We start from the raw sequence: 144,179 nt of genomic DNA, 5'->3' as shown, positions 1-144,179 counted from the left end.
TGTGGCCGTTGCGATCTGGCAACTCTGTTACCCCGCCATCATCAACAGTCACAGCCAAACTCCTATCGAGAGCAGATGCTTATAGCAGTGGAAGGCACAGGTGCTTGTTTTTTGTGAATAAACAGTGAATAAACTGCAATACCTCGCCACTAGAACACACAGGAATTTACAGTGTTGTGCAGTGTTAAGAAATTAGAATTTAGAGTGCAGAGGATTAACTGTGGACTGCAAACTGGCGGTTCAAACCAGTCCAGGAGCCAGAGACTTGTAACTACCCAGAATGTTTAATATTGTATAAATTCACCTCTAAAACCTCATTTTATGGTTCTTTTGCATTTATTTCAGTCTTTTATGTCCCTTATTGGTGTGATTTTGGTCTTAAATAGGTGCAATGCATGTCCAGAGGGAGTTGTATAGGTGTTTTTCTGAGTTAGGGTCCATAAGTACAAGTCCAGGAGGCTGGGGCCCAGTATCCGGACAGGACCACTATCCGGACATGCCTTTGGCTCTATTATGTCGGATATTGGAGGGATTACTGTATCAGAAAAAGAAATATAGGAGTAGTTAAGTAAATTAGACAAAGGAAAAGCAAATGGTCCTGGTGAAATTTCATGTTGGGTGCTACATGAATGTGCAAAGGAATTAAGTAGATCAATATCTTTAATATTCAAGGAATCCTTTGGTTAAGGTAAACTACCTGATATTTGGAAGAAAGCAAACATTGTTCCCCTATTCAAGAACAGGAATAGACAAAATCCACTCAACTACCGACCAGTATCACTAACCATTGTTGTAAGTAAGATATTAGAAAAGATGATAAGAAAAGTTTGGGTAAACCATCTAGAAGATCACAATATGATAACAGAAAGGAAGTTTGGTTTCAGAAAGGGAAAATTCAGAAAGGGAAAAATCATGTGTCACTAATCTATTAAGTTATTGTGACAGAGTTGCAGAAGTATTACAGAAAAGAGAAGGGTGGGTGGACAATATCTATCTAGATTTCAAGATAGCATTTGACAGAGTACCACACTAAAGACTTTTATGGAAACTATACCATCAAGGAGGAATCCAAGGCAAACTGTACTGCTGGATGCAAGATTTTCTCAAAAAAAGAGAAATGAGAACATTACTAAGGGGAAATTACCCATCATGGAAGGAAGTGACTAGCGGAGTTCCACAGGGCTCAGTGCTGGCACTATTTATGTTTTTAGTGTATATAAATGACATAGATCAGGGGTGGGGAACCTTTCTCCTATTAAGGGCCATTAGGATATTTTTAACATAATTCACAGGCTATACAAAATTATGAACTCAAAATCAACAGTAGCCCAGTACATAATATACATACAGTATATATATATATATATATATATACACTCAATCCGCATAAATCGCGGCAATTTGGGTCTGGACCACTGCCGTGATTTACGAATTCCATGATTTATGAATAATAACTCTTATGTGAAAAATTAATTTGGGTCTGGACTTTGGCCAACCTGCCCCCAGAGCACCCTACCTACACTGATCTAGGCATCATCAAACACAAACATACAAATTTAGGAATATTCAGTGCATGTATTAAATAGAAATAAGCAATGTTAAGGGATCTCACCTTAATCCTATGATGAAATTGCATAAGTGAATGGTGTGGTGTGGTGTTGGGAAAAACTTAGAACCTCTCAGCACTCATTCTTCCCAAACTCTTTCGCCAGCTTTGAAAACTTCTTTCCCCTCTCAACACGACGAATGAGCTCCAAACGTTGACTGTACGACAATGGCAGCAGCTTCTTGATGCCATACTGCTTAGAGCGTTTCATCGGGGGGTCGGGAGGGGCCATGGCAGGTAGGAGGCGGGGGGAAGTTGCACAAAAAAGGCAGTTAGCTCTCATACTCCACGGCGACGGTCTGTAGTGTGCGGACTGACGGGACAAGAACAGCAACAACATGGCAGCATTAGTATGCACACCTGCCACCAGGGACGGTGGTGATTTGTTGTTCGGTCGCGATTTTCAGTTTGAATGCCGCGGTTTACGGTTCTCCTTGGAAAAGGCCCACTTGGGTCCCTAGATCCGCGATTTTCGTGACTTAACAGTGATTTAAGGGTGGCGGCAGTCTGACGGCCACTTAGTCATGATTTACGAATCCGTGATTTATGTACTGTACATGCGATTTACGAGGATTGAGTGTATATATATACAGTATATATATATATATATATATATATATATATATATATATATATATATATATGGAGCCTCTGTGGTACAGTGGAAGAGTGTGCATTTCGCACGCTGGTGAGTGCGGGTTCACCTCCCGCCAGAGTTGTAAAAACTTTGGGAAGCGTTCACCAAGCCACTTGCTACTTTGGCGGACAGAAGGGGTGCTGTGGTTGAACCAGTGTCGCATACTAGTAAGGCAAGCTGATTACACTTTGTTCACAGACTACACACACATCCAAAGCCACTACAACACTACAGTCACACTCACAAGCACTTCTCACCCTACATACAGTCTCTACCAGACAGCCTAAGTCACTAGGTAGAGATACATTGGCTGTATTGTCCCTGCTTCAGTAAGGATAGGCTGGTCCTGCAGTGGACCTCACCGGCTGATGATGATGATGATGATAGATTATATATATATATATGTACTGTATGTATATACATATATATATCACCCTCATAAAGAAACTGCCTAAGTCATTTTTCGGCGATTGCTGGATTTTTGCCTAAATCAATTCTTTATCACATGGCGCACCTATTGGTATAGCTGCCTTTGCCAGGTCTAGGGTGTAAGTGGTCTGAAATGTGCCACAACTTTCTTCCTTAGTCATTGAAACTTATGACTTAGGCAGTTTCTTTATGAGGGTGACAGTTAATCTTTTGCACTCTAAATTCTAATTTCTTAACACTGCACAACACTCTAAATTCTCGTGTGGTCTAGTGGTGAGGTATTGCATTTTATTCACTGTTTATTCACAAAAAATGAGCACGTGTGGCTTCCATTGCGATAAGCATCTACTTGCGATCGAAGATAGGCAGTAACTCTTGGAGTGTTGGTGACAGGGAAACAGAGTTGCCAGATTGCTACAGCCACATTACCAAACTCTTCAGTTTTCATTACCAAATTCGTAAAGCTAGCATATATTCTACACTGATTATATATACAAGTGGAAATACATGTGGTGGCGACCATCATCCACTCACTTGATGTAGTGCTGCCTACTTCTTCCTTAGCCTTTATCATTCTTTTTCTGTGCCTGCCCTCCTCTCTTCCTGTTTCTCTTATCTTTCCTGTCACTTCTTATTCCTTTTCTTTCTGTTACAGGTGGCTTTACATTGAGTGACAAGCCAAATGGTTTCCTGTAAGCCAAGAAACCATTTACAACACTGGGTGGTAACCATATAACCAAACCACACGTGCTTCCTTCGTGTCAAGTGGGTTGGTGGAGGGTTAGTACCCCTCCCTGTAAAACATAACTCAGAGTCAAATGGCCACCCCATAAGGGATTATGGTGTCTGGCAATAGATAGATAGAAAGAAATACATGTAATTACTCTACTTATAATTAACAGCATGTTGATTATTTTCACGCTATGTTGGCTAGCAGATTAATCAGAGAGAGTAAACAATCCACCATCTCCATTCTGTGTATCCTCATACATGTGAAAAATCTGTTTGGTAATGCATTACAGGTAAGTCCTTAATTCACGCAAACTTTTTTCACGCGATTTCGGTTATCCACGAATTTTTCGTACAATAATTAAAACAAAATTATGGTATTCAAATAAATGATTTTAATATACAAGAGAAATAAATAAAATATAAAAATGCCTACCTGCTGTCTGTGTGCATACATATATGTATGTGTGTGTGTGTGTGTGTGTGTGTGTGTGTGTGTGGGAGGTCGGTCCACACAGTCAGTTTGAATCAGTCGGTTGAACCATGCACGACTCGCGAATCGTTATTTATGGCTTATTTTTCTACCTTCCAGTAATTGCTTGCCTTGTCTGCCAACCTGGGGCCTAAGCATAGTGCTAGTGATGCATGTGGTAACATACCAAAATGAACTGTAATGTGATGTTGCTGACAGAGAAAGTTGTGTTGGACAAACTTAAGGGAGGAATGTAGGCGACAATTCCCAGTCAGGACGATTCCCCATCATTTATTTACATACCAGTTTATTTAGCAAGTACAGTACACTAGTTTTTTACTTATATGAGTTATAAAATCTCCCTGAAAATTAGTTATTAAAGTATTAATTAATCAATAATAAGTATAATTATAGAATGACAGGGAATCGTCCATGTTTTGATGGTGAATTGACTTCATGGTGAATTGTCTCTGAACCGTGTGGTTGGGGTGAGTCAACTGTTCTTACAATAAAGAAGACAGAACGTAGCATACGGGAGTCAGTGAGGGCTAGTGCACCAGACTGTGCTAAAGTGTCTCCACCTACGCCTGTGAACTGGCTAGGAACCGTATGTTTGGGGTGAACGAGTCAACTGTTTGGACAATAAAGAAGGCAGAATGTAGCATATGGGAGGCAGTGAGGGTTTGTGCACCTGACTGCTGAAGTGTCTCCACCTACGCTTGTGCTTGTCAGGTTTCAGTGTTAAATTTCTTAAATATTTGTTTTTCATACTTTATGCTAGTTTATAAGGTGTATGTAATGCATAAACAGTATTATTCAGATGTTATATACTTAGTAGACATACGTAATTATGTGCACACAAGGGCAGAATGTATACGCAAATTTACCACATACGCGAAGGGTCTGGGAACGTAACCCTCGCGTGAATTAAGGGCTTACCTGTATATATATATACAGTATGTATATATATAATTTAAAAAAATATCTATCTATCTATCTATCTATCTGTCATCATCATCATCATCATCATCATCAGCCATAACTAGTCCACTGCTGAACAAAGGCCTCCCCCAACCTTTTCCACGAATTCCGTGACTGAGCCAATCTTTGCCACGTTTTCCCTACAAATTTCTCTATCTCATCTCTCCATTTCCTGTCTGGCCTTTTTCTGCCACGCTTACTATCTCTTGGTGTCCAGTCTGTCAGCTTCTTGCTCCATCAGTTATCCCTTATTCTTGCTATATGGCCTGCCCACCTCCATTTCTGTTCGTTTATAACTTCTACAATATCTTTGACTTTAGTCTGCTCTCTCACCCAAGCTGAACTTTTCCTGTCTCTTAAAGATATTCCCAATGTTGACCTTTCCATTGCTGTCTGAGAACAGATTAATTTATTTTCCATTGATTTTTTCAGTTTCCAGGTCTCACATCCATACGTCATAGCAAGAAGTAAACAATTGTTATATACTTTTCTTTTCATACAGACTGGTAAGTTCTCTATCTATCTATCTATTGCCAGACGCCACAGTCCCGCAAGGGGTGGCCATTTGACTTTGAGTTATTTGTTTTACGGGGAGGGGAACTAACCCTCCACCAACCCACTTGTTGACACGTAGGGAGCACGCATGGTTTGGTTATATGGTTACCACCCAGCGTTGTAAATGGTTTCTTGGCTTACAGGAAACCATTTGGCTTGTCACTCAATGTAAAGCCACCTGTAAAGGAAAGAAAAGCAATAAGAAGTGACAGGAATGATGGGAGAAATAGGAAGAGAGGAGGGAAGTTACTTTTCATAATGTCTCTATGCTTACCGAAAGCTTTCCATCCAATTGTAATGCGTCTTTTTATTTCGCTATCATGATGTTTTGTTATTTTAAGTATTTGTCTCAAGCAGTTGTACTCCTCAATTTCTTCAGGAATTTCATCGCTTATTCTGATGACACTCTTTGGTGTTTGTGGATTAAACATTACATCAGTTTTGCTCTGGTTCATCTTCAGTCCTACATTCAGACTTTCTCTGTTCAGGTCATTTAACATTTCTTGCAATGCCTCTGCTGTTTCTGAGATTAGGACAATGTCATCTGCAAATCTTAAATGGTTTAGCTTTTCTCCATCTATGTTCACTCCTTTGTTTTCCCAGTCTAGCTTTCAGAAAATTCTTTCTAGGCATGCTGTAAATAAATTTGGTGAAATTGTATCTCCCTGACGCACGCCCTTCTCAATCTTAATTTTTTCCGAGTCTTTATGTAATTTAACTGTAGCAGTTCCCTCTTTATATATGTTTTCAAGCAGTTTTACAATGTTCTCATTCACTCTTTGTCTCGCAGTGAATTTATAATTGTTATGTGCTCCACTGAATCAAAAGCCTTTTCGTAATCAACAAAACCTAAGCACAGTGGTTTATTATATTCTGCAGTTTTCTCAGTTAGGTGATTCATTGTGTGTAGATGATCGGTGGTTGAATGCCTGCTTCGAAATCCTTCCTGTTCATGAGGTTGGTTCTCCTCCAAAGTTGTTGTTATTCTGTTCATAAGGACTTTAATGAAGAGTTTGTAAATGGCTGATAATAAGCTAATGGGTCGATAGTTACTAAGATCTTTTGAATCACCTTTCTTGTAAAATAACTATTGCATTACACCATGTTTTGGAAATTTTCTTCTGTTTTATACAGTGGGTAAATAAGTGAGCAAGCCTATTTTGTACTTCTACGCCTGCATCCAACAGTAAATCTGTTACTATTCCATCCTTTCCCGGAGCCTTCCCTCGTTTCATATTTTTAAGAGAAATATTTACTTCTTCTGGTGTTACCTCAGGCATTTCACTTGTGTCAACTGAAAAGTTAGCTATTGGTACAACTGTCTTTGGTGCATACAGTTCTTTGTAAAATTCTTCAACTCTCTTTACCATCTTATTTCGGCATTTAATGATTTCACCGCTTTTTTCTTTCAGTGATGTCATTTGTTGCTTTCCTAGTGCCATTTTACTTCGGACCTGTTTCAGACTTTTCCCGGAGCCTTCCCTCTTTTCATATTATTAAGAGAAATATTTACTTCTTCTGGTGTTACCTCAGGTATTTCTCTTGTGTCAACTGAAAAGTTAGCTATAGGTACAACTGTCTTTGATGCATACAGTTCTTTGTAAAATTCTTCAACACTCTTCTCCATCTTATTCCATCTTATTTCGGCATTTAATTATTTCACCTTTTTTTCTTTCAGTGATGTCATTTGTTGCTTTCCTAGTGCCATTTTACTTTGGACCTGTTTCAGACTTTTCCATTTTTGATGGTTTCTTTGATCTGATCCATGTTTCTCTTTCTTTTTTCTTCTCTTTGTTTTTTGTTGATAAGCTTATTTAATTCCGCTCGTTCTATTTCGTCTTTTTTTTTTGTTTTTACTTTCATTTCCTAGTGTTTTTTCATAAGCTCGAGTGTCTTTTCTGAATATTTCTTGGCTTTGGTTGTATTAGGTTTTCCTACTACCTCTGCTGATTCTCTTAGCACTTTTGTTAGTTTGTCATTCAGCTCATCAGTGTCACATTCAGCATTACTTAGAGCCTGAAATCTATTCTTTATTTCTAACTGAAAGGCTACTTTGTTTTCATTGACTTTTATTGGGCATATCTTTTTATCTTTAATCATCTTCTTTCTTTCACTTTTGAAATTGAATCTGGCTGTGCAACCCACCATTCTGTGATCACTATCTATACTGTATATACTTTGCTGATAGCTGTGACATTTGTGATCATGTTATTCTTATCAGCTATAATGAAGTCGATTTCATTCTTTGTTTCTCCATTTGGGCTTCTCCAGGTCCACTTTCTCCCTGTTCTTTTGTGAAAGAATGTGTTCATTATTCTCATGTTAAACATTTCAGCAAAATTTACCAGCATTTCTCCTCTTTCATTCCTTTCTCCCACTCATTTTCCCATACATGCTTCTCCATTTTTCGACTTCCCAACTTTTGCATTGAAGTCTCCCATAAGTATAGTATATGTTGTCTTTTCTTCTTCCATAATCTGGGAGATATATTTACAAAGACAGTAATCCCTCATTTATCTGGACATAATAGAGCCAAAGGCATGTCTGGGTAGTGGCAACATCCGGATAATGAACACTATTCCCATACCACACCCAGACCGACGTATACCCACCTCCAACCTATACCTAACTTATTTTTACAGTACCTGTGCTTAATTTGGCAGTGTTTTCCGGTCATTCAGGCGTATTGAGACATCAAAACACACACAGGAATATCCAAAGTAATGCTAAACACCAAGAAAACCATCCAGAAATACCACTGAAACCTCCAATACACCCTACATAAACACTGCTGTATGTACAGTACCCCTCCTCATTTTGGCATTGTTTTCGGTCATTCTGCCATATTTTGACATCCAAACCTACATAGAGGTATCCAAAATAATTTTCAACAAGAAAACCATGGAAAAAAAAAAGAAAAAGAAAACTAAAAAACACCCTACCTCAACACCACTGTATGTACAGTACCCCTCCTAATTTTGGCACTGTTTTCAGATCAGTCTGCCACATTTAGACATGAAAACATGCATAGGAATATCCAGAGTAATTCTAAGCACCGAGAAAACCATTAAAAAAAAAAAAAATGAAAAACCTGAAAACCAAAAAACACCTTACCTATACATAATTGTATGTACAGCACCCCTCCTAATTTTGGCACTGTTTTCAGGTCAATCTGCCATATTTAAACATCAAAACACACATAGGAATATCCAAAGTATTGCAGAACACCAAGAAAACATAAAAAAAAAAGCACACACACACCCGACCCCTACAACACTGTATGTTCAGGACCCCTTTTAATTTTGGCACTGTTTTCAGGTCAGTATGCCATATTTAGACATCAAAACAGACACAGGAATATCCAAAGCAATGCTAAACACCAAGAAAACTGTGAAAAAACAACCATTAAAAACCAAAACAACACCCGACCTGTACACGACTGTATGTAGAGTACTTCTAATTATGGCACTTTTTTCAGGTCAATCTACCATATTAAGAGATCAAAACACAGATAGGAATATCCAAAGTAATGTGAAACACCAAGAAAACCATGAAAAAAAAATAGTTGAAAACCAAAAAACACCCGACCTATACACAACTGTATATAAAGTACCCCTTCTAATTTTGGCACAATTTTTAGGTCAGTCTGCCATTTTTTAGACATCAAAACACACACAGGATTTTCCATATTAATGCTAAACATAATGGAAGCAATGCATAATCAACAAAAATCCACAAAAAACTGACAACAGTATGAAAATCTGTTGTCTGTGACAAGTGATTGCTCCCGGGGCTTTAAAAAAAAAAAAAAAAAAAAAAAAAAAAAAAAGTATATGCCACCGTAAATTGGTTATATTGATATATATTGTACACCATCATCTTTTGCTGGTAAAACACATAAAACTGATCAGTAAAATTACAGAAATTCAGTAATAATAAAGTGTTCAGGGGTAAAACTTACCTTTATATAACTCCCCACCATCTTAGTTCAAAATTTTGCCAACACCATCCAAAAGTTAAGTATATGTATAGATGCAGAATTTGATGAGCTTTCTCATGGACTTTGTGGAATTTTGATATGACCAATAGTAGTCAAATGAATCACAAAAAATCTTAAAACTCATGACTCAGTGTTATCACCACAGAGGAGGATGGGGACTGAGGGGGTGAGGGGGGAGCCAGGAGGGTATGGAGGAGGGACGGGAGGGCGGGAGGAGCGAGGCTGTGGGCAGGATTCTCCCCCTTTTGTCAACAGGCAGACTTACACTTTTGCCATACATTTACTTATGGCTTGTGGTCTGTTAGACGCTGAGTGGCCATGTGGGAACACAGTTCACCATGACTGGGGGACTCTCGATAAAGAGGTGGACGGACACAGTCGCTGAACATGTACTCGTGGCCTGTACACACTCCTCCGCATCCTGCAGAACACCACATCAATCTCTGGGGGACCAGCATCACAAATGGAGCATAAATAGACCATTTATTGAGAAAAAATGAGACATTTAAACCTAGCTGTAAGTTCTTGCCTGTTAGAAACCCTATAGAAAGAGAGACTTGACATCCAGCATGTTGGTACAGTGAATGGATGTTTGCTGGGCATATCTCAAGTACATATAAAGATCAGTGATCACTGCTAGATAACACCAGGCCACGTAGCTGCATTTCATATTTTATGGCATGTTTTTGAACATCTGTTGTGCAGTGTTTGCACAAGTGGTGTTTTCTTAACCCCATCACTGCAGCTAAGATGGCAGAAATGAGGCCCCTGTTGTGGCAATCCACCCATAAGTTTCCCATTTTCTGTTCAATAATTTTCATATTAATACACAAGATAAAAAAAAAAAAAATACATGCAAAAGAAAGCTAAACCTTTCTATTTACCTGTGAGCACTTAAATGAATGACTTGATTCTTCTACGTTGTCGTAGATATAAGCGGAAGAAACGTCATTTTTGGTGTTTTTGTGCATCGCTGTAGCTGTCTGTCATCCTCAGTGAACCCCACCGTTGGCCATCACCCTTCACTTCACCACCACGCACCACTATACACGTCACTTAGGTTTTCACTGTGATGTATGTGTCACTTAGCACTTCAGTATCATTAATTTACGGACATCATAAAATGAAATAGTATTATATTGAACAGTGAAAAAACTATACTCAGTTTTTTTTTATAGAGGCAAAGATGCACTTAATAGGTTGGTGATAATTGGCTGGATACAACATTACTACATAAAATCTTTACTCATTAGCATTATTAATTGACAACATATATATCTCATGGGGAAATTTGAGTTAAAAATGTTATTTGCACATGTTACATTCAGCCAGTCATCACCATCCTGTCAAGTGCATCTTCGCCTAAAAAAAAAGTGAGTACTGTATAGTCAGTAATAGTAATTACTGTAACGCTAAACTCAACGAAATATAACTATATAGCTTACACCAGACGCTTTCATTTTCCAAATATTTTACTCACCTACACGTACAGTTAGTTTCTTTCACTTATTTACATTTTATGAGTCACTTTTTGAGAAGTTGACGGGTATGTGAGAGTCACGGTAGCAGTTTCCCAGACAAGCAACCTGACACTCTGGGCATTATGTTGTCACTTTCCTTCGTACTTTTTCACGCCTGCTGGTGTTCATGCAGACCTAGCAGGGAGCTAATATGATGAACTAGCAACCCCAAGTGTGATTGGATTGATACACAAAGTTCTCGGGGTGGAATACAGGGTGCAACCTTTGAAATAGAATTGTGGATTTTAAAAGGAATGCTGCAATCTGTCGATAGGTGCATTCAGAAGGAACGTAGCAAGTAAGGGGTTAATAAGTAAAGGTGTATAAAAATGACATTTTCCTCTGTGTATCAGCTGGGTCAATTATGAAGCACATAAAAATCTGTTATGAGTTGCCAGACAACACTAGAGTGATTAATGTCAGCAGAGTTTACTTATATTACCTGCAGTTTTTAACTTTGATGGAGGTTTCGTTGAATTTAAAGATTATTGTTCTTGATATCCATAATTGTGGGAGTGGTTTCTTTCGGGATATTATCTAGGTTTTCCTCCCTATGTGGATGTGGGCCAAACACATGTAAAATACATAAAACTTGCCTAGCAAAGCCAATGACACCACTTGCAGACCAGCATGCTCTCTTCACTTTAATATCTCATACTTTCCATCTTGGTGGATCACAAGGAAGTTGGAAAAGTTACATAAAGGTCCATGAGCGTTACTGCATCCAAATACACCACAATCAAACCATTAATAAAGGAAAAAAAAGCACCACCTGTTTTGTGGCTACCAGCAGTTTGGTTTGTCAGCATTATAATTTGGCAGTTTATCTGTGTTTACATGTACTTTGAAGTAAAATCCTCATGTAGAGATGATGATTAAAATGGAAATCTTGAGTAGCTCAAATTGACAAAATATACTACAATTATAGCAACATTTTATTCATTGTACAACAGTTTATAGTGACATTTTATTCATCAGCCAATCATGTATCACAGCAGGTGATGAGACTTATTTGAATCTGCAGCCAGCAACCGGGCTGTGAGGCGTTTGCACCAAAATTCCACCATGTTGGCTGACCAGTCAGCAAGCAGCTAAAAATATTGGCTGTCCAGTCTATAGGGTCTCTGTTGTGTACTGGTGTGCGGCCAAACAACGCTCTATATTAGACAATCTTTGTTAGGTGAAAGCCACAATGCAAGGGAAATTACCGAACAGCCTGGTGTTCAACATTAAGAAACTATCAGCTTTAACATTAAGAGTCTGATACCAATTAGTTTGTTATATCAAGGGTGTACTGTACACATATTGTTGTAAAAGAACGAACATGCAGAGTGCATGTAGCTGGTACCTGCACAACTATTCACTCAATGTCCTTATTACACTCATTTTCAATGTTATATTGCCTTAAATAATGCAGTGTGTGTTATATGACACTGGTGTTCACATGTTTTTGGTGGGAGCTAGATTGGGACTGAGAAATAATTTCTAACAGACATGATACACAAAGTACACACAGCTGGTATGTGCTGAGTCACTCATTCAGTGTCTTTTATTCTACTCATTTTGATGTTATCTTGTCCATAAAAAATATGCAGTATGTGAGTGCAGGGTTTTTTGGAGTGCACTGATCACAGACTTCTTGTTACTACTCTGAGACAAAAATCCTTATTGGGACAAATTGATGGTATGGATAAAATACAAATGAAAGTCTTGATAGAGTTGATACTGTATTTCTTGAGCCTTCACCCCTGCCCTTCTCCTCAGTCTCTGTATGTGATGGGTGAAGTACATAAGCCTGACTTTTGCAAGACTTTGTTAGTTCAGTGTATACCATACCTTTCTTATTTTTTTATTTCTAGATCCGTGGCAGTTTTTAGTTGAGGACCACCATGCAGAGGAGGAATTTGGGTTTAATCTGGAGCAGTCACTACAGTCAGCTGCAAAATTTCCACTGTTTGAAGGTCTTGCCATCCATGCTACCTCCTCAGTCAAACCTCCTCCCAGCCAAATGAAAGGTAAGATTATTGGCTACAGTAGCATGACTTCAATTCTGCTCTCCATTTATCCACTCATTACTCCAGCTTTGGTCTCCAAGTATTCCACTGTTGCTCTAATTATACTTCCGACCATTTGTTGTGAGAGTTGAGTTTACAATAATAATGCTGATGTTATCAGTTTCCTGTTATTTCAGTGTTCCTTTATTCCTAGTTAAACATTTTTGTAGGTTTTCATATACTATTTTGTAGCATTCAGTTTCATGCTAAATAATTCAGTATTTCAGGTTCTGGCTTCTCAGTACAGTCATCCCCATTTTTTAGGGGTGTTAGTGAGCAGAAGTGCCCATGAACAGTAAAAAGTCATTGAATAATGAAGTCCAATTGTCCTGCTCAAAAACATCGACTGGCATTGGAATCCATTCAGTATACTGTATTACCACTACGCCGGGAACTGAACCTGGGACTGTTGTCTAAGAGTCCCAGGTTCGATTCCTTGCATAGTGGTAATATATTGAATGATTTTTTTTGTGTAAAGTACACGTTTCTCTCTTGACATTAGAATGTACGTGTTAAAGTATATTTTCTGGTGATTTAACTTTTTTTTTTTTTTTTTCGTGATCATTATTATCTCAAAATACAGGCAAACTCTAGTTTAAAGATGCAATTGGTTAAGTAAAAATCCATCACAAGGCACGTATTGTAAATCAGGGCCAATTTAACATGTAAAGTATAGGGATGCTTTTTTGAGCCTTGGGTTTCTTCCCCCAACCAAGCCCTAAACTCACCCAAATGAGTCAAAAAAAAAAGTTTAAAGCCAATCTAAATGGCCTAACAGCCGTAAAAGAAGCTAACCTAAGCCTAAAATTGGTGTCTGTCTTGCTTGGACCCAGTCAAGGTCACTGGAGAATTTGATTTCTGACTCATATTCAAACTCGGTAGAGAAGAAGCAGCAGCATTGTTTACAATCCCACCATCAGATGGTCTTGGGACAATTAAATAAACATCTGTTATGCATAATAATAATTTGTGAATACAGAGAATCGTCCAAGGTGTGAATTGTTGTGATGAAGAATTGTTGATGTTTTGATGGGGAATGCGATCGATGATGCAATCGGGATAGCCTCTTCAGCAGCCCCTCATTATGTCGTTTTTGTTACTTTTCTGGTGCTGAGCTCCTTTATATCTCTCTCTCTCTCTCTCTCTTTCTCATATTCCAGCATTTATTTAGAAATTCCTTTGTATTTTCAAAGTGGTTTTCCTTGAACAGCCTGAATGTAAACACATGATTTATTGATGTCACAGTTTTCATCAGTGCGGGGGGGACACAATCTGGCCGCACTGTGGGGTGGTACTACTACTTTGCGGCCAGGTTGTGTTAGGAAGAATACTACCACCGTATTCCCTGCTGTCGTAAAAGGCGACTAAAAGGGGCGGGGTGAGGGGACTAGGGACCCCCTCCTCTGTTTTTTAGTTCCTAAAAAGAGACAGGCCAGAGAAAGGGATGGGGGATGGAGTTATCCCCGTACCCTGAAGATTGGGTCTATGAATGTGCGTGGATGTAGTACGATTGAGGCTAAAAGGGAGGAGATTGGGAGAATGTTTGTGAGAAGAAAGATGGATGTGTTAGCTTTGAGTGAAACGAAGATGAAAGGGAAGGGTGAGTCTGTGTTTGGAAGTGTGAATGGAAGATTGTCAGGTGTTGATAGAGGAAGGGCAAGAGAAGGTGTGGCCTTGTTAATGAGTCTGGAAGTACAACAGTGTGTGATTGAATGGAAGGAGGTGTCATCGAGACTGATGTGGGTGAAAGCGAAGTTTGAACGTGAGTTGTGGGTGTTTGTGAGTGCATATGGGCCTGGTAGTGAAAGGGATGAAGAAGAGAGGGAGTCTTTCTGGAATGATGTTGATGAGTGTCTGCAGAGTTTTGGAGCGAATGTGAATGTGGTAATGATGGGAGATCTGAATGCTAGAGTGGGAAATTTAGTAGTTGAAGGTGTAGTTGGTATGCATGGTGTGCCTGGAAGAAATGAAAATGGGGAACGAATGATAGCGATGTGTGTTGAGCGAGAGATGGTGATTGGAAATACGCTGTTTGAGAAGAAAAATATTTATAAGTATACATGGGTGAGACAGGAGGGTGGAAGAGTTGTTGATAGAGCTTTGATGGACTATGTGGTTGTGTCTAGGAATGTAATAGGAAGATTGTTGGATGTGAGAGTTCTGAGAGGGGAGGATAGAGGTATGTTTGACCACTACCTGGTGGAGGGAAAGTTAAGAGTAGGTAAGAGATGGGTGAGAGCTAGGAGGGTTAGGTGTGGCAGGGAGGTTTTGAAAGTGAGTGAGTTGGATAAAAGAGAGAAAAAGGTAGAGTATCAGGAGAAATTGAAAGATGAGTGGAACGCAGTGAAAGATCAGGAAAATGGCAGTGTGGAGGAGGAATGGCAGTTGTTTAAGAGTGCTGTGGTGGGGCATGCAGAAGAGGTGTGTGGTGTGAGACTTGTGGGTGGTGGTGTAAGAAAAGGAAGTGAATGGTGGTGCGAGGAAGTAAGTATGGCTGTGGCTGAGAAGAGACGTGCATATGAAGTGTGGCTGCAGAGGAAGGATGAGATGTCATATGAAAGGTATAAGGAAAAGAGGAATAGGGCGAGAAGGGCTGTGCGTGATGCTAAAGTGGCAGCAGATGAGAGGGGGGGTAGGCGGCTGACAGAGAATTTTCAACAGAATAAGAAAATGTTTTGGAAGGAGGTGAAAAGGGTGCGAAAGGGAGAGTCTGGGAAGGAAGAACAAGTAAAAGCGGAGGATGGAAGGATGTTAATTGAGATGGATGCAGTAAGGAAGAGATGGGCAGAGTATTTTGAAAGATTGTTAAATGTAGAGGAGGAAAGGGTGGCTGAGATTGTGGCAGATGGAAGGGTGCAAGGAATAAATGTGTTGGGAGAGTTGAATGATTCTTTGATCACGAAGGAGGAAGTGGAGAAGGCAGTAAAGGAGATGAAAACAGGGAAAGCTGCAGGTATGGATGGGTATGCTGTAGAATGCCTGAAGGGTGGTGGAGTGACTATTGTTGACTGGTTAATAAGATTGTTGAATGTGTGCTTTGTGAAAGGTATGGTGCCAGTTGACTGGGCAAGTGCTTGTGTGGTCCCATTGTATAAAGGCAAGGGTGATAAGTATGAATGTACTAGCTTTAGGGGTATAAGTCTGTTGAGTGTTGTAGGTAAGGTTTATGGTAGAGTGTTAATTATGAGAGTTAGAGAGGGTACAGAGGGAGTGATTGGTGATGAGCAGTGTGGCTTTAGGAGAGGGAGGAGATGCGTGGATCAGGTGTTTGCTGTGAGACAAGTGTGTGAAAAGTATTTAGCGAAAGGCAAGGATTTGTTTTGGGCATTCATGGATTTAGAGAAAGCGTATGATAGAATTAATAGGGAGGCTTTGTGGACTCATATAAGATTGTATGGACTTGATGGTAGGTTACTAAAAGGGGTGAAAAGTTTTTATGTAAATAGTAGAGCATGTATAAGAGTGGGAAATGCTGTGAGTGACTGGTTTCCTGTGAGAGTGGGGCTGCGACAGGGATATGTGATGTCACCTTGGTTGTTTAATATTTACATGGATGGTGTTGTAAGGGAGGTGAATGCAAGAGTTTTAGGTGGAGGTCTGAGTCTGGTGAATGTTGATGGTGGAGAGTGGAATCTGAAGCAGCTGCTGTTTGCAGATGATACTGCACTGGTGGCCGATTCAGAGGAGAGATTGAGACGGTTGGTATATGAGTTTGGAAGGGTGTGTGAAAGGAGGAAATTGAAAGTAAATGAGAATAAGAGTAAAGTGATGAAGTGTACGAGGTTGGTAGATGGTAGGGGGATGAACATAGGTTTGAATGGCTAGTTGCTTGAGGAGGTAGAGTGTTTTAAATATCTAGGGTCACATGATGTTACTGTGGATGGAAGAATAGATGCAGAAGTGAAGTTTAGAGTAAATGAAGTAGGAAAGGTGCTGGGAGGAATGAAAAAAGTGTTTAGATGTCGTTCGCTTAGAATGGATGTAAAGAGAAGGCTGTATGAGGGTGTTGTGGCACCGACTGCATTATATGGGGCTGAAACATGGAATATGTGTGTAGCAGAGAGGAAAAGTTTGAATATAATGGAGATGAGGTGTCTGAGGAGTATGTGTGGAGTGACGCGTATGGATCGAGTGCAAAATGATGAAGTGTGAAGGAGAACTGGAGTTGTTCGGGAGATGGCTGGTAGAGTTGAGCAGAGGGTGTTGCGATGGTTTGGGCATATGGAGAGAATGGATAATGAGCGATTGGTGAAAAAGATGACTAGATCTGATGTGAGAGGTGTAAGGCTGAGAGGAAGACCACAAATAGGATGGATGGACAGTGTGAAGAGAGCGCTGGATGTGAGAGGGATGTCGGTTGAGCAAGGATGGCTGTGCGTGACAGAAATAAATGGAGAGAAATTGTGAATGAATAAGTGATGATGCAGCCCTGAGGGGATATTCTCCCACTTTTGGTCTGATCAGCTAGTCAGGTCAGGTGCAGGTAAGGGGATGGGTCTGTTATGATGCAGCAGGGGTAAACCAGCTCTGCTGTCGGGCCCTGCTGCAGATGTCACTGATTGTATTGCGCAGTTGACCCTTGTGCGGTGTGGTGCGGTGAGGATCTGTCCGTTCTCCCCTTTGGGGCTAAGATGTGAATGAATGTGTTTGAATGGATGAGTAAATGGGAAGTGTGTCGTCCTGTCTCGGCTACCTCCCTTTCCTTGGGGGAAGCAGCCTAGGTATATAAATAGATAGAAGGCTTTCATAATTGTTAATATTTATTTAGAGTTATTATTATGTATTCCATGCTAGGTTAGATGTTCAGTGGTCAAACGCTAAATATTCTTTGTTGACTCCCTTAGTTGTCCACACTGTTTTGTACGTCGTCTGATGAGTGAGAATCCGTACCCCAGATAACACTGTTCACTCTACCTGTGACTAAAACACATTAATCTAAGTCTAAAAACAGTTTATGAATCAACCTAAACACAAAATTTAAGACTAAAATATCATCAAACTCAGTCTAAAAAAAATAAAACCCATCGCAAAACCGGGGTTAGGCCTATGATAGGTGGGGTAGGGTGGTATTTCTATCCCCATCACTATTCAGGGGTATCGCATCTAGGGGTATCGTCAATCGAGGTTTGCTTGTACACCTTAAACTACAGTAATCACTCTAATATCCGGACACCCAATATCCGAACATCCCCACTATCCGAACATAAGAATGTTTCATACTGTACTTTTTTCCATGCTATACTTACCTCATTTGACTCTTTAATGTCCTTTATTGGTGTGAATAGGGTGTTAGGAGCTATGCATGTGCAGTAGGAAGGTGTTTTTCTGAGTTAGGCTAGGTTAGGGTCCATAAGTACCAGTCCAGGAGCCAGTCACCAGAATGTTTATTATTGTATGAACCTACTTCTAAATCCTCATTTTATGTTTCTTTTGCATTTATTTCAGTCATTTATGTGCCTTATTGGTGTGATTTGGGTCTTAAATAGGTGCTATGCATGTCCAGAGGGAGTTGTGTAGGTGTTTCTCTAAGTTAGGGTCCATAAGTACAAGTCCATAAGCTGGGGCCCAATATCCGGACAGAACCAATATCCGGACCTACCTATGGCTCTATTACGTCGGATATTGGAGTGATTACTGTATTGTGATTTATGATGGTGTACTTATCTGCAAATAACTGAAACTGACAATGTTGATACCCTGGATCATGAGAGATGATTGTATTTCAGCATTGTATTGTTCAAGCTTTCCATTATTTCAGCCTCCTGAAAGGTGCTGGAGAGGGATACCTTCATGTGGTGACACCAATGTACAGTATTTTGGAGCTTATAAAACACTACAAAGATGCACCCTAATTCTGGGAGGGCAGTTCTCAGAAAAAAAGTTGTCTCCACCAACTTTGCAGAAAGCATTGATTGAGTCGTTTTCAGTCAAATACACTTCACCTTTCAGTTTCCAATAATAAGAAGAAGAAAAAAGAAATATATTTTTTATTTTCAAATTAGACATGCAGTATTATGCACTGAATCAGTTCATAATACAGTATTTTATTTACAACCATTTTAGCAGCGTTTAAGGCATTTAAAGTACCAAAAATAATGATATACCATTGTTTGTAATTTTATCCCCATTTTGTTTAGATTTCACCAGCGAGAAACAGTTACTGTATTTAATGAATTTTTTGACGAATTACAATGAGCCATAGGATGGGTTTAGGAGGCTAATGAACCATAGGATGGGTTTAGGAGGTTAAAAACCCCATTGGCAGGTGTGCCAGATACAAATCTTCAAGAAGAAAAAAACATTTGATTTTCAAAGTTTGAAAAAATGGCCTTGGGGCCTGCCTTGGGGGGGGGGGGGACTAATATATTATCTCTTGGCATTCTTAATGTCGGGACCAACTGCCTAGCCCCGGGCTCCTACGCTCCTCATGGGGCAATGTAGGATTGGATGATGGATGGATGGCATTTAAAGGGTTAAAACTCTCAGTTGGTTTGATATGTTGTTTTAGTGATTTAAATTAATTATTAATGATGGGAGAAGGAACCCAGGCAAGTATTTCATAAAACATGGGTGGGAGTAGGGGGAAGGGGGAGTTGGAATCATCTTCCTGTATTTTGTATTGGTATTTGGTAATCCTACAGACCACCACCTGTGGTGCAGGCAGTATATGCACTTTCACCAAAAAATATCCAAAAGCTATCAGCACCATGCTTTTGAAATCTATATCATCATCATCTGGACCTCCTTTCCCACCAAAGGGCAGGGTGAGGAGAGCAATATCCAGACAGCCCAAATTTGCCCAGTCCAATGGGCCACACTTCCATTCACTCATCATTCAAGCCCCCGGAATCCTGGCTCTATTGGATATGACAAAAACATTCACTGCGTTCTGTAGCTTCACATAAACGTATCCGATTGAGTCAGTGCGGACGCTGCCACGTTAAAAGGGGTGCCAAAATCCCTTATCATGAACTTCACCTCACAACATTCATCCAGCCAGCTCTGATCTCATGTCAGTTCTCTAGCCTCACCGATTTCCAAACCTCTCTTCCTCACACACTTATCCACCATATCTCTCCACCTTCTCCTTGGCCTACCTCGCTTTCTCCCTCCTTCAAATTTGCTCAGATATACCTTTTTCATCCCTTCTCTCCACATGACCATACCATCTCAGTACACTCTCTTCGATTGTGGTGTCCACCGAGTTCCTCACTCCACGCCTTTCACGAATCATATTATTTCGTATGCAATCCACCCTCTGTACTCCACATACGTTCCTTAGCAGTCCCATCTCCACTGCTCTTACCCTTGACTTTTCATTTTCATGCCACACCATAGTCTCACATCGATATGTTAAAGTTGGCACTAACACCTCCTTATGTAAGCCCGTGCAGCTGCAGCACTCAAGCCTCTGTTTCTTATCAAGGCCTTCATTGCACCAACTACTCTTCTTCCTTGTGTCACTCTACTTTCAGCTTCTTTTGCACATTTTCCTCTCTTTTCTATCACTGTACCCAGGTATTTGAACTCACCAATTCCAATCTCTCTCCATTCACTGTAACATCACACTGGGAGTCACCTTCTCTCTCAGTAACCATCACTTTACTCTTTTCTACATATACTGTCAAGGCACGACGCTCACAGACATCAGCAAAACATTGCACTAGCCTACCGAGTTCTTGTCCGGTACTTGCAAGCAGTACTGAAGAATTTGAAAACCATCCTCCTCTTGTGTATCTCTGCTGCACCATACACCAGTGTTGTGGCATCAGAATGCAGCACTCCACAGTTGAGCAAATCAACCATTCTAGGACGACAAGCAATATTGTGCTCATTTTCACATCTGTTGTGTCCAGGTGTCTGGGTGGTTTTTGGTGAGGATGTACTGTCTACAGCACAGTAAGGGCTTTCTTTTCTTGTTCCCATAAAAGTAGACAAGCCTTGCTTTGAATCTCATCACCCATGTCGGTGCAGGAAATTGGGTTAGAATGTTTTGTTAAACACTTATTCTTGCTTTGTTTTCAGAAATAATTGAGTGCAGTGGTGGTCAGTATATGGACAACCCTCCAAAGAAATATGGTCCACAGATCATGATAGTGTCATGCCCTGAAGACAAAGCACTGTGGTCATCCTTCAAGAGCCTTGGCATCCCAGTCCTTGGGACAGAGTTTATCCTCACTGGACTTCTGCGGCATGAGTTACTTCTTGATGAGTTTATACTTTAGTAGTCCAATCAACACCTTCACAAGAACAGTTTCTTCATTTGGTTTGTGTGTGAGGTGGGGTTGAGAGTTCTGAAGGTTTGAATGATAATTGAATGGATGTGTGGCCCATTTCACTGAGTACATTGGTCACAGTGTATGGTTTAGGTTTTTCCATTCCTTTTTTTTGGATTCCACCTAACTCATATGTTAGTAGGAATTTGAGATGTGATGGTAAATTACTTTAACCAACAGTTGTTGGAAGAGTGACTAAATCTGGTGATGTATGTTGTCTTGGATGGTTATACTTGTGGGATGGAGCAGAGAATTTTGAAGACGAAGGATGAATGAATGGATATGTCGTCCATTTTACTAGGTACTCTCCAGATAATTTTTGATTTATGTTTTCCTGGTCCTGTTTTTGAATCCTACGCTATTTGTATTGGTGGGAACAGGGTTTAATGATGATGGTAATGATGATGATGATGATAAAATAATTTTTAATACCACTGGAGGGTACATTAAATTCAAGAGGGACAATTTGTGGTAACTGATTCTTAAAGCATTGTTGTTTGTATCGAGGTAATTTTACAACTTTCGTGCTACTGCTGTCTACTTTAATTCAGCTTTGGGAAACTTCTGTTAATGAAAAGATAGACAGAACTTCTGGTAGTGAGAAGATATGAAAATCTCCATTAATCCATCCCTTCATTTTTATGGTGTCATGTATATTTTATTCTTGCTGCTGCCAGGTGATTACTTTCAGCTTCGAAAATATATGTGGTAGTGAAAGAAGATATTTCCTGTATATCATGGTGAATAAGACAAATCCTTCAGAAATTTCCTGTATATTATGTTGAATAAGACAAATCCAGGTATGAAAAGGCTAAGTTGCTAGTGTGGAAGCACCCCGGCCTCTCACATGAAGGGCCTGAATTCTGTAACTGCAGGTATAAGCAGGCTTGTTATTCGCATATATCATTGTGTTTATCTGAGCTTATTTAATATAGATATCCTGTAGTTTAACTTATGGTGGTATAGTGGTCTGAAGTCCCTGTGCTGGGTGCATCATTTTAAATCCATAAAAAATGGGAAATGAGTGTAGGCCAAAAATCATTTTAATGCTTACAATAGTTTAACCTCAGGCCCTTGCTCCTCACGTGGGGTATTATTATTATTTATCTACTCACTCAATGTAGTGCTGCTCTCGGGTGTCTGCCCAGTCATCTCCTCCATCCTTCTTTCCTTCCATCTTCTTCAATCTTTTTTTCCTTCATTCTTTTCTTGTCCTTCTGCCTACGGGTGACTTTACACTCCCTCTTTTGTCTTTCATTCCTTCATTCTTTCCTCTTTCTTCTGCCAGTGGGTGACTCTACACTGAGTGACAAGCCAAATGGTTTCCTGTACACCAGGAAACTATTTACTACACTGGGTGGTAACCATATAACCAAATTTTGGCGCCTGGTGGTGTAGTGGGTAATTATTGTGCTCCAATCAGATTGAGCCAGTGAAGGTTTATATCCAAGGGGTGGTTGGGGTTTATTGCTCACGTAATGCCACTCAGGGATGAGTGAGGTTGGTCTCTCTCATCTTGAATATCAGGACCAACTGCCTAGCCCTGGGCTCCTATGCTCCTCATGGGGCAACGTAGGATTGGATGATGGATGGATGGATTTATTATTATTATATTTATTTTTTTACCACAGGAAAAAAAAAAATTGGCTTAATATTTCCAGTTATTTTAAAGGGGTGGATATGATTCAGAAGTAACATTAGGAGGACACCAGTGTACCCAGTGAAATGATTCACCAGTACACATTTGTTCACTTTATCATTCTAGCCATAAAAATTCATGCCTTTATCCCACATGTTCCAGTCACAAATAACTTCATCTTGTCACATTTTTCTGTAGATAACCTCAAGTAGAGTTAAGTGGGATTCACATAAAACATCTACATTCATTAATTGAGTTGCAAGTGTCTGGATTGGAGGGACAGTGTATATTTCATTAAACCTGCCTGTTTTGTATAGCCTCTGGTTAGATGTCTAGGGCTACCAGTGGGCCAGTGCACAGAATGGTCCTGCCATCTGGTGGGAGTCTGTGAACTTCTCCCAGATGCACGTTTTGTGGGTGTGAGGGTTACAGCTACCAGTATTTGATGTTATTCTACCCAAAACCAGCTAAAACTGAGTGTTGTTATGTTGAACATCAGGTTTACACCAACAAAGCTAAGGGTTCTACAATATTCATGGCCTTATAAAGAAGATGGGTTGGGAAAAAAATAGTATTCAAACATATGTTGTACTCCTTTCCATCAGGTGATTTCAAGGGATGTGTTAAAGAGGGTTTATGTGGAAATATTCCCTTCATGCATGTATAAAGATGGTAAATAATTAGGATAAGGATAATAGGCCTTCTATCTATTGCCAGATGCCACAGTCCCGCAAGGGGTGACCATTTGACTTTGAGTTATTTGCTTTACGGGGAGGGGCACTAACCCTCCACCAACCCACTTGTCGACACGTAGGGAGCACGCATGGTTTGGTTATATGGTTACCACCTAGCATTGTAAATGGTTTCTTGGCTTACAGGAAACCATTTGGCTTGTCACTCAATGTAAAGCCACCTGTAAAGGAAAGAAAAGCAATAAGAAGTGACAGGAGAGATGGGAGAAATAGGAAGAGAGGAGGGCAGGCACAGAAAAAGAATGATAAAGGCTAAGGAAGAAGTAGGCAGCACTACATCAATTGAGTGGATGATGGTCGCCACCACCTACCATAATAGATTACCATTTCTCAAAAATGATGAAAGATACGGAAAAATTCGCCATGCGACATTTCCACTCAGTACTCGGCTCTGCCACACGCATGATTGTAAACAAACACGAGACTGGTAAGGTGTGTTGGTGATGGGATGACTTGGTTGCGTGACATTAACAATAAGAACAGTTAGCAAAATGACAAACTTTGTTTGTGCTGTGGCTGACTGCAAATGAAACTCAACTTTCAACGCAGACCAGCACCCATTCATGATATAAGTGAAAGGATGAGCCAGGTTTTCATCAAAGAAGGACGCCAAATGTTGTAGGCTGTGGGAGACGTGATGTAGACGGGGTGTTGAGTGGAGATCAACCAGGAAAACATGTCATACATTGCTTCGGCAGCGAATTTTACAATATGACAAAATTTTTGCATGAAAGCATTTCTCCATATATTACCATGTTATAGTCTTACACCAGTTATATGGGATGTTTATTGAATAGTAAATTGTATGTAGAAGTTAATTCCATGGAGATGATGATTCCTGTTTTACATTTTTTTTTTTTTTCCTCTAATGCCACTTACACATTAATAGCATGATTGTCAAAGGCATGTGAAAAAATTTTGTGATTTGAGGAAACAACATGAAAGCGTATAGAAAAATTTATCTTTGAAACCCACAAAACATGTTTCTGGGAGAAGTTCACAGACTCCCACCAGATGGCAGGACCATTCTGTGCACTGGCCCATTGTATAGCATATGTATCCTAACAAAGATCTCCAGTCCCTTTCAGCACATTGATGACTCACTGTAGTCAGATGGAGGGTTGATATGACTGTGCCTTATACCAATTAATCCGGCCAGGCATGTATGGCAACACTGTTCTTGCCGAGATTCTGATTGGCTGGAGGTGTTTGTTCGATTTCATTGTTGCTTAAACCTATACTCTCTTTAATATCAGATGTGATACTGAGTTTGTTGATAATACAATAGTGAAAAGCAATAAGAAATGCGTTATATTCTTAACAACAATGAAATTTTCGTAGGAAGATAGAGATATGAGTCAACATAGTATTATAATAGGCAAAGTCAAGGTCAGCATTCGAACAATTCCTTTAAATCTCTGACACTCCGTAATTTAACAGAAAATTAAGGAAACCTGCATAACATAAGTGTTGGTATAACACATTTAATATTAAGATCAGTCCTTACTGTGATAATAGAGGAGATATCATGAAATAGTTTTCCTTTAGCCTACTTTGATTTTCGCAAATTTGTCAAACTCCCTCCCCGCAGAACTCATTTTTTCATTAGAATTTTTAATTACTCGAAGTTGTGGCTCGATTTAAGGGTGCGGACTGATCTTAAAATTTAAATGTGTGTTATACCAATGTATAGATTAAGCAGGTTTCCTTAATTTTCTGTTATATTACGGAGTGTCGGAGATTTAAAGGAATTGCTCGAATGCTGACCTTGACTTGGACTATGATAATACTTTGTTGACTCATATCTCTGTCTTCCTACGAAAATTTCATTGTTGTTAAGTATATAAAGGATTTCTTATTGTTTTTCACGATTGTATTGTCGACAAACAGTATCACATCTGATATTAACCCCTCCGTGGCCGCTGGCATTGAGTGACGTTTAGCTGATCAGTGGCAGCCGGCGTCATTTGAGCACGGCCTATAAAAAACTGCAAAAATTTTTGGGAAGTGAACGAATGTTCTGAACGTCTTCACACTGACCTACACTACACTCCCATACACCTCATCAAGCAGTTCAAAGCCTGCTGCTGTGATAATGGATTTTCAATTTTTTCGCTCCCAGCCATGCCTAAACAAACACAACTACACCCATTATCTCGACCCAAGCAGAATATATCATCTTTGTCCTCTCTTGCAAAACACACACAACCACCTGTTTATGATTATGAAGTAATACAGGCATATACAAAAAAGACATGATAATAAGTGAAAAATACATTTTTGTCTTGGTATCTTTACCTATTTGCTCAGGTTTGCTGTAATGGTTTGGATCATTTGATGCAGTGCAACTTGTAGAAAACTGTGAAAACCTTCGGGAAGTGAACGAAAATCTGGGACATGAGACTAGCCTTGACTTCACTCTCTCACACATCAGCTGTCAGTTCACCACTTACTGTCATGACAAGTGGATGTACGATTTTTTCGCTCGTGGCCTTGCCTAAAAACACACAGTTACACCTATTATCTCGACCCAGACAGAAGATACAATCTTTTTCCTCCCTTGCAAAACGCACACAACCACCCTGTTTATGAGACAGCAATATATATTGCGAAAATAACAAGGTAAGATGATAAAGATGAACGTAAAATGATTATGAAAGATGAACATGTTATTACGGAAAAAATACGTTTTCCCCTGTCTGTAAACTTATTTATTTCGTCTTTGTATCTGTATTCGTAATAATTAGACTCCTCACACTGCATTACGATTCTATTTTTAGCCATACTCGTGGTGTGGGAGCTCGAAGTTGCGACTCAACTTCCGCATTGTTAATCGGATCTGACCCTCCACTTTATTCTCCTGTGGCAGAGTCTAACCATGGAGAACGTGCAGGTTTCTCATTTAGGACCGAAAATTCAACTTTTTCGCTCCCTTTTCCAAGCATGGGCACAACGATAACATAAAAAATAACTCAAAACTACCATAAACATTTTATATAAAAAAGATGAAAAAGTATTCATAAAAATTTTTTTTCCAGCCATTCCTAACAGATTATGTACTGAAATCATTCGATATCATCATATCTCATATATGCCCAACATTTCAGCACCATTCATTTTGTTTTGGGAGGTAAAAAAAAAAAAAAATAACAACACCTGCCCAGTCTCGTTACAGCAGTGCCCCTGGGCGGCGATATCAGTTGCCGATATTTCTGCAACTTCCACGCTTCATTGCAAGCCATAAAATGCATCTAGGAAGCTGGGATTTGCACTGTTAGGTGCATCTGAACTTTCTCTTCAATATGGCAAGAAAAAAAAAAAAATTTTCAAAACTTCAAAAAATTGCCCCGGCGTCGGCCGGCATGCACGGAAATTTCCGGGCCTTCGGCCATGGAGGGGTTAAAGAGAGTATTGGTTTAAGCAACAACGAAATCGAACAAACACCTCCAGCCAATCAGAATCTCGGCAGGTACAGTGTTGCCATACATGCCTGGCCAGATTAATTGGTACGAGGTATGGCACAACAACCAAGGTGACTTGTTCCTTCCTCATATTTAAGGTTGATGTTATCTCCCAACTATTTTATTACTGTATTCAGCTTGTGAGAGTGACCGATTTCCATCATGAAGACAAAGTCAGGTTCAAAACATTTATGGAAGGAGACCAGCATATACATGACTGAAGCACCTCTAGCTGGAAATTCTTACTAATGAACACAGTATGGTACTTAAGTTTCCCCAAAGATATCAGCACTATTTTATTTTTATCTGGTTATTTACACTTACAGTGTTGCATGGAGCTCAGCAAATTGAAGCCAGAAAGGAGGGGTATACAGTACCAATATCTTCCACACTATTTATAGTTCACTGTCAGTCAGAGATGCTTGCAACCAGTATGAAAGGTTTCCTGTTAGCAAAATAAACATGATCTGGCTGTAGCAAGAATAAAATGACAAAACTGAAGAGGTTAGTGGAGAGTTTCTATCTCTTTTACACTGATAGGTCTCTCCTAACATTGAATGGCACATTTTATATTTTGTTCTTGGTATCTCCAGAGTATTTATTACATTAAGAAAGTCTTTTGTGGTAGGTGGGGGTGCTCACCATCCACTTACTCGCTGTAGTGCTGCTGTCGGGTGTCTGCCCTTTCCTTTCCTCCATCCTTTCTTCCTTCCATCCTCTTCTGTCTTCCTTTCCTTCATTCTTTTCTTGTCCTTCTGCTTACGGGTAACTTTACACTCCCTCTTCTGTCTTTCTTTCTTTCATTCATTCCTCTTCCTTCTGCCTGTGGGTGACTCTACACTGAGTGACAGGCCAAATGGTTTCCTGTACACCAGGAAACATTTACTATGCTGGGTGGTAACCATATAACCAAATTTTGGCACCTGGTGGTTTAGTGGGTAAATATCGCTCCAATCGGATTGAACCGGTAAAGGTTTATATCCAAGGGATGGTTGGGGTTGATTGCTCATGTAATGCCACTCGGATGAGTGAGGCTTGTCACTCTCATCTTAAATGTCAGGACCAACTGCCTAGCCCCGGGCTTCTACGCTCCTCATGGGGCAATGTAGGATTGGATGATGGATGGATGGATGAAGAAAGTCTTTTCAAACTTGAAGGGTTAGTTATAGCCTTCAGTAACCCCTTGAGTGCAGGATATTTCCCATAATGAGCGAAATCATTTAGTGGTGATAAGAATAATAGGGGAAAAAAAGAAATCCTGAGTGTAGAGTTTTAACCTGCTTGAATTATGGCAACAAGATTAAGTCATCATGAATCAGTCTTACTCAGTTTATTAGTTTAGCAGCAGGAGGTAGTTTTGAGGAGTTGTGAGAAAAAGGCTTTAGGCAATTTTTATGAGTGGTCACAGAGAGGCTTGACACAAGTTGGCCATAGATGGGTAAGGTAGGTAGATAGGTGAATGCCATTTGAATCAATTCCCAGTGTGAAACCATTAAAAATATCGTAAAATCTATCTATCTACTTATTGCCAGATGCCATAATCCCATAAGGGGTGGCCACATACAAATCGCCTCCATGTAACCCTGCCCCCGCCATTTCGCTGCCCTACTCCCAGCTCACACCCCCCTCTCTCATATACCTCTCTTCTCCATCCCTCTATCTGATCCTTGGCCTCCCCCTCCCTCTCCCCCCCTCCACCTCATTCACATACACTCTCCTTGTCAGTTTCTCTCTCTCCATCCTCTGCACATGGCCAAACCACCTCATTGTATTACTCCTAATGCTTCCTATCACATCCACACCACAACACTGCTTCACTTTATTTGTCACTCCGTCTCTCCATGTGACTTCTCATACTGCTCTTAACCCCTAAAGTACGCAATTTGCTCAGCGGGTCTGTCCCTCCAGCCGCAAAACAGGGTCGATTTTTCGAGTTTCACCAAGGTAAAAATTTTTCTTCCACATTTCAAGAGACTGAATTTATACTCCTGAAAATGTATGTTTCAGCCAGCTTGACCAAATAGTTATTGCACAATCACCCGTCAAAGATGCAAAAAAGTTACCAATTCCCCATGGGTGAAAATAGAAAATGTACAGATAATGCATTATTTACGGTAAATAACTATATGTACATAACTAATATCAATGTGAAGTGTTCCCTAGGCATGAAATGTCAGTGTGGTATACACACATAGCAACAAAACAAGCCAGGTGAAAAGTGGAGGTGGAGTGTGTGTGGCTGGAGGGGGGAGGAGGATGGAGGGAGAGGGGAGAAGGGTTGCCATGCACACACCACTGCAGGGGATATGTTGGGGTATGGTTGGGTGGGAGGGGACAATGTGGAGATGATGCAATGGGGCTGAGGGAGGTAAAGTGACGGTGGTGGTGGGGGGGGTTCTTTCTCCCCCACCTTAGGGGGCCAATCATGCCATACGACTCCAGACACTAGCTTTCATTGGTCTGATCCCATATATGTCACCATAGGGGCGGCGTTACCCTCCCCCAGTTTTTTGTGTGTCTTTATCGATCATGTGGGATAGGCTGGCATGTCAAATTACACAAAAGCACGATCATTGACATAGGTCTTTAGGGGTTAACCCCCGGGCGCCGGTCCATGTCATATGACGCGTTGGTAGAGGTCTACAGTCCACGTCATATGATGTTTTAATTTTTCGCAGGCATGTTTGAACTTAGTTTCGCGCCATGTGGACTCAGAGTATTGTCCTGGCATGGCTGGTGCGCGAGGTAATGCTTGCTGGCCGGGGGAGGGAGTGGGAGTGTGGGTGGGGGGTGGGAGGGCAGCCCAGCAGTGAGGAGGGCTGTGGTGGAGGGTGGTGGACGGTGATGGGAGGCCGGCGTAAGGAGAGTGTGGCCTTGGAACCAGCTAATACTGGTTCAGGGTTAGGGTAGGGGTCGGGAGGGGTGGGGTGGGGTGAGGGGGAGGCCTACTAGGGGGCCCTGAGGGGTTTGGGGGAGAGTGTATGGAGAGTATCATACTGTCAAGAGTTACTAAAAACAGTGAAATAATGTGTAAATAGCATGTAAATAATAGTGAACAAATAATTAGACATAAATATGTTAGAAAATAAGTATCATGGAAAACATAAAATAAGCCAATCTTTCTTAGTTACTTTCTTGTGTTTTTTTTTGCTATTTTAGTTATAATATTGTGCTCATATGGCACTGTGAATTAGTGAGAGAAACAAATACACACTCAACACTAATTTTGGCATGAGGTAATCCATCCCTCTTCCCTCCACTAATACCACCAACACACCACTGCAACCTTGAACATGCCCAGCCCAGCTGCCACACACCGGCCCCCTCACGCCACACCACCACCTCCAAATCGCCAACAGAGAATAAGTACGCACTTTTTATATGTTATTTGTAATTTGTGATTGATTTGTAATGAAAAATAATATACATATATATTGGGGAAAATCAATTATCCTGAAAAACCCGGTTCTGGGACATGGATAGGTAAACCCATGCCCGTCGCCTAGGGGTTAAATAATTCCTTTCCACTTCTCGCACTCTTGACTTGTGTCCCTCCAACAAGGTCCAAGCTTCACTTCCATACGTTAAGAGTTGGTACCACAATACTGTCATGCAGTAACTTTTTCACTTTCATGCTCACTTCCCTGTTTCTTATCACTGCTTTCAAGGAACTAGCAGCCTTTCTATCCCCCCCCCACTTTTTTTTTAAATGTCCGACTCTGGGCATAGGTTTCGCAGCCTACTCCAAAGGCCCAGTAGTCCACCTACATAGCATACACCTCTATATGTCACCACTTCAATGCTAACACCCACCGTCCATATTAAATACATGCTAGGGCTGTCTCATACAAGACTGGTGTATTAGTATTAACGGGGGAATTTTTACATGTCGGCAGGTCTTCTGGTAGATCGGTAAAGTCAGCGTTTATGAAATTCAGATCATTAACCTGTTCCCTGCCCCAGTGGGGATTTGAACCTGGGGCCAGTAGGACTGCAGGCCACCTCCCTACCGATTGAGCCACCGCCTCCCTCTTTGTACCCTTTCAAGCACTTCTTCCTTTAAACTTCCATCTTTACTCATCACACCACCCAAGTACTTAAACGCACTCACATTTTTCCATTTCCTCATCCAGCCTCACTGTACATTCAGTGACTTCATTTTTCTCGAAGACCATGACTTTATTCTTCCCTACATTCACCTTTCGATTCCGTTTCTTACACACTCTCCTAGACTCATCCACGAAGCCTTGCAGCTCCCCTTCATCTTCACTTAACAACACAGTATCATCTGCAAACAACAGTACAGGGAGTTTTCAGACACTGCCCTCTCTCATTATGGTCGCTCTAACATCCACTGCCCTACCTTGTACCTGTTTTACAACCCCATCCATATACTGTACAGACTGAACAACCATGGAGACATGACACATCCCTGTTTCGGTCCAATCTTCAAATAGGAAAATTCACGTAGTTCATCCACACGCACTGCAGCTTTAGCACCCTCATACATACTCTTCACGGCATTCAACAACTTCACATCTACTCCATATATTCTTAATACTTTCCACAATCCTTGTCTATCCACCCTGTCATCTGCTTTCTCCAAATCGATGAAGGCCACATACAACTTCTTTCCCTTTTGTAGAAACTTTTCCACTGAAGACCTAAGAATGAATATCTGATCTGCACAACCTCTTCCCTTCCTAAAACCTCCCTGTTTTTCTCAAACTAATTCCTCTGTTATTTCACTAACTGTGTCAATAAGTATTGTACCATAAACTTTTCCTATTACATTAAGAAGACAAATGCCCCAGTGATTACCACACACTTCTTTTTCCCCTTTTCCTTTGTACAGGGGAATAATTATACTGGACGTCTAATCCTCCAGGACTGTGCCTTCCTCCCAGGCCAACCTGCACATCTTCCACATCCATTCTACTACTATCTTTCCTCCATGCTTTAGCATTTCACTACCACACTCCATCAATTCCTGGGACTTTCCCCATTTCGACTTTCTTCATTGCTTCCACAACTTCTATCCTACTGATTTCTTCCTCTCTTCTCACATCCCTCTGTCTCTCAGCCATTCCCCAGTCACTTATAATCACATTACTTTCATTTTCTATGTTCAACAATTCCATAAAGTGTTCTCTCCATCTGCTCACTTTTTCTCCCTTCTCCACTAGTAATCTACCATTTCCATCTATCATTCTTTGACACCCTGTCTAATACATTACCTCTTTCCAGAACATTTTCTTACATTCCCTCCACCTTACACTCAAATTCCTTCCAAATTCTCATTGACTTTCTTCTTTCTCTTACTAATCTTTTCACCTCTCTCTCTTCCTCTCTAGATATAACTCTCTACTCCATCTCTCAGCTTCTTCTACATCCCTATTTCTCATCCACTCACTATATGCTTTCTTCTTTTGTGCCACAGCCTATTTCACCTCTTCATTCCACCATATTGTTCCTTGCACCCCTTTTTGTCTTCTCTTCACCCCACACACCACCTCACATGCTGCACAGATTTCTTCCCTGAATATCTTGCACACACCTTCCACGTCCACCATCTGCTCCAATCCATGTCTACCCAGTTGCTCCTCCACTTCTCTCTTATATTCTGCCATGTTTCCATCCTCTTGTAACCTTTCCACCTTCCTTGTATGAACTACTTCCTCCAGTCCTTTTCTTTTATTCCTCCATTTCATTTGAACCTTGATTCTCACCAGCACCAAGTGGTGGTCAGAAAGTCCACTCCTCCAACCTCTATATGCTCTTGTATCCATTACACACCTAATCCTATCATCCACACACAACACACACATAATCAATCATTGCCTTCCGTTCATTCATTTCACCTCCCACTCTTCTCATCACTCGCCATGTATACTGTGGATCATTTTGTGTCTGAAGAGGGTACTGGCTATCATCAACCCCGTCCTGGCGCAAATGCCCACTAGAGCACTGCGATTCTTTATCCACATGCACATAATCAGTCATTGCCTTCTGTTCATTCAGTTCACCACCCACCCTTCTCATCACTTGCCATGTATACCTATGGATCATTTTGTGTGTGAAGAGGATATTGGCTATCATCAACCCCCTCCTGGTGCAAATGTCCACTAGAGCACTGCCTCTGCAGGTACACTACACTCACCAACTAATGCATCCACCATCACATTCCCTACTTTTCCATTCATGTCTCCAATCAAAAACACTCTCTCATTCCATTCAAACTTTTCCATGCATGCATCCAGATTTGTCTAGAACTCTTATTTCACTTTGCCTGCATGATCTTGTGTTGGCACATGCACACCCACAAACTCCCACATTCGTAGTCCAACTTTCAATCTTATTCATGCAATCCTTGAGCCAACTGATCCATACTTGCTTATATTCTCCTTCCATCTCTTGCATACAACAATACACACTCCTTCTTTTGCCTTCTCATTCTCACCTACTCTCGTGCGTATATTCCATCCATACTTGCATACTGTCACTTTCTCACCTCTCCATTTAGATTTAGTTAATCCACATATATCCACTTTTGCACCCTTAAGCACCTGGACAGTCTCTCTCTCTTTCACCTCATCATTTGTACCCCTTACATTCCGTGTTGCTATCCGTACCATTTCCTTTGTTCAGGCCTTAGTTGTCACCTGTTGGTCAGTCCTAGTCCGAGGCTTCTTTTTTGTTTTTATAGTTAGTTGTTAAATACACAACCATAAAATAATAACTGTCACCCATATGCCGATAAAAAATGTGAGGCACATCCTTTCACTCATCATACAAGCTTTCTGATTTATGACCCAAATAGGAGTATCTTTGCTTGGTTTTGTACTGATATTTTACCTAAATACATAAAGAAATTATAGAAAAGTTAGGAGACGGTATATGTCAGGGGCTGGAAAAAGGTATGGTGATATCTGCCATGTAATTGTTAATAGTGACCCCTATTTTTTAGTGCTTTTAAAATGTTGGCTGCCATTTTCATTCATTCATTCATTCATTCATCATCCAATCCTATGTTGCCCCATGAGGAGTGCAGGAGCCCTGGGCTAGACAAGTTGGTCCTGACATTTAAGATGAGAGTGACCACTCTCACTCATGCCTAGTGGCATTACATGAGCAATAAATCCCAACCATCCCTTGGATATAAACCTTCACCGGCTCAATCCGATTGGAGCGCTGTAATTACCCACTAAAAATATTAATACCTTTAGTGGTCTGAGACATCAGCTCAGTGCCATGCACAGTGGATCAGATCCTCAAAAGGAGCCAGAAATATTATGATCATGTAATTCCACCATGAGCATAGGTCAGTCACCTGTCCTGAAATTTTCAGGACTACGGTACAGTGGGAACTACACCTCAGTGGGACAGGTTTGACAAGCTTTCATTTAATGATGTAGGGTGTCTTCATCCTAGTTAGATCAGTCAGTCCTGAAAACTAAACATAATCCCATTGCTAAGAGTTCTTGGAAACAAGAACATGGTAAGAACAATGTTTATAAGTGATTGCCATCCCTGATCTACTCATATCTTCTCATGTTACAGATAAAGATAAAAAAAAAAATGAAAGTGAAGGACTAGGTTATTCATATTGGTATCAGTCCCTGCTTATGTTGTAATCAGTCATTACAGCTTACAGTGCAGGAGGATATAAGATGGAAGCTAAGACTTTTTTCTTCTTGATGTCTTAAGAGAGGCCAAGGAACTGTGCTTCAGATCTTTTCACATTAAATCTTAATGTACATGGGAAAGCCCAGGAGGATAATGAAACACTGATAATTTGCCATAGCTTTACATTCCATGCTAATGGTTTTATCAGTATACAGACAGTACCGTATGATAACACTTCTTTCTTGGAAGTGCAAATAACAGATCATTAGTCAGTAATCTGTGTTTTTAGTAATTTCTTCAAGATATTTTCAACAATTCAGCAAGAGGTACATGTAGTATACTGTACTTTGTCTTCTTTCTCTAGTTCTAGTCTGGAAAGTAAGTATTTACATTATATATATATATATATATATATATATATATATATATATATATATATATATACTGTATATATCATCATCATCATCAGCCATTTGAGTATCCACTGCAGGACCGGCCTATCCCGACCGAAGTCGGGACAATACAGCCAATGTATCTCTGCCAAGTGGCTAGGCTGTCTAGTAGAGATCGTATGTACGGTGAGAAATGTTTGTTAGTGTAATTGTTGTGTTGGAGTGGCCTTGGATGCGTGTGTAGTCTGTGAACCAAGTGTAATTGGCCCGCACAAACCAACTGAGTGCAAGCATACTTTATAGTAAGCGACACTGGTTCAACCACAGCACCCCTGGTGTCCGCCAATGTAGTATGTGGCCGGGTGAACACTACCAAAGTTTATTACCCTGGCGGGGCGCGAATCCTGGCTCACCCGTGTACGAAATGCACACTCTACCACTGTACCACAGAGGCTCCACATATATATATATATATATATCCATCATCCAATCTTACGTTGCCCCATGCGGAGTTAGGAGCCCGGGGCCAGGCAGTTGGTCCTGACATTTAAGATGAGTGACCAACCTCACTCATCCCTGTGTGGCATTACGTGAGCAATAAACCCCAACCACCCCTTGGATATAAACGTTCACCGGCTCAATCCCATTGGAGCACAATAATTACCCACTAAACCACCAGGCGCCAAAATTTGGCTATATGGTTACCACTCAATGTAGTAAATGGTTTCCTGATGTACAGGAAACATATATATATATATATATAATATATATATATATATATTTATACATATAATTACAGTAATCCTTTTAAAAAATAACTTGTAAGATCTGTGTTATGTTGCTGATATTAGCAATAATAATTGCTATCAGCAACTAGTAATTCTCCATACAGTTTCATTGACAGTAGTTTGTTTTTTATTAACCCCTAAACTGTAAGTCAAGCAAGAGGATCACAGGTTTTTCTGAACTGGCTGTACAGTACTAGAGTTTTGCCTACTGGTACATGCTTCATAAATTTCAGTAAGAAGTGTCTGTATTTAGCAGCAATGTGATTAAAGATCCATGAAGTCAGATGGAGAAATCATCCAAACAACCAGCCTTAAGTTGCATGTTGCAATAAATGATACACAGCATACATTTGTTGACTAAATATTAATAATGAGATCAAAGACATGAAATGTGGCCATGATTACTTAGTGAGATTCATAAAATATACAGCACAAACTTTATTAAGTTTTGGTTGCTTCATTCTTCTGATTTCAAGGGCCTTCATTCCCTTCCAAGAGTGCTTGTGTGGTGACATGTAAATCATGTGAGGTATCTAAAATTTATGCAGACCCAGATGCCCTCAGTATATTGTTACATTACTGTTGTCTTGTCAGGCTATATTTGGTTTTCACTGGCTCAGGAATGTCCTTACCACCTCCTCTATACCAGTTTTAAAACAATCTTTTCCTCTATGTTATGTTTAGGGGCAGGGGAGGAAAGTTGCACGTTTACTGAGAGCAGTGGTAAAGAATAGGGAGGTGAGCTTGGAAGTAAAATAGACACTGCATGACAGCATTGTAATCCCAGCTCTGATGTATGGAAGTGAAGCTTGGGCTCTGTTGCCAGGACGCAAGTCAAGAGTAAGATGAGAGGAAAATGAGTTCAGAATGCATGTGGATTTATATGGAAAGACAGATAAATGGGGAAGTGAAGAATTGAGGTGTTGATATTGATATGCTCAAAAGTATGGGGAGAAGTACCTTGAGAGATTGACTATATATATATATATATATATATATATATATACCTTGAGAGATTGACTATATATATATATATATATATATATACACACACACACACACACACACACACACACACACACACACACACACACACACACACACACACACACAAGGAAAGTGTGGTCATGTTCAGTTTGCCAAAAGGGTGTGGAAAGCAAGTCCATCTTGTGCAGTGTTTGTGATAAGTGAGTACATAAGAGATGTTGTGGCATGAGAGGTAGACTGCAAAATAATGCTGATTTTGTGTGTATTGTGTATTGGAGAGAGCATGTAGAGATTGTCAGGCATAGACTGACCTTGCTGGAGTCATGTGAATGTGTGGAGGAGTTTTGTTATATGTGTTATGTGCATGAGGTGAGGATGGAGCTAGTTCTGTGGCTAGGGTAAGGAGTGGTTGGAGGAAGTTCAGGGAGTGGCTCTCCTGTGCTATGGGATTTTTGTGCGCAGCATGTGTGAGGAGTGTAACGTTGTATGGTAGTGAGATGGGCAGTAAAGGTCAAGGATATTCGTAAACCTACACTTGCAGAAATGACAGTGATTAGATTGATGTGCAGTGCATCCTTAAATGTGAGGCCTGGGGGTGGGGGGGAGGCTAGGATTACGACTGAAGAGTTGAGAGGAAGGATGGAACTGGAATGTATTGGTTCTGTGATGAGAAGGAATAAAGTGAGATGGTGTGGGCATGATGAGAGGATGGAAGATGGCAATTGGGTGCAGAAGGTGAGAAGTGTAAATGTAAGGGGGTAGGGTTGTGAGAAGTAGACCAAAAAAAGACCTGTGATGAGGTCATAAGAGTGTGACCACAGGAATAAGGGGCTGAACAGAGAGGCTGCCAGAGATCAAGCAATGTAGAAAGGCACCATTAGGTGACGAAGACTGATGCGTGCAAGCACGTTGGCACATTTATAAACAATACCAACAGCACCAAAGTGGAGGGGGGAGAGGAAGGGGAAGACCAGGGCTGATATGGAGGAATAGGGTGGAGGTACACGAGTGCGGGGATGAGAGCTGAAGAAAGTGCAGCTTGATGACAGAGGATGTAGACCACCCCTTTTAGGATTATGGGATCTGGGTGTATATAGACATGTTTTGTATGTAAACAACATACAGCACATGATAATATTAAAGTGTATTATGCATTATAATAGCTAGAGAAGAGGTGCAAACAGTATCAGTATTCAAAAGGTGAAGGTAAATAATGTACAATAAGTATTAACACCTTCACTGTGACGATGTTACAGTATTTGTATTTTATTCTTGCTGTTACCAGACAATACTTTTTAAAATTAGGAGAGTTCCATAAGAGTGAAGGGGTTAACAGGCTGTATCAAACCCCTTCAGTCTGGAAATTCTCTCCAAAGTTGAAAAGTCTTTCTAGAGATAGAAAAAAAAAAAATCCTCTTGAGGTGGGTTACAGTGTAATATGTAAAACAATAGCTATGGAGGAGGTAAAATGCCTCCCAAGGCAGGAGAATGACCTTTAAGTTTATACAACCTTTAGTCTTGAATATTTGTCTAAATAAGAAGTAGAAATAAGTATTCACTCACTATGCATTCAGCACTCATAGAGTATGTTGGTATCTCATTCAGTTCTTCAGTTGGAGCTGTTTAAAATGAATATGCTACCATAAGATTTTATTTTCCTAATAAATGTATTCATAATAAACATGCAGTGTTGATATCTCCTTGTTTCTTATTTGTAGCACTTCTAACAATGACCTTATTAATAGACATGTTAGCAAGTGAAAAAAATATAAACTAGAAAGCACTCAGAGTGCGCATACCTCCACCAGTGCCATTAAAAAGGATCCGGATCCAGATCCAAGGAGATACTGTGTGGAATACATAGGATCCAGATTCGCCCCCAAATTTAACCAATTGTTCCTTGACCCATGTCCCACTCTTCCACAAAATTTTATTGAAATTCTTTGAGAGCTTTTGGAGATACAGTAGGCTCGCACAGTGTGCGTCATCACAGTGCGCGATTCGCATTGTGCGCGAGTGACCAAAAATCATAACCAAAAACCTCGAATGCGCGAGTTTATCTCACAGAACGCGAGGTAGAGGCAAGAAATGGCTCAAAAATGCCATTTTCTATTAGTACTCGACCACCCCTCACACAACGCATCACGTGTTGTCATGTTGATGCGCAGAAATTCCCAGGCATTCTACTGTGCAGCTTGGGGTACAAGGCAGCAGGCGTGCCATAACAGTTCTGGCTTGTGCACAGTGCGGATCTGCTCTCTACAGCTAACCTGTCGTTTACAACATGTGGTGTTTTTTTTGCTGCTCCATCCTGGCCTGTACTTCGCTGCACCATGGCTCCAACCCCAAGAGTTAAGAAACTTCTGACACACACCACCAAGTTACAGATCATCAAGATGAAGGAGGAGGGTCAAGGAAACACCACCATCAGGAAAGCCCTGGGACTGGCTGAATCAACAATGAGAACAGTGTGGAAGAACCGTGATGCCATAAGAGCCCTAGTGAAGACATATGGTGCCTCTGACCTAGATGGCCGTTCGCGGGTGGGAAATCGTGCGATGATACTAATGGAGCGGTATCTTGCCACCTTCATAATGAGGAAGGAGAATGAAGGTGTTCCACTGAATGGAAGATTTATTCGGAACCATGCCCAGCTCTTTTACAAGGCAGCATCTCGCAAGTTAAATGTGGACAAACCTTTCAAGGCATCGGTTGGATGGCTGGACCGTTTTCTCAAGCGCAAGGAACTCCGTCATGTCAAAGTGTCTGGTGAACGTGCCTCTGCCGACGAGCTTGCCACGAGGGACTATCCTGCGATATTTAGAGCGCTTCTTGAAGAGGGACAGTACACCAAGGACCGAATCTGCAACGTGGATGAAATGTCATTATACTACAAGCCCATGCCCAAATCAACTTACATCGCTAAAAGACAGAAACAAGCCCCTGGTCGCAAGCTCCAGAAGTGTAAGATGACGGTAATGTTCGCTGTAAACCTGTCTGGAAGCCACAAGATGAGGCCAGTTGTTGTACACACAGCTTCACACCCAAGGTGCTACAAAAACCTCACGAATATGGACGCAAGTGGTGTGTACTGGTAACAAGTCTGCAAATGGTTGGATGACTGGGAACATTTTGGCAAACTGGTTAACGAGGCGCTGCATCCCCGATGCCAGGGCCAAGTGTCGGGAACTGGGCATTCCATTTAAGATGTTCCTTGTCCTTGACAGTGCACCAAGTCACCCTCCATACCTAGAAGATCTGCACAAGGATTGTCGTGTTGTGTTTCTGCCACCCCGCATGATGTCACTAGTGCACCCACTGGATCAAGAACTGGTCGCCACTGTGAAGCACTTCTACCATAAGCAAGTGTACGACTACCTATGCAGGAAGACCGACACACTAGGGGAGCTTCATGCCCTACAAGAAGATCACAATGAAAACCTCGATGAGGCACCTGCTCCTGTTCCATCTTCGCCACCAGCTGTATCCTGACCCACCACAGGTGCCATGACTGTTGAGGCATTTTGGCGTCATTTTACAGTGAAGGACACAGTTGAATTTCTCCTACAAGCCTGGCACCACACTACACCTGCAACGGTGAACCATGCGTGGTGAATGCTCGTGCCTCACTTATGCACGACCCAGGAGACAGCCAATCAACCACTGGCCGAGGCTGAGGCAGCAACACTGACAGCAGCACAAGCTGTGCCAAGTTTCGAGGACGTTACATTGGCGGACATACGAGAAGTGCACGCTACTAATGAGGAACAGCCTCCCGAGGAAGTGTTGCAACAGACAGACGTGGCTGACGCAGAGCCTGACGCCAGGCAGAGTCAAGTTGAGCAGCCTAGTGTGATGGAGGGCAGGACTGAGCTGTGTACAAGAATAAGCAAGATCCTTGCTGCCGTGGATAAGCTCAAGGAAGAGGTGAAGGAACAGGAAATGAGCAGCCTAAGAACGAAGGAAGTTCTGGTTGGTATTGACAAACTCTTCCGTTTCTACACAAACAGGCATAGGCAAGGAATAAACAGAAGAAGACAGACGCTCATAGCAAGTTACACACGGCAGGCTCAAGTTAGTGAAATTGAGAAACCAGCTACATCGTCTGCTCCTGTTCCTGTTGAGGATGAAGAGGGTGCAATGTCAGAAGTGTCAGCGTTGGACTTCAAAGGGTTTATGGCCTAAGTGAGTGACTTTGAGGCTCCTGGGGAAGGTGCTCAAGAGGAGTCTGTGGAGGGAAGTGTTGGTGCAGTGGGAGGTGCGGCGCTGTAAGTGTTGCTGCGCTTCGGAACCCCTGTTATTTAAGTCCATCAGGCCTGTTGTCTACTGTTGTTAAGGTGACTACCCATATTTTTGTTATTGTAGCTATATCTGTAGTACAATGTCTGAAAAATATGACCTTTATTATGTCTCTAAGGGCCAAAAAATGTCCAAGTATGAGGGGGTTCCGCCCATATGGAATTTTTCCCGTAAGATTATGTAATCAGTGCGTGAATTCACAGTGCGCGAGGTCGTGGACCGCCCAATCTCTCGCACACTGTGCGAGCCTGCTGTACTGTATTGTGTGGGATACACAGGATCCAGATCCAAATGTGCCCCCAAATTTAATCAATTCTTTCTTGGCCTATGGCCCACCCTTCCACTGATATCACTGAAATTCACTGAGAACTTTTGGAGATGTTATGCAGAATACTCTGGATGCAGGTCTACCCCAAAATTGTCAATTCTTTCTTGGCCCATGGCCCACCCTTCCACAAAAATTAATTGAAATTCATCAAGAGCTTTTGGAGATATCACGTGGACAAACAGACAGACAAATATAGGTGAATACATAACCTCCTCCAACTTCACTGGCAGAGGTAAGAAATAAATGTTGTGATGAACATTCTGGAGCAGGAAAAATGATTTTGGTAAATGTACTGCATGTTCAGTAACTATACAGCAACACCACATTTTATCAGACTTCTATTTTTAACAAACACCTTGGTCCACTGCAACTAAAGAAAGAGAGAGAGAAAAAAAAAGTATCCAGTGTTTAATGGCAGCTACTTTTCCTTCTTTTATCAAAATTATTCTTATTCTTATTATTATTACAAGCATTGTGTGCTTCACTATATTGGAATGCTTGCTTTTTATCTTGCTCGAACTTGCACCAGACTGTTCCTACATTATGGGTTCCACAGAAACCCCAGTGTTGTGAGGTCTCATCATTACATATCACTTTATACTAACGGTATTATTTTTTCCAATACAGTAAATCCTTATTTTTCATGCCGTGGATGTCAGAGCATTTCAGTGGGACATGTACCTACCCTATCATAAAGTACTATAACACCAAACAGGCCCTACCCAAAATTTAATGAAGAGTGTTTATTAGTGTTAAAACAGCAGAACACAATAAACATGTACCTGAAAAGACATTAAAGCTGTTATAAAGAGCTGCAACACCAAAAATCCTTACCAGAAATAAAGTGAAGACTGGCTTGAGTGGCAGGTGAAGGTGTGTTGAGGGTAGATGGGCTAGTTACTAGTGACAAGGGCCTCTCTGGGGAAGCCCCATCACCTATATCGAAGCCCTCGAAGTTGAACTCAGGCTCCAGCACCTCCACTTCCTCTCTGTCCACTTCTCCTCCTTCATCCACCCCTGCTGGCACATCCAAGCCTTGCAGAATAGCGGGCACATTCTGTCTCATGAAAATGTCGTGTGATCCGGGCTTGTCTCTGCTCCTTTATGTTTCTGTTGTAGACGGCCATCAGTTGTGACTTCAGATCACTCGAGGTTGATAGGATGTTGGTAGCCTCAGGCATAGTCCTGGTGTATGCACTGAAGGTGGTTGCCCTGTCAGTTATGGTGGACAGGGTGGTCGCAAGATGGCCACCAACAAATGAGCATCGGTATGCGTCATCGGCTGCCGGCTGGGAGCATCGAAATGTAGGGAAATTAGCGAATTGAGACAACTCGGAAACTTTATTTCTTGCACGAAAAACGAGGCATCAAAGTAAAATGCATCCAATTACGAGAACTTACTGTATATCAGTCAATAAAAATGATTATGACCAGCCTCAATATGAACTTACACTGAACTGACATAAAACATATTATGTGAAGTAACACCACTCTTGTTTTTCATGAATACTGTACTATGGGTAATGATACTTTCCTTGTTACCTGTAATTTAAGCTCACTTGGTTTGTCTCACAATATTCCATCCATGTCTCTCATTTACCATTTAACAGGTGATTCAGTTTTGATTTTGCATATTAACAACATGCAATTTTATATATATATATATATATATATATATATATACACACACACACACACACACACACTCACTGTTCACATAATGTGCGAATATTGTTCCTGGTAGGTCCCGCTTTATGAGAATTCCACATTATACTGCCACACATTTACATGTTAAAATGTTTTATGGTACCCAAGCCAGCCCCAACTTCACCTTTTGGGGCAATTTTCTGGGATTTTTCCCAGAACATTTACCTACCTAAATGACTTCAGTACATACAAACACCAGAGGATTCCTTACCTTGAACTGAAGAGTTTGTGGGCTTCCAGGGGGGAGGGGGAGTGGAGTTCTAAGCAGGGCAAGACTCCTACTGGTCCCCAGCACGGTCCGCTGGTCGTGCCGGCTCCACAGAGTCCTTCGTACATTTATAGAGGAACTCCTTCCCTCTCCTGTTGGTTGCAGTACATGACTATACTCCTTTTGCAGCAAGAAGTCCATTCAGGGTGTGGCAGAAGTTGGAATTTCCCTGAGTGCAACGTTGCCAATTTGACCACCAATTATCGGATTATCACTCTGTCTCCCTACCTACCCCCATTTCACCTGTTTCTCTCTCCCTCTCTCTCTCTCTCTCTCTCTCTCTATATATATATATATATATATATATATATATATATATATATATATTTATATATACATACATGTATAGATTTATTATTTTTCAACTTTTTTTCCACACCACCTATGAGGTAAAAGTCTAGGTGCATTTTATTTTTAAGAGGTTTCCCTTGTAGGCCTAATCCTCTCTCTGATCTTTAATCATAATCTTCTTTGTCATCAGAACTTTCTGTTATATTGACGACGAATGACTCTACGAAATGTTCAGCTGCTATGTCTTGTTGTGCATCTTCATCTTGTACTTGTTCGGCATGTCGCACTACTTCCATCCAACTTTGTGGTGTGATAAGACTCAGAGCCTCTTTGAGAAGAACTTTAAGGTTAGCCATTTTAAAGGTGTTCTTCTTGCCTATATGAGTCTTCACCTGAGCCCAAATGAGCTCAATCAGGTTATATTGACAATGGTATGGTGGTAATCTCAAAACCCGATGCCCTGCTTCTTCCGCAATCTTGTCGATTACGTAGGTTGTGGTGATATCTAACTTCTTGGCAAGCTCATGCAGCTCTGCTTTAGATAAGTTATCTTGGGGCTGCACTCCCTTCTTTATCAGCCAGTCCCGCAAGTCTGATTTTCTCCATGATGAAGTAGGAATTTTTTCAAGCTTGACAGAATGATAGGAAGCATTATCCATCACGATTACCGAGTTTGGTAAAATGTTTGGAAGCAACTGATTCCTGAACCATTCCTCAAAAAGTGTTGAGTTCATCTGGTTGTGATAATCCCCGTCGTTTTTGGCTAGGAACACTAACTCGGCGTTGTCTACAAAGCCATTTTTCGTTCCAGCATGAAGAATGATCAGACGACTTCCATTTCCTGTTGGTTGTCGTACTCCAGTGGCTTGTGGTGATGTGGTGTCTGTCCAACATTTTCCAACCGTGTAATTTTGGTTCACCCAAGTCTCGTCCTGATACACGATATTATGGGAGGACCGTCTTGCTTTATTTCTCACAAAAACTTTGTGCGAGCAGCCACAACATCATTCCTCTTCATAAGGAATTTGCGGCCATTAACCTTGGCATATTTGAAGCCAATCTCCTCCAGAATCTTGTGAAGGGAGGTTATGCCACCACTGAAGGATATTTTTGCCTTAAGGTCTTCTTAAATTTTTTGCAGAGTTGGGATTTCATGCCTTTCATAAAATCCCAAGACTATTCTTCTTATTGCACATTTATCAAAATCGTCAAGGCTCGTAACAGGTGCAGCACATTTCCTCTTCCGTGGTGATAAAAACGTAGGCCGTTCCGGTGACGTCAGTGTTCGTTTCGAGCAAATTCGTTGAACTGTTTTCTCAGAAACGTTGGTGGCTTTCGCAGTGCGAGCAGATGCTTTTGAAGGCAGGATTATAAATCCATTACAAGCCTTTCTTCTGAGAAATACTTGTTAATGTTGTATATCAACTCCTTTTCCCTGCTATGCAGCACTCTCGAGCGGGAGCGGGTGGGAGTTGTGGGACCTTCCATCCTGGGTGGTGGCTAGACAGGGAGTGACCCTGGGTCCCTCGCCGACCTCGGCGTGGCAACATGGGAAAAAAGCGCTGCCACATGTCATAGAATTCATTCAAATCGTTGTTATGATTCTAAAAAGTGATACTCAATGTACTATATAGCTTCCTTTACTATATACAGAATATAAAAACAATTTCAAATAGCACATAGATGGGAAATAAGAGAGAGAGAGGCATGTACTACGGTTGATTTGGCAGCTAGAGGTGATTCACCAGGTGGGCCCCACCCTGAACGGACTTCTTGCGGTGAAAGGACTTGGTACCTTTTAATCATGACAAGCTCTGGGTCTGATGAGTAGTTGACTCACTGACTTGGCACTTTTTGGCAATGACACAAATATGTTCTCTTTCCTTCCACTTAATCACGTCAAACATCCGCTTGTGGGTCAAACTCTTCCATTGTCTTGCTTAGTCACGACATGGTGGCATGGTTAGGCTGGGTCAGGTGGCCAAAAAAAAAAAGAGCAAAGTTAACACACAGCACGTGTGGAGGCATATAGCGGACAGAGGGTTGAATGGAGTGGCCCAGGAATGCTCAGTAGACCGTGATGACACCCTGCGCAGACACGTGACGTGCATACGTCAAGGGCAGATGCAACGTGCGCTATGACTAAATCTGCCCATGTTTTCTCTGGTTTTTACCGTCTTTTGACCAGTTTTCTCACATAATGACTAAATATTCCATACTTTTTGGTCTCGGGCCATGTTTTCACTAATGTAGCAGCATAGTATATTCTTTTAAGAAATGGGCAATTTCTCCACTCGCCTAATATTTGTCAAAACTGCGTTTTGACCATTTTTTAGACTAAAGAAAAAGGGCTGTGTTACAACTAGTTTCGTGCTTTATGATCGCGCGTTATGCGAGCAGTGACTGTAAATATATATATACATATATAGGAGCCTCTGTGGTGGTAGAGTGTGTGTCTCGCACACTGGTGGACGCGTGTTCGCCTCCTGCAAGAGTTGTAAAAACTTTGGGAAGCGTTCACTGAGCCACTTACTGCTTTGGCAGACATAAGGGGTGCTGTGGTTGAACTAGTGTTGCATACTAATATGGTTGCACCCAGTCGGCTTAAGGTGGGCCGATTACACTTAGTTCACAGACTACACACACATCCAAACCCACTACAACATTACAATCACACAAGCACTTCTCATCCTACATACAATCTCTACCAGACAGCCTAAGCCACTGGGTACAGATACATTGGCTGTATCGTACCTGCTTTGGCAGGGATAGGCCGGTCCTGCAGTGGACACTCAATGGCTGATGATGATATATATATATATATATATATATATATATATATATATATATATATATATATATGAGAAACTTACAATAAGTACACAACATTAGCAGTGTGTGGTCAGCAACATACTGGTAAGGACTAGAAATCTGAAAGTGACCACCAGTATTTCATCACTACAAATGTCTAGCTGCTAAATGATATACAGTACTAAAATAATTACCAAAGATCCTAAGTATCACACGACTCCTGAGCCTGGAGATGCTAACGCAAAATGACTGGACAACTTCTATCATTGTAGAGCTTGTGTTACCTGTTGAGACACTAAACAAATGCTAGTGCTATTAAGTCATCTATACAGATCATATGAGTTAAGGATAATATTAAAATTCACAGGGTGACATAAAATGACAGAAGCTGTCCTATCTCTGTTTACTATAGTTTCTTACAGTATTTAAACCAAGACAATAAACTGCAGTGATTGTATAACTTTGCACTGCACTATTACTTAATTTACAAGATGGCAGATGTTGGTGGCTATCATCCACACACTCAGTGTAGTGCTACCTACTTCTTCCTTCACCTCTGTCATTCTGTTTTTGTGTCTGCCTTCCTCTCTTCCTATTTCTCCCTTTTCATTGTTACATTTTATTACTTTTCTTTCCACTTTGGGTGGCTCTACACTGAGTGACAAGCCTATTGTTTTTCTACAAACCATGAAACCAGTTACAATGATGGGTGGTAATGACATAACCAGATAACAGGTTGATGTGGAGCCTGCTATGATGCCCTTGCTAACTGGGTGGAGAGACACAAATGCAGCATCCAGGAACCAATCCTCCACACTTTTCCATGTGCCTTGCTGTTGTTGGGTGCTTATCACCACAAAGGAACATAACTGACTGCACTGGATGACCTTGCAGGGGTGGTTGCTTACTTGGGGTTGATGGGTCTGATTGGCCAGACAGGCAAGGGCTGATAAAACAACATAAACTACTGTCTCCTATGGACCTGGAGCGGTGGCGTCTTCATCGTGGGTCTACCCCCAGAGGCTGTCGAAGAGAAGAGGAGGACAGCATGGGGGCCAAACCACCGCAAACCACCCCGGCCCCTCACGGGGGTCGAGTACCTGGGAGTGGCTTCGATTGCCCGGGCAAGTACCACATCTCCTCACACAACAACACCGTTTTTTCTACACCGAGAAATGACTCCCCGGCTGTCATTTCTCAACGACTTCTTCTAGCCGGGGACATTGAGAGCAATCCAGGACCCACCAACAAATACATATGTCCAACATGATCAAAACCTATCACGTCGAGGCGACAGACAAAGGGTTCAGTTCAGTGCAATTCCTGCAAGAACTGGACCCATTACACCTGCACAACACTTGCATCCAGAAAACATTACACAAACACCTGGACCTGCTCCTTCTCCCTACCCATCAACCCCCCTTCCAATCCTACTCCTACTTCCTTCACACCTCCACAGCCAAACCCACCGACCCTTCCCACACCATCCAGTCCCCCAACTCCTCCCATTCCAACCCATCCTAATCCACCTCAACCCTTACCTCCATCACAACCTCCTCCTACCTCTTCCCCTCCACCCACACCATCCCCCCGTGCTGCAGCAAACACACATCGCACACACAACATAAACATCCTTCAGTTAAACATAGATGGCATAAACACCAAAAAACATGAACTCACACAATTCATCAAACAACAGAACATACACATTGCCATCTTACAAGAAACAAAACTACACAGAGCACAGAAAACACCGACATTTCATAACTTCACCACCATTCGAAAAGACCGGGCCGACGGCGGTGGCGGTGGACTCATCACCCTGGTACACAAATCCATCAACTTTGCAGATACCAGTGCACACACACAGTCACTTCTCCCCCACGTGACACCACAACAGAAATACAATCAATTAAAATACGCACTGGCAACAAGTCACACATAACAATCGCAAACACATACATTCCCCCCCAATCGTCCCCCACAGTATCACACATTAATTTTACTCTCCACAAACACACCACATCACTAACATACCCAACATCAGCCTGGGTGGTGATTTCAATGCCAAGTCGTCGGCCTGGCATGTCAAGAACCCTGACACAGACAGAGGGCTGGTACTACAATCCCAGACATATCACCTTTTCATACTAAACAGTCTAGACCAACATACCCATATCCCACACCAAGCCCTCTTCCTCTCATCATCTCCAGACATCACCTTCTGCTCCCCAAACCTCGCCCCCATTACATCATGGAGAGTGGTCAAAACCCTAGGTTCTGATCACCTCCCAATCATCATCACTACCAAAACCAGAATCACCCCAGCTGGTCACAAACACACACACACACACTAATTATAAGAGAGTCAACTGGGAGGCCTTTGTAACTGAAACAGAACAACATCTCGAAACACTAAACAGTACACCCATCACAAACATCAACACCGCTGTGGACACTTTCAATACAATTATACAAAACGCAGACAAAAGACACATCCCTAGAGGCAACATAAAGAGACACAACCCCAGCTTCACACCAGAAATTCAAGGCCTCATCAGACAACGAGACACACTGCGACACTCCCCAACACCCCATACACAAGACACCGTACAACAAATACAAGAACTCAACACTCAAATAAACAATAAAATATCAGAACAGCAAACACTAAACTGGAAAAATTACCTCCAAACACTTAACCACAAAACAAACATCAGCAAACTCTACAAAACACTAAACAGCATCACACTTTCCAACAGCAACACCACACAATCACATGTTGCCATCACAACAACAGACACCATACCCTCAAACAAACAACAAGCAAACACTCTCATCAATCACTTTTCACAAGTCAGCCATCTAAACCCCCATCCCGAAGACCGACGTATAATCCGACGTAAGAGGGAGTACCCAACAGACCCAGACTACGCATTTTCACGTACAACCAGACGAAGCACATCATTAACAACTTCAAGCACTCATCTGCCTGTGGACCAGACAACATAAGCAACATTCACCTTAAACACCTAGGACCACAAGGCATACAAGCACTCACCAACATATCAAACTACAGCTACTCACACAACATAATACCCAACATCTGGAAGCAAGGCAATATCATCACTAACCCTAAACCCAAAAAAAGACCCCACGTTACCCTCCTCACATCGCCCCATCACACTCCTCTGCACCCCCTCTAAAGTCACTGAATGACTGATACTACGACTAGTCACACCTCACATTCCCCTAGCCCAGTCACAACATGGCTTTAGGCCACTACACTCCACAAACACCCTTCTTACAGACCTTATACAGAGAGTTTTCGATGGCATGAATTCAGCTAGGCCACCACACAGAACAATCCTAATTACACTAGACATTAGCAAAGCTTTTGATGCCATCCCCCGCCACAACCTCACAAACAAAATACTTAACACAAACATGCACAATAACACAAAAAGATGGCTGGCAAACTACTTAGCAGGCAGATGTGCACATGTAACATTTGCCTGTCAGTCTTCTAACATCAGAAACTTCACAAACGGCGTCCCCCAAGGATCTGTTTTGTCCCCTACACTCTTTAACCTATACATGCATGACGTACCCACACCCCACACACCACAGATACACATAGCTTCCTATGCAAATGATATAACACTTACATGTAAGCACCAAAACGCAAACACAGCTGCACACATCATTCAACCTTACCTCAACACACTACACGAATGGTTCACCACAAACAGGCTCAAAATAGCCCCAGTCAAATCTAGTGACTCTTCTCACAAACTGGACACCAGAACACAGTCACATCCCACACCTTACCATAAACAACACTCCCCTACCACACACACACACACACACACACACACACACACACACACACACACACACAAAATCCTTGGTGTAACATACATCAATGTCGTTTAAACAACACATCACAAACATTAAAAATAAAATAACACCAAGACTCAATGCCTTGAGGTCACTTACCCATACAACATTCGGACACAACAAAGAAACCACCACCACAGTATACAAACAATACATACGTTCAGTGATGAACTATGCAAGCCCTGCTTGGGCGTCTAACCTCACCAAAACATACTACAACACTCTACAGACCATACAGAACCAGGCCCTAAAAATAATCACAGGCTGCACAACTACCACACCCACAGACCACCTACATCAAGAAACCAAAGTCCTCAAAGTCAAGGATCACCTAGACATGAAAGGCACCCAGTGTCTTGCTGCAACCTCCACAAACCCACAACATCCACTACAGTACATGGCAGATTGGCAGCACATCCACCCACACCAAGGAACATCAAAACAACACCCAACACACGATACCATACTACCAGATATACAAATAGCAGAAAAAGTAATACAGGAGGAGTTAAGTAGATTAGACAGAGGAAAAGCAAGTGGTCCTGATGAAATTTCATGTTGGGTATTACGAGAATGTGCAAAGGAGTTATGTAAACCATTATTTTTAATTTTCAAGAAATCCTTGAGTCAAGGTAAACTACCAGATATTTGGAAAAAAGCAAATATTGTCCCCCTATTCAAGAAAGGAAATAGACAAAATCCACTCAACTACCGACCAGTATCACTGACCAGTGTTGTAAGCAAGGTATTAGAAAAACTTATAAGAAAAGCTTGGGTAAATCATCTAGAAGAACACAGTATGATAACAGAAAGACAGTTTGGTTTCAGAAAAGAAAAATCATGTGTTACTAATCTGTTGAGCTACTATGACAGAGTAACAAACACAATACAGGAAAGGGAAGGATGGGTGGACAGTATCTATTTAGATTTCAAGAAAGCTTTTGACACAGTACCACACCAAAGACTTTTATGGAAACTGTACCATCAAGGAGGAATTCGAGGCAAACTGTTTCATTGGATGCAAGACTTTCTCATAAAAAGAGAAATGAGGACAGTACTAAGAGGAAACTACTCATCATGGAAAGAAGTGACTAGTGGAGTACCACAGGGTTCAGTGCTGGCACCAATCATGTTTTTAGTGTATATAAATGATATAAACAGTAACACTGGAAATGAGAGCTATCTGAATATGTTTGCAGATGATGCAAAAATACAAAGGAGAATTACTAACACAGACTCTTGTAAAGAGCTACAAGAAGAATTAAATAAACTTCATGAATGGAGTAGTACATGGCAAATGGAATTCAATGTGGACAAGTGTCATGTAATCAAGTTTGGTAAAAGTGGAAAAAGACCTGATTGGGATTATAAGTTAGGAAATAAAACCCTATATACATCAGAAAGAGAGAAAGACCTAGGTGTGATTATCAATAACAGACTATCTCCGGCTGACCACATCAGCGAGAAGGTACGGAACATGTATACACTGCTTGCAAATATGAGAATAGCATTCACATACATAAATGAAGACATGCTAAGAAGGATAATAACATCATTCATTAGACCAACCCTGGAATATGCATCAGTAGTCTGGAGTCCTCATCTCAAAAAACACATAGACAAGATTGAAAAAGTTCAAAGGGCCGCTACAAGATGGATACCAAGCTTAAGGGACCTAAGCTACGAAGAAAGACTAAATAAACTGAATCTACCAACACTACAGGAGAGAAGGAAAAGAGGTGACATGATAATGCTATATAAATGCATATCAGGAAAGGAGAAAATAGACATAAATGATTACTTAACATATGGAGAAGCATCAGCAAGAGGACACTGCAAAAAACTGCATAAGAAGAGAGGTGATAAAGACGTAAGGAAATTCAGTTTCCCAAACAGAGCAATTGATCAATGGAATGCACTACCGAATGAAATAGTATGTGCCAAAACAATTCACAAATTTAAGGATTTGTACGATAAATATGGTTTAAGACACGGGACAGTACGAGCTTGACTCATTCCTGTAAAGATACAATTAGGTAAGAACAAACACTGTCATCTCTACCCCCTCGCCCACCTCAGACCAGCTTCCAGAAGCATATCCACACTCAGATCACTCGCCGCTCCATTCAGTCACTTAACACACAGCTGCATGCACGGCCTCCTGACATCCACCCTTCTGAATCCTATCTTCCTTGTGAGGACAGAGTCCACCTGGCCAGGCCGAGATGTGGGCACCATCCAGCCCCCTTAAGCTACCAGAAGAGGCTGGATGACTCCGTCGCTGATGCCTGCCCAGGATGCAACACAGCACCCCAGACTATTAAGCACATTATGGAAGACTGCATTGCACAGAATCACCTACGCCAACAACACAACATACATTCTTTGAGAGCTCTGTGGGAAAGCCCAGTCTCGGCCATGGCCTTCCTAAGGGACTCGGGGCTGTTTGGCCAGACTGCCTAGGGAACAACTACTACTACTACTACTGTCTCCTATAGGACACTAAACCATGGACATCAATACTTCTTCCCACAGTTAATGCTGAAACATTTCACATGCAATTAACTCATCCCCATAATAAAGTGTGATAATTGTTTTAAATTGACACACCCATATGGAGCAAATGGAGAAATGGACAAGGTGTATGAAGAGAGGTTGGAAGGAGAGGTAGATCGTTCTTAAGGAGGCAGAATGTAGGTAGTGAATACACTAACACTGACTAAAAGAGAAACTATGAGAAAACTGACAATAGCAAAGTTCATGAGAGTGGAGTGGTGTAAAGGAGAAGATATGGATTAAGAAAAATGGAACTGAATGATGTAAGAAATTAACTCCTCAATGGCCGTGTGTTCAGAAATTTGTAGGTTCCCCTGGCCGGCCCCAGAGCCATTTTTTCAAAGTTCAAAAACTGAGATCTTTCACTGATGTGAAGAGAGTGGTCTGGCACACCTGGCAATGTGTTTTTTCCTGTGATTCGCTATGACTCGTGGAAGATATAATAAATTTCACTACACATGTGCCACTACTGTGTAAACATATGGGCATAAACATCCGACAAAAAGTGGCCACCACAGTGCTTGGGATGGTAGAGTAGGGTCAGATAAACATATCAGTGACCTTAATTCTATCTATCTATCTATCTATTGCCAGACGCCATAATCCCGTAAGGGGTGGCCACTTGACTTTGAGTTATTTGTTTTACGGGGAGAGGCACTAACCCTCCATCAACCCACTTGTTGACACGTAGGGAGCACGTATGGTTAATTCCCCTCCCATAATTGTTCACAGTTTTCTATAGCACATGCTAATTTGACATCACCGGCACGTTTACAGTAAAGTGTCACTCAACGCCAGTGAACACTGAGAGGTTAACTAAGCCAATATGTAAGTTGGGTGGCTGGAAGGAAAACAAGAGGTAGACCAAGAACAACTCTGGGGTATATGTAGCAAATGTGAGTGAGAGACTCAGTAGAATAGATAAGACAGCAGAGTCGAAGGAAGGTGGAATGTTGAATGAAGAACAAAGTGGAAGAAGGGATTACAAATTGCAGATTTTTTAACCCCTTAACCGCGGGGATGTCGGAAGAGCGCCGTGCCCGTCCTGCAGGGATAATCGCGCTCCAACTGACCTTTTAAAAATATTTACCAAAAATCAGTTATTAGTCCTAGAATATTATAATTACGTATGCATATGGCACATACCTTCAGCTTTCTCCTGGGATGTTTGTTGAGCCTTCGTCGACTACTATAGGACTTGTGGAGACTTCTGAAGTTGGGTAACGAAGTCTCCACTTTACACCTCCCAACATCCCGTAATATGATTACCACTGCCTGATATTAACACAACAAACACTATTCTATGAATTTCAAGTAGTTTGGAATCCATATTCCCCCTAAAAAAACACTGTGAAAGCAATGTAAATTACAAGCGCGTACGAGCTTTCCACCCGCGCTCGTTCCCCCCTGGTATTCTGTCATACTCGTACATTATTCATAAACACGCTCACACTTTATATTCCTAGCTCATTTGTTCTTCCTTCCTCCGTTCTGTTATTTATAAAAAAAAAATATATATATATATACAATATTTATCCATAAGTTTCCTTCAGTACTAGTAGTTTATTTTCACTCCAGGCATTCACTTTCTCGTTCAGTAAACTAGCGTAGAGAGCGAAGCTTTCACTTTCACTGTCAGTACTCCAAGTATTATACTCATATTCCTTAGGTGGTGGCGACCATCATCCACTCACTTGATGTAGTGCTGCCTACTTCTTCCTCAGCCTTTATCATTCTTTTTCTGTGCCTGGCCTCCTCTCTTCCTATTTCTCCCATCTTTCCTGTCACTTCTTATTGCTTTTCTTTCCTTTACAGGTGGCTTTACATTGAGTGACAAGCCTAATGGTTTCCTGTAAGCCAAGAAACCATTTACAACGCTGGGTGGTAACCATATAACCAAACAATTACGTGCTCCCTACGTGTCATCAAGTGGGTTGGTGGAGGGTTAGTGCCCCTTCCTGTAAAACAAATAACTCAGAGTCAAATGGCCACCCCTAACGGGATTATGGCATCAGGCAATAGATAGATAGACTAATTATTTACAGTTCTATTTACATTTCTATTTTATTTACACTGTGTTATGCACTGTCACTTGCAGTAACTTATAAAACTATTTTCCACTGTTCAATTATATATACATCCATTGCTTTCACTTGCTTTTTACACTAAAATGCCCGCCGTGCCCGCCGCAGGACCTCCCACCTCACCACACCCCCACCACCACCCCAGGAGGACACACTGGTGAGGTTAGTGATCCCGGGCAAGAGGGTCATCAGGGCATCACGGCCCTGAGCCCCTATTCCCCGCAAGTGCCCCAACCCCAGGTGTTCAGAGGAACCTAACTACTGTGCGGGCGGGGTAGTGATCGTCAGAACAGGGGTGGGACTGAAGCCAAATCAGTCCCAGGTAACACCGTATTGACGGTCTTGTTACACCCTCTAGGGCAGGAGGCCCAAGGCTACGGCCTAAATAAAAGTAAAGAGAGATTGACAGACCTAGGCTACGGCCTAACAGAATGTGCAAAGGGGAAGGAGACCCCAGGCTCCGGCCTTAACACACTAGGGAGAGAGTTGCCCTCGTGCATCCCTCTCCAGCTGCTCTTCGGCCACGGCCAGAATACGGTCCAGGTTAAAGAGCCCCTGCTACCGTACGTGTAGCACTACCCTATTACGGAAGCGGCGTCCCGGGGTCGGTACCCTGCCGCAACGGACGGGCGAACCAGTTCGCCCGTTAGTCATCTTCCGTACGGGCAGACACTCGGCTCCGGCCGGGGCACGTACCAGGGTAGAGAATTCCCTGCAGGTAGGATCAGCCCGTATTGGAGAGAGTGTGGCCTCTGTGCCCCTCACTCCGGCTTGTCTCCTACTATGGGAGGAACACCACGCCGGCGGTACCTTGCCACGGCGAAAGGGCGATATCGATCACCCTATAGGTGTACCCCGTACGCCGGGCAAGTTCACGGCCACAGCCAAGGTGCGCAATAGGGGAAGGAGATCCCCGGCTCAGGCCTCCAGACACACTCGAGAGACCACGGGTAGCGTGAGTCCTCCTCTAGCCTCTTTCCCTTCGGGGAGCCCTTCGTCGCCATCCGGGAATATAGTCCCGGATGAGACACTAGAGTGGTGGCAAGGCCCGATATTGGACCTACCGCCCACACCCGGGAGTTCCTTGTCCCTGCCGGAGCCCTGCAGGAGACGCTGCCGCAGTCCAGTCCTGACGGCGCCTCTCCTCCTTGGCACCCGCAGTCCCAGGACGCCCAGGCCCGACTCCGCAGTCCACGACGAAGTCAATCCAGGCTCCCTCACTCCCCGGAGTCGGAGGAAACAGGCCCGACTGCTCCGGTTGTTCGGCCCCAGTCCTGAGGTTCCACCGATCAGGTCGAGGCCCCCAGACCACAGGGCCTCCCTGCACCCCACCGGCGCAGCCCTAGTACGAGGGCCGCCTCTCAGGTCGAGGCCCCAGACAGGTGAGCCTCCCTGATCCTAAGTGCAACAGTGAACTACTAAACCCAGGAAACAAGGGGAAAAACAGTGACAGTGACAGTGACCAAGAGAACAGTGACAGTGCTTACACAGAAAATATATTAAACAGTGGCCCACTAGAAACTAGTGCTATCGGGGCAGGAAGTGTATTTTGTCAATTGATTTAGTCCCTCCCCACATCGAGGAACCAGGGAGTTTTCTGTGAGTCCAGAGGTAGGTACGCAGGCGAGTTGAAAGATAAGTGTACGTGTCTCCGTGACCAGGTGACAGTGTTGAGTGTCGCTATCCGCACCGTACCTCTATTATAGTAATATCCTCGAAACAGACTCTCAATCTCGGTATTCTTAAAGTGAACAACCCCATTTTTATATTACCCTTCAGTGACATAAGAATCCCATTCAAGAACATAAAGTGAACAACCCCATTTGCATATTACCTTCCAAGTGACTTGAGAACCCTATTAAAGAATACCCGCAATCTCCCTGTGTAATAGTGATAATATATATGATCATTCTGTGAAGCCAAGTGTTAATTCTGTATCTCTGTTTCTCTGTATACTAAATATCATTGTATGTACACTGTTATGAGTAGGACCTAGGTAATAGATGTGATACGGTATACTGTCTGGTTTTTATGTCCTGTTCCTTTGTTAGTGCTTTACATCCGGTCTAGAAAGAGGACCCCGCTACAGTAGCTAGTGTTTTGACGACGAGAAGTCGCCTTAAAAACACAGCATTACGCTGGTGGCAAGCGGTGGTTCTGGATCCGAGTAAAGCACGGAGGAACGAAGAAAGGAAACTTACACAATGGCAGCCAAACCACACATCCAATTGCCGAGGTTCAACCTGGACCAGTGCGACATAGATGTATATTTAGACATGGTCAAACCCCTCCTAGACATAGGGTTCGACTCAGACAGAGAAAAGATCGCAGTCACACTACCTAATCTGGGTAAAATAATCAATAGTGTCGCACCAAAAATCGTCCCAGAACTGTCATGGGACCAATTCTCACAAATAGTGAGACAGACTTTTACGCCATCAATAGGCCAAGTTGTCACTCTCTCTCAACTCGACGCCCTTACCTACGACGGAAACCTGGATGATACATTCACCCAGGCTCGGCGCCTCGTCAGCGCTGCCTATCCCGAGGCACCTCCAAATGCCCGGGATATACATACATTCAATGCTCTATTGAGGATCCTCCCCAGCATAGTCAGGGAGCATTTCTCAATCTACGACCCCTCAGGGGACATGGAAAATGACCTGCAACTCGTCCGACGTCTGCTCGCCGCCCACCCCACACCACAGCCACTCCACACGGTGACACGTTTTTCAACAAAGCAACACCCCCCATCCAAACTGAAGCTGCCGCCTCACCAGCCAACTACTGAGCCGTCTCCCACAGTCCCTAGAGCCTACCCGCAGAAGAAACGCCCAAACCCCAGGGAGCAAGGAAACCTCATCACAATTAATCCCTGGGAATTCACGGCTTGCAGTCGTACCTGCCCTTTGCACAACATTAGGGAACAGCTTAAAGCTAGCAGGCGCAGAACCTTTCACCAAGGGCGCAAGAAAGTCTCCTCCTTAGACGACGAAGCCCCGGAAGACGACGCACCGCCACAACACTACTCGGGAACGGACGACGACGACCAAGATGACACCACTCCACAACAGATGGATTTTTAGGCCCGCCCCCGCACCTTCCCACGGTGGCGGAGGCCACCTCACAGAACTACAGACCCCCAGTTTACGACAAGATTTGGCTAAACGGGGTCAAGGCACCTCTACTAGTGGATATGGGAGCAGCCAGATCGTGCCTCTACTCCCACTTCTATTCCCGCCACATTGGTGCATTCGGCCCTCTTTTCCCCACCTCAGCCAACCTCGTCGACGCAGGGGACGGCCCCCTGCCTATCCGTGGGGAAACTCGGGCCCTTCAAACCCACACCCACCAACAAATATCCCCTAGCCACCCATTCATCATATTCGACTCGACATGCAATCAGTATGATGGATATTTAGGGCTGGACCTCCTCCAGAAACTACACGCCACCATTGACTGCCATCAACGCCGCCTCCACTTCAGTCCAGCCCATCCCAACCAACCAGCAGTCAACAAGAAAGAAGAAAAAAAAAAAACATCGAAGAAAAAACAGGAACACCTCCCCTCACACACTACCATCAAACACTCACCTGTCCCAAATCACACACACACCTAACCTCAACCCAACCCCTCACACTACTCTACCCCCGTCACCACCACCCACCACACATCATCTGCATCCCTCCCCATCTTTTCCTGCCACTGTCGCCTCCTCAATCACTATTCCACCCCACCATGAAGCTTGGGTAAAACTAAACAAACCTTCTCATACCTCCGTCCTCTTCTCACCATCCATCCCCACCGGACCACTCTCTTCCTGTTTAGTAAGCCCCACCTTCCTCCCCCCACATGCCCATGAAATCCGTATCGCCAACCTCGCTACTACACCACTAACCCTGCCAAGAGGACTCATCATCGGCGACACAGAAGAAGCCGAACCATGCCAAGCACCACCCCCAGACCATCCCACTCTCCCCGACCTACCATCACACCTATCCCCTGCCCAAACCAACAGCCTACGACAACTCCTCCTGGATTTTCAAGACCTATTCTCCTCTGGCCCAACCGACCTTGGCCATACCACCTATCTCAGCCATGAGATACACACGACCGGACCTCCAATTCGCCAACCATCACGACGAAAGAATCCAAAGCAACGGGCAGAAGAAGACCGGCAGGTCCAGGACATGCTAGATACCGGCGTAATCTCCAACTCTACTAGCCCATGGTCCTCTCCGGTGGTACTCGTAAGAAAAAAAGATGGGACAATGCATTTTTGTGTTGACTACCGCCGAGTCAACGACGTCACAATCAAAGATGCAACTCCCCTACCCCACATCGACGACTCACTAGACTCATTACATGGCTCGACATGGTTCTCCACCCTAGACCTGCAGTCAGGCTATTGGCAAGTCCCTGTACACCCCGACGACAAACACAAAACCGCCTTCTCCACATCGAATGGCAAACACTATGAATTCAACGTCCTCCCTTTCGGACTCTGCAACGCCCCTGCCACATTCTCCCGTTTGATGGAGTCTGTCCTTAGTGGACTAACCTGGGAGACTTGCTTGGCGTATCTCGACGATGTCATCGTTTTTAGTCGTACCTGGACCGACCACCTTCATCGCCTCAAGCAAGTCTTTCACCGCATACGCCAAGCAGGGCTAAAACTGAAACCAACAAAATGCGTCTTGGCAGAGAGATCAGTGTCTTTCCTGGGACATCTAATTAACGCCGAAGGCATCTCACCAGACCCAGATAAACTTCGAGCCATCGCAGACATCCCCCTGCCCTGCGACGTACATGAGACCAGAGCCTTCCTGGGGTTAACATCATACTATAGGCGGTTCGTCAAAGGATTCGCTGACATCGCAAAACCCCTTCACGATCTAACAAAAAAGGGTGAGCCTTTCGTGTGGACCGAAACAAGGAAAACAGCATTTACCACCCTCAAATCAAAGTTACCCACCGCCCCAGTAGTCGCGTTCCAAGACTACAACCTCCCATTCAGCCTGTATACTGACGTGTCCCTCATCGCCATAGGGGCTGTCCTTGCACAAGTACAAAATGGGAGAGAACACATCATCGCCTGTGCCAGTCGCACCCTGAATGTGGCAGAACAAAACCACGCGCCCACCAAACATGAGTGCCTAGGGATCATCTGGTCCCTAGAATATTTTAAGTCCTACATCTCAGGCACCCATGTAATAGTCATTACAGATCACCAATCCCTACAATGGCTACGGCAATCAAACACCAGCAATGCCCAACTGATAAGCTGGCGAGAGACCCTCGAAGAGTATGACTTCAAAATCGCATACCGACCAGGCAAACTCCACACCAACGCCGATGCCCTATCCCGTCTCCCAATCAACGCCATCAAGACAGAACCAGACCCGGTCCAAATGTGGAACAATAAACAACGCCCCACCTGGATTCCCCAGACCACGTTCACTAAACTCCATCCACACGGCGAACATCTCTTCGAGCCTAACGGACACATTGTCCTTAGCCCAGCCACTGCCCACGACACCATGCTCCACCTCCGTGCCCACAACGGCATCCACCTGGGAACGAAGAAGCTGCTACAAGTCTTTAACGATATGTACTGGACCCCAAACCCATCCACCATCGCAAAGAAGATCATACAATCATGCCGAGCGTGCGCCCTTGGAAAGGACATCACCCGAACACCAGGCCCTACAGGAAAGTTAACAGCACAAAAACCGTGGCAACTACTCTCCTTAGACGTCGTCGGCCCTCTCACACCAAAAGCAGGCTACAAGTACATAATTACCTTCGTGGATGTATATTCTAAGTTTAACATCGCCTGCCCCGCCAAGGATCACAACGCACTATCAGTCGCCGATGCCCTCACCCAACATGTATTCCCTTATTTTGGGATCCCACAGGCCCTTCATTCGGATAATGCTCCAGAATTCACGGGAAAAATCTGGGAAGAACTAGCTAGCATATTCGGATACAACATCTCTCACTCATCCCCCTACTGGCCCCAGGGCAACAGCATCTGCGAGAGAAGCCATCGCTCCCTTATGAATCATGTCCGCACACGCATTATGCAAACGGGAAACGAAGACTGGCCTGCACACATCAAGATCATACAATGGGGTTTAAATACGTGCCCAAGAGAAGATGGAATAACTCCGCACGAAAGAGTCTTCGGAGAATCGCCCCTACTCCTACCACTCCGCCACCACCTACAACCGCCCACTCCACCCTCCACCACCGACCCTCTCCACCACCTCAAACGCCGCCTCCACCATCTGCATTCAAAACAAGACTTAGCACCTGATGCAACCCACTCCAACCCATACACACCTGGCCAGTCTGTTGTTGTAGCAAACCTGCCTACCCCACCCAAGACCTCCCCCCGATTCAACGGACCTTACAAAATTGTGCGAGTACCCAGCCCATACCAAGTCACTGTGGATCAACAAGGACAACACCGCACATACAGAAATCGCCACGTGCGCCCCTTCCACCCACCCGACACCGCCCACCCCCGCACTAAGCCTACCTGCACCCCGGCCCGCACACCTGGCCACCCCGACCTTTCTCAGAATCACCCCCCAGACTCCTACCCCTACTCCTTCTCACCCCCCTCCTCAAACTCTCCAGCAACCAGCCCACCCCCCGACACACCACCACCACAGCCTGAAGCCACCACTACCTCACAACCTGAAATTCACCCACCAAACACCCATCCACCCACCACCTCCCAACCCACTTCACCCATGCCGCCCACATTACCACAACTGCCCACCCCCCCTGAAAACCACACCACTCGCCATCCCACCACCCCCACACCCACCACCGCCCTTCCTCATGACCACTCCCATTATACGTGCCACACCGCACCCGCAACCATCCCCCCCCCTCACCACCGCACACCCTCACCACCACCACGCACACAACCAGCCTCACCACCCACACCCACCATAACCACTACCACCACCAGATCAGGACGACTCTCACGCCCACCCGCAAGATACACACCGACACCTCCACCCATCGCACACCCACCCCAAAACCCACCCTCCTCACATACCCCCCCAAACACCTCCCCCATAACCCTACCCCTCCACCAAGCACATTGGAACTTTCCCAATTCCCAATTCCCCAAAGGACGACGCTCCTCCCACCAAATTAGCTCCAATAAAACCACCAACCTCCCATCACTCTCCAGCATTCAAATTTCATCTCCCCACCAGGCACCATTCCCCGAGATGAAGGTGACGAAAGTCCGCTGGCAACCATACAACCACCCACCAACCAGAGTCAAGGGCACCGACCACCTGCTACGCCTCCTACGCCTGACCAACCATCCGTCCTCCCTCCACTTCACGCTCAACCCCCATCAGGAGCCCAACCAGTTCACCACTTACTGGGTCAGTCTCACCCAACACCTTACCCCGGCCTACCAGACAGCCACCTCTACCACCTACCACCTCCAGTCACGGGGCCGTGACTTCAATGACGCGGAGGGTGGTAAAATGCCCGCCGTGCCCGCTGCAGGACCTCCCACCTCACCACCCCCACACCACCACCGAGCCGCCACCCCACCACCACCCCAGGAGGACACACTGGTGAGGTTAGTGATCCCGGGCAAGAGGGTCATCAGGGCATCACGGCCCTGAGCCCCTATTCCCTGCAAGTGCCCCAACCCCAGGTGATCAGGGGAACCGAACTACTGTGCGGGCGGGGTAGTGATCGTCAGAACAGGGGTGGGACTGAAGCCAAATCAGTCCCAGGTAACACCGTATTGACAGTCTTGTTACACCCTCTAGGGCAGGAGGCCCAAGGGCAGGAGGCCCAAGGCTACGGCCTAAATAAAAGTAAGGAGAGATTGACAGACCTAGGCTACGGCCTAACAGAGTGTGCAAAGGGGAAGGAGACCCCAGGCTCCGGCCTTAACACACTAGGGAGAGAGAGTTGCCCTCGTGCATCCCTCTCCAGCTGCTCTTCGGCTACGGCCAGAATACGGTCCAGGGTAAAGAGCCCCTGCTACCGTACGTGTAGCACTACCCTATTACGGAAGCGGCGTCCCGGGGTCGGTACCCTGCCGCAACGGACGGGTGAAAGTACGGGCAGACACTCGGCTCCGGCCGGGGCACGTACCAGGGTAGAGAATTCCCTGCAGGTAGGATCAGCCCGTATTGGAGAGAGTGTGGCCTCTGTGTCCCTCACTCCGGCTTGTCTCCTACTATGGGAGGAACACCACGCCGGCGGTACCTTGCCACGGCGAAAGGGCAACATCGATCACCCTATAGGTGTACCCCGTACGCCGGGCAAGTTCACGGCCACAGCCAAGGTGCGCAATAGGGGAAGGAGATCCCCGGCTCAGGCCTCCAGACACACTCGAGAGACCACGGGTAGCGTGAGTCCTCCTCTAGCCTCTTTCCCTTCGGGGAGCCCTTCGTCGCCATCCGGGAATATAGTCCCGGATGAGACACTAGAGTGGTGGCAAGGCCCGATATCGGACCTACCGCCCACACCCGGGAGTTCCTTGTCCCTGCCGGAGCCCTGCAGGAGACGCTGCCGCAGTCCAGTCCTGACGGCGCCTCTCCCCCTTGGCACCCGCAGTCCCAGGACGCCCAGGCCCGACTCCGCAGTCCACAACGAAGGCGATCCAGGCTCCCTCACTCCCCGGAGTCGGAGGAAACAGGCCCGACTGCTCCGGTTGTTCGGCCCCAGTCCTGAGGTTCCACCGATCAGGTCGAGGCCCCCAGACCACAGGGCCTCCCTGCACCCCACCGGCGCGGCCCTAGTACGAGGGCCGCCTCTCAGGTCGAGGCCCCAGACAGGTGAGCCTCCCTGATCCTAAGTGCAACAGTGAACTACTAAACCCAGGAAACAAGGGGAAAAACAGTGACAGTGACAGTGACCAAGAGAACAGTGACACTGCTTACACAGAAAATATATTAAACAGTGGCCCACTAGAAACTAGTGCTATCGGGGCAGGAAGTGTATTTTGTCAATTGATTTAGTCCCTCCCCACATTGAGGAACCAGGGAGTTTTCTGTGAGTCCAGAGGTAGGTGCGCGGGCGAGTTGAAAGATAAGTGTACGTGTCTCCGTGACCAGGTGACAGTGTTGAGTGTCGCTATCCGCACCCTACCTCTATTATAGTAATATCCTCGAAACAGACTCTCAATCTCGGTATTCTTAAAGTGAACAACCCCATTTTTATATTATCCTTCTGTGACATAAGAATCCCATTCAAGAACATAAAGTGAACAACCCCATTTGCATATTACCTTCCAAGTGACTTGAGAACCCTATTAAAGAATACCCGCAATCTCCCTGTGTAATAGTGATAATATATATGATCATTCTGTGAAGCCAAGTGTTAATTCTGTATCTCTGTTTCTCTGTATACTAAATATCATTGTATGTACACTGTTATGAGTAGGACCTAGGTAATAGATGTGATACGGTATACTGTCTGGTTTTTATGTCCTGTTCCTTTGTTAGTGCTTTACATCCGGTCTAGAAAGAGGACCCCGCTACAGTAGCTAGTGTTTTTACAACGAGAAGTCGCCTTAAAAACACAGCATTACATACACATTATTTACATATCCACTTGCAGGAGTAGGTGAGAATGAGAGGGCAAAAGAAGGAGTGAGTATAGTTGTGAATAAAAGATGGAAGAAGAACATAAGAGAGTATGGTTCAGTTGGGTCAAGGATTGTATGGGTAAGATTGAAAGTTGGAATACAAATGTGGGCGATTGTGTGTGTGTATGTGCCAACGCAAGATCATGCAAGCAGGGTGAGAGAAGAGTTCTGGACAAATGTGGAAGTGGGCATGGAAAAGTTTGGAAGGAATGAGAGAGTGTTTTTGATTGGTGATATGAATGGGAAAGTAGGGAATGTGAAGGTGGATGGAATAATTGGTGAGTGGGGTGTGCCTGATGAGATAGATGTGAATGGCAGTGCATTAGTGGACATTTGTGCTGGGAGGGGGTTGGTGATAGCCAATACCCTCTTCAGGCACAAAATGATACAAAATGATACATGTCGAGTGATGAGAAAGGTGGGTGGTGAATGAAAGGAAGGCAATGATTGATTATGTGTGTGCGGATGAAAGGATGCGAAGATGTGTAATGGATGCAAGAGCTTATAGAGGCTGGGAGAATGGACTTTCTGACCACTACTTGGTGGTGGCCTGGATCAAGATCCAAATAAGATGAAGAAATAGACGAAGGGAAGGATGGGAAGAAGGAGTATTTGCAAGGAGAGTGGAAAGGTTACTAGAGGAAGAGAAAAAGGCAGAATATAAGAGAGAAGTGGAGGAACGATTGGGCAAATATGAATTGGAGCAGATGGGGGACGTGGAAGGTGTGTGCAGGATATTCACAGAAGAAGTATGTGCAGCATGTGATGTGGTGTGTGGGATGAAGAGAAGACGAAGCGAAGGGGGGTGCAAGGAACAGCGTGGTGGAATGAAAAGGTGAGACAGGATGAGGCACAAAAGAAGAAAACATACAATGAATGGATGAGAAATAGGGACGTGGAAGAAGTTGAGAGGCGGAAGAGAGAGTTATATGTAGAAAGGAAGAGAGAGGTGAAAAGAGTAGTAAGAGAGCATAAGAAGAGAGTGGATAAGGAATTTGGAAGGAATCTGAGTGTAAAGTGGAGGGACAGTAAGAAAATGTTCTGGAAAGAGGTGGAGAGAATAAGACTTGGTGGAAGTGAAGTTAGCAAGAGAGTGAAAGATAAAAATGGTAGATTACTAGTGGAGAAAGGAGAAAAAGTGAGCAGATGGAGAGAACACTTTAAGGAATTGTTGAACATACAGGATGGAAGTAATGCGAGTATAAGTGGCTGGGGAATGGCTGGGAGAAGGAGGGAGGTGAGAAGACAGGAAGAAATCAGTAGGATAGAAGTTGTGGAAGCAATGAAGACAGTTAATTGGGGAAAGCCTCAGGAATTGATGGAGTGTGTGGTGAAATGCTGAAGCATGGGGGAGAGATAATAGTAGAATGGATGTGGAAGATGTGCAGCTTGGCCTGGGAGGAAGGAAGAGTCCCGGAGGATTGGAAGTCAGGTAAAATTATTCCCTTGTACAAAGGAAAAGGGGAAAAAGAAGTGTGTGGTAAAAATAGGGACATTTGTCTTCTTAGTATAATAGGAAAAGTGTATGGTAGGATACTTATTGACAGAATTGGAGAAAGAACAGAGGAATTAGTTGGTGAAGAACAGGGAGGCTTTAGGATGAGAAGAGGTTGTGTAGATCAGATATTCATTCTTAGATCTTAAGTGGAAAAGTTTCTAGAGACGGGAAAGAAGTTGTATGCGGTATTCATGGATTTGGAGAAAGCACATGATAGGGTCGATAGACAAGGATTGTGGAAAGTATTAAGAATATATGGAGTAGATGGGAAGTTGTTGAATGCTGTGAAGAGTATGTATGATGGTGCTAAGGCTGCAGTGTGTGTGGATGGTGAACTGAGTTAATTTTTCTCTTTGAAGGTTGGGTTGAAACAGGAATGTGTCATGTCTCCATGGTTGTTCAATCTGTGCATGGATGGGGTAATAAAAGAGGTACAAGGTAGGGTAGTGGATGTTGGAGTGGCCCTGGTGAGAGAGGGTAGTGTTTGGAAACTCCCTGTACTGTTGTTTGCAGATGATACTGTGTTGTTGAGTGAAGATGAAAGGAAGCTGCAAGGCTTGGTGGATGAGTATGGGAAAGAGTGTAAGAAACAGAATCTAAAGGTGAACGTTGGGAAGAGTAAAGTGATGGTCTTTGAGAGAGGTGAAGTCAGTGAATGTACGGCGAGGTTGGATGGTGAGGAATTGGAAAATGTAAGTACGTTTAGTACTTGGGTAGTGTGATCAGTAAGGAAGGAGGTTTGGAGGGTGAAGTGCTTGAAAGAGTACAGCAGGGAAGAAAGGTTGCTGGTTCCTTGAAAGCAGCGATAAGAAACAGGGAAGAGAGCATGGAAGTGAAAAAGTTACTACATGACAGTATTGTGATACCAACTCTAACGTATGGAAGTGAAGCTTGGACATTGTTGGAAGGACACAAGTCAAGAGTGAGAGCAGTGGAAATGAGTTATTTAAGAGGAGCCTGTGGAGTCACAGGGAGAGATAGGGTGACAAATGAGGATATAAAGGAGCGTTATGGTGTGGATGTGGATGTGATAGGAAGCGTTAGGAGGAATACACTGTGGTGGTTTGGCCATGTGGAGAGGATGGAGAGTGAAAGACTGACGAAGAGAGTGTATGTGAGTGAGGTGGAGGGGGGGAGAGGGAGGGGGAGGCCAAGGATGAGATGGAGGGATAGGGTGGAGAGGTATATGAGAGAGGGGGGTGTGAGTTGGGAGCAGGGCAGTGAAATGGCGGCGGACAGGGCGACATGGAGGCGATTTGTTTGTGGCCACCCCGAATGGGATTGAGGCATCTGGCAATAGATAGATAGATAGACTTGCACTGTTTCAGAAATGCTTCAGGCTGTGGTAATCAAAGAAGCAGGGTACACAGAGGGGAACCTGACACTCAGCACACCGCCAAGAGGTGTGTTTGTGCTCAGGTGTGTGTCTGGTGGTATGTGCACACACCTGGCACCCGCGGATCGCAGCCTTCCTCTTCGTAGTGGCAGGCATTTGCACCAGTCTGTGCTGATCCATGTACGCCCTCTGCTCAAGTCTGTCGGGAAGTCTTACAGCATGGCGCCTTGGTGCTGCTGCTGTCACCCTACCATATCTCTCAAGTAGCTGCCGAACACAGGTCCTGGCGAATAACCTCAGGGAGAATGACTTGGGTGGCTTTACCTTCATCTTATACAGGATGAAGGCGTTTAGCATCGTCATGTCAATGAGATGCAGAAACACTTTCCTGTACCACCTAGTATTCTTTCTGAGGCAGTCAATCTCTCCAGTCATCATGTCGGACTTGTCCAACAGCTGCATGTTGATATTATAGTCGATGACAGCATCAGGTTTCATCACTGGTTCGCCTGTCCTACGGTCGACCTTCCCACTGTCTTTCAGTTCCCCCTTGTGTACGGTGGTAAGCATGTGCACGACCCTCTTGTCATGCCACCGTATTGCCAGCATCTTCTCAGACTTGTGTAGGTGCACGTCTCCCCGTTGCGAACTTCCTGCTTCGGGGAATTTGGGGAAGTGGGCATGATTGCCCTTGACAGTGGCACAGGAGCCAATGCCATGCTCTGAAAGGTATTTAGCAAGTTTTGGTGCTGTATAATAGATGTCAGTATACAGCACATGATTCCCACCAAAATACCTTTCAAGCAGCACTTTCACTACACAGCCTGAGAAGTCAAGGGGGGGTGTTTTGTCCAGACTGACAATGCTGGCTGAACAGACGACGAAGTCGAGGATGTACCCCATCTTACAGTCGTACAGTACAAAGAACTTTAATCCAAACCGATGACGTTTGCATGGAATGTACTGTACGAACTTCAGACGTCCTCTGAACAGAACCAAGGATTCATCTACAACAACCTTCTGAAATGGGTGGAAGGACATAAATTTATCCTTCATTCTGTTCAGAATCTCCCAGATCTTCCAGAGTGGGTCAGTCTGGGAAGGTACATCGTTGTTGGTGAAGTGCAGGTTTCCCATGATGTTACGGAACCGATCTCTGGCCATGTACTTATTGAAGGTGGGTGAGGGTAGTAAAAGGTCCATAAACCAGTAATCTTCCAACTCACGCTTCCGTGAATGAGGAATCAGAAGCATGGGGGCGAAGAACACATACAGTTCCTGCACTCCAAGCACAGTCCACTGTTGCATTTTTGCTATACCTGCATCACTTGCAGCACATTGTGACCCATACCTGTTGGTCTCATGACATACAGTACGTGCTGCATGACTTCATCATCATGGAAGACCAAAAGGTAGTCCACACACTCAGCATCCTCGTCAAGAGTGAAGGCAGGCTGTATCCCTGAGGAACTCTCGTTAAAGTGGAGTTGTTCCGGGACGAAATTGGAACCTTCCGTCCAAACGAGGACGTCCAGGATTCCCTCTCGTGGCGGTGTAGGCTGGGTGAGGGTGGATGAGGGTGGCTGTGAGGCAGATTGGGCCGTCTCAAGGTCACTCCGACTGACCCTAGGTTGCCGTGTACCACTAGCAGCCCTTACTCTAGATACAAGTCTACTTTTACAATGAGTAAGGGATTTATCTCGTCCCCAGTGGCCTGCCTTCACTGTAGGTGCTGATGGAGACTCCAACAACAAAGACTCAGGAGAAATTTTGGCTGAAGAGGTGGAAGATATTAGTGAAGTGGGGCTGGGAGACCGGGGAGGTGATTCACCTCGGGACTCATGGCAGGCTGGGTCACACAGGGCCATTGTTCCGGGGCTAATCCACCTCCTCTTCACTCCCTTCCCGAACTCCTTCCCTTGCTGCACTAAAGGCTCCTTTCCCTTGGAACCAGGACAAACTTGGGACTCTGAAGCTCTCATACTAAGAGTTTCTGTCACCATTTCCTCCACAGGCTCATCACACGATTCACCAGGAAGATCGAAGTCACTATCCATCATTATCATTGATAAATCAGCCAGTTCACGTTCAACTGCAGAGTCGCTTAGTCCTTTACTGCTTCCCACATGAGGTTTAGTAGGGGTAGAGGTCACAGGGCCCTTTGCAGTGGGCTAAGAAGCGGCAGAAATGGAGGGGCACGAATCCAACATGGTTTCACCTCGAAAGACGACAGTAAACTGAATGACGTGGCGTATATGGGTATGCAAGGGCTGACAATGTCAGTGTGGTGACAGCTGCTAATTTATATGCAATGAAATGATTGGCACGAAATATGGACAATACTATAAATTAGGTAGTTCCAGGTGAATGAAATATCACTTAGGCTTCTCCCTTCCTTTCTTATATATATTTTTATTACGAGAATAGGTCATACGGCATATTTCAAGGGGAAATAAGCAGGGAAAATTAGCGAACGAGTGCACGTGGGGTGTTGCCAGGTGATAATTAGCCAATTCCAGGTGTATGGCACCATCAATTACCTTTTTTCTTTTTTATATTAATTTGTATAAGAATAGGGCACAGGGCACATTTCAATGGATGAAAAAAGTGGAAAAATCCGGGCAGGATTTGCGTAGCGCGGAGAAGCTGGGCAGGCAGGAGGAGAGGGTAATGGAGGTGAGGTAAGGAGGGGAGTCAAGGACAGGGAAAAATGGCTAAATTGTCAACAATGGATGGGAGTACAGATAACATTAGCAGCGCTAACTATAGCTGGACACTGGCAGTACTGACAGATGATAGAAGCCACCACTTGAAAGCCCGGCCGAATTCAAAATAACACAGAATCACAAAAGTGACGCCCCGCGGTATGATCCATGGCGCCCGAGCGTCACTAAAGTGACGCCCCGCGGTTAAAGGGTTAAACTGCTCTATTCTTCATTACAAAGTGACAGAAATAGCTTTAATTTCTTTTAATTTCTGATGACATGGTTGCAGCGAACTCCACTATTCCTGAAAAGTATTCAGCACCTTCAACAGGACAGCTGTTTTAATTCTTGCTCACCTCCCAATGGTCTAATAAGCTTGAGGAAGACCTCTCATTGAACGAATTAGAAATGGTTTCTGGCATGGAGGTAGGAAAGAGGTAGAGTCGACATGGCTCGCTAATCCCGGGTAGTGAGGTGAAGCCGCTGATCTGTCATCCCGATGCCTTCAATATGGCTGATATGCAGGTGACATACCCATATGTACAGGATTGCCACGAACTGATTGCCGTAAAAAACAAAGGAAATTCATCTTTTCCATCAAAAGATGCATTTACCATATGCATTTTGTGTGAAAGGATATTCAGAGAAACAGTTTTGGAAAGTGCTGTCAAACCAATACTCAAAACTGTCTAACTATGCATGTCATGCTATTGTTATCCGTGTCTTATCTGGGTTGCAGAACAAAACTATATTTTCAGATTTAGAAAGTCACATGTCTGCATGTGACCCTCTTCATAACCACATAGTATTCCTAATCAGAGCAGTTGCTGAGACCTATTTAAAGGTGAGTATTCCTATGCAGGAAAACAGTTTACAGCAGGAAACACTGCTCCAAAACCTGTTAAAAGTAGAATTACTACTAATAAGGTAATGCTGTTTAGTGGCATATAAATATGTAAGTAAAGAAACATCAGCGAATTAGTGGTAGCCTATATAAAGCTTGTAATGTCTCTGTATTGGTTTCTGTATCCTTTTAGTATGCAGAAAAACATAATACAATTAAAATATTAGTTATTTACGAAATAAATATAATGCATCAGTAAGTGTAATCAATAAACAATACCATCACTACGGGCAAGGAGTGTCCTGGAGGTAGTAACAAAGGTGGCAGGCATGGGCTGTCACCTGGGTATCCGCCATATTGAAAGCGTCTGGATGACAGATCAGCGGCTTCATAGTCAGGTACTGAGGCCGTCTCCACCTCTTTCCTACCTCCATGGTTTCTGGTATCCTTTAGGTAAATGGATGCGCTCATATTTTTTCTTGATACTGACTGATGGTTGCATTCAGCTCAAAGTAGCCATGCAGGTTTGTGAAAAATCATACACTTCGTGATGGAAGCATCAAATCTGGTATGTATACTCCTCTGATCCTACTTTAATGAGAAAACCCATTAGCCAAGCAAAATTTAAGGATGATGGCCACTTTTTCAAGATGGTCACCACTTCTGGTTCTAAAATATAATTTCCTTACTGAAACCTGACATAGATGACCAACCTTAACAATTTTCATTTCAAATTATATGTTTTGAAGCATAAGGAATTTTATGAACAGCTGACAGACTGAAAGCTTCTTTAATGTCATCACGATCCATTACAGACAAAAATGCGTAGCTTATGTCCAGTTTACATCTACATTTCATAATGTTTTTTGGAAAAAAAACAAAAAAAACATGTGGTGTGTTACTGCTATCATTGCATCGAATTGTTGGTATCTGTTGATGCTAATCTTCACATATGCAACTGCATAAATCTGTACATGGAAGATCAAAATGATAACATTTGCACCTGCCACTGCATTCAGTCTTACATCCACATTATGTCAGCTCTTTACAGCTACCTGCAATCAGTGGAAGTGTTGTCCAAACAATGTGCAACAAGTTATCTAGCTTCCTCCAACCTCGCACAGCAGAGCTGTAAACTTTCATTTAGCACGATGTTGCTTGGCCCCAGATGCAACCTGCTTGGTATGCAGCATGCTTAGGATGTTTGACCAGAGCTGCTCGAGTTGGAGGAATAGCATCGTATGACCTCTGCTTTTGGGCAAAAATTTCCAATTTGACACCATCAATGTCTATGGCAGAAATTGACCTGTCATACATTGTGACAACAAACTTTTCAAAAATTTTCTGGTCTTCATTTCCAATTACTGGTGAATATATACTCACCTTGTAATGACATCAGACACCTCAGGATATACAATCCACGTTTGCCATGCAGTCTTTTTCCCTTTTCCACGAAAAGCTGACACAACATCACAGCCAGCAAAAGTGTGGAAGAAAAGAATATCTTTGGACTTCTCTGGGCCAAATGAATGACTGACATCATGTATGGCAGTGGTTTCCAACCTGTGGGGCATGTCCCCCTAAGGGGGCATGAAGGACTGCCTGGGGGGGGGCACGAAGGCTTAATAAGGTAATTATATTTGAAAGCTATGAATTATGATGGAATTCAGTAATTTCTAAATATGGAGAAAATATTTCAGATATGAATAAGAAATCTGGTGATCTGAATATATAAACAATTTCAAAGATTAAGAATCTATGATATTTATTGACATGCGCCAACTATGCCAGTAAAATACAATATTTGAGGAAGGGGGGCGCAGGGTACGTTTCATTCCGTGAGAAGGGGTGAGAATTAGAAAAAGTTGGAAACCACTGATGTATGGGAATCCACCTCAGGTTTGGTCCTTGACCAAATGCAATCCATAACTTTTCCAAACCAAAATGACTGGAAATACATTGACAGCAATGACAAGAACATCTGTGTCACTAGCATTTAGCATGAGAACTGTGTGGCCCTCTGCTACAGCATGTCTTGCATGTATGAACGTCCTTGTATTTGCTTCTTCATGATTACAAGGTGTCAGTCCTTCAAGATTAATTTTGTGGCTGTACACAGCCCGTTCTTCCCTGGTGACAATAACAACATTTTGTGTACACATCTCAACAATTTGATTAGGCAAAAAGTTGAAGAGATCAGTCTTGTTGTCACTGACCTTCAAAAAACTCCATCAGTTTGGGGGGATTTTTCTGAAGTTGGTGACCCTGAGTTTTGCTCCTTGGCCTCACTTTGTTCTAGTTTCAGACTTCAGAACAGATGGCAAGTAGACATCAAATACAATGTCAGTACTCCTGTACACAGAACTGAAACTCTGTATCTTGTGGACCACATCTAGGGCTGCATACTCTTCAAATGTCCTGGAGGTTCATGGTGGCAGTGAGTTTACCGAAGCTGAACCATCAGTTATAATGATAGAGGCCTCTGGCTATGTATCTGGACATGTAACACTGGCCTCAAGAATTATGCAAGTTGAGACTTTTGGCAGCTATGAAGTTTTCTGCTGTCACTTGGAGCAGCTGGGAAAGACTGATTTTCATTCTGAAAGATTTCAAGTAGATCACACGCTCTTGACTAGCGGGATATAAAGAACCTGGAGAAGAGACGACACTTGTCCTTTCAAATCTTCTGCTTTAAATCACCAGGACTTGGCTCCGGTTTCTGTTTAAAGAAGTCCACCTTGTTCTTCTTGACTGTTTCAAAAAATGTACACCCTTCTTCTCTTTCCAATGCTTTCATAAATTCCTTGAAGCTACTCCTGCCATTTTGATAGTGAGTGGCGACCATTTCAGATGCTTTTGCAATGGCAATTATCCTTGTGTCCAAAGCAAGTAGCTCTGCTGTTTCTTCCTGGAAAGGATTGCCCATTTCCTTGATGACAGTGTACAACTTCTTTACATTATCAAAGAATGTTCTCTTGTGCTGTTTGTTTATGGTGCCTGACAATTTCATCTGCATCCTTAGTCTCAGATACTGCTTCATATTCTGCAGTCAGACAACTAACTTTGGACCCAGCTACCATCCAACTTCTTTAGTGCTGACGGACCTTCTGTTACACCGATGGCCCCTCCTTCACCTTCCATAATGGCATTGGCCTGTTCATGCACTTGGTCAATGGCCATATCAGAGAATGGTCACCTTGATCTGAAGACAAATTCCCCAGTGTGGAATTCCTGAGACACATTATGATGCCAAAGCTCTAAGGACAGCATGTCTCTAAGATGAACAGGAAGCCACTATAAATAGTTTATGTTGTTGTTGGCAAAGAAGAAAGTTTTCAGTGCAGACAGGCTTGACGATGAAAAGTAAAATTGGCCTCTCTGAATGATTAGACCAAACATAAAATTGTCAGTTCCGCTGATGACATTAGATGCCAGTAATTATTAAACTGAGGACTCTCCCCTATGCACTTCTCACACCATTCCTCAAAACTTAGGGCAGCTTGTGTTTGTTCATTAGCTTTTGCAAAGATTATAGGCTTCTTAAAGGAGTTTATAGAGACTGCTTGCTGTGATCTGGCGCATTAGTCATAAGGCAGAGAGAAATGACTCTGCAGTTCCTGAGGAAGATATTTCTGCCTCTATGAAGACTCCTGTCCAATCACTTGATTACAGAGATTTCCAATAGACTTCAATGCAGCCATTTCAATGCCAGACATCCAAACACGATGATAAATTGTCTTCACCATATTGCTGAGGCCAGCGCCATTGTATCTGCTTTGCCACTGTGAAGATTGCTGATCAGCAGTGATTACGGGAATCTGTTCAAGGTTAAGGTATGCAACTGTGTCCTTGACCTTAACATCTATCTATCTATCTATTGCCAGACGCCTCAATCCTGTTTGGGGTGGCCACAAACAAATCGCCTCCAAGTCGCCCTGTCCCCCGCCATTTCACTGCCCTGCTCCCAACTCACACCCCCCTCTCTCATATACCTCTCCACCCCATCCCTCCATCTCATCCTCGGCCTCCCCCTCCCTCTTTCCCCCTCCACCTCACTCACATACACTCTCTTCGTCAGTCTTTCACCCTCCATCCTCTCCACATGGCCAAACCACCTCAGTGTGCTCCTCATAACGCTTCCTATCACATCCACATCCACACCACAACGCTCCTTTATATCCTCATTCGTCAGCCTGTCTCTCCATATTATGGCTGGTGAGTGGGCTGATTCATGATGAGGTAAATGTGAAGCAATGCTTACTTCAAATGCTAGACCTCTCTTCTTCTTGGACGTGTGGTATAAGGAATGCGGAAGGGGAAAGGATACTCGAGTTTGGGGAGGCAACGGACATGATTGTGTGCAACACATATTTTAGGAAAAGAAAGAGTAGGTTAATTACGTATGAGTCTGGGGGAAATAGCAGTCAGATAGATTATTTTCTGGTTAGGAGGGCAGATAGGAGGTTAGTGAGGGATGTTAAAGTTATAGGAGGTGAGGAGTGTGTGCAGCAGCACAAACTATTGATTTGCGATATGGTGCTTAAAGAGCGAGTTGATGAAAAAGAGGACTTATGTACCTAGGAGGAAAGTATGGAAGCTGAAAAACCAAGTAATAAGGGATGCCTTCTATAGCGAGATGAGGAGAGTGGTGGCTGAACAGGGAGCCATAGACAGAGGCGTTAATGAACAGTACAGAGCTGTCAAGAACAATCTCTGGAGAGTTACTGATGTAACATGCGGTTGGACAAGAGGACCACCAAGACATAAAGTAACTTGGTGGTGGGATGAGGGTGTAGAAGCTGCAGTTAGGGAGAAAAGAAGGCTTTTCCAGGAATGGAAGAAGGGTGGTAGCAAGAAGGAATACTTGGCTGCTAAACATAGGGCTAGAAGAGAGGTATACAGGGCGAAGTCTGAGTCACAAAGACTTTTACTTGATAACCTGAATCATGGGGAAAGGAAAAATATATTTAGGGTGGCAAATCAGATGAAGAGGGATAATCGGGATATTATAGGTGAGCAGTGTGTGAAGAATGATGAAGGAAGGGTAGTAGTGGTGAACAGTGAGGATATTAAAGATGCATGGAGAGACTATTATAGCCAGTTGTTGAATGAGGAGTTTGACTGGGACAGGGAAGGTTTAGAGCTAGCAGATCCAGTGTTTGGCCCTTGGCCTTTGATTGATCCTGCTACTGTGAGTGAGGCAATAGGCAGGATGAAGGTGGGGAAGGTAGCAGGTGTGTCTGGGTTGACTGCCGAAATGTTGAAGGCCTCAGGAGATACAGGGGTGAGGTTAGTCACTGACCTGATAAATATGATTATTTATGAGTGTGTTGTCGCAGATGATTGGCTGAAGAGTGTAATTGTAAATGTGTATAAAGTAAAGGGTGATGCCCTGGAAAGAGGAAATTATAGAGGTATAAAGCTTTTAGATCAGATAATGAAAGTAATGGAGAGAGTTTTAGAAGGTATGATTCAAGAATGAGTGAATATTGATGAGATGCAGTTTGGGTTTATGCCAGGCAGGGGGACCACTGATGCCATATTCATTGTTTGACAGCTTCAGGAAAAACATATTGGTAGGAGAAGGGATCTGTATTTTGTTTTTGTTGATATGGAAAAGGCCTTTGATGGAGTCCCTAGAGAGGTGGTGAAGTGGGCAATGAGAAAGCTTGGCTTGGAGGAGTGGCTGGTTAGGGTGGTTATGGCTATGTATGTGGGTGCTCACACCCAGGTAAGAGTGAATGGAGATTTGAGTGATGAGTGTTCCGTGAACGTTGGTGTGTATCAGGGGTCAGTTTTGAGTCCCATGTTGTTTATCATGATACCTGAAGCCCTCTCACGTGACTTTAGAAACGGACTCCCATGGGAGATGTTGTATGCTGATGATTTGGTGTTGATTGCAGAGAACGAAAGAGAGGCGGAGGAAAGGTTTAGGAAGTGGAGAGATGGTATGGGGCACAAGGGCTTAAGGGTAAATGCAGATAAAACAAAAGTGATGATATCTAGGGTTGGTGGCGGTACTGTCAAAGACGAGAGAGAGTGGCCATGTGCAGTTTGCCACAAGGGCGTGGGAAGTAATTCTATCTTGTGCGGTGTTTGTGATAAATGGGTGCACAAGAGATGTAGTGGTATCAGAGGTAGACTTCGAGATAATGCTGATTTTATGTGTACGGTGTGTCGGGGAGAGCAGGTGGAGATTGTCAGGCATGAAAGGATTGAACTTGCTGGTGAATCTCTTGAGTGTGTGGAAGAGTTTTGTTATTTGGGAGACATGTTGTGTGCTGGAGGTGGGGCAGGAGCTAGCTCTGTGGCTAGGGTAAGAAGTGGTTGGAAGAAGTTCAGTGAGTTCTTGCCTCTTCTGACATTGAGAGGGCTCTCCCTACGTGCTAAGGGGTCTTTGTATGTGGCATATGTTAGGAGTGTAATGCTGTATGGTAGTGAGACCTGGGCAGTAAAGGAGGAGGATATTCGCTGGCTCAGATGTACAGAAATGAAAATGATTAGGTGGATGTGTAGTGCGTCCCTGTGTGCAAGGTCCGGGGGGGGCTGGGTTTACGATGGAAGAGTTGAGAGGTAGGATGGGACTGGAGTGTATTGGTGTTGTGATGAGGAGAGGTAGATTGAGATGGTTTGGACATGTGGAGAGGATGAGGCATGATAATTGGGTGAGGAAGGTGAGAAATGTTAATATTGGGGGTGGGGTTATGAGGGGTAGACCGAGAAAGACATGGGACGAGGTCATTAAGTGTGACCTCAGGGTTAAGGGACTGAACAGGGAGGGTGCAATGGATCGTGCAGCGTGGAAAGCCGCCATTAGATGACTAAGGCCAATGCATACAAGCATGTTGGAGCCCTTAAAAATGAAATGAAAAATGAAATGTGGTGTGCAGACCAAGTTATGTTGACATTTGCTTCAAGGGTTTGTGTAAGACTAACATTCTCCAGTCACTCAAACTCATTTGCAAGTTGAAGGCTTGCAAACTCAATTACAGGGTTTGTGGAGCAGTCCACATTTGGAGGAGAAGGTTTCTTGCTTGTAAAGACAGCAGGATGGATGTTTGCAAATTATTCAGGAAGTTCTGGAACTCTTCACACTGCTGTCTCTGATTAGACATGGCTCATGCTTTTTACCTTCACTGTCTGATATTGGGTACTAGAACAGGGATATGTTCATTCCATGGAAAGAAGTGGTGGCTGTGGCTGCTGTTGGATTGTGGTCGATGTCATCCATAGCTGCTGAGATGAAGAGCCCCTTTCCGTGAACACAGGGACACACCACTCTTTCTTCCATGTAACTTCCAACGGCTTTGAGCTCAGGATTATCTGCCAACAGCTTCTCTATTAGTTGAGTGAACATCCGATTCAGATATGCGTATCTCGAATTGTTCAAGCTGTCACTTGTACAGTATTACAAGATCTGCAAGCTGGAATATTACAGGACCATCAGTGCTTGTTTTTGTCTCAACTATATAGGCAAAAAGCTCTGAAAATATGAGTGAATATGTTTGCTTTTCTCATTAATCACCTTTCTCCTATTTTTCAGTTGAAAGAAAGGCTCTTTCCCTGTTATAGAAAGCCATCAAACTAGATCTATGATACTTCAGCTCTTGTGCCACAACATCTCCATCACTCAGTCTGGCATGAAGCTTTCTGACATTTAGATTTCAGGCACATTCATTCAGCCTTTTGTCAACCTCCATTGTCATAACTTGTCTTAATTCAAATTTGGGGGCTTCTTCATCACATAAGAAACACTTCTGGGCTTCTATGCTGACTCGTCTTATCTTGGAGTGAATTTCATCTGGAGCACCGTGAGTGCTAGGTGCCTGCTGAAGTTTGGTGTTATTAAACATGAGGAGACAGCTCTAATGGTATTCTGCATTTTTCTGTCTCAGCATTGCTTTAATACCACTACCTACATCTAATCTAATTGGATTCAAAATCAGAGGAAGCTGGTTGATGGTCTGAAAGATAGGAGTGTTTGTCGCAATCACTGAATAGCCATCTTGCTCACTGCTACGTGGCGGTGGGGAATTTAGATCTCCTTTCTTCTGAGTCAGACAAAGACAACATTTGTCCCAGTCAGTTTGAGGGCAGGCCATTATTGGATTCAAGCAATACATTTTATATTATGAGTAAATTTAAGGCCGAGGGATTATCCTTTGACCATACAGTACTAAATACGCACATTCAAGTACAGGATACAACTTGGTTCAGGTATAACGATTCCCACGTCTAGCCTGATCATTCATCCAGTATTATTTAAGTCCCATGCGATTTGTACCCCATCAGGATAACTGAAGCCCCGTTACCCTTGGCTCAGCTCTCCCATGCTGGCACATCCTGTCAATTCAGGTGCAGCTCTCTAACTAATACATCACAACAAGTTATGTGCGTGGGGCTCATTAGATAGCACGTGGGACACTAAACAAATCCTCTGCTGTAATCTGGAGATATTTAGCCGATACTGGAACCCATGCTGAGTTTCGCAGCAGAGATGTTACCAGTGTGCCCTGGCTGTGCCATGACCATCACTCTTTTCTTAGTTAAAATGATGGAAGAACATTCTAGAAAACTGTTACTTAAACAAATTTGCCTTTTCTATGACAGTTAAACTGTAGTTTCAACTCAAATTCTTCCAAATTGTCATAGTCAACCTGAGGACAGAAAATTGAAAAAATGGAATGAAAATGGTGGCCATCTTGAAATATGAAGTGGCTAAAGTGGTTTTTCAAAACAGTAACCCTACATGAGTGTCACTGCCAAGTTTGATGCTTGCATCACTAAGTGCATGATTATCCTAAAATACAATTTAATCTGCGAAGCTAAAGAGACTCTTTACACTGAAGGGGTTGACAGAAAGATGGAGACCATGAATCAGTATGTGATACTGTTGTTAATAATTTAGAGAAGAGCAGCAAGAACAATCATCTTTCTGTCTGAATCAATTTGAGATGTTTCACAAAACTTCAAGGCACACAAAGACTAAATCATGCAAATTGTGTAGTCAATCAAAAAAGTATCGTGTGCAAATGGTCTGACAACATAAAAAATGATCAATATAGCTTGTGAAGTCTCAAGATGATTAATCTGGTATCACTTGAAAATGTACATACTGTGTATAGTAACAATACCGACAAGAAAGTTTCACAAGCAAGCAACGTATAGCATCTGGTAAAAGCAGTCGCTATCATCTGTGTTATCTGGTTTGTGTTAAATGGGTTCCAGTACTTTACTGATAAACTGTACAACACATCATGATGGAACAGCAAAGAATGAACTGCATAGTGATCTTTAAAAAAAAAAAGGACAGTTTCCATCAGTGTGGTGGGCATCACCATAGATGCCGCAAACACTTCACTTGTCATATATAACCTGGTATACAGCACATGGATATCCAGTAAATGCCTCAGATCTGTATGGCTGATATAAGCACATGAATTTTCTAGCAATGCCGAGAACAACCAACTAAAAATATAATAAAATTATGACCATGAAGAATGGCCCATTGGATGATGTACATGTCCAGTCTCTCTCTACTAATGGGTTTCTTTTCATAACCTCCATAACACAGTTCCTCAATTTATCCTTTTCTTCGTAGTGGTACTGCTGCTGTATTATAGTCTCCAGTAGTTGCTTAAGTACAAAGAATATGAAAACAGAAAGATGAAGACACAGTTTTTAAAGCATTATGAAGTGATTCTTTCTCCATACTGGAGTAAGAGATATGTCATTTTTCCATAACCAGGAGCTGAAATCCAGACTTCATCCATCCCATACTTTATGTCAAATGCTGACATGCTACAGAAACTTGCTCAGCATTAAGTACAGTACAAGATGGCATTACTAGCTCTGACACCCATATCTTAAAATTGGTCAGGTCAGTGTTGTCTTTTTTTATATTTTATTCTTTCCATGGCCAAATACTTTTATAAACTCAGAAAGATGACTGCATAGCAAAAGGAATACACACTATCTTCCAAATCCCTAAATACCTGAGGTCTCTTCTAAACTGAAAGAAGCTATGTGACAATAGAAATATTAAAAAGTAACTGACATCATGGCAATGAAGGAGTTAACTGCCTTTTTTACCTCATGCAAGGAGTGCAGTATATGGGTTTGCTTAGTGTTAGAAGATACAAGAAAGTACAGTACAGTATTAAACTTACCAATCCCTCCACTACAGAAGGTTTGCACAGCAGGACATCAATTTAACATGAGATATGATCCATGAAAGTTTGCTTTAAACTGATTGAGCACAAAATCAGAATGTTGCTTATGCTAAATTACTTGTACAGTACTGTAATGTATTTTTGGACTTCAAACTGAGTCATACTCTCTCTGCTCCAATGTAATATATTCACTCACCCAGTCTTGACTAATAATAAAGGAGACAGAATTTAAAAAAAAAATGAAGAAGATGAAGGAAGCAAATCTTGTTTTCTGCTTAGCTGACTGATGCATGCTTTTATATGTTACCAAACTTCATCCCTATTACTCATTATCACTTCCTCTAACCTCTAAATACCTTCAAGTAAATATGTTAAATATAACCCATATACAGTAATCCCTTAATTCATGGGAACTTTTTTCACGCAATTTCGGTTATCCACGAATTTTTCATACAATAATTAAAACATAAAATTATAGCATTCAAATAAACAATTTTAATACATGAGAGATATAAATAAAACATAAAAATGCCTACCTGCTGCCCATGTATATATGTGTGTGTGTGTGTGTGTGTGTGTATTTACCTATTTGTAGTATACAGGAATTGAGCAATGCTCGTGTTGTCCTGTCTCCATATCCACATTTATCAAGTCTACCTTTACACACATGAATGTTTTTCTCACGCACCACCTCTTTGTCTAAGTCGTTCCAAATATTTAAGTATATACCTAATTGTGATATACACGGAATGTACTATGCTCGTGGGTTTCCGTCGCTGTTTCTCAGTAAGTCGAATTTAACTTTAAACTCGTTTAACTTTTTAGACTGGACGATCTCTTTGTCCAGGCTATTCCATATGTCTATACTTCTGTAAGGAAAGCTATATTTCTTGATATCCTTCAAGCAGCTTGACTTTTTCAATTTCATTCCATGTCCTCTTGTTGCTCTCTTATCCCATACAAACAGATCTTCTTTGTCAATTTTATCTACTCCCACCATGGTCCTGAACACCGTAATCATGTCTCCCCTCTTTCTCCTTTCCTCTAACGAAGGCAAATCCAGTTTTTCCAGCCTCTCTCTGAATGACAGGTCTGTCAGACTGGGGACCATCTTGGTTGCTGTTCTTTGTATTCTCTCAATCTTGTTTATATCTTTCTTTTTGTGTGGGGACCACACTACCGCTGCATATTCTAACCTGGGGCGGATCATGGCCACTATCAATTTTTTCATCATTTCCTCATCCATATAATGAAATGCTACTCTTATGTTAGTCAAGAGCTTATAGGTCTCTCCAACTATCTTGTGTGTGTGTGTGTGTGTGTGTGTGTGTGTGTGTGTGTGTGTGTGTGTGTGTGTGTGTGTGTGTGTGTTCTTACCTTACCTAATTGTTCTTACCTAATTGTATCTTTACAGGAATGAGTCAAGCTCATACTGTCCCGTATCTTAAACCATATTTATCGTACATATCCTTAAATTGTGAATTGTTTTGGCATACACTATTTCATTCGGTAGTGCATTCCACTGATCAATTGCTCTGTTTGGGAAACTTAATTTCCTTACATCTTTATCACCTCTCTTCTTATGCAGTTTTTTGCAGTGTCCTCTTGCTGATGCTTCTCCATATGTTAAGTAATCATTTATGTCTATTTTCTCCTTCCCTGATATGCACTTATATAGCATTATCATGTCACCTCTTTTCCTTCTCTCCTGTAGTGTTGGTAGATTCAGTTTATTTAGTCTTTCTTCGTAGCTTAGGTCCCTTAAGCTTGGTATCCATCTTGTAGTGGCCCTTTGAACTTTTTCAATCTTGTCTATGTGCTTTTTGAGATGAGGACTCCAGACTGCTGATGCATATTCCAGGGTTGGTCTAATGAATGATGTTATTATCCTTCTTAGCATGTCTTCATTTATGTATGTGAATGCTATTCTCATATTTGCAAGCAGTGTATACATGTTCCGTACCTTCTCGCTGATGTGGTCAGCCGGAGATAGTCTGTTATTGATAATCACACCTAGGTCTTTCTCTCTTTCTGATGTGTATAGGGTTTTATTTCCTAACTTATAATCCCAATCAGGTCTTTTTCCACTTTTACTAAACTTGATTACATGACACTTGTCCACATTGAATTCCATTTGCCATGTACTATTCCATTCATGAAGTTTATTTAATTCTTCTTGTAGCTCTTTACAAGAGTCTGTGTTAGCAATTCTCCTTTGTATTTTTGCATCATCTGCAAACATATTCAGATAGCTCTCATTTCCAGTGTTACTGTTTATATCATTTATATACACTAAAAACATGATTGGTGCCAGCACTGAACCCTGTGGTACTCCACTAGTCACTTCTTTCCATGATGAGTAGTTTCCTCTTAGTACTGTTCTCACTTCTCTTTTTATGAGAAAGTCTTGCATCCAACAAAACAGTTTGCCTCGAATTCCTCCTTGATTGTACAGTTTCCATAAAAGTCTTTGGTGTGGTACTGTGTCAAAAGCTTTCTTGAAATCTAAATAGATACTGTCCTCCCATCCTTCCCTTTCCTGTATTGTGTTTGTTACTCTGTCATAGTAGCTCAACAGATTAGTAACACACGATTTTCCTTTTCTGAAACCAAACTGTCTTTCTGTTATCATACTGTGTTCTTCTAGATGATTTACCCAAGCTTTTCTTATAAGCTTTTCTAATACCTTGCTTACAACACTGTGTGTGTGTGTGTGTGTGTGTGTGTGTGTGTGTGTGAAGGAGGTCTACCACGCACCACACAGTCAGTTTGAATCTGACGGTTGAACAGTGCATGACTCACGAATTGTTATTTGTGCCTTATTTTTCTGCCTTCCAGTGACTGCTTGCCTTGTTTGGCAACATGGGGCCTAAGCATAGTGCTAGTGATGCATGTGGTAACATACCAAAACGGACTCGTAAAGTGATGTCGCTGACAGAGCAAGTTAAAGTGTTGGACAAACTTTGGGAAGGAATGTCGGCGACAATTTGCCATCAGGACGATTCCCCGTCATTTATTTACATACCAGTTTATTTTGCAAGTACAGTACACTAGTTTTTTACTTATATGAGTTATAAAATCCCCCTGAAAATTAGTTATTAAAGTATTAATTAATCAATAATAAGTATATTTATAGAATGACAGGGAATCGTCCAGGGTGCGAATTGTCCTGACGAGGAATCGTCCATGTTTTGACGATGAATTGACTTGACAGAGAATTGTCTCGGAATCGTATGTTTGGGGTGAATGAGTCAACTGTTCATACAATAATGAAGGCAGAATGTTGCATATGGGAGGCAGTGAGGACTAGTGCACCAGACTGTGCTAAAGTGTCTCCACCTACGCCTGTGAATTGTCTCGGAACCGTATGTTTGGGGTGAATGAGTCAACTGTTCGTACAATAAAGAATTCAGAATGTAGCATACGGGAGGCAGTGAGGGCTAGTGCACCAGACTGCTAAAGTGTCTCCACCTACGCCTGTGCTTGTCAGCTCTCGGTGTTAAATTTCTTACATTTTTGTTGTTTTTCATACTTTATGCTAGTTTATAAGGTGTATGTAGTGAATAAACAGTTATATTCAGATGTAATACACTTCATACACATGCGTAATTACGTGCACGCATGGGCAGAACGTGCACACAAATATACCATATACGTGAAGGGTCTGGGAATGTAACCCTCGGACGAATTAAGGGATTACAGTAGTACACCAACTTTCGCTACAGCAGGATTCGCGGAATCCACTTTCGTGGAATGCACCAAATATTCCCTAACTTCCATTTTCGCTTGAAAAAAATCGATTTTCGCGCACAAATTTTGGGTTTGGGACAATATTTTGAACTTTGAATTTCCTGCACTGCCCGCCCGCAACCCACCGCCATCTTGAATGACGTCATGTCAACACTCTGTCCACCCATACCCGCCATTGTGTACGAGCGTGCTAGCTCCATTGTGTTGGATTCTCACGGTTCAATGGCCTCTACTATACCTGGTAGTGTGGGGAAAGGGCCTGGTGGTGTGGGGGGAGAGCCTGGTGGTGTGGGGGGAGGGCCGGGAGGCAGTGGTGGTGATAAAAAGTGGATACTTACCCCCAACATCCATTAAACACCTCAACCTGGTCTCTGTGGTATGTTTCTCCTCATATAATGTGTACTGTACAGTTTTTATTGTTTGTATCTCACAATGCAATGTACAATAGTGATTTGATGTACTGTATTGCAAGTGAAAATGAAAATCTGATGTTACTTTAGGATAACCGGGAACCAATTAGCCCTTTTGCCATAAAGACAATGCCCCAACTTTCGCTAATTCCACTTTCGCGCATTATTTTTGGACCCAATTAGGCGCGAAAATTGGTGCCCCACTGTACTGTAAATACACACTGAACATAAGCAAAATTACAGTAATTAGTCTACAACTAAAGTTCATTATAATGAGGCTGTGCTGGAATCGGGTAGATGGCTATCCCTTCTCTCTTCTCTCTAACACTACTTCACTGCCAGCTGTATGCTTGCCTCTGAACATCAAGAATTACACAAGTGTAGGAATTAATCAGAATTTATTAAAAACACACTCACTCACCTAACAAAACAAAAGGCAAAGTGAAAACATACACTGTTATGCCATGGTAACACTACCCCCCACCCCTCATGTACGTTTCCCCCTCAGTGTATTAGTTTTGGGGTAACCCTACTCTTTGCCAAAGATACATATTTATCCTCGGAAGGCATTAAACCCAACTGTGCATCCTCTCTCTCTCTCTCTCTCTCTCTCTCTCTCTCTCTCACTGAGCTTGATAGTGTCTTTGTGGCACTTGATTTACTAGCTGCCCTCTTTAGACATTTTGGTGGTGATGGTTGACACACATGGTGACAGTAAGCAGAGAGAAATCATGTTTTCAAAAATGTTATTCATGGATGGGGTGGGGAAACATGGGAAACTGTGTGCCCTAATACTGTATTTGGTGCTAACCATTAGCACAAAAACATAAAATCACTGTTGTGCCTCTAACATGCATTCATTGTGACTTGCTGAAAACATGGAAGATATGTTTTAAAACAATAATTAGTCACAAAATGTGGTGATGCTTTATGTAATTTAGAACTGATTTGTTTTAAACTGAGATTCTACTGTACCTGAACAGAATCTACAAAACTTCATACTGAAAGGGAATGAGGGTCTCCCCTGGAATTGAATGAAAATCATATTACTAAACTCAACATAAATAAGAAAAGATGAGGTGAGAGAGAGATTGTCCAGGTGCTTGAGGGTGCGAAAGTTGATGTATGCAGAATAACTGAAACTAAATGGAGAGGTGAGAGTGTGAGAGAGTAGGAGTATGGATGGGGTATATGTGCAGGAGTAGGTGAGAATGAGAGAGCAAAAGAAGGAGTATGTATGGTTGTGAGTAGAAGATGGAAGAATAGCATAAGAGAGTATGGATCAGTTGGGTCAAGGATTGTGTGGGTAAGATTGAAAGTTGGAATACAAATGTGGGCGATTGTGTGTGTGTATGTGCCAACGCAAGATCGTGCAAGCAGAGTGAGAGAAGAGTTCTGGACAAATGTGGAAGTGCACATGGAAAAGTTTGGAAGGAATGAGAGAGTGTTTTTGATCGGTGATATGAATGGTAAAGTAGGGAATGTGAAGGTGGATGGAATAGTTGGTGAGTGGGGTGTGCCTGCTGAGACAGATGAGAATGGCAGTGCATTAGTGAACATTTGTGCTGGGAGGGGGTTGGTGATACCCAATACCCTCTTCAGGCACAAAATGATCCACAGGTATACATGGCGAGTAATGAGAAGGTTGGGTGGTGAACTGAATGAAAGGAAGGCAATGATTGATTATGTGTGTGTGGATGAAAGGATGAGAAAATGTGTAATGGATGCAAGAGCTTATAGAGGTTGGGAGAGTGGACTTTCTGACCACTACTTGGTAGTGGCCAGAATCAAGATCCAATTAAGATGGAGAAATAGAAGAAGGGAAGGATGGGAAGGAGTATTTGTAAGGAGAGTGGAAAGGTTACAAGAGGGTGAGAAAATGGCAAAGTATAAGAGAGAAGTGGAGGAACGATTGGGCAAATATGAATTGGAGCAGATGGGGGACGTGGAAGGTCTGTGCAGGATATTCACAGAAGAAATATGTGCAGAATGTGATGTGGTGTGTGGGATGAAGAGAAGACAGAGGGGGGGGTGCAAGGAACAGCGTTGTGGAATGAAGAGGTGACAGGCTGTGGCACAAAACAAGAAAGCATACAATGAATGGATGAGAAATAGGGGCGTGGAAGAAGTTGAGAGTTATATGTAGAAAGAAAGAAAGAGGTGAAAAGATTAGTAAGAGAGGGTAAGATGAGAGTGGATGAGGAATTTGGAAGGAACTTGAGTGTAAAGTGGAGGGACTGTAAGAAAATGTTCTGGAAAGAGGTGAAAAGAGTAAGACAAGGTGGAAGTGATGTTAGCAGGGGAGTGAAAGATAAAAATGGTAGAGTACTAGTGGAGAAGGGAGAAAAAGTGAGCAGATGGAGAGAACACTATAAGGAATTGTTGAACATACAGGATGGAAGTAATGCGGGTATAAGTGGGTGGGGAATGGCTGGGAGAAGGAGGGAGGTGAGAAGACAGGAAGAAATCAGTAGGATAGTTGTGGAAGCAATGAAGAAAGTTAAACTGGGGAAAGCCCCAGGAATTGATGGAGTGTGTGGTGAAATGCTGAAGCATGGGGGAGAGATAGTAGTAGAATGGATGTGGAAAATGTGCAGATTGGCCTGGGAGGAAGGTAGAGTCCCAGATGATTGGAAGTCAGGTATAATTATTCCCTTGTACAAAGGAAAAGGGGAAAAAGAAGTGTGTGGTAATCATAGGGGCATTTGTCTCCTTAGTATAATAGGAAAAGTGTATGGTAGGATACTTATTGACAGAGTTCGAGAAAGAACAGAGGAATTAGTTTGAGAAGAACAGGGAGGCTTTAGGAAGGGAAGAGGTTGTGTAAATCAGATATTCATTCTTAGATCTTTAGTGGAAAAGTTTCTAGAGAAGGGAAAGAAGTTGTATTCGGCTTTCATGGATTTGGAGAAAGCATATGACAGGGTGGATAGACGAGGATTGTGGAAAGTATTAAGAATATATGGAGTAGATGGGAAGTTGTTGAATGCTGTGAAGAGTATGAATGATGGTGCTAAGGCTGCAGTGCATGTGGATGGTGAACTGAGTGAATTTTTCTCTTTGAAGGTTGGGTTGAAACAGGGATGTGTCATGTCTCCATGGTTGTTCAATCTGTACATGGATGGGGTAATAAAAGAGGTACCAGGTAAGGTAGTGGATGTTGGCGTGGCCCTGGTGAGAGAGGGTAGTGTTTGGAAACTCCCTGTACTGTTGTTTGCAGATGATACTGTGTTGTTGAGTGAAGACGAAGGAGAGCTGCAAGGCTTGGTGGATGAGTTTGAGAGAGTGTGTAAGAAACAGAATCTAAAGGTGAATGTAGGGAAGAGTAAAGTGATGGTCTTTGAGAGAGGTGAAGTCAGTGAATGTACAGTGAGGTTGGATGGTGAGGAATTGGAAAATGTGAGTATGTTTAAGTACAGTAGGATCTCACCAATAAAGATTTCGACAATAATGTTTTCGGCAATAACGGTAAGGTACAACAGATACCCAATTTCTATAATAACGTTTGGATTCACTTGAATAACAGTTATTTCGTGAATGCCAAGTTGATAATCTGCAAATATGTCCATAAAAAGATGAGGAATGAAACGGACAAACAAGAAAAGATGAAGGAAATCGCCGAAAATTTGAGCAGTAGTCAGGAGGAGATGGAGGATCCTCCCCTCACCACGTCCCCTGACTCGCCCACCACCGTCCCCTCCACCTCCTCTGCCCTATCTGACTCACAATCTGCCTCCCCCTCCACCTCCACAGCCCCACGTGACTCACCTGCTCCACCTGGTATACCTGCAACCCAAAACATAATTACTGTTGCTGCATCCTGGAAGAAATATAACATTCGACAGGCCGTAAATTTCTTCATCAATGCTTGGAATAATACAACATTGGCAACCATTAAACATGCCTGGTCGGCACTCCACCCACAACTCAAGTCTGCTGAGACAGAGAGAGTGGCCATCAGAATTAATGACTAATGATTGGATTGTAAATCAGATTTCAGGAAAATACCAGAAACAGTATCACAATCAAGTGAATGCCCACCATCAGTCACTCATCACTCAGTTTCTTTCACAAAGCTAGCCAGCCAAGAAAGAACAACAGAGCAGGGTTCAGTAGATGATGACACTGGGGACTTCTTAAAGATTTTGACTTTATGGGGTTTATACCACGTTGAGTACACTGCTTCCCGTCCGATCAGCGAAGTTAAGCAACATTGGGTCTGGTTAGTACTTGGATGGGTGACTGCCTGGGAACACCAGATGCTGTTGGCATAACGTTCTCCCTACGTGTCAAGTGGGGTTGGTGGAGGATTAGTGCCCCTCCCTGTAAAACAATTAACTCTAAGCCCTTGGCCACCCCGTTTGGGATACATGGCGTCTGGCAATGAATGAATGATGAATGAAGTGTTGATGGAAGTGGGTGACCCTGGAGTGAGGCAGGAGTAGGGACGAGGCCAGTGAGGGGTCGGGGGTATGCTGCAGTTGCGTCCCTGTGCAAGCCTCGAAACAATCATCATACCAAACACCTCATAACTTCTTCAAGGTGAGTTTTATATTACTCATGATGATTTAATAACTAATCTTATTTTTTCAGCTAAAAAAAAAGTAGTGATAGGAGGGCTCCAGGTGGGAAAAGTGGATAAAAGTCCTGGAGTGGCAGCACCAATAAACCCTTTATACACGTATTTTAATGTCAGGCAAATAACGTTTTCACTAATAACGGCGTTTTTCTGGCACCAATTAGACGTTATTGGTGAGATCCTACTGTACTTGGGTAGTGTGATGAGTAAGGATGGAGGTTTGGAGGGCGAATTGCTTGAAAGGGTACAACAGGGAAGAAAGGTTGCTCATTCCTTGAAAGCAGTGATAAGAAGCAGGGAAGTGAGCATGGAAGTGAAAAGGTTACTACGTGACAGTATTGTGATACGAACTCTAACATAGGGAAGTGAAGCTTGGACGTTGTTGGAAGGACACAATTCAAGAGTGAGAGCAGTGGAAATGAGTTATTTAAGAGGAGCCTGTGGAGTCACATGGAGAGACAGGCTGACAAATGAGGATATAAAGGAGCGTTATGGTGTGGATGTGGATGTGATAGGAAGCGTTAGGAGGAATACACTGAGGTGGTTTGGCCATGTGGAGAGGATGGAGGGTGAAAGACTGACGAAGAGAGTGAATGTGAGTGGGGTGGAGAGGGGAAGAGGGAGGGGGAGACCGAGGATGAGATGGAGGGATGGGGTGGAGAGGTATATGAGAGAGGGGGGTGTGAGTTGGGAGCGGGGCAGTGAAATGGCAGAGGACAGGGCGACGTGGAGGTGATTTGTTTGTGGCCACCCCGAACGGGACTGAGGCGTCTGGCAATAGATAGATAGAGAGACTTAAAAGTTTGACTCTTAATTACAATGATGCCTTTTAACAGTATTGTTATAATGTTTCTGGCATATCAGACAAAGCCAGGATTCCAGAGGCTTGAATGGTGAGTGAATGGAAGCGTGGCCCGTTGGACTGGGCAAATTTTGGCTGTCTGGACATTGCTGCTCCTCACCCTGCCCTAGGGTGGGAAGGAGGTCTGGATGATGATGATGATGTTATCACCAGGTGATTTATATGCAAGAATTATCAAGGCATATAAGTTTACTGACTGTGGTAGGGAAGGTATATGGAAGAATTATTATAGAGAAAGTAAGAGAGATATCAGAAGTCTTAGTGAGTGATGAACAGGGTGGCTTTAGGAGTGGAAGGATGTGTGGATCAAGTATTTGCAGTGAGACAGGTAGCAGAGAAGGCTTGTGAGAAGGACCATAAGGTGTATATGGTATTCAAGGATCTGGAAAAAGCATACGACAAAGTAGACAGAGAGGGATTGTGGAAAGTTTTGCCCATGTATGGTGTAGATGGTAAGCTGTTAGGTGCTGTCAAGAGTTTTTATGATGGCAACGAAGCATGTGTAAGGGTTAATGGGCATCTAAGTGAGTGGTTCATGATTGGTGTGGGCATGTGACAAGGTTGTGTGATGTACCCTTGGTTGTTCAATATATATATGGATGGGGTGATGTGAGAATTAAAAACACGAGTAATGGAGAGAGGGATGGCTATGGTAATGAATGGTGATGGATGGAATATTTCAAATTTGTTGTATGCTAATGATGCAGTACTGCTTGCAAGTATCAGACAAGAACTTGGTAGGCTAGTGCAGAGTTTTGCTGATGTCTGTGAGCGTCGTGCCTTGAGAGTAAAAGTAGAGAAGAGTAAAGTGATGGTTATTGAGAGAGAAGGTGACTCCCAATGTGGTGTCACAGTGAATGGAGAGAGACTGGAATTGGTGAGAGAGTTCAAATACTTGGGAACAGTGATAGAAAAGAGAGGAAAATGTGCAAAAGAAGTTGAAAGTTGAGTGACACAAGGAAGAAAAGTGGCTGATGCAATGAAGGCTTTGATAAGAAACAGAGGCTTGAGTGTTGCAGCTGCATGAGGCTTACATGAGGAAGTGTTAGTGCCAACTCTAACAGATGGGTGTGAGACTATGGTGTAGCATGAAAATGAAAAGTCAAGAGTAAGAGCAGTGGAGATGGGACTGTTGAGGAACGTATGTGGTGTACAGAGGGTAGATAGGATATGAAATAATGTGATTCGTGAAAGGTGTGGAGTGAGGAAGTCAGTGGACACTAGAATCGAAGAGAGTGTCCTGAGATGGTACGGTCATGTGGAAAGAATGGATAATGATAGAGTAGTAAAAAAGGTATACCTAAGCAAATTTGAAGGAGGGAGGAGGTGAGGTATGCCAAGGAGAAGGTGGAGAGAGATGGTGGATGAGTGTGTGAGGAAGAGAGGTTTGAAAGTCGGTGAGAAGTGAATGATCAGGGATTTTGGCACCCCTTGTGAGCATGGTGGCGTCCAGATTGACTCAATCGGATACGCTGTGTGAAGCTGCAGAATGTGGTGAATGTTTTTGGCGTATCCGGTACAGCCAGGATTCCGGAGGCTTGAATGATAAGTGAATGAGGTGTGGCCTATTTTGGATTAGGCAAGTTTGTGCTGTCTGGACATTGCTACTCCTCACCCTGCCCTTGGGTGGGAAAGGAGGTCTGGATGATGATGATGATGATGATTTATATAATACTATTCTGCATTGGAGGGATGTTTCATAATGCTGGGGATAGAGGAGTTTCATTAATTTATTCACTACAATGATATTTAATTTTTGCTGCCCTCCAATGATTTTCATGCAGTACAAATTGGGTTGTCTCTGTTCTGTAACTGGGTGAAATAGTTTAATTAATTCCTTCAGTAAGATGACATCTTTTTTACATTTTCTTGCTATCAGATGATCATAATGCAGTTTAAGGAGAGATGTCTTAAAACACAGGGTTAAAATGAACTTTGGGTAAGGTGACCAGAGTCCCGCTTTTAGGCAGGACAGTCCCGCTTTTTGGACGTCTGTCCCGCTTTTTTAATTGTGACTAGAATGTCCCGCTTTTTGAGCAAATTATCTTAATTGTCCCGCCTTTAGAAACTTACTCTTGCATTAGATATAACATGACCTTCTTTTATGAAATTAGGATGAAGTAGAAAAATTATGCATAATTCTAATCAAATGAGATACCAAATTATTAATATAATATCTGTAATGCTCACTAGCTGGTGACTTTGGTTGACCCAGTCACTGTACCGTGTGGTATGTTCAGAGTTTGTAGGAGACGTTAGTGTTTCATTAGCAGCCTCAGTTAGAGCTGTAGTGCAGCAGCGGTTGCTGTCACATTAGTCAATATCTATCTTTCTATCTATCTATCTATATCTATCTGTCTATCTATCTACACACACACATGCACGCACGCACGCGCGTGCGTCCCGCTTTTAGCTCCAATAAATCTGGTCACCTTAACTTTGGGTCTATTCAATACCAGGTGAAATGACACATTATCTGAAGGCCAGTGAACTCTCACTGACTGAGCAGTTGTTGCTGTGATGCTAAATAGTTGCCTGATGCTACATACAGTAAAAGTCCAATTCTTCGGCATCCAATTCCCCGGCAAATCTGACATTTCGGCAGTTTTGAGAAATAGTCCCATTTACAAAAATCTCTGATCATTCGGCAGATTTTCCGATTTTTTTCGACAGTCTTGAAATTCTCCATGAGGACCCTCTACTGCTGGGGACTTCTTCCAGCAGTAGCAGAGTCCAATCAACCCCTTCTATTGTACATATGTAATTAAGGAACCTACTATAAGTTTAGGAAAGTGCATGTGAACTTGTAGGCCTACTGTACCATTACATTTAAATACAGTATGTTCACTAATTTCTTTATATTTCATATTCATGTATAGTACTGTATTCATTACAGTATTGTACAATATCAAACAGTATACAGTACTCTCTCCAAGCATATTTGTAATGATATGAGTGGTGATGATAGTGTTCACCGAAACATATAAGGTATTGAGTGGGTAGGGTTTTTGATAATTCGGCAATTTTGATTTTTCGGCACTAGCCTGGTCCCATAGATGCCGAAAAATAGGACTTCTACTGTACTATGTAGCATCAGGCAACAGAACAGATGAAAATACTGTGTTCAAAGATCTGGTTACAATATACAGTCACTAATACAAAAATTGATAAGTGAGTGAACAGCAAAACTTCATTACTTCTCTTAGTGTGAAAAGGTGACAATACAAGACTCTCAAACATCATTAATATTTTGAATGAACAGAGAACATGTAGAATGTCTTATACAGATGATAAAATTGTACTCATAAAACACTTGGATTAATTGCTTTAGTTTCAACGATCTTCAGTCTTTATCCCCTGTACAATCAAATAATTATGTCCGCTCACAACACGCAAAAGTCTGACACCACAGACAATGACTATTGCAGTGTGATGACATCTTTTTCAGTTTAAGCACCCCACCATCATGCAATTATTGTATATTCAACTTAACCCTCGATAGATAATGTGGGGTCTGACGGACCCCAGAGGCTTTCTTTTGCATGTGGTGTTTATTTTTTTTAATCCAAAAAACTTGTCCTTCCCAGTACCCTCCAGACTCTTGATGACCTTCATGGGAACAGTAGGGTCATTTCTGTATCTGGCTCTAATTTGGCCTTATAGGGCCATTGGGGTTTCTCAGACCCCAGATCACCTAACACGTAACTTGTTCGGGTCTGAGAGACCCCAGATTACCATTCATGTAACATTGTTACCACTTCCTCATATGGATATTTTTTACATCTAGGGCTCCATTTTTAGTCTGCATATGCTGCAAACATCTGTTAACATGACAATCCATGAAAAAAACTTTTACTTGCACAAGTATCTAACTGCAGTCACTGCAGATGGGAAAGGAGTGTTCCTGCTGCCTCCACTGTCAGTGCCCGGTGTGTGCAATTTGATACTAGTGCAGGTAAAAGATTTTTTTTTTTCATGGATTGTCATGTTAACAGATGTTTGCAGTATATACAGACTAAAAATGGAGCCCTGGATGTATGAAAAATATGCATATGAGGAAGTGGTAACTGAAGGTAGCCAAAAATACGTAGAAATTTGTATGTGATTTTGTACTTCCTCTATTTCCAGTGAAATATTCATTTGCTTTGTTTCTCCATTTCTCAAAAGGAGTTCCCACCTTTGGTGATGTGTGAACCACCCACCTCTGGAAGAAGAAACCTTGCAGCTTTCATAGAGCAATTAAAAAAAAAAAAAAAAAAAGTGTAAAAAGAAATGGAAGTTTTTATTTTTTAAAAAAAGCATAGTGAAAAATGGACTTTTTTTTTTTAAATTAAAATAAAGAAATATGATCTAGTTTTACGCAGAAATAGGGATTTCCAAATACTGTAAATGCAGTGTATCTTTATTTTTTGTTATTTTTTAATGTTGGGGTCTGTCAGACACCACATTACCTAAATATGTTAAGTCAGAAACATTACCTATCTAGGGTTAAGTACCACCAGTGATGAAAGAGTTAATATTTCCGGTTCAAAATACAGCAAGAGGTGAGTAAAACTGTCTGGTCACAGCACAATTAAAATGAAAACCAATGTCATTGTTGCTGAAGGGTCAATTGTCTTGGGAACATCACGAGCTAGTGTTCACTAAGATATCACCGGATCCTTCCAGCAAGATACCTTTTTGTCAACTGTACATATTATAGTGACAATATTCAAGGTGTTATAATTACTGCCACAGCAGGTGGGACAGTGTGAAGTGTGGATGTACGAAAGACTGGCTATGTCAGGTGTAGCGGTGTGGCATGTGGGTAAAGTGTTTGTGAAATGGTAGTGTCTTCTATTACACTGACTTTTCTAATAAGCTGTATTATAAATTATACTGACTTTTCTAATAAGCTGTATTATAAATTATACTGACTTTTCTAATAAGCTGTATTATAAATTATACTGACTTTTCTAATAAGCTGTATTATAATTTATATGACCAAACTGCACCTTTAGCAACTGCCAATTTACAGTTTGGTAACTTTGGGAAACACTGCTTTAGAAGAAATGAAAATCTAGAACAGCAGATTAATAAAAAATAAATAAATAAATAAATAAATAAATTAACAGGGAAAAACTAGGGAATAGGCTTTCAACTGCTGTAGAACACTGTGCACTTGTACTGGGCAGTATACTCCTGTACTGGACAGTATACTGCTGTCACTATGTAGAATCCATGGATATTATTATAAAAGAACACTGATTACCAACAACACATGGATTTCTGCAGGCTACTGCACTTGTTACAGAACAGCAACTCTGTACTGTACATGAGCAATACAGATGACATGAAGTGGAAATAGTGCTAAATCTGTGACTGAAGCCCTGGAAGGGTGGTTTTGATGTATATCACTCTGCTATAATGGGAGATTCACCTATACTGTACTTTAAAAGCAACAAAATCAATGTGCAACATCAAACAGGAGTGAGAGTACTCATCTCTTACAAGAACAAGCTGATCAAGTAGAATTCCTTTCGTAAACCTCAAAAGACGCTTGTTATGATATAACACTTAATTAATGTTATGATCCTTCCTCACAAGCCTTTACCATATCCAAGAGCTTCCCTTCTTCGTGCAGCTGTCGTGTTTCTGTTCCTCCACCAATACACTTGCCACCTACGAAGACTCGAGGTACCTGGTAATTTCAAAAATTATGTATCACTTATCTACAGTCTGTGTTATTTCCAAGGTAATAAAGCAGAGAAAATCCTATTCATGAATTCCCTGTAGGCTATCAAAGCTACTAAAACATCTTTGTAGTGGTACAGAGTTGTGACAATCCCACTGCCAGCACTTATACTTTAAGATGCTTTATGGCTCCTACACAACATGTAAGTGCTGAGGATTATAGCTGGCGATGAAGTGCTTGGAACGGCACAGCACGATAGAAAAATGAGCATGGAAGTAAATAAAAATAAAGGGCGATGCATGAGAGTAAAGTCGGTTCTCGTTATACAATGGGGTTGCATCATGTGGCTACCCACTGCACAGTGATTTATCATATGGCAAGGCAGTTATAACATGGGTTCAGTGAGACGAGGTTTTTGGTCAACGGCCACCCACACAAAAAAGTACAGGGTACATGTAGGAAAACAACCAGAAGAGCCAAGTTCAGCCAATAACGAACTTGGAGAGATGCTGTGTTCTTGTATGTTCATTAGTCATCCTGGGAATCTGCACAGAAGTGCAGTATTTCAGTGTACTACAGCTGTGCAGAGACCATCCTGCATTCCTTAAGGTATGCTGGCCACCATTTATTGTAGGTATTAGACTTACTGTATTCTACATAAGAACTATTATACAGTAAAAGTTCTCTTATTCAGCATCTTTGGGACCAAGCAGGTGTAGAAAGAGCAGAAACTGTTGGATAACCTGGAAAACCTGCCAAAAAGTTTCTAGCAATCATGGTCAGTCACCCCAATGCAATCACAGTGACTAGCAAGTATTATTGGTAAACTCTAAACACAAAATATTTAAATAAGCAACTTATATTTAATGTATTTAATGATACAATACAGGATGGAAGTAAGAGTATAAGTGGCTGGGGAATGGCTGGGAGAAGGAGGGAGGTGAGAAGACAGGAAGAAATTAGAAGGATAGAAGTTGTGGAAGCAATGAAGAAAGTGAAATTGGGGAAAGCCCCAGGAACTGATGGAGTGTGTGGTGAAATGCTGAAGCATGGGGGAGAGATAGTAGTAGAATGGATGTGGATGATGTGCAGATTGGCCTGGAAGGAAGGTAGAGTCCTGGATGATTGGAAGTCAGGTATAATTATTCCCTTGTACAAAGGAAATGGGGAAAAAGAAGTGTGTGGTACTCAAAGGGGCATTTGTCTTCTTAGAATAACAGGAAAAGTGTATGGTAGGATACTTATTGACAGAGTTAGAGAAAGAACAGAGGAATTAGTTGGAGAAGAACAGGGAGGATTTAGGAAGGGAAGAGGTTGTGTAGATCAGATATTCATTCTTAGATCTTTAGTGGAAAAGTTTCTAGAGACGGGAAAGAAGTTGTATGCGGCATTCATGGATTTGGAGAAAGCACATGATAGGGTCGATAGACAAGGATTGTGGAAAGTATTAAGAATATATGGAGTGGATGGGAAGTTGTTGAATGCTGTGAAGAGTATGTATGATGGTGCTAAGGCTGCAATGCATGTGATAGTGAACTAAGTGAATTTTTCTCTTTGGAGGTTGGGTTGAAACAGGGATGTGTCATGTCTCCATGGTTGTTCAATCTGTTCATGGATGGGGTAATAAAAGAAGTGCAAGGTAGAGTAGTGAATGTTGGAGTGGCCCTGGTGAGAGAGGGTAGTGTTTGGAAACTCCCTGTACTGTTGTTTGCTGATGATACTGTGTTGTTGAGTGAAGACGAAGGGGAGCTGCAAGGCTTGGTGGATGAGTTTGGGAGAGTGTGTAAGAAACGGAATCTAAAGGTGAATGTAGGGAAGAGTAAAGTGATGGTCTTTGAGAGAGGTGAAGTCAGTGAATGTACAGCGAGGTTGGATGGTGAGGAATTGGAAAATGTGAGTACGTTTAAGTACTTGGGTAGTGTGATGAGTCAGGATGGAGGTTTGGAGGGTGAAGTGCTTGAAAGGGTACAGCAGGGAAGAAAGGTTGCTGGTTCTTTGAAAGCAGTGATAAGAAACAGGGAAATGAGCATGGATGTGAAAAAGTTACTGCATGACAGTAATCCCTCTAATATCCGAACGCCCAATATATGAACATCCCCACTAACCGGACATAATCCTCCTGGGATCCAATATTCCCAAAATGGGCCAAAAACCGCAAAAAATTCGAAAAAAATCTGACTTTTTTCCCTCCCATAATTTGAAATTCCCGCCTGGCGCCAAACAGCTGTTACACCATGGTCCCTTCACCCCTTCCTTCCTCCCCCTCCCCCCTCCCCTGTCAGGTTGCCATTTGGTATTTTTCATTACCAATTGTGGGCCAATTTGGTAATGAAAAATTCGTTTGGTAATGAAATAGAATAATGCATTACCAAATGGATTTTTCACATGTATGAGGATACACAGGATGGAGATGGTGGATTGTTTGCTCTCTCTGATTAATCTGCTACCCTACATAGTGTGAAAATAATCAACATGGTGTTAGTTATAAGGAGAGTGATTACATGTATTTCCACTTGTATATATAATTAGTGAAGAATATATGCTAGCTTTACGAATTTGGTAATGAAAAGTTATATTTGACAATGAAAGTTGAGGAGACTGGTAATGTGGCTGTTGCGATCTGGCAACTCTGTTACCCCACCAACATCAACAGTCACAGCTTAACTCCGATGGAGAGCAGACACTCATAACAGTGCAAGCCACAGGTGCTTGTTTTTTTTAAATAAACAGTGAATAAACTGCAATACCTTGCCACTAGAACACACGGGAATTTACAGTGTTGTGCAGTGTTAAGAAATTAGAATTTAGAGTGCAGAGGATTAACTGTGGACTGCAAACTGGTGGTTCAAACCAGTCCAAGAGCAAGGGATTTGTAAGTACCCAGAATGTTTAATATTGTATAAACTCACCTCTAAAACCTCATTTTATGGTTCTTTTGCATTTATTTCAGTCTTTTATGTCCCTTATTGGTGTGATTTGGGTCTTAAATAGGTGCAATGCATGTCCAGAGGGAGTTGTATAGGTGTTTTTCAGAGTTAGGGTCCATAAGTACAAGTCCATAAGCTGGGGCCCAATATCCGGACAGGACCACTATCCGGACCTGCCTATGGCTCTATTGATCCGGATATTGGAGGGGTTACTGTATTGTGATACCAACTCTAACGTATGGAAGTGAAGCTTGGACGTTGTTGGAAGGACATAAGTCAAGAGTGAGAGCAGTGAAAATGAGTTATTTGAGAGGAGCCTGTGGAATCACATGGAGAGACAGGCTGACAAATGAGGATATAAAGGAGCGTTGTGGTGTGGATGTGGATGTGATAGGAAGTGTTATGAGGAACACACTGAGGTGGTTTGGCCAAGTGGAGAGGATGGAGGGTGAAAGACTGACGAAGAGAGTGTATGTGAGTGAGGTGGAGGGGGGAAGAGGGAAGGGGAACCGAGGATGAGATGGAGGGCTGGGTTGGAGAGGTATATGAGAGAGGGGGGTGTGAGTTGGGAGCAGGGCAGTGAAATGGCGGGGAACAGGAGGACGTGGAGGCGATTTGTTTGTGGCCACCCCAAACGGGATTGAGGCGTCTGGCAATAGATAGATAGAGATGATACAATTCATATGAACTTACCCTAACCCAGGTGTATTTACATATGAACACCATAAAATAGCAAGACAAAGTTTCCAAACTTTCAAAAGGTCCCGCTCACAAAGCTAGACACTCACGAGCCATGATGGTCGACAGCGCATGCAGTGTTGGCAAGCAGAAATCTTCAAAAATGCTAAGCTCAACTCTCAAACGCACTAAACTGTTCAAATTTTTGAGCTAAATTGGACTTCAAAATGCACCAGATATAAAAGAAATCTAATATGTACTGGTCCTAAATTATTAAGAAATGCTACATTATTACAAAAAGTGCTAGATCTAGCGCCAATTGCACCAAACTGACAACTCTGGGCACACAGGTACCAGCAGCAACGGCAACCTCATCGCAGGTGTTGATTGGCCCAGTATATGTGCCAAAAAAAGCAGAGAGCTTTCATAATGGGACTATTTATTAAACCACCGAAAGACCGGAAATACCATAAGACTAGATGCCAAATGACAGGACTTTTACTGTAGTATAAGTAAACTAAAAAGCGAATGAAAGAAGTATAAACGAAGAACAGGATTTCACAGGGAAATAAAATGAATATAATAAATACAGTACATGCAAGTCACAGAAAGTAAAAACTTTGAGGAAGACTGAATGAGTGGAATATGTCATTGTGGTGGATAGCATGTGATGTCACTGTGATGACTGGACTTATTTTGGTTGGCTGGCTGACCTGGTGTGAGCAGATCTTGGCACCAGCCATCACTAAAGTGATTCTTGCGATCACTTAGTGAGGCTGGGTAAAACTTATACATCATTCTAGTGATTCATCACACAGCAAGGCCCGACTGTACTGTGATCCTCACTCTAATATATAAAAGTAATGCTTGGATCCTCTTGGAAGGACACTAGTCAAGAGTGGGAGCAGTGGAAATGAGTATTTTGAGAGGAGCATCTGGAATTACAAGGAGAGACAGACAGGCAAATGAGTAAGTAAAAGTAAAGGTGCATGATAGTATTGATGTGGATGTGACTGAAAGTACAGTAATACCCCGATCTATGATACCCCTAGATGCGATACCCCGGCTTAACAATGGAGGTAGAAATACCACCATACCACACCTAATGATGGCCAAACCCCAGTTTAACGATGGGTTTTGATTTTTTTTTTTTTACTGATTCTGATTATATTTTGGACTAAAATTGTGTGTTTAGATTGATTTATAAACAGTTTTTAGACTTAGATTAATGTGCTTTAGCCATAGGTGGGGTGAACACTGTCATTTTGGGGTACAGTTTACTAAGTTTAATTTTTTCCAGACACATTTGATGATTTTCAGATTTTGTTTGTCGGTTTTAAAGTTATTTACAGACTTAGGCTAGCTTCTTTTACAGATGTTAGGCCATTTAAATTGGCTTTAAACTTGTTTTGGGGCTCATGTGGATGGGCTTTTGACTTGGCTGGGGGGGAACCCAAGGCTGAAAAACGCATCCCATTACTTTACATGTTAAAACTAACCCAATATACAATACTGTAGTGGTGAGATTTTGGTCACCAGTTTAATGATCAGAATTTTGTAAAGATTATAGGAAATGGGGGTAGCATGATCTTCTTTAAGGCTTCAGCCACCAGTGTAATGACCTTCAAATACCCTTTTTAAATTACCAACGTGGCTGCCGCTAGGATACTGAGCTTAAAGTTGAGTGTGAAATCCAAGACTAACTCGAGTGATTTAATTCCCTATTCTTTGACAGGTCCAAACTAGTTAGTCGAAATGTGACCAACAAGTTAGGCTCGAATTCCACTTAAAGAGAGTAGCGTGAGTTTAGGTTGGATCGGATTTACGAGTCCATTTACTCCCTAGTACACTTTGTGGGCTGCCCACTTCATGCTAATTAGAGAAGGTAGTTGGAAAACCCAAGATAAGATGTTGCATTTCTTTTCATTATACCTCTAATGTTATCAAATTCAATTTCTCAATTCTCTGATTACTAATTCCTCTCACAATGATTTACTTTGGATGATCTGTTTAACTATATCAGGTGCCGTCCTCCTTGGTCACTGGTGGACTCGGGGAGGATCGATACTTAGCACTATGAAACTCCACTATCTTACTAAAAATGAGACATGTCTATAATCATCCAGTCCAGATGACAAGAAGATTTGAAAGTTACAACAGGGTTAGTGCTTACAAATTCCCAAACCTAAGGAGTAAGATTATAACATATAAATTGCTCTGATTACATTATCCCATCCTTGAATAATAATAATAATAAAGAAACTTATCAGCCCTATATTAATAAACAGCCACAGTCTGATACCTCAATGAAATAAGGAACAAAAATCAATAATTTGTCCAATTACATCCCAAACTAAATCTAGACTTGGCCTAAACAAAGAACAGGGGGGAGGGGGGGGGAGTGTAAGTTATGTAAGTGTGATGACGTGGGTGGCAGACTATGATTTGGTTGGTGCTGTGGCCTGTGAAGGAGACGTGAGATGGTCGCCAAATCACAAATCAAGAATTATGCTAATGAGTACAACTGTTATTCATTCTATTCTCCACAACTCACAACTTGAAGGGAATGATCAACATAAGTAACAAACTTAATGTGGAAGTAAATGGGGGGGCGGGGAAATATAAGGATTTTAACACTGACCTGTGAACGAGACATGGGATGGTCGCGGAATCACTCGCACAATGCGTGTTCTGGTTTTTATAGGCTAGGGGGAGTAGTTCGATTACATCTGAGGGTGTCAACTCCCTGATTACTGTTATTCCTTAGAAACTACGTTATGAGTCGTTTACTCTGTAATTGACCTTTCTAGAGTTCATAGTATTTCACAAAGATTGTATGACAATGGTTAAAATTTGAGCACTAATGATAATGATCTCATCATTTAATACTAAGTTTTCATTATGGGGTTTGGACGTTACTTTGTTGGTTAAACTCAGCTTGGGTATGTACACAACGATCGGAAATTCAAGGTAAGCATTTCACAGGATATTGTGGACTGCTTCTCCCTTTCTGATAGGCTACCCGTCAATTAATGTTCTATTATCGAAATAGATTAGGACTGAAGGATATCTTTGAATTTACTCAATCGGAAAACTATGAAGTCTTGGCTAATTTAAATGCTCGTCAAATCCTTGCTACCAGCGTGTCTCATGGTGAAGGGGAAGGGGAAGGGGGTGTAATTGGCTGATGCAATACGGAACGTGATTTACATAATACATAGATGTTTACCTCCTACTTTAACCCTACAATACAAAAAATCACTCTTATACTATACCTGTACTTATATTACACTTATACTAAATTACAATTACTGTATTTACACTTATACTAAATTGTTCTTAACTACGAAATTACACTCATAATATATTTATATTTCACTTATACTATATCTTAACCTAACCTGCTGGCACTAAAATACCCCACCTAATGATGGGTTTTTATCCTTTTTTTTTTTTTTTTTTTTTTTTTTTTTTTTTTTAATGTGACCGACTCTGGGCATAGGCTTCACAACCTGCTTTCAAGGCCCAGTAGTCCTCCTATGTACTACACACCTCTGCATGTCACCACTTCAGCACTAACACCCACTGTCCATACTGAATACATGCAAGGGCTGTCTCATACAGGACTGGTGTATTGGTATCTAACCAAAAACATCGTTAAACTGGAGTATACCTGTATTGATAGAAATACCATTAGATGGTTTGCCTGTCTGGAGAGGATGGAGTACAAGAGACTGATTTGGAGAGTGTATGTACATGAGGTGGAAGGGAAGAAGGGGAAGGGGAGACCACGGATGAGATTGAGGGATGGAGTGTACAAAAGATGTGTTGGAAGGTGAAAAGCCAAATGGTAGAGGACAGGGCAATATAGAGACAGTTTCTCTATGACCACCCCTTATAAAATCAAGGTACTAGGCAACTGATAAACAGATGGATAGAGTCCTTTCTCCTCTAACTGGTGCCCTCAACGAAATATGATGGTCTAGAACCACATTTTCCACAATCCATCTGAGGCAACATAGCTCCACAGGTTTCATCTTTTTCCACTGGTTTATCTCGTCATGCAGAAAATAATTCGGCCCCACTTCCTTCAGTAGAAGCTTAGGAAATCAGTCTTATGTACATTTGTTTGATTTTTAGCATTGATCACAGAGGCAAGAGCCAGTTGGTAAAATAATTGTGCATTAAATTACTTTCATGCATAGTAAGAGATATATAAACTGAAAATATATGCTAACACAGAACACATTGTACTTTTGACACAAGTAGGTATTGTAGTGATTTTTATTACGCTCCTGTGGTAGGTGGGGGCACTCGCCATCCACTCACCTGATGTAGTGCTGCTCACGGGTGTCTGCACTTTCCTCTCCTCCATCCTTCTTTCCTTCCATCCTCTTCTGTCTTTCTTTCCTTCATTCTTTCCTCGTCCTTCTGCCTACGGGTGACTTTACACTCCCTCTTCTTTCTTTCCTTCATGCTTTCCTCTTACACTCTGCCTGTGGGTGACTCTACACTAAGTGACAAGCCAAATGGTTTCCTGTACACCAGGAAACCATTTACTATGCTGGGTGGTAACCATATAACCAAATTTTGGCGTCTGGTGGTTAAGTGGGTAATTACGGCACTCCAGTCAGATTGAGCCAGTGAAGGTTTACATCCAAGAGATGGTTGGGGTTTATTGCAAATGTAATGCCACTCAGGGATGAGTGAGGCTGGTCTCTCTCATCTTAAATGTCAGGAACAACTTGCCTAGCCCCGTGCTCCTACGCTCCTCATGGAGCAACGTAGGATTGGATGATGGATGGATGGATGGATGGGTGGATGATTTTATTTTCTTTGTGAATAATGGTTGGAAGGTAGTATTACTTTTCAAACAAAGTTGACTGTAAGTTTCAAGGCAGGGCAAGGCAACGAGTGTGTCTGAGTTAATGCTAAAATGCTGAAGGCCTCAGGAGATAAAGGAATGGTTTTAGTTACTGATTTGATAAACTTGATTACAGTAGTGGGGCTGGTCACTCTCATCTTATATGTCAGGACCAACCTGCCTAGCCCCGGGCTCCTATGCTCCTCATGGGGCAACACAGGATAAGATGATGATTGAATGAATGAATGAATGAATATATGAGTGTACGAGAGTATTGTCCCAGCTGAGTGGCTGAAGATGTGATTGTAAACGTGTATAAGGAGAAGGATGATGCCCTGGAAAGAAGAAATTATTGAGGCATAAAACATACACTAAGGTGGTTTGGGCAACGTGGAGAGGATGGAGAGCGAGAGACTAACAAGGAGAGTGTACGAGGGTGAGATGGAGGGGGAGGCCAAGGATGAGATGGAGGGATGGAGTGGAGAGGTATATGAGAAGGGGGTGTGAGAAGGGCAGGGCAGCGAAATGGCAGGGGACAGGGCAACATGGAGGAGATTTGTTTGTGGCCACCCCTTATGGGATTAAGTGTTTGGTGAGAGATGGACAGATAGAGATAAGCTTTCTGACCACATAAGGAAGGTAATGGATAGCCTTAGGTATAACAGGGGAAAGAGTGAATACTGTTGACATACAGTTTAGTTTATGACATGCAAAGAGGGACCACTGATGCCATTATTCATTGTTGCACAGCTTCAGGAAAAATATATACATAAGCCCTCACTATATTGAACTGATTGGGAGGATGCCTAGTTTGATAAACTCAAAAGTTCAATAAAATCCAAGTCATCCCCCTAGATGGGAATTCAAACACATGATGGAAAATAAGTGACTAAAGTAACTTGTTCTAGTACTGTAAATGAAAACTATATACTGTACATTTTACACTAACTTGGCTCAGAATTTCAGAATTTTGAAGCTTTCGCCTCTACTCAAATCCATCTATTCATCTCGCTCTCACTTTTACTATCCAGTAATAAAATATTCTTCGTGTCTGTAGCTCATTCTGTTGAAAATAATAAAACGTTTCCGTAAACATTCAAGCAGACAGCACCCTGATGCCACCAGAATGCCTCCCATTACGTAACTTACATAGGTACAGTAGACCCTCGTTTTAATAGACCCCAACAGAGCAGATATTAGATTTAAGGGGCACTACAGTCACCTAACTTCTGTCGCCGATAACAAACAATATCCATTAAATGGGGTGTAATGGGTCACATTTGTTTCCTACCCTTTTTGCTCCAACCTGGCCTGAAATTGCCCTCTCCCATCATGACTGCAGACTTGTAATAACACTATACAGCAGTAACAATGTACAGTACAGTACTAATCATGAAGAAATGCTGTGACAAGGATAAGATATAAGCTGCAACGGGGCAAAATTATGGGCCAAGGTAGTGTAAAACAGGTATAATTTTCATTTTCAGTATTAGAATATGCTATTGTACTCATTTATTTTCAAACATGTGCTTGAAATCTCATCTCAGGGGGGAAATCTCAGCTCTGGTTTCCCCCCACTTAGTCCTGTATAGCAGGGGTCTACTGTAGTTGCCTGCTTTCATTTCTACTCACATCCCTCTATGCATATCACTCTCACTTTTAATAAACAATGCATCTCACTCTCATTTTTAATAAACAGAGTTAGAGTGGGTGCACGCACCCAGGTGACAGTAAATGGAGATTTGAATGATGAGTTTCCCATGAATGCTGGCATGCATCAGAGGTTAGTCTTGAGTCCCTTATTTTTTGTCATGGTGCTTGGGTCAGTCTTGAGTCCCATATTTTTTGTCATGGAGGTAGGTTCAGTACTGTGTCCCTCCTTGTTTGCCATGGCACTTGAAGCTCTCTCACATAGCATCAGAAATGGATTCTCATGGGCGATATTGTGTGCTGATGACTTGTAGTTGACTGCAGAGAAAGGAGGTGAAGGAAAGACTTACAAAGAGGAGAGACAGAATGGGACACAAAGGCTTGGGAGTAAATGTGAATAAACAAAAGTGATGATATCTGCGGCTGGTGGTGGTACTGTCAAAGCAGAGGGAGTGTGGCCATGTGCAGTTTGCCACTACAGTGTGGGAAGTAACTCCATCTTGTGCAGTGTTTGTGATAAGTTGGTGCAAAAGAGATGTAGTGGTGCTGAAAGTAACCTGGAAAATAATGCTGATTTCATCTGTGTGGTGGGTCGGGGAATGCATGCAAGACTGGAGGCATGAAAGGATTGCTCTTACTAGAGGGTCTCTTGAGTGTGTGGACTTTTGTCATTTGGGAGACATTATATGTGCTGGAGGTAAGGCTGGTGCTAGGTCTGTGGCTAGGACAAGGGAGCAGTGGAGGAAGTTCACGGAACTGTTGCCTCTCCTAACAATGAGAGGACTCTCCTTCCGTGTTAGGTGTGTAACATTGTATAGCCATAAGAAAAACTATCGTTACCCTTCAGAGCTATGCACTACGACACAACAATGAAGTGTTGTGAAATGACGGGACAGGAAAATTTGTACCGCAAACCCATCAATGTCGGTTATGTGAGACACAGATATTAGAATTTGTGCTAGGGGTAATAAAAGCTAATTAGATCGTTTGGCCTCTGTGCATAGACAATACGTTTTATCATCCGGCACAGAATTCATTACATAAAAATATAACAGAATAGTGTAGAGCTGGCAATACACATGCAGACGGGCAATGAATATGTGTACCCATGTCAGACATATGATAGTAATTCACCCGATACAAGCCAAGTTAGTAAATTTCAATGTAATAATGATATATACTGCTTTCACCATATAATAAATGTTGAGTTCAGTCTCACTATTTTAATATACACACCCTCTGCTTCCAAAACTGCTTCTAGACTTTGACGCATAGATGCCACTAATTAAAGCATCCATCTGAAGTTTGAATGTAATGGAGATGAGGTGTCTGAGGAGTATGTGTGGAGTGACGCGTATGGATCGAGTGCGAAATGATGAAGTGCGAAGGAGAACTGGAGTTGTTCGGGAGATGGCTGGTAGAGTTGAGTAGAGGGTGTTGCGATGGTTTGGGCATATGGAGAGAATGGATAATGAGTGATTGGTGAAAAAGATAACTAGATCTGATGTGAGAGGTGTAAGGCTGAGAGGAAGACCACGAATAGGATGGATGGACAGTGTGAAGAGAGCGCTGGATGCGGGAGGGATGTCTGTTGAGCAAGGAAGAGTGGCTGTGCGTGACAGAAATAAATGGAGAGAAATTGTGAATGAATAAGTGATGATTTTTTTTTTTTTTTTTTTTTATGCGAGGAAGAAGGAACCAAAGGCCATGAGCCCGCAGTAACAGTTCCCTCCAAGAGAAAAACAAAACACAATAGAGAGCCAAATTCAAGATCCGATCATTTTGAGAAGCCTGGACACACTGCGTTTGAAAGACTGGAGATCATAGGCAGCAGGAAATACAGACAGAGGGAGACAGTTCCAGAGCTGACCTGTTGCATAAATGAAAGACTGGGAGTAACGGATAACTCTTGCATTAGAAAGTTGGACAGAAAAGGGATGAGAGTTTGCTGCCAGACGGGTGCTACGCACCCGTCGTAGAGGTGGAGGAATGCAAGCAGACAGTTCAGAGGAGCAGTGACCATTAAAGTAGCGATAGAAAAGAGATAAAGATGCAACAGTGCGGCGAAGAGACAGAGGTTGAAGGGAGTCAGTAAGAGGAGGAGAGTTAATGAGATGAAAAGCTTTTGACTCCACTCTATTGAGAAGAGCTGTATGTGGGGAGCCTCCCCACACATGAGAGTTGTACTCCACACAGGGGCGGATAAAACCCCTGTATAGAGTCAACAATTGTGCAGGGGTAAAGAAAAAGCGGAGTCAAATTAGCACACCCAATCTCTTGGAAGCAGATTTTACAAGAGATGTAATATGATCTTTCCAAGATAAGTCCCAAGTAAACGAAACCCCAAGCATGTTCAAGGATGATGCAGGATTAAGCTGAATATTATTAAACATTAGTGGGTATACCTGTGGAAGATTTTGTCGGGTTGATAGGTGTAAGAACTGAGTCTTAGATGCATTAAAGACAACCATATTATTTTTTACCCCAGTCAGAGATACGAGCCAAGTCAGACATTAGGTGTGCCATAGCCTCATCTCGTTTGTTGAAGTAACTGTTGAGATGGGCGTTGCGGGAACCGAATGGAAAGGTGAAGGGTGGAGTCATCAGCGTATGAGTGGATAGGGTTAGATGTACAGCTTAGAAGATCATTGATGAATAAAAGGAAGACAGTTGGTGATAGGACAGAGCCCTGAGGAACACCACTGTTGATAGATCTAGGAGAAGAATGATGGCCGTCCACAACAGCGGCTATAGAACGACCAGAAAGGAAGCTAGTGATGAAGGCACAGATAGAAGGATAGAAACCGTAGGAGGGCAGTTTGGAAATTAAAGATTTATGCCAGACTCGATCAAAAGCCTTTGAGATGTCAAGTGCAATGGCAAAGCTTTTGCCAAAGTCCCGAAAGGAGGATGACCAGGAGTCTGAAAGGTAGGTGAGAAGATCGCCAGTGGAGCGTCCCTGACGGAACCCATACTGACGATCGGAAAGAAGGTTGTGATAGGAAAGATGCCTTAAAATTTTTCTATTAAGAATTGACTCGAAAACTTTTGAAATACAGGACGTTAAAGCAATTGGACGATAGTTGGAGGGTTGGGAGTGGTCACCCTTCTTTGGGACTGGCTGAATGAGAGCAAACTTCCAGCAAGAAGGAAAGGTACAAGATGACAGACAAAGGCGGAAGAGTTTGCCTAGGCAGGGTGTAAGCACAGAAGCACAGTTCTTGAGAACAACAGGAGGGACCCCATCAGGCCCATATGCCTTGTTAGTACTGAGGCCAGTGATGGCAGAAAATACATCAACTGAAGAAATTTTAATGTCAGCCATGAGGAAGTCAGAGGGGGGAAGTGATGGAGGAACAGCACCGGAATCGTCTAAGGTGGAATTAGAGGAGAAAGTCTGTGCGAAGAGATCCGCTTTATGAGTAGAAGAAATAGCTACAGAACCATCAGAGTAGAAAAGAGGAGGGAAGGATGATGAGGTAAAGTTGTTAGAAAGATTTTTGGCAAGGTGCCAGAAGGAGCGGGAAGAATTCGAGTTGGAGAGTTGAGAGCATTTAGTATGGATGAAATTATTTTTAGTAGAGCGAAGAACAGACTTAGCACGATTCCGGGCAGAAACGTAAAGATGATGTGATTCAGGGGTGGACTGGCACCAGTACCTTTTGTAGGCCCTCTCCTTGTTGCGGACAGCATTAGAACAAGCGTGATTAAACCAAGGCTTTCTTGCGTTAGTCAAAGGATATGAGAAAGGAATGTATGCTTCCATGCCCGAGAGAATAACCTCCGTAATGCGCAAGGCACACTCAGATGGCTCACGGCCATGGAAGCAATAATCATTCCAGGGAAAATCAAAGAAGTACTGCCTGAGGGCCTCCCAGTCTGCAGCTCCAAAATGCCACAGACGATGTTTCCCTGGAGGGTCCACAGACCCTGAGGGGATATTCTCCCGCATTTGGTCTGATCAGCTAGTCAGGTCAGGTGCGGGTAAGGGGATGGGTCTGTTATGATGTGGCAGGGGTAAACCAGTTCTGCTGTCGGGCCCTGCTGCGGATGTCACTGATTGCATTGCGAAGTTGATCCTTGTGCAGTGTGGTGCGGTGAGGATCTGTCCGTTCTCCCCTTTGGGGCTAAGATGCGAATGAATGTGTTTGAATGGATGAGTAAATGGGGAGTGTGTCGTCCTGTCTTGGCTAACTCCCTTTCCTTGGGGGAAGCAGCCTAGGTATATAGATAGATAGATCTGAAGCATTTAACCACCATCTAAAGCAAACAAATAAACTTGTACACTCATATTACACTAAAAAAAAAAAAAAAAAAAAAAAAAAAAAAGTCAATGCCCAGAGATTTAATACACTTCAAAATAATCTATTTGTTGTATTGTATAGCTAATAAGTGTTGAATAGTAGGAAAATAATAAACATGGCGAGTTTCATAATTAATCCCCAGTGGGGCGCTCAGGGTAACGTAAACACGTCCTGCCATATGGCGGGAAAATATATTATGTTTTCCCGCCATATGGCTCATTCTTGCTCATTATTCCAACTCTTGTACAGTAATGGGATTGTGATATGGAAACAGCAGATAGGCGAGGGGTGAACAGCAAGGACCCAACCACATAGCCCAGCTAACTTTCGTTTCGCATCGAACCTTCCTGGGGGTAACGGTAGTTTTTGTTATGACTGTACAGTAGTGAAATGTGGACAGTAAAGGAAGAGGACATTCATAGGCTCAAACACACAGAATGAAAATGATTAGATGGATGTGTAGAGTGTACTGTATCTGAATGCGGGGCCTGGAGGGGATAAGACTGTGATTGAAGAGTTCAGAGGAAGGACATGACTGGGCTGTATAGGTGCTGTGATGAGGAGGGGTAGACTGAGATGACTTGGGCATGGTGAGAGGACAGAAGTTAACAACTGGGTGTGAAAGGTGACAAAAAAATAAAAAAAAAAAAAAAAAAAAAAAAGGGGGGGGGGGCCCACAAGGTCATGTAGTTCGGCCTTGTTCTGTGATATGGTTGCGTCAAGTAAAGACCTACTGCATAGGCTAACAATTTATTACAAAGTAAGGTTGATATAACACGGGTTCAATAGGGTTGAGAAGGGTGAGCTTGACTGTGAAACTTAAAACGCCCCCAAAACCCTGCCATCCACTTGAAGTCTGTCTTCAGCCAGTACAAGTCATCACCCATGGGTCCCCCCAAGGCTGTGGGACAGTTAGGGGGCCATGATGATCACTCTACACAAAAAGGTACAATATCTATTTATGAAATGACACACCGCACTATTTAATAAGTAGTAGCACTGTTATCTGGCGACAGCAATGATGTTTCAGTGACCTTTACTGCACAAAATGGAATGAAAGGCAGATGATCACAGCAAATGCATATACAGTAGTACCTTGGTATACGATACCTCTAGATGTGATACCCCAGCTTCACGATGGGGTTAGAAATACCACCGTACCCTGCCTAACGATGGCCAAACCCCGGTTTAACAATGGGTTTTGATTTTTTTACTGATTTTGATGGCATTTTAGACTAAAATTGTGTGTTTAGGTTGACTTATAAACTGTTTTTAGACTTAGATTAATGTGTTTTAGCCACAGGTGGGGTTAACATTGTCATTTTGGGGTACAGTTTACTAAGCATTATTTTTTCCAGACTTATATTTGACAATTTTCAGACTTTATTTGATGGTTTTAGTGAGTTACTTACAGGTGCTAGGCTTAGGTTAGCTTCCGTGACAGCTGTTAGGCCACTTAGATTGGCATTAAACTTGTTTTTGGGCTCATTTGGGTTGGCTTTTGGCTTGGTTTGGGGGGAAACCCAAGGCTGGTAAATGCTCCACATAACTTTACGTGTTAAAAGTACCCTAATATACGATACCCCGCGAACAATGGGGTTTTACCTAACCAATCACATCGTAGAACCAGGATATGTCTGTACTGGATGGCCACCTTGCCTCACTCAGCTGACTAGAGGCCCGTCAGAGGAATGGTTGTTACATAAGGTTGACAAGATTTCCAAGTCACAAGTTTCAGTATTTCACGCACAAAAAGGTATCACTTCACTTAATATTGCACACTGCACTATTTGTTAAGCATCTCCATTGTTATCCGGTGACAGCAAATGGTATTTCAGTGGCATTTAATGCACAAAACAGAACAAAAGACAGACGATCACAGTGATTGTAAACACTGGGCGGCCATCATGGCTGACGTGTGTCATCATGTCCACATAAAATTCTAACAGGCAGCCATTGAAAATACTGTATCGTTCGAATGAAATCAAGACTAATTTTTTAATGTTATACTGAAAGAGTATGAAATCTGAATTATCACTGTAGTGAATTACCATATAACGAGAAGTCGCATAACAAGGCCAGACTGTACAGTATTACCTTACGGAAGAGGGACTGAAAAGGAAGGCTATGAGAGACTAAGCAGCATGGACAGCCACCATTAAAAGACCAAGGCTGATGCACGCATACATGTTGGAGCCTTTATAAACGACACGTACTTTGAAAGTAATTTTGTTAACATCAGTGAAGTGTCGAATTCACTCAGTTGCCTCAAAGGCCTGAAGTCAGCAGAGCTTTACTTTTGATGTGATCTGTTTGCTGCTTGCTGACTTCTGTCTGCTAACCCTTCTTTCTGTTTTTCCCTCTGGTGTAATCCATCATTCTGTGGCCATGTTTTGGGCCTTGTAGCCTTCAGCAGAATACATCATTCCCTCAAGTGACAGCAGTCATATGATGACACACTGTAACCATGGCTGCAAAAGAGTTGCAGGCAAATTTCCATTTGACTGATTAGTCTTTTCATTTGCTGAACTACTCAACACATACCTTGACTTTGCACAACGTATAAAATCTACTAATTTGTTTTGCAGTCACTTGATACTCACGCTTTCTATATTAACATACAAGGAAAGTACTCCAGTGATGATATGAAGAAATAAATGGAAGTATCTGAAAGGTCAACAGTGTTGCCATAAGACTCTATTTCATACAACTTTTTTGGAAAAAGAAGCATCATTAGTTTGCTTATTTGTTATATCTGTCATTCCAGTTTAGCTCATATAAATATGCAGTATTACCTATGCAATCTCGCCAATCTCCAGAATAAAGAGAAAGTGTGAATCATAAATGAAATGCTGCTTCTGAGTAGTTAAAATGCTAAACTAACAAAACCAACGCATTTTCACTGGAATAACCAACATATCACAAATCTGATATTCGGGCTTCCTGAGTTCTGTTGTTTGCTGTTGGTAATGTGCTATAAGTCCAGCTGAATAGCTGAGACAGTTGCTTCTGCTGACAATGGAAAATGTGGTTTTACTCTAGTTCTTTACACCTTATGACAACTTAGAATAAGTATATGGTAGGATACTTACTGGCAGAGTTAAGGAAATAACAGAGGAATTAGTTGGAGAAGAATAAGGAGGTTTTATGAAGAGAAGAGGTTGTGCAGATCAGATATTCATTCTTAGATCTTTAGTGGAAAAGTTTCTAGAGAAGGGAAAGACGTTGTATGTGGCCTTCATGGATTTGGAGAAAGCATATGACAGGGTGGAAAGACAAGGATTGTGGAAAGTATTAAGAATATATAGGGTAAATGGGAAGTTGTTGAATACCATGAAGAGTATGTATGAGGGTGCTAAGGCTGCAGTGCGTATGGACAGTGAACTAAGTGAGTTTTTCTATCTGAAGGTTGGATTGAAATAGGTATGTGTCATGTCTCCATGGATGTTCAATGTGTATATGGATGGGGTTATAAAAGAGATACAAGGTAGGGCAGTGGATGTTGGAGCAGCCCTAGTGAAAGAAGGCAGTGTGTGGAAACTCCCTGTATTGTTGTTAGCTGCACTGTGTTGTTAACCTGTTAATTGCGCATGGCGGTTTTTTGGAGGTGTACGTGGTGCGCAGACATAGGGGTAAAAATGAAATTTCCCAAAGCCCAAGTTTTGTCTTAGGAATTGAGAGAATACATGCCAAAGTATATAGTAACAAAATATTAGCTCAATATTTACCTTGGTAAAGCCGTGGATGAACATCAAAGTGTCTGATACCCTACTGGAATGTAAGGTTTTCATTTTCTTTTTCTTTTTCGGTTTCGGTTTTGAAGGCTCAAACATGCTTGCATGGGTCGGCCTTGGTCACCATAGCACTATATTCAAAATTCATCTGCGCAGCCGAGGCTGTATTGAGCAGTCGCACTCGGAACAGCCCAGGCTATATAGAGCAGTTAACGGGTTAGGTGAAGATGAAGGGGAGCTGCAAGGCTTGGTGAATGAGTCTGGGGGAGTGTGTCAGAAACGGAATCTAAAGGTGAATGTAGGGAAGAGCAAAGTTATGGTCTTCGAGAGAAATGAAGTCATTGAATGTACAGAGAGGCTGGATGAGGAGGAAATGGAAAATGTGAGTGCATTTAAGTACTTGAGTAGTGTGATGAGTTAGGATGGAAGTTTATAGGCTAAAGTGCTTGAAAGGGTACAGCAAGGAAGAAAGGTTGCTGGTCCTTTGAAAGCAGTGATACGAAACAGGGAAGTGAGCATGGAAGTGAAAAAGTTACTGCATGACAGTATTGTGATACCAACTCTAATGTATGGAGGTGAAGCTTGGCCCATGTTGGAAGGACAGAAATTAAGAGTGAGAGCAGTGGAAATGAGTTATTTGAGAGGAGCACATGAAGTTACATGGAGAGACAAACTGACAAGTGAGGAAGTGATGGAGCATTGTGGTGTGGATGTCGATGTTACAGGAAGCGTTACAAGAAACACACTGAGGTGGTCTGGCCATGTGGAGAGGATGGAGAATGAGAAACTGACAAGGACAGTGTATGTGAGTGGGGTGGAGGGGGAGGGGGAGGCCAAGGATGAGGTGGAGGGATGGAGTGGAGAGGTATATGAGAGGGGGGAGTGTGAGCTGGGAGCAGGACAGTGAAATGGCGGGGGACAGGGCGACATGGAGGCACTCTGTTTGTGGCCACCCCTTATAGGATTAAGGCGTCTGGCAATAAACAGATAGACAACTAAGAAATCTAGGTCAGGATGATGATAAGGGGATTCAGAATAAAACCCACTAAATTTATTAGTATCTGTAAAGCTATGATATCCATACCATGCCTAGATTCTGCTCCAGGTACCTCTACATGTCAACATTTACTCACCTAACCATCATCCACTCACTTTATGTAGTGCTGCCTACTTCTTCCTTAGCCTGTATCTCCTTCTGTGCCTGCTCTCCTCTCTTCCTATTTCTCCCATCCTTCCTGTCACTTCTTATTGCTTTTTTTTTTCTTTACAGGTGAGTTTACATTGAGTGACAAGCCAAATGGTTTCCTGTAATCCAAGAAACCATTTATGACACTGAGTGGTAACCATATAACCAAACCATACGTGCTCCCTACGTGTCAGCAAGTGGGTTGGTGGAGGGTTAGTGCTCCTCCCCGTAAAACAAATAACTCAAAGTCAAATGGCCACCCCTTATGGGATTATGGCGTCTGGCAACAGATAGATAGATAGATAGACTTCCCTGTTCAATTCTCTTACCAAGCTCAAACCATTTCAATCTTCATCTCTTACTTCTTCATGCCTTCCATTCCCAGTTGTCTCCTCATTTCTTCTATGGATGTCCTCTCATCCAGATTTACTCCGCATGTCCACTGGATCATTCTCATGTTATTTCACTCCAATCTCACTGTATCCTCCTCTTTTACACCCCATGTTTCACTGCCATACCATATGACAGTCCTGACACAGGTTCCAAACACATTCCCTTTTGTGAGAATACTTGAGATGTCAGGATAGGTAAAAATTAACTGAACTTTTTTCCACTACTACACATCCCTGCAATGACACTGCGCAGCACCATCATCTTCATTGATTACCTCATCTAGGTGGCAGAATTTGTCCACAATCCCCAGTGACTCATCCCCTATTACAGTACCATGGATCATATTGGTCTTCCACCGAGTAATGGGAATGTGCCCCTGCATCTAGTAAGCAAGAAATCCACTGCCACCCTCAGACTGCCATGCACTTCAATACATCTCATGTGTACTCAGTGTCTGCATCAGGTAGAAAAAACACTATTTCTATTCACACTCTTCCTACATGTAGTACATCACATGACCAATTATGTAAATCTGTAAGCAGCCCAATGTCACATCCATAAATAATGGCTTTCAACATCTAATGTTTAACTCAGAGACCTTTTGCATCCAAATCTTCTCATTACTTTTGGGATTTTCAACCAATTCTTTCATACTCTTCGCCATCACCAGATCATCCGTATACACTATAAAAGTCCTCATGGGCATCCCTACAAAATCTTGTGGTAATGATTTGGTTACCATTAAAAACAGCACTGGGCTCAAAACTGATCCCTGATGCACCACAACCTTAATCTCAAACACTAGTGCTACTTATAGCATCTGCATACACTGCCATCACCAGTTCAACAATCTATTCCTCAACTTCCACCTTTTTCATTGCTCATCTTATATGAGTACTTCCTTCAGGATTTTAATATGTGGCATGTGTTAAGAATGCAAAGTTGTATAGTAGTGGGATCTGGGCCGTTAGGGAAGAGGATATTCACAGGCTGAAACATATAGAAAAGAAAATGATTAGGTGGATGCGTAGTGCGTTCTTGAATACGTGGCCTGGGGGGGGGGCTAGGTTTACAATGGAAGAGTTAAGAGGAGGGATGGAACTGGAGTGTATTAGTATTGTGATGTGGATAGGTAGATTGAGAAGGTTTGGCATGTGGAGAGGATGCGGAATGAAAATTGGGTTCAGAAAGTGAGAATAGTGAACATTAAGTGTAGGATTGTGAAAGGGAGACCGAAAAAGACCTGTGACGAGGTCACAGAATGTGACCTCAGGGATAAGGGAATGAACAGGAAGGCTACCGGAGATTGAGTAGCATGGACAGCCATCATCAGGTGACCAAGGCTGATACATACAAGCATGTTGGTCTTTATAAATGAAATGAAGGGCCACAAAACATAGTACAAACTCTTACCCTTAACCAAGTATGGTACTTCCCCTGCACTTGTCTAACTATAAAGTTTACATCTATGGTCCTCCTTGCCAGGCATGACACCAAACCAATGTCTACTCTTTCTTTTATTCATCTGCCCATTACACTTCCAATCACTTTTATTGCAAGAATCATTCATTTCAGACCTCTAATTTTCCTCAGCCTACAAATCTTACAATGCAGCTGGATCCCCAGTCTCTGGTCATCACAAAACTGCGTACTATCGTATTTATTAGGTCAGTGACAAGCTCAATTCGTGGCTCACCAGAGGCCATCAATATTCTGACTGTGATGGCACATGGGCCTGCTGCTTTACCATTTTTCATTTTAAAGACTGTCTGCTTGACCCACTCTTGCTCTATCTACTGACTCTTGTGCTGTACTGGTACAGTTGGCATTAGATCATTTGTTACATTCAAACTCTTTGTTAATCAAAAATATATACAAAAAAGGTAAAGACACACTAGTTGATTGAGCAGAGAAGTTCAGTGACAGATGGGAAAAAGATATGTAAACAAATATATGAGTAAGCATACAGGTAAATAAGGAGATACTGACAGTCCTGTTTATGTCAGAGGTAAATTTTAAATATCCCAATCTCTTCCATTAGTACTGTAAATTCACGGAAAACTGCAAAACTGCTTTATAAGTAGCCACAGAATTAGTAACTTATAGGTAATTCTTCAAAATTTATCACTGACTAAATGTTAAAAATTAACACTGAACGTGGTGATTGACAATGAGGACTTACTACACCAAAACTGATTTTCATACTTACAGTTCTCGCTCCAGTCATTATATCCAGGACATCTTGGACAGCAGGCCCATCGGGTTCCTCATCCAGCTCATATGTCTGACAGGCAACTCCTAAATCCTTGAATACCTAAGGAAGATGAGAGTTCTCACAGTTTACTTATCATCTTTATCATCATCATTACAATTTAGTTTCCCAACTGTATTACAAGGAAAACAACAAAGTATAAGAACAATTAGCAGACTGCCAAGTGAAATACAACGAATTTCTGATTAAAAAATTTAGACAACTCACATTACAGTAATCACTCCAATATCCGACGTAATAGAGCCATAGGTAGGTCCGGATACTGGTCCTGTCCGGATATTGGGCCCCAGCTTATGGACTTGTACTTATGGACCCTAACTCAGAGAAACACCTATACAACTCCCTCTGGACATGCATAGCACCTATTTAAGACCCAAATCACACCAATAAGGCACATAAATGACTGAAATAAATGCAAAAGAAGCATAAAATGAGGGTTTAGAAGTAGGTTCATACAATATTAAACATTCTGGTGACTGGCTCCTGGACCGGTACTTATGGACCCTAACCTAGCCTAACTCAGAAAAACACCTTCCTACTGCACATGCATAGCTCCTAACACCCTATTCACACCAATAAAGGATATTAAAAAGTGAAATGAGGTGTTTGAGGTAAGTATAGTACTGTATGGAAAAAAGTACAGTATGAAACATTCTGCCTACTTACAGCAAGTCCATGGCCACCTCGATGAATAACCGCCTCCTCTCGGACTCTGACAATAAGAAGGACTTCCTGAAGCACTTCCAGTACACTGTTCATGAAGTCTTGCACTGAACTTAGTCAATCGCACACAGAAGTCCGTTCTCTTCACAGTGCGCACTCTTGTCTAACTAATGCTCCATTGTAACTTACTAGGTGTTGCACTCTGCACTTTAACTTTTTCCATTCTTCTAATAATTTTCTAAAGCAAAAACAAACAAGTCTATTTATGTTAAATTTTGTCCCAAATTAGTCTTTTCACTCACAACAATCCTTAACACAACACACTGTTTTTTTCATTGCACAACACTGTATTTTCCCATGTAGTCTAGTGGAGAAGTTCTTGCTGTTTATTCACTGTCAGAGTCCAAGAGTATCACTAGCAGGTGACCTGGGGGTGCGTCGCTGGGTCGTGGCGATGGCGTACCCACTGCAGATGACTCTGAAGACAGACGCAAACTCAGGTCGAGCGGTGACTCCACCGTGGCTGATGTGCTGGGCTGTGGCTCGGAGCATGAGGGCCTGTCTTGGGGAGGGAACGGAGCGGAGCCAGGGCTGGGCACAGCAGGGGTCATGGGCCTGAAAAAACTCTCAATGGTTGAATGACGCAATGACCGATGATTCTGATGATTGATGATGCGCTGCCTGAAAGCATGCACTTCCTCCACAAGTCCCAAGGGCACCATCTCCCTGTTGCAGTCCGGGTGTTCCAGGTAGTCTAGGACGAACTCTAGGTGTTCCCGGAGTGCGCTCAGCTTGGGGATGGCTGGAGTAGTGTCCTGCTGAGAGGAGTCCGCATCATCGTCGCCTTCCTTGTCGGAATCTTCAAGCTCGGTACTGACACCTGCAACTGAAGACACGATCTCGATATCAGACAATGTCTGATACCCAGGATTGCCCTTGTCGTCATCCAACCACTCATGAACATCGTCCACATCAACATCGTCGCCATGTGTACGTAGCCGTGCATGGAAGTCATCCAAGTCAAACCCTAGAAAATCGTACTCCACATCCGTTTCGAGAAGCAGACGAGACCAACCATTTTCCAGAGTCTTCACAGGGACTTCCTTCCATGCACTAGCCCAGTTGTACAGTGCAGACTTGATATTGTAGCGGCGAAGGTTTCCCAAAGTCCGCTGGCCTCGTGTGTTCCGTCCCTCCCTGCGCTCGTCCTCGTCCTCGAGAACAACCATCACCTTGTCCAGGAACTTCCGTCGGTATAGGCGCTTTGTTGCCACGATCACTCCTTGGTCCATTGGTTGGATGAGAGCAGTCATATTAGGTGGCAGAAACATGCACCTAATCCGGCCATTCTCAGACACCAAGTCCTTGTCGCACGGGTGGGCAGGTGCACTGTCGAGAAGAAGGAGGGCCTTTACCTGGTCGCGCGGGATTCCCAGTGTCTTCGTCTGGTAATTGATGACCTCCTTGACGAAGTGGCGGTGGAACCAGTCTCTGAAGATCATGGCAGTAAACCATGCCTTCAAAGAATGGTAACACACGACAGGAAGGACATCCATCACCCCACGAAGACACCGAGGCTGCTTTGCACGGCCAACAACAACGGGCTTAAGCCAGTGCATGCCGTTAGCATTGGCACAACACAAAGCAGATATCCGTTCCTTGGAGAGCTTGCGGCCAGGTACACGCTTCTCCGTCTCCTCGGCTAGAGTGTTCATTGGCAAAGAGTGATAGAATAGACCAGTTTCGTCAGCGTTGTAGACTTGACCGAGAGTGAGGCCCTCCCTGTCGATCAAGCCCTTCACCTTGTTCCGAAACTCGTCAACACCATCCTCGTTAGCGTCCAAAGCTTCGCCATGAGCTTTACGGTTGGTAAGGCCATGCCATAACTTGAACGCAAAGAGCCAACCCTCGGATGCCTTGAAGTCTAGGGCGTCGTGAAGCCTGGCGAACTCCTCAGCAGCAGCCTTCAGCTCCATTCCACGTACCATCACACCAGCAGCACGTTGCTGTCGATACCAAATCAACGTGAAGCGGTCGATTTCAGCAAACTTGGGAGTAAACATCACCTTCCTCTCCACGTTGTGTTTGCTTCTCGACGAGAGGTCAGCCGTGTACTGCATGAGTTTGTCTCGGGATCTCTTAATATCGAACAAAGTAGATCGGGCCAGGTTGAACTCGCGGAGGATGCGGGAAGAAGACCACCCCGCATCTACTTTTTCCAATATTTCCCGTTTCTTCTCCAGAGTCAACACCATTCTCTTCCTTTTCTCAGGTGGCGGGGCCATCATCACACACATTAAGAGGAGGCCCGAGAGCAGCAGGAGTGCCTGCAGCAGGCAAGGCACCACCACAAAAGCGAGCACATAGGCAGCCATAACGACGAGCGTGCACTCGCGGCGGCGTTCGGATATTAGAGGGATTACTGTATCATGATTTCCAAACAATACCTCCCTTTAACCCCTTAACCGCGGGGCGTCACTTTCGTGACGCTTGGGAGCAAGGGATCATACCGCGGGGCGTTGCTTTTTTAATTCACCCGGGCTTCCAAGTGGGGGCTTGTATCATCTATCAGTACTGCCAATGTCCAACACTAGTCAGCACTCCTAATCTCATCTGTACTCCCATCCATTGTTGACAATTTAGCCATTTCTCCCCGTTCTTGACTCCCCTCCCTACCCCCCCTCCATTACCCTATCCTCTCGCCTGCCCGGCCGTGCTACGCTAAGTAAATCTTCCCTGGAATTTTTCACTGATTTCATCCATTGAAATAAGCCCTATGTCCTATTCTTATACCAAATAATATATACAAGAAAGAAATAAGGTAAGTGAGAGTGCCATACACCTGGAATTGGCTAATTATCACCAGACAACACCTCACGTGCACTCGTTCGCTAATTTTCGCTGTTTTTTTCCCCTTGAAATATGCCGTATAATCTATTTTCGTAATAAATATACATGTAAGGAGGGAAGGGAGAAGCCTAAGTGATATTTACATTCACCTGGAACTACCTAATTTATAATGTATTGTCTAGATTTCCTGCCAATCATTTCAGTGCTAGACAAAGCTGTTTCAAGTTCTAACATTGGTAGCTCTGAATAAATATCTCCTAAGTAGGCCTCTAATCTATTTTTGTAATAAATATACATGTAAGGAGGGAAGGGAGAAGCCTAAGTGATATTTACATTCACCTGGAACTACCAAATTTATAATGTATTGTCTAGATTTCCTGCCAATCATTTCAGTGCTAGACTTAGCTGTTTCAAGAACTAATATTGGTAACTCTGAATAACCCCTAAGCAGGCCTCCACGCTGGCCCTCCGTTATCAGTTTACTCTCATCTTCCAAAGCGAGGGTACGTATGTTTCTTCTTGCTGACTTCAAGGCCTTTTTTCACCCCCATGCAAATGGCCCTGTGACCTTTACCCCCTACTAAACCTCGTGTGGAAAGAGGTAAAGGGCTGACAATTGATAAAAGAGTGACTACGCTCTTTCTATTGAGTAAAACAGTGCAAGTGGAATGGTAAATAATGTGTAAATAATGTGTAAACAGCAAGTGAAAGTAATGAATGTAAATATACGTGAACAATGGAAAATAGTTTCATAAGTTATTTCAAGTGACAGTGCAAAACACAGTGTAAATAAAATAGAAATGTAAATAACGTAAATAAAATAGAGAACGTAAATAGAAATGTAAATGAGTAGTATTGTAAGAATACGAGTATATACCCTAGGAGTAATGAAAGTGAAAGTTTCACTCTAGCATGTCTGAATGCTATGAGTTATGAGAGTGAAGATGAAAGTGACATTCACTCTCAATGCCAGTATACAGGACGAGAAAGTGAATGCTACGTATTTTACTGAAAGAAATTGAATCCCTACGGTGACAATAAACTAATACTACTGAAGGAAACTTATGGATAAAGACTGTAGATATATATAAGCGTTATATAGTAATGGAAATATAAAGTGTGAGGGGTTTTATGAATAATAAATGACAGAGTACCAAAAGCGAACTAGTGCCAGTGCGACGATCAGACGCGCTCGTAATTTCCATTGCTTTCACAGTGTTTTTTTTTTTTTTTGAGTATGGATCCCAAACTACTTGAAAATTGTAGAATAGTGTTTATAGTGTTTGTATCTGGCTGTGGTAATCATATTACGGGTTGTCGGGAAGTGTAAAGTGGAGACTTCGTTACCCTACTTCAGAGGTCTCCACAAGTCCTACGGTAACCGATGAAGGCTCAACAATCATTCCAGGAGAAAGCTGAAGGTATGTGCCATAAGCATATGTAATTTTATTATTCTAGGACTAATAACTGATTTTTGGCAAATATTTTTTGAGAGTCTGTCGGAGCCCAAATAACCCCGCGGCACACGCAAGTCATTGGTAAACAAGCCCGCGGTGTAGGGGTTAATGTGGGGATCCAAAAACACCAAAAAAACAAGAAATGGAAGACAACAGAAGTATGATAACAGCTATAAACAAAGTGCCTAGTGAAATCACCCATGCAATACTCCATACCACATTTAACTTTTTAAATTTTTACCTCTTCCAAACACGGAAAGACTCGCATATAATATGCCAGGTTAAAAACTCATACCAAAACACACAGAGCATAAACTGAGGAAAAATAGTACAGTAGGTCCTTGTTTTACAAGGGTAATGTGGAAGGTAAGGTCCCTGTGTAAACAAAGTCTGCATAAACAGTCCCATAAGATACACTGATACATGGCTTATCTGGGTGATGACCCCCAGAAATTTTTAAGAAACCCCTATTATGGCCCAACTGAAAGCTGTACCACCATCAAACACATCAATAAATACATATTGATCATCATTAGACATGTTAAATATTAAACTGTACAAAAATAAAAGTGGAGTAATAACAGTGGGGGGAGGGGGAGGTAACTGAGGGAAAGGGGCTAGAGGAGGGGGGAAAGAGTAGTGCCTGTAACCCATCGAGTATTAAGGCTAAGCCTCAAAGTCCTCAAAATCACGCCTTCCAGCATCACCAGGTTAGTCCAAGTGCAGGGTCTGGTGCTGAAGGTCCAGGCTGTGGGAAGGAAGGCAGAGGAGGTACTGCTCATCTCTATGAAGCAAGTGTTGCCGTGAGGATTCCATGATCGTCTTATTTAACAGCTGCTTTTCATTAGCCATAAGGTGTCAATGTCTGCATAAATGTCATACAACCTCTCAGTGATATCTAGGTTCAGGGAGGCATCCTTGAAGATGTCTGCCACTTCAATAATGCAGCTACTGTGCTTCTGGGTGGGGCCTCCATGTGGCTTCTGTTCCTTCATTATTTCCTCCTCCTGTAACTGATCCTCTTCCTCCACCTTATTCATGATGTCCTCCATCATCTTTAGCACCTCTAAGCCAATGAATTTCATGATATCCTCTCAATGTCTCCAAAACCTTCTCTTGTAATGTGCCTTGCTGCATCCAACACCTCTCTCAAAGCATCTGTGACTGTCATAGGTGGAACAACAAGGCAGATGTGGGGTGGCAGCTTTCACTATCTGTCCTAAATTGTTACAGTATTACCTTTCGCCATGTCACCACAGCATTTACCGCACTTTTATGCACTAAATGTCTCTCACAAATATTTTATGATCTTAGCATTTCTCTTCATAATCACTACATCTTCCAACTTAGCATTCAGCCCCACTAATCCTTGTCTGCCAAATCCACTCCCACATCCATTGCTGTGTGCATATGACACGGTCGTGACACAATCAACAGCCAGCATGGGTGAAGGGGTCAGTGGAAGGGCACCCACAGCAGTGTGTGCACATGCATCAAGGCCATGACATCAGTGTCCTATGACCGCCACATCATCACAGGTAATTTCAGTGTTGAGGATGGCGATCTGAGGTTTGTCATAGCAATCTTCCAGCATAAACCCTGGAATGACTTGCATAAAAGAGATTACGGGTGCCATGTAAAGGGTGGTGTAAAGGGAGGTTAGCATACTCAACACCTGCATAACACATGGGCTCGCTATACTGTAGTAAAAACTCTATGACTCATTCCACTTCCAAAAAGTATGTACCGTATACATGGCTGCAAGGCTGCCAACTTGGCGCTTCTGGCACTACATCTAGTGATTTTCAAAACAATTTAGTGCCAAAAAATATGAGATTTTCTTTTATATCAAGCGCATTTTGAAATCCAATTTAACATGAAAATTTGAACTGTTCACTTACAGTTCAGCGCATTTTAAAGTTGAGCTTAGTGCTTTTGAAGATTTCTGCTTGGCAACACTGCATGGCCATTATGTGAAAAAGACTGTGTTACCAAGTACTGTACTGTTGTCTTAAAACAGCTCCAAAATGTCTATCTATCTATCTATTGCCAAACGCCTTAATCCCGTAAGGGGTGGCCACAAACAAATCACCTCCATGTTGCCCTGTCCCCTGCCATTTTGCTGCCCTCTCTCCAGCTCATACCTCCTCTCTCATACACCTCTCCACTCCATCCCTCCATCTCATCCTTAGCCTCGCCCTCCCTCCTGTAATTCTAATGTGTACTTTTGGATTTTTTTTTCCCCTCCTAGTATATAGACACACAGGACCAAGAAATTTTTTGGTGCACTATTAGATACAGACTTCAGCTGTCTCACAATGTAATCATAACGTTGGTCCTCCTTGTCATACCTCAGCAAATGCCTTCTGATATAGTGCAATTTTTGCTGTTTTTGGTGACACACCATTGTAACAATTTTTATTTTGCTAATAAAATGTTTTCTGCAAATGCTCTACTATTATCCAGGCATATTAAATAAAAATTTCAGATATTTCCAAATCATAATTCCTGAAATATGCGACAACAAAAATCATGTTTGTACCAAATATGTTGAAAATTTCCCTGAATTGGCATCATTGCCAATGAAACAAAAAGTCTATCATCTTAAATTTAACAATTTGATCCTACAGTTACATGTCTGAAAAGCAAATGCTGGAAAAAAAAAAAAAAAAAAAAAATCATAGCTATATCTTACATATCAAGTGAGATAAGGAATTTTAAAGAGGAGCAAAATTTGTTGAGTGGAAAAAAGAAAGAAAGAAAAAAAAGAGTTCTTAAAAAGTTTTTGATATATTACCATAATTTTTTGGATTCTTACATTAGGCTGCTAGTTAAGGAATTCCTGCAAATTTAAAGCAAATCAGAGAGGGTCATGCTGGGATGTACTGTATTCAGAAATTTAGTGATCGGCCACGGCATGACTCAAACTAGCTACATTAAGCACAATTTTCTGACTGCATTTCAGATGATGAGATGTGTAAAAATCTATATGGTGATAAAAATTAGTTTTCCAACTGAAAGTGCTAATTTGGTAAACGATCGCCGAGTTGGTAATTCATTGCACCGCGAAACATGAACAAAGAGAGTGCGTTACCACTGCCTCCCGCGAAGATTAGTTGGCGACTCAGCGTGTTTGCATGTGTGTTCATGTGCATATTCGTGTGTATGGATGAATATTCTTTCATACAAGTATGTGGAGTAAACTACTTACACATAAATGTACAGTATAATGTCGAAGCAAAATATATGTTGGTTCTTTGAAAGCAGTGATAAGAAACAGGGAAGTGAGCATTTAAGTGAAAAAGTTACTACATGACAGTATTGTGATACCAACTCTAACGTACGGAAGTGAAGCTTGGACGTTGTTGGAAGGATACAAGTCAAGAGTGAGAGTAGTGGAAATGAGTTATTTAAGAGGAGCCTGTGGAGTCACATAGAGAGACAGGCTGACGAATGAGGATATAAAGGAGCGTTGTGGTGTGGATGTGGATGTGATAGGAAGCGTTATGAGGAACACACTGAGGTGGTTTGGCCATGTGGAGAGGATGGAGGGTGAAAGACTGACGAAGAGAGTGTATGTGAGTGAGGTGGAGGGGGGAAGAGGGAGGGGGAGGCCGAAGATGAGATGGAGGGATGGGGTGGAGAGGTATATGAGAGAGGGGGGTGTGAGTTGGGAGCAGGGCAGTGAAATGGCGGGGGACAGGGCGACTTGGAGGCGATTTGTTTGTGGCCACCCCAAACGGGATTGAGGCGTCTGGCAATAGATAGATAGATAGAAAATATATGTACGGTCTTGCAGCAGTTGAAGAACGCATCCCTTTCATTTTCCTTTACATCTTATGAGATAATTATGTTTACATTATGCAAAAACTACTTCATGTAACCTCTTCAGGGACACATCTCTCGCATAAACTGAGAGGTTACATTACTAACATATGAATTTCAAAAGCCATAACAACTAATGAAGCACTTCAGCAAAGTGCACTCAGAGGATGTGACTTTGGGGATTAATTACTTCAAATGTAAGGCTGGATTAAAAAAAAAAAAAGCTTGATGCAGGCAGGACTTTCCAGCACAAATCAAACAAATTTGAGGAGGCATCAAATTACACTTCTTCCTTCACCTTTACCATTCTCTTTCTATGCCTGCTCTCCTCTCTTTCTATTTCTCCCATCTTTCCTGTCACTTTTCATTACTCTTCTCTTTTCACGTGCCTTTACACTGAGTGACAACCCCAATGGTTTCCTGTAAGACAGGAAACCATTAACATTGCTGGGTGGTAACCATATAACCAAACCACAGGTGTTTCCTATGTGTCAACAAGTGGGCTGGTGGAGGGTTAGAGTCCCTTCCCATAAAACAAATATCTCAAAGACAAATGGCCACCCTTTATGGGATTATGGCATCCTGGCTATATACAGATAGATCATATTACATATTACAGATTGCATACAACAGGAAACCCCCACATAGTTGGGGAAAATATTCTCAAACCTTGTCCCCATGAAGCCGAAAGCCTCATTTTGAATGAGGAGAGCTATAACAAAATGATGTCATTTTCAAATGACACAGCAGCATCAAATATGAGTTCTCTCTAAAAAGAAAACTAACTTTTCAAAAAACAAATTTACTGCTTTACTTACAACTTTATCAGACCTGTCTCCTTCAAAACACAGTAAACCCTAGATATACCAAACCCTCTTTAATGAACTGCTGTCATAATAAACATCTTGAGCTGGCCAAACATTATGTTCATTTAACAAATTTTGTTGGATAAAAGAATAGATGTGAGGGAAACACCGACTAGCATAGCATCTCCACACACACACACACACACACACACACACACACACACACACACACACACACACACACACACTCGAGCGTGCACTCCTCCACATCCAAGAACTGCTTCCAGTCTTTATTTGCAGTGCAATTACTTCCTGAAAGGTAAGAATAAACACATAAATTAGTGAATACTGTAGAGCACTGAGAAATAAATGCCATTTAAGCAACGTTGGGTCTGGTTAGTACTTGGATGGGTGACCGCCTGGGAACACCAGATGCTGTTGGCATCCCTATGTGTCAAGTGGGGTTAGTGGAGGATTAGTGCCCCTCCCTGTAAAACAATTAACTCGAAGCCCTTGGCCACCCCGTTTGGGATACATGGCGTCTGGCAATGAATGATGAATGAATCTAGCTGTATGTTATTGTGTACAAGGGTATGCTCTATGTTTAATGATCTTTGCTCAAAAAAAGCAACAATGCCAGGGAAATTACCGAACAGCACACTGTTCGGCTTTAACGTCAAGGGTCTGTTGCCGATTACACCCATACCCCGATATCTGGGAGTGTTGTGTACCAGTGGGAGTGTTCAGTCAGTGAGTACATCGGACATCGAAGCAATTTTCCCATAAGATAATGAAAAAAAGTTAGAGATGCGTTCCAGGCCCAAACCCACTCTCATATACCTTACTCAATCAATAAAGACTGTCACAGAAACACCATAGGTAATGTTATTATCCTCATAAATAATGCTACTGCTAAAAAATGTGACACCAAACATCACATGCAGGAAGGTACTCAGGCCAACAGATGCAGCGAGAGTGGGAGAGTGGAGTGGATGAGCGGGCCAGGCAGGTGGGGGTCAGGGAGGGTGGGGGGATGGGGAGGGAGACAAGCAGGGGAGGGGGGAGGGGGGGGACAGGGAGGAGACAAGCAGGGGTGGGAAAGGGTGGGGGGACAGGGAGGCAGACAAGCAGGGGTAGGGGAGGGTGGGGGGATGGGGAGGGAGACAAGCAAGCATGGAAGAGGGCAGGGGGACTGGGAGGAAGACAAGACAGCCAAACTGCCCTACTACTCCCCACCCCAGCCTCTCTCTCTCTCTCTCACTCCCACACACACACACACACACACTTGACGTGACAGTGAGAGGACGTGCCTGGCATCGCTCTGCACCAGGTCAATCTCGGCCCTCAAATGGCTGTACCTAAAAAGTATCTTTATATGAGTCAAGCTCAGTACTAGGTCCAACTATATAGTGTTCTAATATAAAAAAAGAAGTTTAAGTAAAAGTGTTGTTCCAGTAACACAATACAACGAAGTAGGCAGCAGTGACGAAACAAGCAAATCACCTGTTTCAGTGTTGACTGTTTAGTCTGCGACGTAGAGGAATGAAAAACTGTAAGCAGAAGCTTTCTGTTAGTACCAGAAGATGACCACCATCTTTAGCATATCAACTTTGGAAGGAGTTAAGAAAAGGGACAAAGGTAGAAAGCAGGATGATGATTTCTACCAGGAACTGGTGGAAATGGAGACGCATAATATGCTGGTGGAACGAGTATACAGATTAGAGAAGGCATTTCAAAGTGAAATAGATGAAATTAAAAAGCAGTTGCACATGCAAAAGAGAATGAAAATTCAGTAAAGGAGATTAATAAGAAAGACACAACAATGAATGAATTTTCAGTTGAGGTGGGTACACTCAGAAGGAAGATTAGTGAAATGGCAAGCATAGTTGTCAACCATAAGAGTATTATGGAAGAGTTCAGAAATGATACAGAGACAATATGGCAGGCAAGCACACTGACAGATCATAGCAATGATATTGAGGAGAAGATAACCCAGGTAATTGAAGCAACGCAAAGCTACCAAAATGATGTGGAAACCACATATGCTGAAATGGTGAATGTAAAGAAATACTTAGAAACAAGAGTTGAAGAAAAAAGCATTAACCCCTACACCGCGGGCATGTTTACCGATGTTTTGCGTGTGCCGCGGGGTTATTTGGGCTCCGACAGACTCTCAAAAAATATTTGCCAAAAATCAGTTATTAGTCCTAGAATATTAAAATTATATATGCTTATGGCACATACCTTCAGCTTTCTCCTGGAATGTTTATTGAGCCTTCATCAGTTACCGTAGGACTTGTGGAGACCTCTGAAGTTGGGTAACGAAGTCTCCACTTTACACTTCCCGACAACCCGTAACATGATTACCACAGCCAGATATTAACACTACAAACACTACTCTATGATTTTCAAGTAGTTTGGGATCCATACTCCAAAAAAAAAAAACACTGTGAAAGCAATGAAAATTATGAGCGCGTCTGACCGCCGCACTTGCGCTAGTTCGCTCTTGGTACTCTGTCATTTATTATTCATAAAACCCCTCACACTTTATATTTATATTACTATATAATACTTATATATATCTACAGTCTTTATCCATAAGTTTCCTTCAGTAGTATTAGTTAATTGTCACTGTAGGGATTCAATTTCTTTCAGTAAAATACGTAGCATTCACTTTCTCGTCCTGTATACTAGCATTGAGAGTGAATGTCACTTTCATCTTCACTCTCATAACTCATAGTATTCAGACATGCTAGAGTGAAACTTTCGCTTTCATTACTCCTAGGGTATATACTCGTATTCTTATAATACTACTCATTTACATTTCTATTTACGTTCTCTATTTTATTTACGTAATTTACATTTCTATTTTATTTACACTGTGTTATGCACTGTCACTTGAAGTAACTTATAAAACTATTTTCCATTGTTCACGTATATTTACATTCATTACTTTCACTTGCTGTTTACACATTATTTACAATTCCACTTGCACTGTTTTACTCAATAGAAAGATCGTAGTCACTCTTTTATCAATTGTCAGCCCTTTACCTCTTTCCACACGAGGTTTAGTAAGGGGTAAAGGTCACAGGGCCCTTTGCATGGGGGTGAAAAAGGCCCTGAAGTCAGCAAGAGGAACAGACGTACCTCCTCTTCAGAAGATGAGAGAGAACTGATAAGGGAGGGCCAGCCCGGTTAGAGGCCTACTTAGGGGATATTCAGTACTGCCAACGTAGCTCTTGAAACAGCTATGTATTTCACTGAAATGATTGGCAGGAAATCTAGACAATACATTATAAATTAGGTAGTTCCAGGTGAATGTAAATATCACTTAGGCTTCTCCCTTCCCTCCTTATATGTATATTTATTACAAAAATAGATTATATGGCATATTTCAAGGGGAAAAAAACAGCGAAAATTAGCGAACGAGTGCACGTGAGGTGTTGTCAGGTGATAATTAGCCAATTCCAGGTGTATGGCACTCTCACTTACCTTATTTCTTTCTTATATATATTATTTGGTATAAGAATAGGGCATAGGGCTTATTTCAATGGATGAAATCAGTGAAAAATTCCAGGGAAGATTTACTTAGCGCAGCACGGCCGGGCAGGCGAGAGGATAGGGTAATGGAGGGGGGGGGGTAGGGAGGGGAGTCAAGAACGGGGAGAAATGGCTAAATTGTCAACAATGGATGGGAGTACAGATGAGATTAGGAGTGCTGACTAGTGTTGGACATTGGCAGTACTGATAGATGATACAAGCCCCCACTTGGAGGCCCGGGTGAATTCAAAATAACACAGAATCACAAAAGCGACGCCCCGCGGTATGATCCCTTGCTCCCAAGCGTCATGAAAGTGACGCCCCGCGGTTAAGGGGTTAGAGAGGAAGTGAAGAAAATAATGCAAAACAATCCAAAACTGGCCAAAGATTCAGCAGAAATCAACAAATCTATAGTAATCACTGGTATAGAGGAGGAAGAAATAAAAAAACAAGATTTTGAGTGACAAAAAGGAGATGGCAAATGTAATGAACATATTTGAAGGAAGTGTCAGAGGAAATCTGTAGTAAAGACATAGAGGAACACAAAAGGCTAGGGAAATATGAGAGAAATAAATCAAGGCCCATGAAAGTAACCTTCCAGAGTGTAAACACTGTGGAGGAAATCACTGAAAAATGAAAACAAACTTATGGAAAAAGAGGACTTTAAAAATGTATGGATAAAAAGATGCCTAACTCAAGAGGAACTTGGATTACTAAAAGAGAAGAGGGAGGAGGCAAGAACAAAAAATGAGGGAAGATCACAGGAAGAGAAGAACACATTTTTTTACAAAGTAATTGGATCACAGGTTCAAAAGTGGTACATAAACAGGAGGGAATAAAATGGAGAAAGGTAGTAGACCCAAGTCATGACAAGTATGTAAACAAGATTATTAAGTTGATGTACTCTAATGTAGATGGAATGTTATCTAAATTACTAGAGATGAATGATTATATCAAAGAAAAGGAACTACATATTGTTTGCCTAACTGAAACAAAAGTAACACCATGGATATCAAATGATACACTAAACCTGGAGGAATACAATGTATGGAGAAGGGATAGGAGCTTAAAAAAAGGAGGAAGAATTATAATATTAACAAAGAAAAATCTGCAAGTCAAGGAAATAGAACTAGATGTACCCTCACAGGTAGAACTGATTGCAGTAGAGATTAGTATGTTTGAAGAGAAAGTAATTGTGGCAAATTTATACATGCCACCCAGATCAAACATTTGGGAAAAAGACAAATATGAAGACCTGGCAGACAAAACAATTCAAAGTTTAAGAGCATTACAACATAAAATGGCGGCAAAATCTGAAAGAATTATACTAAATGGAGATTTCAATACAAATATAAATTGGAATACTCTAGATATAAAAAGCCAGGAAAGCTGTTGGCACCAAAAGCTGCTGGACCTTGTGCAAGAGTTTTTCCTACCACAACATGTAAAAGAAGGCACCAGAAAAAGAGGACTTGACATACCATCAGTACGTGATCTTATATTTACTAGGCATGAAAATGATACTGACAATAAAATGTATCATCCTCCATTCGGCAAAAGTTACAACTTCAGGATTGCATATGACATAGTTAATAGTAATGAAAGTTACAAAAAGAGCCTTAACTACAAAAAGGGCAACTATCATGACCTAAAGAAATACTATTAAGAAAAAGATTGGGAAAAAGAGCTTAGAGGACAAGATTTAAATGTTCTATCTATCTATCTATTGCCAGACGCCTCAATCCCGTTTGGGGTGGCCACAAACAAATCACCTCCAAGTCGCCCTGTCCCCCGCCATTTCACCGCCCTGCTCCCAACTCACACCCCCCTCTCTCATATACCTCTCCACCCCATCCCTCCATCTCATCCTCAGCCTCCACCTCACTCACATACACTCTCTTCGTCAGTCTTTCACTCTCCATCCTCTCCACATGGCCAAACCACCTCAGTGTGTTCCTCATAACGCTTCCTATCACATCCACATCCACACCACAACGCTCCTTTATATCCTCATTCGTCAGCCTGTCTCTCCACGTGACTCCACAGGCTCCTCTTAAATAACTCATTTCCACTGCTCTCACTCTTGACTTGTGTCCTTCCAACAATGTCCAAGCTTCACTTCCGTACGTTAGAGTTGGTATCACAATACTGTCATGTAGTAACTTTTTCACTTAAATACTCACTTCCCTGTTTCTTATCACTGCTTTCAAGGAACCAGCAACTTTTCTTCCCTGCTGTACCCTTTCCAGCACTTCGCCCTCCAAACCTCCATCCTTACTCATCACACTACCCAAATACTTAAACGTACTCACATTTTCCAATTCCTCACCATCTAACCTCGCTGTACATTCACTAACTTCACCTCTCTCAAAGACCATCACTTTACTCTTCCCTACATTCACCTTTAGGTTCCGTTTCTTACACACTCTCTCAAACTCATCTACCAAGCCTTGCAGCTCCCCTTTGTCTTCACTCAACAACACAGTATCATCTGCGAACAACAGTACAGGGAGTTTCCAAACACTATCCTCTCTCACCAGGGCCACTCCAACATCCACTACCCTACCTTGTACCTCTTTTATTACCCCATCCATGTACAGATTGAACAACCATGGAGACATGACACATCCCTGTTTCAAACCAACTTTCAAAGAGAAAAATTCATTTAGTTCACCATCCACACGCACTGCAGCCTTCGCACCATCGTACATACTCTTCACAGCATTCAACAACTTCCCATCTACTCCATATATTCTTAACACTTTCCACAATCCTTGTCTATCCACCCTGTCATATGCTTTCTCCAAATCCATGAAAGCCACATACAACTTCTTTCCCTTCTCTAGAAACTTTTCCACTAAAGATCTAAGAATGAATATCTGATCTACACAACCTCTTCCCTTCCTAAAGCCTCCCTGTTCTTCTCCAACTAATTTCTCTGTTCTTTCTCTAACTCTGTCTATAAGTATCCTACCATACACTTTTCCTATTATACTAAGAAGACAAATGCCCCTATGATTACAACACACTTCTTTTTCCCCTTTTCCTTTGTACAAGGGAATAATTATACCTGACTTCCAATCCTCCAGGACTCTCTTATATATGTTATATATGGAAAATTCTGTGAACTTTATGAAATACAAGTCCAGAGGTTCATCCCACAGCAAAAGAAGCAGAAAAGAAAATAAAGAATTGGTTTAATACAGAATGTAAAAAATCAAAAGAAAAAAAATAGATTTGTTGTGGAACACATATAGAAGACACAATAGTGAAAGGGCATATAACAACTATAAACAGGCAAGAAACGATTATACAAGAATAAGGAGGGAAGTCCAAAAACACTTTGAGGAGGACATCGTAAATAAAAGTAGTGATCAACTGAAGCTAATATACAGCTACATCCAAAGCAAAACCAAAGTAAAAGACAAAATACAAGCCATTACATATAAGAGGATCACCTACACATAAGAGAAGGATATTTGTGAAGCACTAAATAAGAATTTCCAATCAGTTTTTACAGATGAAAATAATTTTGAGAGGGATTATATGGAACATGCATCCCCACACATACTACCAGATAAACAAATATCAAAAAAAGAAATACAGAAGGAGTTATGTAAATTTGACAAAGGAAAAGCAAATGGTCTTGATGAAACTGGGTGCTACATGAATGTACAAAGGAGTTAAGTAAACCATTATCCTTAATTTTCAAGGAATCCTTGGGACAAGGTTAACTACCTGATATTTGAAAGAAAGCAAACATTGTTACCTTATTCAAGAAAGGGAATAGACAATATCCACTCAACTACTGACCAGTATCACTAACCAGTGTTCAAAGCAAGGTATTAGAAAAGCTGATAAGAAAAGTTTGGGTAAACCACCTAGATGAACATAATATGATAACAGAAAGACAGTTTGGTTTCACAAAGGAAAAATCATATGTTACTAATCTGTTGAGGTACTATGATAGAGTAACAGAAACATTACAGAACAGAGAAGGATGGGTGGACAGTATCTATTTAGATTTCAAGAAAGCACTTGACAGAGTACCACACCAAAGACTTTTATGGAAACTGTACCATCAAGGAGGAATCCGAGGCAAACTGTATTGTTGGATGCAAGATTTTCTTTATTAAAAAAAAAAAAAAAAAAAAAAAAAAATGAGAACAGTACTAAGGGAAAATTCCCTCATGGAGGGAAGTGACATGCAGAGTTCCACAGGGCTCAGCGCTGGCACCAATTATGTTTTTAGTGTATATAAATGATACAGACAGTAACATTGGAAATGAAAGCTATCTAAATATGTTTGCAGATGATGCAAAAATACAAAGGAGAATTACTAACACAGACTCTTGTAAAGGGCTACAAACAGAATTAAATAAACTTAATGAATGGAGCAATACATGGCAAATGGATTTCAATGTGGACAAGTGTCATGTAATCAAGTTTGGTAAAAGTGGAAAGAGACCTGATTGGGATTAAAAGTTACGAAGTAAAACCCTATACTGTACACATCAGAAAAAGAGAAAGGCCTAGGTGTGATTATCAGTAACAGACTATCTCCAGCTGACATCAGTGAGAAGGTACGGAACATGTATACACTGCTTGGAAATATGAGAATAGCATTCACATACATAAATGAAGACATGCTAAGAAGGATAATAACATCATTCATCAGACCAACCCTGGAGTATGCATCAATAGTCTGGAGTCCCCATCTCAAAAAACACATAGATAAGATTGAAAAAGTTCGAAGGGCCGCTACAAGATGGGTACCAAGCTTAAGAGATCGAAGCTATGAAGAAAGACTAGAAAAACTGATTCTGCCTACACTACAGGAAAGAAGGAAAAGAGGAGACATGATTATGCTATATAAATGCAGGGGAGTGAAAGATAAAAATGGTAGATTACTAATGGAGAAGGGAGAAAAAATGAACAGATGGAGAGAACACTTTATGGAATTGTTAAACATAGAGAATGGAAGTAATGCAATTATAAGTAGCTGGAGAATGGCTGGGAGAAGGAGGAAGGTGAGAAGACAGGAAGAAATCAGTAGGACAGAAGTTGTGGAAGCAATGAAAAAAGTCAAATTGGGGAAAGCCTCAGGAATTGACGGAGTGTGTGGTGAAATGCTGAAGAATGGGGGAGAGATAGTAGTAGAATGAATGTGGAAGACGTGCAGATTGGCCTCAGAGGAAGGTAGAGTCCCCCAGGATTGGAAATCAAGTATAATTATTCCCTTGTACAAAGGAAAAGGGGGAAAAGAAGTGTGTGGTAATCATAGGGGCATTTGTCTTTTTAGTGTAATAGGAAAAGTGTATGGTACAATACTTATTGAGAGAGTTAGGGAAATAACAGAGGAATTAGTTCGAGAAGAACAGGGAGGCTTTAGGAGGGAAGACGTTGCGTAGATCAGATATTCATTCTTAGATCTTTAATGGAAAAGCTTCTAAAGAAGGGAAAGAAGTTGTATGTGGCCTTCATGGATTTGGAGAGAGCATATGACATGGTGGATAGACAAGGATTGTGGAAAGTATTAAGAATATATGGAGTAGATGGGAAGTAGTGGTAGGTGGGGGCGCTCACCATCCACTCACTCGATGTACTGCCGCTCTCGGGTGTCTGCCCTTTCCTCTCTTCCATCCTTCTTTCCTTCTACGAGTCATCTTCTGTCTTTCTATCCTTCATTCTTTCCTTGTCCTTCTGCCTACGGGTGACTTTACACTCCCTCTTCTGTCTTTCTTTCCTTCATTCTTTCCTTTTCCTTCTGCCTGTGGGTGACTCTACATTAAGTGACAAGCCAAATGGTTTCCTGTACACCAGGAAAACATTTACTACACTGGGTGGTAACCATATAACCAAATTCTGGCACCTAGTGGTTTAGTGGGTAATTATTGCACTCCAGTCGCATTGAGCCGGTGAAGGTTTATATCCAAGGGGTGATTGAGGTTGATTGCTCATGTAATGCCACTCAGGGATGAGTGAGGCTGGTCACTCTCATCTTAAATGTTGAGACCAACTGCCTAGCCCCAGGCTCCTACGCTCCTCTAAGGGCAATGTACGATTGGATGATGGATGGATGGATGGTTGGGAAGTTGTTGAATGCTGTGAGGAGTATGTATGAGGGTGCTGAGGCTGCAGTGCGTGTGGACGGTGAACTGAGTGAATTTTTCTCTTTGAAGGTTGGGTTGAAGCAGGGATGTGTCATGTCTCCATGGTTGTTCAATCTGTATATGGATGGAGTACGAGTAATAAGGAGTAATAAAAGAGATACAAGGTAGGGCAGTAGATGTTGAAGTGGCCCTAGTGAGAGAGGGTAGTGTTTGGAAACTCCCTGTCCTGTTGTTTGCAGTTGATACTGTGTTGTTAAGTGAAGACGAAGGGGAGCTGCAAGGCTTGGTGGATGAGTTTGGGAGAGTGTGTAAGAAAAGGAATCTAAAGGTGAATGTTGGGAAGAGTAAAGTGATGATCTTTCAGAGAGGTGAAGTCAGTGAATGTACAGTGAGGCTGGATGGTGAAGAAATGGAAAATGTGAGTATGTTTACATACTTGGGGAGTGTGATGAGTAAGGATGGAAGTTTGGAGGGTGAAGTGCTTGAAATGGTACAACAAGTAAGAAAGGTTGCTGGTTCCTTGAATGCAGTGATAAGAAACAGGGAAGTGAGCATGGAAGTGAAAAATTACTACATGACAGTATTGTGATACCAACTCTAACGTACGGAAGTGAAGCTAGGATGTTGTTGGAAGGACACAAGTCAAGAGTGAGAGCAGTGGAAATGAGTTATTTAAGAGGAGCCTGTGGAGTCACATGGAGAGACAGGCTGACAAATGAGGATAAAAAGGAGCATTGTGGTGTGTATGTGGATGTGACAGGAAGCGTTAGGAGGAACACATTGAGGTGGTTTGGCCATGTGGAAAGGATGGAGGGTGAGAGATTGATGAGGACAGTGTATGTGAGTGAGGTGGAGGGGGGGAGAGGGAGAGGGAGGCCGAGGATGAGATGGAGTGATGGAGTGGAGAGGTATACGAGAGAGGGGGGTGTGAGTTGGGGGCAGGGCAGTGAAATGGGAGGAGACAGGGCAACGTGGAGGCGATTTGTTTCTGGCCATCCCATACGGGATTAAGGCATCTGGCAAAAGACAGATAGATAGATTTTTCTAACACCATATACTGTATAATATTAAAAATATGAAATTGCACATAATTTTTTCCCTTACCTTTTTAGCCATCTTGCAGTAAGGACAGTATGTCTTTGAGTAGATCATCACACAGTTGTCCTTGACCTGACCCCGCACCATGTCAGCAACTGGACCATTCATATTAACCGCTGGGATTTGACAACTTGGAGAACCACCCATTTAACAGTCTACTACACCTGAAATATGAAGAAAAGCAATATAATTTCTATTTTGTCCTTGGCCCTTTTAGTATACAATGTGCTGGGAGATTTTACAGCTACTGCAAACTGACTTAGGACCTCCCCCCACAAGGTGATAAAAAACACAGAAATCATAGTATATCACAATGTTTGTTCATGAAATGCCATTCATTACTATGAAATCATGTTTCCTTTGTTTTTCAGGACCAGTTGGATGTGTTTTGGCATGGAATTACTTAGATCTCTAAAGTAATCTAAGGACATTTCTTTGCACCAAACATCTGTCGGTTCAGTCTTGAGGTTGTCCAGACTTGGTGTCTTCTTCTCTGCCATGATTTTCTTCATCTTTGCCCAGCAGTTTTCTATCGGATTTAGATCCGGACTGTTGCCAGGTCTGTCGAGGACCTCAATCTGATTATCCTAAAACTATTTTGCCACCTTTCTTGACTTGTGACATGGAGCTGAATCATGCATGAAAAAGTCACACCCATGAATAGCCAAAAAGTTTAACAAATGAGCTTTCAGAACTTGAATGTACCAGCCACCATTCATCATCTAGTTCTTAGGAAGAAAGTAGAGGCCTCCCCTTCCCATTTCAACTGAGAAACACTCCCATACCATTACTGATTGTGGGTGCTTAACAGTCAGCACTGTGTAAGCAGGGTCATTTCAACTACGGGAGGCAGGGCGACGAACCTTGGCAGAACGCACCTGGAACACTTGACATGTGCTTTCAATGGAAAAACATACCTTTTCTCCACTCATCCGATGCCCAGTGTGCATACCTCTTGGCAAACTGAATGCACTGCTTCTTCATGCAGTCAGTGAGAAGTGGTTTCTTGGTTGCGGTGCGGCTTGGCAAACCCAGCTCCTTCTGCAAGCAGTGTTGGATAGTTCGAACTGAGACGTCTTGTAACAGCTGGGGATGCATTCTCTTCAATTCTGCTGCTGTCAGTCAAGGATTCTTGATTACTTCCCTCTTCAGAAGCGTACTGTACCTCTGGAAGTCATCGTCTTCTTTCCACCACCATGCTTATGCATCAGGTGACAGGCCGCGCGCTGCAACAAGAATCTCCATGACGGTCAACTCTGCGTGTCCACTACATTCACAAATCGTGTTGATAGGGACATTATCCTGCCTTCATGCAAAAATATGGACCCTCTCATCCCCTAAGCAGTACTTTCCAGGCATGACAACTCTACTCTAGGAAAATAACAGGGCAAACAATGATGCATACGAAAAAAGAGAGAGGTGCCAGCTCGCAGCGATGGGAACATATACTCCCACTCTCGCTTCTAGGCAAGCACTGACGTGCTGAGTGTTTCACCACCTCCTGCCAACACCAGAGGAGTTGTCAGTTACTTCTTGCCCCCAAAATTCACTTGGTAGAAGTGGAAACACAAAGCAAAGACAGTCAACTCTCCCATAACAATTCTGTGTGTAGGTCCTGAGTCAATTTGCAGAGGGTGTAATATAAAATCTTCTACTGCAGTTGCTGGCTCAAATGGTGCAATGCCTCATTTCATTTATAAGGGCTCCAACATGCTTGCATGTGTCGGCCATGGTCACCTAATGGTTCTCCCTGCTACTTGATCTCTGTCAGCCTCCTTATTCAGTCCACCCTCCCCACTCCCAGTGATACCAACCACAAGTTAGTGAGAGTTGCAGTGCCCAGTATAAAGAGCCATTGTTATGGAATTTGCCTCTTCCAGGAATCTTCTGTGAGTTTCCATGGTTTTTGGGTGGGGAAAAACAGGGCAAAACTGGTCATTTCCAATGGATAAGCAGCTAGAAATTGTAGAAATCACATCAAGAATCAAGAGAAATCCATAATTTTCAACCTAACCCAGTTCTATAAACGAGAGAATTATACAAAAATGAGTGTATAATTACCGGTATTAGCCATTTTTGGCATTAATCTAACCTGATCCCACTGTAGTGAACTGAAACTCAAATTAAGCACACTGTCCTGACTGAGATTCGATCCCACGCCCTCATGCTTCATAGACGTACATTACCACTGAGCTCGAGAGAGGATCCCCGTTTTGCCTCTAAGCAATGCGGGCTTTTATACACCCCCATCACATCACTCTCTTCTCACCATGGTGATTAAGGTCAGTTCTGAACACACGGCAGCATAGCATCGGAGGCCACTATTGGGGGTGCTGCGGACCTCACCAGACAGCTTACCCATGGGATGTAAGGACTAAGACACTGTCAACTAACCAACAACATCATTGCACTCTAGGCCTCGCCTCACATCCCACACCACTGCCAACCAATGTAATAACCAAAGTGAAACAACAAATTAATCACACTGTCCTGACCGTGATTCGATCTCATGCCCTCGCGCTTCATGGGCGCGCACATTACCACTGGGCAAAAGAGAGGATCCCTGCTTTGCCTCTAAGCAACGTGGGCTTTTATACACCCCATTATACCACTTTACCTAATCCTGACCTGTACAGATATTTTTTTTTTGGTTAAAACAAAAAAAAAATGTTGATACCAACCAACCATTTTAGGCATTAATCTACTTGATCCAACTTTACCTAAGCTTGGGGCAAACAAATGAAACCTAACCAAACCAATTCAAATATTACCTTAGTCCTTAGCCTCTGGGTCTATCTATCTATCAGTATTATTATAGTTTCAGCCAAAAACACAACTACAAGATTTTGATCCATTTTTTCAGTATTTAGACAATTGTACAATTTTCTTCTATGTCATTTTTGTTGCAAATTATTTTCATTTTACTCTTCAAGGTTAGGTTAGGATAATATCAGGATTAAAATAAAAATAATCTGCAACGAAAATGCCATAGAAGAAAAGTGTCTTAGAATTGTCTAAAACAGAGAAAAATAATGATCAAAATTAGTGGTAGGTGGTGGCGACCATCATCCACTCACTTGATGTAGTGCTGCCTACTTCTTCCTTAGCCTTTATCATTTTTTTTTCTGTGCCTGCCCTCCTCTCTTCCCATTTCTCCCATCTTTCCTGTCACTTCTTATTGCTTTTCTTTCCTTTATGGGTGGTTTTACATTGAGTGACAAGCCAAATAGTTTCCTGTAAGCCAAGAAACCATTTACAACACTGGGTGGTAACCATATAACCAAATCCTACATGTCAACAAGTGGGTTGATGGAGGGTTAGTGCCCCTTCCTGAAAACAAATAACTCAAAGTCAATGACCACCCCTTACGGGATTATGACGTCTGGCAATAGACAGACAGAAAATTCATAATTGTGTTTTTGTCTGAAACTATATTTTTACCTATCTATTTATAGCTTGATGCCCTAATCCCATGAGGGGTGGCTGTTTGAGAGTTATGTGTCTTATGGGGAGGGGTGCTAACCCTCTGCTAATTCACTTGCTGATGTGTAAGGAACAAATATGGGTTGGTTATATGGTTACCACCCAGCACTATAAATGGTTTCCTGGCTTAAAGAAAACTATTAACAGTTAGGCTTGTCACTCAATGTAAAGCCACCTGAAAAGGAAAGAAGAGTGATAAAAAGTGACAGGAAAGATGGGAGACTCTAGACGATAGGAGGGCAGAAGCGGAAAAGTGACATAAATGTGAAGGTAGAAGTAGACAGCAATACATCAAGTGAGTGGATGATGGTTACCACCAGCCTCAGAGTCAATGTTGCCCACATTTTGAAAATGTTCCTGATGAACATCTGCAAGAATGGGAGAGCGCCTATTAAGCAGCAGCCACGGTGGACCGACTCTGAAAATCAGACCGGGTGTTGCCACAAACAATTCTGCTACTGACTGACTAGTGCATTATTTGCTGAAGCCCAACCCACCAACCGGTTATATCGGAAGATGCTGCGTTGTCACAACGCAGGAAACAAGGAGTCACCACAGAGGAGGCTGGGAGTGTGATGGAGTCACTTAACAATGAATCCAAGCAATAAAAATTACTGATCTGACAGATATGTACAGACATGGTGTTAATACAGGTGACATCTAACTATAGTACTAGCATACAAAACATCCCCAAAATATATAGATGAGTATGACCTGCAAGAATACCATTTATGACTGTTTAAAAGGTGAAAAATCTTGACTTATTAATGCCATTCAAAACATCGAATTCATGAAAATCAAAGGAAAAACCAATGAAATTACTTGAAATAATTGGAATATGAAAATGACTACGGTACCTTGTTCTGCAAAAATTGTACCATATACTGTACCGTATATACAGGAATTTTATTGAGCACTGTCATAAGGGATTGCCAGTACCACTGTACATTCAATATGAAGTACCTAAATTACTAGAGAAGGAACATGCATGTGTTTCTCAGAGTCAGTATAACATGAAATTCCATTTGTTGACATTTTTCTAGTTACACAAAAATGTGAGCTTAATATCTGTGAACTTGGCAAACACAGCAACATCAATAAACAGGTATCACGCATGCACGTGCTCGTCTACGTTCATAATAAGTAATAACTGCATACCAGCATCCATTTCCCAAACCTGATGAAATAATGACCATAAATAATGTTACTGCTTCGCGTAAGTTGCGCCCTGAAGCCGCTAAACAATAGCGAGTTTCGCTACTCGCTAAGTTTTCGCAAAACTTGCCTCGAGGGTAAGCATAATTTTCCACTAAAATGCTGCTAATTAAAATCTTACTGTCTATCACATATTTTTTTCTATTACTACTGCACAGCACAGCTTTGATATTCAAACTCTATTTAACGTAACGAGGAGCAAGAAAGGAAATGCTGTAAAACATACTTTTACTTTTGTGATATACAGGGTTAAACTGGATTTTGTTCTGAGCTTACTGCAAAAAATATTACTGCTGCTGGTACGAAAACATTCCCATGACTTGGCAAAGAACATTTCCTTATAAACTTTCCTCGTTTCTCGGATGCCAGAGGTGTTTGTGGATGTGTCGTGACATAAACGTGAACCCACTGCAAAGGAAGCTAGACTATTTAGTAAGTTTTAATTTTACAAGTGCATTATTAAAAGACTGGACACATTTTCTCTCAATCAATCTGTTATG

At 42.4% G+C, this 144,179-nt stretch overlaps 2 protein-coding genes and 1 pseudogene across 4 annotated transcripts; 1 reads left to right on the top strand and 2 right to left on the bottom strand.

Moving 5' to 3' along the window:
* Positions 1-43,961: 43,961 nt before the first annotated feature.
* LOC145392693 (uncharacterized) lies at positions 43,962-44,531 on the bottom strand. Its single transcript, XM_080266998.1, has one exon. The coding sequence runs from the start codon at positions 44,529-44,531 to the stop codon at positions 43,962-43,964; it is 570 nt and encodes a 189-aa protein (XP_080123124.1).
* A 45,127-nt stretch (positions 44,532-89,658) lies between these two features.
* On the top strand, positions 89,659-89,777 carry LOC145393171 (5S ribosomal RNA; annotated as a pseudogene).
* Positions 89,778-95,856: 6,079 nt separating this feature from the next.
* Positions 95,857-143,703, bottom strand: LOC145392959 (uncharacterized). 3 transcript variants are annotated; one of them, XM_080267252.1, is made up of 4 exons: positions 143,658-143,703; positions 138,988-139,145; positions 118,567-118,671; positions 95,857-96,627 (listed from the first exon to the last, which is right to left on the bottom strand). In XM_080267252.1, exons 2-4 carry the CDS (start codon positions 139,126-139,128, stop codon positions 96,514-96,516), a joined length of 360 nt encoding a protein of 119 aa, XP_080123378.1. In that variant the 5' UTR covers positions 139,129-139,145; positions 143,658-143,703; the 3' UTR covers positions 95,857-96,513. The 3 variants fall into 3 exon arrangements, with proteins under 3 accessions (XP_080123378.1, XP_080123379.1, XP_080123380.1); XM_080267253.1 differs by having other exon boundaries at positions 143,623-143,701; XM_080267254.1 differs by having other exon boundaries at positions 143,642-143,690.
* Positions 143,704-144,179: the final 476 nt, after the last annotated feature.

The sequence above is a fragment of the Coenobita brevimanus genome, chromosome 23 (assembly GCF_032717465.1).
Source record: "Coenobita brevimanus isolate Jiangsu-jjx chromosome 23, ASM3271746v2, whole genome shotgun sequence".
NCBI lineage: Eukaryota > Metazoa > Arthropoda > Malacostraca > Decapoda > Coenobitidae > Coenobita > Coenobita brevimanus.
The sequence above is the reverse complement of the archived record's forward strand: the minus strand, read 5'-3'. Positions and strand labels throughout refer to the sequence as shown.

Excerpts from the sequence above, each read along its gene's own strand:
- LOC145392693 (XM_080266998.1), bottom strand. The coding sequence starts at position 44,531 with ATGAACTCAACACTTTTTGAGGAATGGTTCAGGAATCAGTTGCTTCCA.
- LOC145392959 (XM_080267252.1), bottom strand. The coding sequence starts at position 139,128 with ATGGGTGGTTCTCCAAGTTGTCAAATCCCAGCGGTTAATATGAATGGT. Across the intron at positions 118,672-138,987 it reads ACTGCAAGATGGCTAAAAAG|GTATTCAAGGATTTAGGAGT; the intron begins GTAAGGGAAAAA and ends CATCTTCCTTAG. Across the intron at positions 96,628-118,566 it reads TAATGACTGGAGCGAGAACT|GTACCTCGAGTCTTCGTAGG; the intron begins GTAAGTATGAAA and ends TGAAATTACCAG.